The 144,179-nt window shown below is 41.6% G+C and overlaps 7 protein-coding genes across 14 annotated transcripts in view; 3 read left to right on the forward strand and 4 right to left on the reverse strand.

The window, feature by feature from the left end:
• Positions 1–5,472: 5,472 nt before the first annotated feature.
• On the reverse strand, positions 5,473–25,892 carry LOC139570649 (nucleolysin TIAR-like). Of its 4 annotated transcripts, none has more exons than XM_071392707.1 (13): positions 25,605–25,892; positions 21,068–21,164; positions 17,910–18,059; positions 13,328–13,382; positions 12,723–12,810; positions 9,175–9,250; positions 8,728–8,836; positions 8,532–8,627; positions 8,307–8,391; positions 7,646–7,769; positions 7,355–7,518; positions 6,916–6,954; positions 5,473–6,823 (listed from the first exon to the last, which is right to left on the reverse strand). In XM_071392707.1, exons 1-13 carry the CDS (start codon positions 25,631–25,633, stop codon positions 6,703–6,705), a joined length of 1,233 nt encoding a protein of 410 aa, XP_071248808.1. In that variant the 5' UTR covers positions 25,634–25,892; the 3' UTR covers positions 5,473–6,702. The 4 variants fall into 4 exon arrangements, with proteins under 4 accessions (XP_071248808.1, XP_071248809.1, XP_071248810.1 ...); XM_071392708.1 differs by lacking the exon at positions 25,605–25,892 and adding an exon at positions 24,391–24,409; XM_071392709.1 differs by lacking the exons at positions 12,723–12,810; positions 13,328–13,382; positions 17,910–18,059; positions 21,068–21,164; positions 25,605–25,892 and adding exons at positions 10,443–10,510; positions 10,702–10,742.
• Positions 25,893–30,312: 4,420 nt separating this feature from the next.
• Positions 30,313–38,187, forward strand: LOC139570651 (BAG family molecular chaperone regulator 3-like). The gene is made up of 4 exons (XM_071392711.1): positions 30,313–30,557; positions 34,819–35,157; positions 35,377–35,727; positions 36,127–38,187. Exons 1-4 carry the CDS (start codon positions 30,363–30,365, stop codon positions 36,958–36,960), a joined length of 1,719 nt encoding a protein of 572 aa, XP_071248812.1. The 5' UTR covers positions 30,313–30,362; the 3' UTR covers positions 36,961–38,187.
• A 5,606-nt stretch (positions 38,188–43,793) lies between these two features.
• On the forward strand, positions 43,794–83,581 carry LOC139570652 (phosphatidylinositide phosphatase SAC2-like). Its single transcript, XM_071392712.1, has 20 exons — positions 43,794–44,186; positions 46,773–46,853; positions 56,349–56,485; positions 57,985–58,113; positions 58,320–58,487; positions 58,706–58,762; positions 61,823–62,021; positions 62,162–62,341; positions 65,821–65,888; positions 66,029–66,153; positions 67,109–67,186; positions 67,352–67,472; positions 67,674–67,802; positions 71,155–71,272; positions 73,189–73,387; positions 73,911–73,982; positions 74,069–74,142; positions 74,361–74,489; positions 74,614–74,701; positions 74,888–83,581. Exons 1-20 carry the CDS (start codon positions 44,090–44,092, stop codon positions 75,996–75,998), a joined length of 3,360 nt encoding a protein of 1,119 aa, XP_071248813.1. The 5' UTR covers positions 43,794–44,089; the 3' UTR covers positions 75,999–83,581.
• LOC139570656 (mini-chromosome maintenance complex-binding protein-like) lies at positions 60,324–90,924 on the reverse strand. 2 transcript variants are annotated; one of them, XM_071392719.1, is made up of 5 exons: positions 89,614–89,861; positions 89,021–89,161; positions 85,899–86,064; positions 85,298–85,431; positions 60,324–61,000 (listed from the first exon to the last, which is right to left on the reverse strand). In XM_071392719.1, exons 2-5 carry the CDS (start codon positions 89,060–89,062, stop codon positions 60,923–60,925), a joined length of 420 nt encoding a protein of 139 aa, XP_071248820.1. In that variant the 5' UTR covers positions 89,063–89,161; positions 89,614–89,861; the 3' UTR covers positions 60,324–60,922. The 2 variants fall into 2 exon arrangements, with proteins under 2 accessions (XP_071248820.1, XP_071248819.1); XM_071392718.1 differs by lacking the exons at positions 60,324–61,000; positions 89,614–89,861 and adding an exon at positions 90,629–90,924 and having other exon boundaries at positions 85,022–85,431.
• Positions 90,198–104,005, forward strand: LOC139570653 (SEC23-interacting protein-like). Of its 3 annotated transcripts, none has more exons than XM_071392713.1 (17): positions 90,198–90,330; positions 94,684–95,204; positions 95,309–95,519; positions 96,045–96,238; positions 96,537–96,626; positions 96,897–97,107; positions 97,351–97,492; positions 97,869–98,077; positions 98,570–98,670; positions 98,777–98,938; positions 99,398–99,493; positions 99,728–99,895; positions 101,863–102,018; positions 102,318–102,420; positions 102,553–102,741; positions 102,842–103,010; positions 103,396–104,005. In XM_071392713.1, the coding sequence occupies exons 1-17, from the start codon at positions 90,198–90,200 to the stop codon at positions 103,475–103,477; spliced, it is 2,937 nt and encodes a 978-aa protein (XP_071248814.1). In that variant the 3' UTR covers positions 103,478–104,005. The 3 variants fall into 3 exon arrangements, with proteins under 3 accessions (XP_071248814.1, XP_071248815.1, XP_071248816.1); XM_071392714.1 differs by having other exon boundaries at positions 98,780–98,938; XM_071392715.1 differs by lacking the exons at positions 101,863–102,018; positions 102,318–102,420; positions 102,553–102,741; positions 102,842–103,010; positions 103,396–104,005 and adding an exon at positions 100,449–101,846.
• Positions 104,006–106,537: 2,532 nt separating this feature from the next.
• On the reverse strand, positions 106,538–121,332 carry LOC139570654 (chondroitin sulfate N-acetylgalactosaminyltransferase 2-like). Of its 2 annotated transcripts, XM_071392717.1 has the most exons (9): positions 121,131–121,332; positions 114,438–115,397; positions 113,490–113,706; positions 113,297–113,398; positions 112,887–113,065; positions 112,612–112,706; positions 109,274–109,491; positions 108,902–108,983; positions 108,676–108,812 (listed from the first exon to the last, which is right to left on the reverse strand). In XM_071392717.1, exons 2-8 carry the CDS (start codon positions 115,087–115,089, stop codon positions 108,935–108,937), a joined length of 1,512 nt encoding a protein of 503 aa, XP_071248818.1. In that variant the 5' UTR covers positions 115,090–115,397; positions 121,131–121,332; the 3' UTR covers positions 108,676–108,812; positions 108,902–108,934. The 2 variants fall into 2 exon arrangements, with proteins under 2 accessions (XP_071248817.1, XP_071248818.1); XM_071392716.1 differs by lacking the exon at positions 109,274–109,491 and having other exon boundaries at positions 106,538–108,812; positions 121,131–121,269.
• A 2,870-nt stretch (positions 121,333–124,202) lies between these two features.
• The window catches only part of LOC139570657 (proto-oncogene tyrosine-protein kinase receptor Ret-like), a 35,135-nt gene continuing 15,158 nt past the window's right edge, over positions 124,203–144,179 (reverse strand). Inside the window, exons 2-20 of the mRNA XM_071392720.1 lie at positions 133,915–134,157; positions 133,239–133,520; positions 132,739–132,977; positions 132,442–132,637; positions 132,046–132,245; positions 131,608–131,899; positions 131,097–131,228; positions 130,853–130,963; positions 130,567–130,680; positions 130,120–130,376; positions 129,871–130,018; positions 129,578–129,685; positions 128,908–129,125; positions 128,544–128,666; positions 127,751–127,821; positions 127,453–127,590; positions 127,033–127,132; positions 126,348–126,495; positions 124,203–125,173 (exon numbers count right to left, since the gene is read on the reverse strand). Coding sequence (XP_071248821.1) covers positions 125,016–125,173; positions 126,348–126,495; positions 127,033–127,132; positions 127,453–127,590; positions 127,751–127,821; positions 128,544–128,666; positions 128,908–129,125; positions 129,578–129,685; positions 129,871–130,018; positions 130,120–130,376; positions 130,567–130,680; positions 130,853–130,963; positions 131,097–131,228; positions 131,608–131,899; positions 132,046–132,245; positions 132,442–132,637; positions 132,739–132,977; positions 133,239–133,520; positions 133,915–134,157 — 3,278 coding nt within the window. The 3' untranslated portion in view covers positions 124,203–125,015. The remainder of the gene's footprint in view (positions 125,174–126,347; positions 126,496–127,032; positions 127,133–127,452; positions 127,591–127,750; positions 127,822–128,543; positions 128,667–128,907; positions 129,126–129,577; positions 129,686–129,870; positions 130,019–130,119; positions 130,377–130,566; positions 130,681–130,852; positions 130,964–131,096; positions 131,229–131,607; positions 131,900–132,045; positions 132,246–132,441; positions 132,638–132,738; positions 132,978–133,238; positions 133,521–133,914; positions 134,158–144,179) is intronic.

Genomic DNA, 144,179 nt, shown 5'->3' on the forward strand with positions numbered 1-144,179 from the left:
CTATCAGCGGAGCCTTGTGTGACGGTGAAACAGTTAATTCATCCTCATTTACTGCCATTTATAAAAACATAGCTGATATGGCTGACTTGCTTAATTAAACAAATGTGGTTTCTACTGACAATTGATATGTACAAACTATGGCATAAGTTGATGACAAGCGTATAAGAGGCAATCCATAATTTAGACTAAGACAATGAGCGTATTTTCTGCTGGCTTGTCCCACCACCACAGAAAGCACTGAGCTAGGCTGAAACACCTGCATTTTGGAGCTACCTTACTCAAGAAAACAAAAAAAGAGACCATGTTTGTATGCTGATTTATTAACTCAATTATATATATTTTTTTACATTGTTTGCAAACTGATATGTGACTGGTATTAATGCCAAAATAACATTCAAAACAGGAAAACCCTCCAAAAAAATATATAATAATAATTGTTTCTTTTTTTTGTTGTTAAAAATGTGGGGCTCAAAACAGGTGGGGCTCTGCCCTGAATGACGGGTCGCCACTATTTACTACAAACGAAAATGCGCAATAGACCACGTCTGGAATCAAACAATGAAAAAGCATATGCATAATAATGGACGAATCCACTGACACAGACAGCCAATATGTTCTTCATATTTTGCTTGTCTTGCAAAGGAGCGCAACTGAAAAAGTTGTTCTGGCTGGTAGTGTATTTACAGCGAGTTAACTGGGTCGTTCCACGAAGTGAGTCCCTTTTGGTAGTGTAACTTGGTGAGATGTTTTTATTTTTTCCCCACATTTTTACATTTTGTCATGAAGAGCACATGTTCATCTTAATAAAAAACATTTTTTCACGTCTCATGAGATTAAACAAAACAAATATTAATGGGTTGCATGTTTCTTCACAATATGGTTTTGAACATTCATTTTGGACTGATGCCATACTGAGCATTCTACTCAATGCATCGTCAATGAGCGCTGATGAAGATTTTCATCAAAAGTGCATTACAGTGGCTTGGAAATACAAGGCAAACAATAGGAAAACGTTTGTCATAATTTTGATGTCCCCAGATTGCTAGCCAACTATAACTTTGGCTAGCTAAGATTGAGGGGAGGCCACCAGATTTTAGCTCGCTAACGTTAGCATTGCTAGCTATTTTTCACTAAATTTGCTAGCTAATGTCAACATTGCCATCTATCTAAAGTACATTTGACAACATGATAATGCTGGCAAAGTGTAGTCCTACTAAATATCTGACTACTTTAGCAATGTCATCGAATTTCCATGCACTATAGTGTAATTAGACAAAACAGTAGTTAGCCTCCATCCAGAATGACTGGGTTTATCACCACTTACGCCGATAGAGGGCGGCTTAAGAACGTTCATAACAATGGCATGACGCAACCCTGTGATGGAGGTGCAACCTATGAATAGTAAGTGCCTATAAAGTGTCAACTAAAGTAACATGGTTGACTGTAACAGGGTTGATGATTTCATCTCAAATCAGCTATAAATTCCCTTGTGACAGGGGGAATGGAAGCTTGTTGTGTGCAACCAGTGGAGGCTCCTCAGAAGAGGAAGGGGAGGACCATCCTCAGTAAATTTCATAAAAATAGTGAAACATTAAATAAGTTATCCTTTTTAGATAAAACTAAACTAAATACATTCACGTCACCAAATAATTGATTAAAACACACTGTTTAAAACACACTGTTGTAGGGTAGCACCATGATGTAGCTGGAGGACAGCTAGTTTCTGTCTTCCTCTGGGTACATTGATTTCAATACAAAACCTAGGAGGCTCATGGTTCTCACCCCCTTCCATAGACTTACACAGTAATTATGACAATTTCCGGAGGACGTCCTCCAACCTATCAGAGCTCTTGCAGCATGAACTGACATGCTGTCCACCCAATCTAAGGATCGGAGAATGTATAAGTTACAGCTAGCTAGCATTGCAGTGCATAAAATGTGGTGAGCAGTTGACTCAAAGAGAGAGAAAGACAACAGTTTTGAACAAATTCATTTCTTCAAAAATGAAGGAGAAGCAAGGGAGAGAGCTAGCTATATTTTGTTGTATTCTTTTCCCACTTAATTTAAATAAGTACTGTCTGTAACCATCATCGTATTCACAGAGGGATGTGGTTTACATAGCTAGCTAGCCAGTCAACTGGTGCCAAAATTTGACTGTGGGGTGTCAGCAAATACAATTACAGGTTTCCCCTTTCATCTAAATGATTAATAATGGATTTATTTTATGGAGCGCTTTTCATTACAATAATAATCTCAGTCACTTTAAAAATTAAAAATAAACTAAAACACATTTTGTGATCTGGCAGTTCTTGGGCGATGGTCATCTTCAGATGATACGCAGTTCGGAAAGGTAGTATCTTGAGTGGAGGGAGCATTGATGCTACTGTCTTTGGTGTTAGCTAGTTACTGGCTAGCTAGGTCTTCAGCCAGCATGGAACTAAATTGGGGAGGGTAGTTTAAACTGCAACTGAAAAGACATGCCAAACAGGAGCTGTATAAAACATTTATAGTAATTGATCATTGGTAGTAATGGTTTATGAACATGGCCTGGGAGTTAATATACACTGAGTATTCAAAACATTAAGACAACCTGCTCTTTCCATGACATAGACTGACCAGGTGAAAGCTATGATTCGTTATTAAATCCACTTCAATCAGTGTAGATGAAAATGAGGAGACAGGTTAAAGAAGGATTTTTAAGCCTTGAGACATGGATTGTGTATGCACACATACACAATCTGGTGCGCCTGGCACCTACTACCATATCCTGTTCAATTGCCTTTGAACAGAGTATGGTAGTAGGTGCCAGGCGCACCAGTTTGTGTCAAGAACTGTAACGCTGCTGGGTTTTTCGCACTCAACAGTTTCCTGTGTGTATCAAGAATGGGCCACCCCCCAAAGGACATCCAGCCAACCTAACACAACTGTGGGAAGCATTGCAGTCAACATGGGCATCCCTGTGGAACACTTCCAACACTTTACAAAGGGGGGGGGCAACTTAATATTAGGAAGGTGTTCCTAATGTTTGGTATACATTTTTTTTTTTAGGTGGACCCAAACCCCACCCCTCCCCCGTCCAGTTTCAACTGGTATTGAAAGGCCTTTCAAAGAACTGTCAGTCAAGGTGAGCCTTACTGATAGTTAGACATGAGAGAAAAAGTACATTTTCTCAAATTCTGAGTATTTTTTTATCTGGAACAAATATTATGGGTGATGTTTTGGTAACTCAAAAGGCTATTTTACATGGGAATCAGGATGATTGCGTGGGACCTTTTAAGAACAAGTACAACACTATTCCAATAAAATATCTGGTGTGGTGACGGGATCAGTGTATGAGGGGTGCAAAATCCTCCAATGAAATAACTTTTATAGAAGTAAAATAAATGATAAAGAACTTAGTTTTGAAGCAAAAAAACAACATTCAAATCTATTGTATCTATGACTGATATGCCAGTGCTTTCTACAATATCTTGGAGTGCACATTAAGATTCCCTTTCCATAAGTGTACTACTTTGATGATTGTTTTCTTTCCATGTCCATTACTGTATTTAAAAAGGGGAGAGTATGTACAGCCTGTAATTTCCCAGATCATGCGTTGTTAGCTATGATATCAGTATATCTGTTTGGGTAGGTTACTCTCTCCACTCACATAAAGAGAACAATCTGTCACTCACACTTGAGGGATACACAGTAAGGTTTATTCAAATGTATTCAATTCAAATTATTGGCATTATTATTTCTAATGTTTAACAGAACAAATTTATGGTTATGATATTAGTGCAATTTCCAGATTTTAGTTACTCTGATTTTAGTTAACATTGATTGCATCAGTAGTGGACATGCAGACACAGACACGGATGCATGGGCATGCAAGCACTCGTTCTCTTTCACCTCCTCTAGTCCACAGACACCTATGGAGGACCTAGCTACTACCTGAATGTGGTTGTACTGATGGTCATCACCTTGTTAGCTAACAGCCTTATCATGTCTGGTAGACTGTTGTACCTATCTGGAGCACTACCTGTCCATGGTCCACGCTGTTGCTCAGAGTTCCCTGGTACAAGTGGGCCCAGGCTGGTGTCATCTGGTTAATCAGTCTGGTCTGGGTGGGGGTGATGGGATGGTACTTTTTATCCTTTCCAAACAAAACTTTGTTTTGGTCTGTTCCTACTGGCTATAATCATGTGCTTCTGCAGCGTGACTGTTCTGACAGCTCTGATTCGTCCAGGGTTGGGGGCGGAGGGACCAATCAAAGATGAGGGCATTCAGAATCATCATGGTCATCCTGGCAGTGCTGGTGGTCAGTATTGGTCGTGTCTATTGAATGAAGTGCTTTTGTACAATGAGATGTGCATAGCTCGCTCAGTCACCTGTCAGTGTCTGAATCCCAAATCACCCCTTTCCCCTCATCCCTCCCATTTGCACAAATGTCCCAAAGCTGAGGGAGTGAAAATTATCGAGAGTGAAGGGCTAATTAGACCCTCAGCCACTTTGACCAAGCCAGCAAGGCTGCAGGCTTCAGAGCAGAGCAAAGTGCTATTCCAAGACGCACTGCAATATGTTTGGAGTTTGCGCAATAACATACAAAAGAATTGGGAGACGTTCCTAATTATATGTAATATGCATCTGTTCATGTCTAATTTCGAGACTTGGCACATGTAACAGATCAAACACCTCCCAAATGAAATGTTTAACTGTTACTGAGGTTTGTGTCTTGTAAAACGACAAGGGGGATTTGTTAATTTGAAGCTAGTTTTATTATTTAAAAATGAACATGAATTGCATCATTCAAGTCAGGAGTGTGTCCCGATGTTGATGGGTTTATCAATCCCATCGTCACTCTCTGGAAGTCACCCTCTGAGTTTCTTCAGCAAAACGTGACAAAAGAGGGCCCTCCCAAGAGAGTTGGTAGGGGAGAGGGGGTGGTTTGGGATTCAATGTGTTTCCCAACTTCGGTACTCAAGTACCCCCAACATTACATTTTGTTGTGGCACCAGACAAGCGCAACTGATTCTACTTGTCAACTAATCATCAAGCTCTTGACAAGTTGAATCAGGTGATTTTTGTCTGGGGCTACAACAAATGTGTTGTTGGGGCCTTGGGGGTACTCGAGGACCAGAGTGGGGAACGCGAGTTTGGGAAATTGCCTTGTCTTCAAAACCCTAGGACTAGTGACAAAAAATTTGGTTTTATTTTAAAAGGTGTCCAACCCTTTCTTTTCACTAGAAATGGTATTGTTTTAAAAGGAGCATTTGGCTATTTTAAGGACCATAGGTCATTTTAATTATTCATGTATTAATTGTACAGTTTTTAGTGTCAAGTAATATGTAGTATTTTGAGTAGTGTAATTCATAAATTGTTATAAAACATTAGCTTTACAATATTGACTCCCCATTTAGGCAAACATAGCTCAAGACTTGTAGTAGACTACAGTAAATGCACTGAACACAAACAAGATGGGGGATCAGCTTATTTTCTTCCAATAATAATTTTTATTGAGAACCTTTTACATTGAAAAGGGACTTTTGTCAATCGCTGAGCTTTATTCATCATTAAAACAATTCTGCCATTTACATTCAATACTTTGAGCAACCAAGATAATACATTTTCAAAAACGTGCAATACACCCTCAATGTTTCCAGGAAATGTTAATTCCTCGTCGCCTGCTATTAGCTGAAAATGGCACACAACTTTAAATGGTAAAAACATCAGTTCTAACATCTAGAATTCAGGTTTCTAACAGGGCTTCAGTGAGTAAAATAATGAATGGTGCATTAACTGACATTTAAATTAAGGCTTCTTTGTAAATTATATTGAATATATTCAATATGTCAGCCCTGCATTGCACACCCATCTACAGTATATACAGAATTAGGTTTACTAAAGAGTACATGCTTGGAAATCCTTATTTTAAATCAGGTTGAGGGTTATATAAATGTTTGGCCTTCCTGACCCTTTTCCTTTATAAGTGACATTTACAGGTATAATCAAATAATAGCATACAGATTTACACGCATTTTCAAGAAATTCGGCTGGTACAATGTCAAGAGATGAAGAGAGTGAAGTAAATAAAATGTAAATATACATAATGGCACGCAAATCCATATTCATTTGAAGATTTACAACTAACATGTGAACCCTAAAAGTGCTTCTTAAAACAGGAGACTGAAAATGTGTTTACTCACATCTGTCAAAAGTTCAGAAAGTGATTTAAAAATCAGCAAACGCACAATCAGAGTTGATGGGGAGAAACTAACAATTTAAAGAGATTTATGTTCAGAAAATGTACATTATGTACCTATGCAATGTCCTGTGACAAACTAGGGTATTCAAATTACCTTTTAAGTCCGTTTAGGCTACATTAAGTAGTAAACAAAAACTTTATTTTTTAAAAGATATTCCCTATATAAAAGCATGAAAATTCAGTCCAAGTTTTGTTTCAACCACCTGTTGACATTTCATTTGTACATAACTTCAGCCAATAAAAACAACCCCCTCCCCTCACTACTTGTCTTTATAAATAACATTTGCTTCCCCATATATCTGAGAGTTAAGCTATTGTTCCTGATCTTCTCTGCTTTAAACACAATCTCTCCAGATGATTAGATTACAATGCTAATTTCTTTATGTTCTCCTAATTGAAAGTCCACTAATTCTGACTTGCCTGACATGCCTGTGTTATTGATATGAGTGAGAGCCTGCTCACTGTGTCTGGTAGCCAGCCATGTTGAAGTTTCCCTGGTTGGGCATCACAGGACCGGTCTGAGGCTGGGACGGTGCCGGGGATCCAAACCCTCCAACCCAGGCTGGGGACTGGGACTGTCTGCAAGAGAGAAAACCACAACAAGGGTCACGGAATGATAGAGGCTGGTAAGTGAAAGCTTTGGGCTATAAAACACTGATTGCATTTGTCACCTTGAAAGGTTCTGTGCTGCTGCAGCCAGAATGGAGTCCCTGTGAACAAGATCTCATAGTTTAGTGTAGCTCTGGAGTCAAACCATTTCACCAGGTTCGCTATGACACTGGATATAGGCCTATGCTTGCAAATGTCAACCAGAAACTGTGGTTAAGGAGAATATTGCTGACAGAAAAGTAGTAATGGTGTTAAAATGTTAAATAGATACTGTTGAGGAAAGAAAACAGTCTTGATAAAAATGTTCTGAATGTAACCAGCAATGTGAGCCTCTTTTGTGCAATCACACCAGGAAGCCTACAGTATAGTCTGAAAAAAGAACAGAACTCCCTAATGAACAAGTGCTGCAAACAACTGAACTGGTTTGGATACTAAGGAAATAATTATCCTTTCAAGAGCATTTCACAATGTGCATGATCTGAGTAATTAGTTTATACTTACTCTACACCAAATCCTTGCTGATTCCAAGACTGTCCATAAGACACTCCATAAGAGGGCACTTGCCAACCATTTGCCATGTACTGTTGTCCATACTGCTGGGCCTGGGGGCTCCCATACATTTGGCTCCATTGTCCCCACTGACCCTGACCCTGACCATACTCCATCTGTTTAAAGATACAATTGATCATAATACAATCATTTTCTGGGTGAGTAAAGAAAAATATATATATGCACTAGGAAATGTCAATATTTGAATTGAGCAGTGTCTCAATGAAAGATACTTGTGTCTACCTGTGGTACGCTTTTGGCAATGTCGGGGGATTCTTTGCCCCAGTAGCACTTCACTATGTGGCATTCGATGGACGTTCCATTTACAGAAACAATTGCATGGGCAGCACTTTCATGGGAGGAGAACCTGTCAGAAGAACACAAATGTCGACAAGAAACAGCGGTCAAGAAAAGTCATTCAGCACTGCAATCACAATGTAAAATAAAAATGTGCAACATGAGGAATTTAGTTTTTTATGGTTGACCGTGTTAAGTAAGTACCGTTTCAAGAATACCAATCATAGGAAAACACACTGTAATAACTTATGAATAAACAAACTATTTATAAAAAGAGTGTACATATTATTCAGACATTTGTATTTTATTCATGAGCATTTATACCGTTTAAAACATGCTTAAAATAATTTATAAGGATATATAATAATAATATCCAAGTTATTATAAAGCATAACCAAAAAAGGATGGAATAAAACCATTTAACTACTTTCACAAATAAATCTGATTGGATTCTACAGTAGACATTATTATTGGGAGCTTTTGGTGTATTATTAGAAGATTTATTTTTGAGTCATGTACCGGTACTATCATCTACAGGCAGAATGAGGCAATACATAGTGTTGTACATAAACAAAATAGGGAATCTTTGCTCAGAACAAAACGGTACCTGATGAAAGAGTAACCTTTCTCTGGGAAAACTCTTATTTCCATGATTTGTCCAAACGGCGAAAATGTCTGACGCATGAGATGCTCTGCAAGGAAAAAGATTTCAATTAAACAATCATCCACCTTTGTCTGCCAACCCAGTCTTTATTTCCCAAACTCTATTTGTTGCGAACATCAAACGATTGATTCTAAACAGTCTGAGTGTAACTTTTCATGTTTAACTTGCCTGATAGTCCGGACTGGATTCCTCCACAGTACACAGTGCAGTTCTGGGGACTGGATTGGTTCACTACATCTTCAAACCTCAGCTGCTTCGAGCCATCTGGTGTAAACATACAAAGGAGATAAATATGAACATTCAGCCTAATAACTCCCATTTCAACTCTATTAAATCAACACAGTCTTATCTCACTCATACTTACTGTCTTGCACATTCTTTGGGGCGGGTGGCTTGCGAGTTGCCCAGTTGGTCCTTATCTGGCGTCCCCCTAACCACTGTCCCCCCATGTGCACAATGGCATTCTCTGCATCCTGTTGTTTAAAACAAAAGAAAACGTTTCCTCTCCAGATTCTACATTGTTCTATACATATTCTATAAACTATGTGCTATTATTATGTCATTTTAAACATGTTTTGTATACTAAATGGATGGATAAGAATATATATTCAACAGGAATAATTAACTATCAAATAAACTACAACTTGTACTTAAGTTACAAAACGACCAACATAGAACACAAAATGTGCATTTACAGTGTACTTATTTATAAAACTTTAAAATTGTCTAAAGATCTAATCTACTGAAAATAGAAAATAGTAAACAGAAATAGAAATAACCTTCATCTTGTGTTCCTGCACCGGAGCCTTACCAGTTTGTTATAGAAGGACACAAATCCATACCCCTTAGATTTCCCTGTAGTCATGTCCTTCACAACACGAGCATCCCTGGAAGGACACAAGACAATAGCATCAGACCATTGCAACACTGTATAACATGCATAAATTAAAAGGAACCACACACACACACTGAACTTCGAATCGACTACATTGTCCCCTAAAATCCCAATAAATATCTTAAAGGTGCTACACAGGATTTGTTTTAATTTTTGCATTGTAATTTCAGAAAAGGTCCGTAATATATCTGCAATAACAGTGTAATGATAGTGTTTTACAGTATTACTTACTGTACCTGCCAGTGTTGTGATTGGCTGTGATATCGGTCTATTGATTTCTCCCGCCAGAGCAGCGTCTGTCGTCAAAATGGGAAAGCTGTTCTGACTTTGTGGCATTGTTATCTAGTGGAAATCGCTATGTCATCTCCTGGTTGCTAAAGTTCTACACTGTTCACTCAACTTCAGTTTATGTGAGAAAACAAGCATTGAATAGGGAATCATTTACAATCTAAATTGCTGTGAAATATATTTTCATTAACAATAAATACCGTTTTTACAGCTGTTTGAAGCTGAAACCGGTTCGGTTTTAGTCCACCAGCTTCAAACAGCAGAAGAAAAAAAATAACATTTTGTTATTGAAAAGATAAATACACAGTGCTTTAGATGGTACAATGATTCCCTACACTATTCAGTGCTAGTTTTCTCACTTAAACTCTAATTTTGCGAACAGTGTAGAATTTTTGCAACCAGGAAATGACAGAGCGATTACCACTAGATAACACAGCCACAAAGTCAGAACAGCTTTCCCATTTTGACAACAGATCGCTCTGGCGGGAGAAATCAATAGGCGAATATCACAGCATATCAGGTCACCGTTGGGTCGGTAATACTGTGAAACACTATCATTCCACTATTAGCGGCAGACATATTATGGACATTTTCTGAAATTACATTACAAAATTCAAGCACCTTTAACTACCTTAAAAACCCTAAACTGATTACTGATAAAAGGCAGCATTTGAAAACAAAAACAAGTACAAAGAAATGCAACATACACTGATAGTTTTAACTGCTTCTTTCTCCAGATTCATTTTCAGTTAAGGGTTCCCTGTCAAACAGTGCACCAATTATAATCCACAACACTTATGGACTACCATGCATTCCTAATATCTGCTGATGGTGTTCATCCTACCAATATAAATATATATAAATATCAAAGAGAAAAAAGGAATTAAATGGCATACATGGCCTGTTAACAGATTTCTTTATTTTTCCTGGTAAATTCTTTACCACCATTATGGAGTTTGGGGAGCTGCAAATTTGAAAACATTTTCAGATTTTTAGGAAAGGAGCAAAAACTATCAACATTAACAAACCAGAATCAGTTTTACACAAATCTTAAGTATATGTATTGAATATTGGAGTTTGTTATACTAAACTAGGTCATGTTAATACAAAAACACAAAAAGGTATAGAATAAATAGATATGAGAAAAACGTCTACATCTGAGTTTCCAGTGTGCACAGTTCCTTGCTGTTAGACTTCAAGCTCCTGTCCAATCCTATGAGCATTTCTGTAAAATAACCAGAATGCTATTACTTAACTGAGACTCACAACTACTGAAAGGCTGAATGCTTTTCAGGGTTACACATACAAAGCTTGACCTGCAATCTTATATTTGACATCCCAAACTACTTACCATTTCCTACATTTATCAAAAAAGCATGAGGGGAAAATAGAAAGCTGACATTCAATGTTGGCTGTGAAATTAGTGTGGTTTTAGATATAGACTGAAAGTAAATAATTATGAATTACAATTGAAAATACTTTGTCACTTGTTCTGTCATCCTGCTTTTCACAAATGATCAAAACAGGGATAGAGACGTATGTATCAAGACTGGGTGTGATGTGCTTTAAAAAGTAATTTAAACCAATAGTCAAAGGAATTACATCTACAGTATACAACACATTCGGAAAGTATTCAGACCCCTTGACTTTTTCTAAATGTTCTTACGTTACAGCCTTATTCTATAATGGATTAAAGAAAAATGACAAAGCGAAAACAAGATTCGAAACTTTTGCAAATGTATTACAAATAAAACACAGAAATATCTTATTTACATAAGTATTCAGACCCTTTGCTATTAGACTCGAAATTGAGCTCAGGTACATCCTGTTTCCATTGATCATCCTTGAGATGTTTCTTCAACTTGGAGTCCACCTGTGGTAAATTCTATTGATTGGACATGATTCGGAAAGGCACACACCTGTCTATAATAAGATCCAACAGCTGACAGTGCATGTCAGAGCAAAAATCACCCCAAGGGGTCGAAGGGATTGTCCGTATAGCTCCGAGACAGAATTGTGTCGTGGCACAGATCTGGGGAAGGGTACCAAATAATTTCTGCAACATTGAAAGTCCCCAAGAACCCTGTGGCCTACATCATTCTTAAATGGAAGAAGTTTGAAACCACCAAGACTCTTCCTAGAGCTGGCCGCCACTCCTCTGTAAAAGGCACATGATAGCTCACTTGGAGTATACCAAAAGGCACCTAAAGGACTCTCAGACCATGAGAAACAAGATTCTCTGGTCTCATGAGATTGAACTTTTTGCCCTGAATGCCAAGTGTCATGTCTGGAGGAAACCTGGCACGATCCCTACGGTAAAGCATGGTGGTGGCAGCATCATGATGTGGGGATTTTGTTCAGCAGCAGGGACTGGGAGACTAGTCAGGATCGAGGGAAAGATGAACGGAGCAAATTACAGAGAGATCCTTGATGAAAACCTGCTCCAGAGCGCTCGGGACATCAGACTGGGGAGAAGGTTGACCTTCCAACAGGTCAGCGACGCTAAGCACACAGCCAAGACAACGCAGGAGTAGCTTAGGGACAAAGTCTCTGAATTTCCTTGAGTAGCCCAGCCAGAGCCAGGACTTGAACTCGATCGAACATCTCTAGAGACCTGAAAATAGCTGTGCAGCAACTCTCCAAATCCAACCTGACAGAGGATCTGCACAGAAGAATGGAAGAAACTCCCCAAATACAGTTGTGCCAAGCTTGTAGCGTCATACCCAAGAAGACTCAAGGCTGTAATCGCTGCCAAACGTGCCTCAGAGTACTAGGTAAAGGAATGCTTAAGTAAATGTGATATATTTCTGTTATTTTATTTAATGAATTTGCTCAAATTTAAAAATAACTGTTTTTGCTTTGTCATTGTGAGGTATTGTGTGTGTATATTGATGAGGGGGAAAAAACAATTTAATAGATTTTAAAATAAGGCTGTAACGTAACAAAATGTAGAAAAAGTCAAGGGGTCTGAATACTTTCCGAATGCACTGTATATACTGTATATGGTTACACATCTATTCTGTTCATGGACCGCTTACAAACACATGTATTATGAGAAGAACTCTAAAGTTACTCGAATGATTCGACAAAATAACAGAGAAAAACTATTTCCAGGGGATGTCAAATCTGGAAACAACATACTAAATCCGACAAGCTTAAAACACAAAGCAACTTACGAGATTTTCCCAAAAGGGGCAAATGCAGCTTTGATATCCTCAGTGGTGATCTCAGGGCTCAGGTCTCCAACAAATACATGGAAGTGATCTGAAATGATCAAGACAGAATAACTATTATTCTCTAATGTAGCTACTGGGTGGCAGGTAGCCTAGCAGTTAGAGCGGTGGGCCAGTAACTGATAGGTCGCTGGTTCGAATACCCAAGCAGACAACGTCAAAAATCTGTTGATGTATCCTTGAACAAGGCATTTAAAGCGTTACGTGCGTGTCCATATATTTATATATTCTTAATTCCATTCATTTACTTAGATGTGTGTATTGGGTATATGTTATGTATTTGTTAGATATTACTTGTTAGATATTACTGCACTGTCGGAGCTAGAAGCACAAGCATTTCGCTACACCCACTAAACACGTATGTGACCGTACTACTAAATGTCACTGCACTTATCCGGTGTATGTGACAATAAATCATCTTAAAGATTTTTTTACTGAGAAAAAATAAACAAAGATAGCTCAGATGTGCGAGTGCCTTTAGAAATGTTTTTATTATTTTTTACTGCCTTTGTAGTAAAAGATGAAAAGGTTCAAATGTAAACACTTACTAGATGTGTCTTTCTTCTGGCTACTTGGAGTGGTTGCCCAATTTACTTTGACCTCCTGAAGAAAAAACAGTTCACAGAACAATGAAACGTAAGTGGAGCAAAGACATTCATTCCATGTCCCTTAAAGCAACTGTGAAAGGTTTACAACTAGGGTTGAAAATTATTCCGGTATTTTACAGATGTTTCATCCTGAGAATAAATCACTTTTCTCCCAGGTGACCCGGTGTTTCCCGCCAAAACCAGGAGTGTCATTCAAAAGCATTATAAGGCATATAAATATGTCTGGATTTGATTAGAGCTTTGATCAGCAAGAACATTCTAACCTGATGCTACCTGAGCCTGATGAGCCATATATTAAATACATGTTATGATCCCTACATTAACGATATTTAATGAGCCCAAGCCCAAAAATTGACAAATTATTGTGCAGTTTTCCAATATATACAGTTGAAGTCGGAAGTTTACATACACCTTAGCCAAATACATTTAAACTCAGTTTTTCACAATTCCTGACATTAAATCCTAGTAAAAATTCCCTGTCGTAGGTTAGTTAAAATAAAGTGGAAGACCCATTTGCGACCAAGCTTTAATTTCCTGACTGATGTCTTGAGATGTTGCTTCAATATATCCACATAATTTTCCTGCCTCATGATTCTATCCATTTTATGAAGCGCACCAGTCCCTCCTGCAGCAAAGCACCCCCACAACATGACGCTGCCACCCATGTGCTTCACGGTTGGGATGGTGTTCTTCGGCTTTCAAGCTTCCCCCTTTTTCCTCCAAACATAACAATGGTCATTATGGCCAAACAGTTCTATTTTTGTTTCATCAGACCAGAGGACATTTTTCCAAAAAGTACGATCTTCGTCCCCATGTGCAGTTGCAAACCGTAGTCTGGCTTTTTTATGGCGGTTTTGGAGCAGTGGCTTCTTCCTTGCTGAGCGGCCTTTCAGGTTATGTCGAAATAAGACTTGTTTTACTGTGGATATAGATACTTTTGTACCGGTTTCCTCCAGCATCTTCACAAGGTCCTTTGCTGTTGTTCTGGGATTGATTTGCACTTTTCGCACCAAAGTACGTTCATCTCTAGGCGACAGAACGCCTAGACTTGTGGAGGTTTACAATTTTTGGCTGATTTCTTTTGATTTTCCCATGATGTCAAGCAAAGAGGCACTGAGTTTGAAGGTAGGCCTTGAAATACATCCACAGGTACACCTCCAATTGACTCAGATGATGTCAATTAGCCTATCAGAAGCTTCTAAAGCCATGACATCAATTTCTGGAAATTTCCAAGCTGTTTAAAGGCACAGTAAACTTAGTGTATCTAAACTTCTGACCCACTGGAATTGTGATAAAGTGATTTATAAGTGAAATAATCTGTCTGTAAACAATTGTTGGAAAAATTACTTGTCCTAACCAACTTTCCCAAACTATAGTTTGTTAACAAGAAATTTGTGGAGTGGTTGAAAAACTAGCTTTAATGACTCCAACCTAAGTGTATGTAAACTTCCGACTTCAACTATACATGATATAGGCTACTACACATTACGCACGACAGAAAAACATAAAAGCCCATAGACGTCATTAGCTATATGCTCTCGTGTAAATAAATTAAACTAGCTCCAGTAGGCTAATCTTTTTGAGTGTGAACTGTATTACTGTACCTTATTGTATTATATGGACAGAAATTACGGACCTCGTTCAAACCATGATAAAGCAGAAGAAAACATATGATTCTGGTGCAGCATAGGTATATAGACTTCCGTATTTTTTATTTTATATAGTAGGGCCTATTTGTATAGTTAGTAGGCTGACGCATATACAGTGCATTCGGAAAGTATTCAGACACCTTGACTTTCCATATTTTGTTATGTTACAGCCGTATAACATTTATTCAATTGTTTTTTTTGCCTCAATCTACACACATAACCTGTTTTTGCTTTGTCATTATGGGGTATTTAGAAATGTTTGCAAATGTGTATATATATATATATATAAAAACTGATATCACATTAACATAAGAATTCAGACTTTACTCAGTACTTTGTTAAATCACCTTTGGCGGCAACTACGGTCTTGAGTCTTCATGAGTGTGACGCTACAAGCTTGGCACACCTGTATTTGGAGAGTTTCTCCCATTCTTCTTTGTAGATCCTCTCAGGTCAGGTTGGATGGGGAGCGTTGCTGCACAGCTATTTTCAAACCTCTCCAGAGATGTTCGAGGTTCAAGTCCTAGCTCTGGCTGGGCCACTCAAGGACATTCAGAGACTTGTCCCAAAGCTACTCCTGCGTTGTCTTCGCTGTATGCTTAGTGTCGTTGTCATTTTGGAAGGTGAACCTTCGCCCCAGTCTGGCACTCTGGAGCAGGTTTTCATCAAAGATCTCTCTACACTTTTCTCCATTCATCTTTGCCTCGATACTGACTAGTCTCCCAGTCCCTGCCGCTGAAAAACATGCCCACAGCATGATGCAGCCACCACCATGCTTCCCCGTAGGGATGGTGTCAGGTTTCCTCCAAACGTGACGCTTGGCATTCAGGCCAAAGAGTTCAATCTTGGTTTCATCAGACAAGAGAATCTTGTTTCTCATGGTCTGAGTCTTTAGGTGCCTTTTGGCAAACTCCAAGCAGGCTGTCATGTGCCTTTTACTGAGGAGTGGCTTCGTCTGGCTTCACTCTACTATAATGGCCTGATTGGTGGATTGCTGCAGAGATGGTTGTCCTTCTGGAAGGTTCTCCCATCTCCACAGAGGAACTCTGGATCTCTGTCAGAGTGACCATCGGGTTCTTGGTCACCTCCTTGACCAAGGCCCTTCTCCCCCGATTGCTCAGTTTGCCCGTGTTGCTAGCTCTAGGAAGAGTCTTGGTGGTTCCATACTTCTTCCATTTAAGAATGATGGAGGCCACTGTGTTCTTGGTGACCTTCAATGCTGCAGAAATGTTTTGGTACCCTTCCCCAGATCTGTGCCTCGACACAAACCTGTCTCGGAGCTCTACGGACAATTCCTTCAACCTCATGGCTTGGTTTTTGCTCTGACATGCACTGTCAACTGTGGGACCTTATATAGACAGGTGTTTGCATTTCCAAATCTTGTCCAATCAATTGAATTTACCACAGGTAGACTCCAATCAAGTAGTAGAAACATCTCAAGGATGATCAATGGAAACAGGATGCACCAGAGCTCAACTTTGAATCTCATAGCAAAGGGTCTGAATACTTATTTACATAAGGTATTCAGTTTTTATTTTATACTCTAGCAAAAATGTCTAAAAATCTGCTTTTGCTTCGTCATCATGGGGTATTGTGTGTAGATTGCTGAGGAAATTGTTTTATTTAATCCATTTTAGAATAAGGCTGGAACGTAACAAAATGTGGAAAAAGTCAAGGGGTCTGAATACTTTCCGAATGCACTCTATATACCTTTCATAATATTTCCCCTAATGTTATTAGCCTACTTCCTCAAACTCTCTATTGTTGCTTCATTCCTTCCTCGCTTTCAAAAGTTAAATTAAATAAGTTTTGTTGTCCTTGTCTTCATCCTGCTAATGACATCCTTGAATAATATAGGTCTAGAATTAGATGCAGAAGGCTTTCACTTCTCTTCAAGAATGCTCATGGGTATGAATAAATAACTGCTATAGCCTATCGCCATTGCGTGTTCAGTCTTCTTTCAAACTACCCGTGAGTTCTATTGGCTGCTGTATTTAACATTCAGGAAAAAAGAGCCTGTGTCCCTCTTCAAATAGTCTATTGGTATAACAAAATGCTCAAAAGAAGTATGTCCAGCAAGCTATTCTAGTCTAGCTTTTCCTGCATGGGACTACAAGAGCAAAGGAGCGTTTTTAAGGAGAGGCCAGCGGAGCACAGGTCTCTTGCACAATACGCACACACAGAGGTTATAAGTTAAAAGCTTATTATGCACAACCCATCATTAATTAGCTAAATATAAGGCTGATACTGCATTGAATTTATTACCTGAAAGAGGTAGGCTAGGACATCTATATATAGGGCTATATATCAATCTAGAACAGGATTATCTATTTGGATGCAATTTGAATGGAGTTGATAGAGGGAGGGAAAGACTGCGAGAAGATTGCTTGCACGTGCACTAATTTATAGCAACGACATTCGAGTGACAGGCTGTTTAAAAACTCTGCAGCTGAAATAAAATGTTTTTTATTTTCACAATTAAAAAAACAAGGTGACCCACAAAAGCCAGATAGAGATGGGTAAATTAGACGCGCACTCTGTCTTTATATTACTGTAGCATAGGCTATGCTGCAGCAAATGTAGGCCTACCTGTCACAAGAACAAAAGTTACCATGATGAACTGATACGTCTACATGCAATCTCGATTTAGACATGGCATGTAATTTAACAGTTCCATTTCACGCCATCCTGTTCATATAAATAATCTACCGGTTTCTTGCAGTTATTTATCTCGGGGAAAGGGGAGTAGTGTTGTGCGGTAAATCCCGGTAAATTCCAGTAACTGGGTTCCTGCCATTCAACCCTAGTTATAACCAGCACTTAGCAAGAAAACCGCCTCTACACAGAGTACTACATTTGAATGGAAAAATTACCTTTCCCAATATCTTCCTCCCGTTCATGGCTGCTAGGGCAGCAGCAGCATCTCTATGTTCAAAGAACTCCACAAAGCAATACGGGTCATTGCTTGATTGCTGCAAAACAGAAAATCCGACAGAAGAGTTCATCCTCCTGCTATCGGGTTGCTGAGGAAAAAGAAGTTGGGAGAGTATATTATTGCCAAACATATAACATTATTTGGAATACAACTGCAAGAACTGAGTAACCATGTTACTCTACTGGGGGGATTACCATGTATCATCAACATTGTGTTGCAATATGTAACATTGTTTAAAAGGCTGGGATTCAATAACCCTAACTTTCCTCTTTGGTACAAAGGCTAACCTAAAGGCTGTTTTATACATTTTTTTTTTTTAAATAAGCAATTTGATCTGATTGCATTCATTGCACAATATCTAGATATAACCCACTATAATAGTAGAGGACTCAGTTACCATTTTGGAGGCATTTGAAAAAGGCCTAATCATACATTTACTATAAGGGGAGAGAAAAGTAGCCGAAACAGAAAACACCCCATTTAGACTAGTAAATATCCCCTGATATATCTGACTAAACAAGACATTCAGGACAAAAAAAAGAGATCAAACCAAAGACATCTAGTCATCTAGTTCATATGGATGGTAGCCTATACCGTCTCACCCAGCTACGCTGGAGATGTCGAGAAACTCGAGGACAGGTCCACTAGAGGCCATTACATCAGCATCCCATGGTAGACCATGTTTACCCTTCTCCCCCTGTAACTATGGTAAGTGACAGGAGGAGGATATTATAAAGGTTTACTCCCAAGTTAGGGGAGGTGCTGAATCCGATCCCTTTTGGGTGACGATGAAATTATTTAAAGATACATTTTAGGTTCTGCAAAGATCTAGGCTAAATGCTTTATGAAAGAGTAGGCCTAACCTAATTATAAATGACATTTTCTCTACTTGATGTGTCAAGGCAATTATGTAAATGGTATGGTGTGTTTATCTTTAAAAAATAAAAGGAGAGCCGCACACACTAGGAGCTCAGATGCAAAAGTATTTATGTCCAACGTTTCGACAGACAAGCTAAGCTGTCTTCATCAGGGTATAATGACAAACACTGCGGGATGACTCATTTATATAGTGTCAAAAGACACACACAGGTGTCTGTAATCATGGCCGGGTGTGGCCTGATATCATTGGTTAATTCTCATATATTAAAATAGCATACAAAAAACTAATGGATAGCGTATGATCATAGATACAATTTGATCTGAAGCCATTCTTGTGATTATGCTATTGTAAATGTTTTGTAGGCTTATGTAGCCAAATTGTATCTATGATCATACATTATCCATTCATGTTTTTTGTATGCTATTTTAATATATGAGAATTAACCAATGATATCCAATGATATCAGGCCACACCTGGCCATGATTAGACACCTGTGTGACCACTTCTTTTGACGCTATATAAATGAGTCATCCTGCAGTGTTTGTCATTATACCCTGATGAAGACCGCTTGTCTGTCGAAACGTTGGACATAAATATTTTTGCATCTGAGCTCCTAGAGTGTGTGGCTCTCCTTTATTTTTTTAAGTGTTCCACTCCGCTAGCCAGCACCTCGCCTAAATAGGTGTGCGTTTCTTTCGCCTCTAGATTATGGTGTGTTTATCAACATGATGGAAATGGAAATCAGTTTTAAGTGAAAAATAAGACCAACAAAGGCAACATAAAAAATGTATGGAAAATGGGACATAATTATGTAAAAAACTGGTATGTTCCATAACCACGTTTCCATCCACTGTATTTATGAGAGTAAAATCATACCATTGAAACCATAATTGACGTAAATGTGGAGTCACGTGATGATATGGTCCTCCCACTACGACTCGGGAAACCATGCAATTTATTAGGCTAGTGATGAAATAAGTTACGATGAACTTCATAGGCTGGTGAAAGTGCACGCTGATGAGCTTGATGCTCCTTTCCAAGGTTCTTATTCTGGTGACATCATGATTGATGCTTGACTGCCATTTGACAAATAAAAAATATTCTCACTCTTACATGCTGACCACACAATGGGCTGCAAAATAAATGTACACATACATGTTATTCAATCATTGCACCCTCACTGCTCGCTAACAAGCGTCTGCGTAGCCAGGCGCTAAAATAGAACTTGGTTCTATTTGTGACGCATGATGCGCTGCAAGTCCCGCCTCTCCCATCTCCTCATTGGTTTTTAGGAGCATATACCCACGTAGGTGATTGAAAGATGAACTGAGGTCCACACCCCAGTCCAGTTGGCAGTGGTAATGCACCTTAAAGTTGGTTGCCAACCGCCATATAAAGTCCAAAGAAGAAGCCTGAAGGAGGAGAGATTACTAGAAACAAACTTTGACCCTTTTATCTGTGGATTAATTGTCGTGGTAGAGGACCTTGTGCATTTCAGGGAAAATAAAACAACCCAATGTTTATATCCCAGGACAAATTAGCTAGCAACAGCAAGCTAGCTAGCTAAATGTTTAATGCTTTTCGACCTGTCCCCAAATTAATATAGTTGGTTCAGAGTTTGTTTTGATATTTCAACCTCCGTGTCCTGAACGCTTCTGGTGTGGGTGGACAAAAACAACTTGCGGATGCACACAAGCGAGCGGTCTGGTCAGCATGTTATCCATAATAATCTCATGTAGACTAGCCTACCCGCACTGTATCTGCGAGCTGTGGGCTAGAGTGCATGTGCCAAGACCAGAGCAAACACATTTGCTATTTAACGCAACAGTTTTTGTCACAAAACTATCGGTAGTTGAAAATGCAATGGAAACACATTGAACTTTAGATTTTATTCAGTACATGAAAACTTAAGCGAAAAAGGACATTGTGTGCACTACGTCATCACGCACTGATTTTTCTCCTCAACAACTCCATTTGGTGGAAACACACCACTGGTGGGAAAATGCATATATTTTCTTTATGCAGATTTTTTGCGTATTTGCATGAATATCTGTCACCAATTGGATGGAAACCTAGCTAATGACAGTTGTTACAGTCAAAGGTTAACCATAGTAGGTACCCTGTATACTGACTTGAATTCCTAGACCTAGTACATAATCCATTAAACTAATTGTCTCCATAAATCATCAAAGTTAATAGAGCAGAATACATCTTACCTCAGTTATCATTTTACAACTTTTGCAAGGTCCAATTTGGGTGAACAGCTGAAGAATCAAAATTTCTGTTACATCTCTGGACAGGTTACCAACATACCTAGGGAAAAAGATGGGGTAAATTAGTGAACTTAGAAGGTTGGAAGCTGATGATTTAAGGATAGGCTACACTATGGAAGTTTAGTTGCTTAAAATGTTGGCTTGAATGTAATTTATGGAATAATATCTCATGAATCTTTAGTTTTAGGCACACAAATCTGCCTTTGTTAATGGTTGTGGGAAGGCATGGCCCTGCCTGTACAATGAGGACATATCTGGAAAAACATTCTGTCCATTTAGGGGACTTTCGGCTCTAGGCCTAGGAGACCCCTTTTAGCAATAGAGCACCCCCAAAGGCAAAAGGTCTGAATATGCATTTTAAAGTTTAGCCTATAGGTCTGTATAGCCTCTAGATCTGACAAAATGTAGATTGAAAGAGTTATTTCAAATGTTATCAGTCACATGCTATGTAAACAACAGGTGTAGACTAACAGTGTAATGCTTATGGACCCTTCCCAACAATGTAGACAAAAATTAGAAATAATAGATAAAAAATAACACGAGGAATAAATACACAATAAGTAACGATAACGTGGCTATATACACAGGGTACCATTACCGAGTCAATGTGCAGAGGTACGAAGTAGTTGAGGTAGATTTGTACATATAGGTAGTGATAAAGTGACTAGGCAACTGAATAGATAATAAACAGTAACAGCAGTGTATGTGATGGGTTAATGCAGGTAGTTAAATAGTTAACCAATAGCTCCCCGTACGAACTATTTAGCAGTCTTATGGCTTGGGGGTAGAAGCAGTTTAGGGTCCTGTTAGGCCCTGACTTGTTGCATCGGTACCGCTTGCCGTGCGGTAGCAGAGAAAACAGTCTATGACTTGGGTGGCTGGACTCTGAACATTTTTAGTGCCTTCCTCTGACACCGCCTGGTATAGAGGTCCTGGATGGCAGGGAGCTTGGCCTTAGTGATGTACTGGGCCGTACGCACTACCCTCTGTAGCAATTTGCGGTCAGATGGAAAGCAGTTGCCATATCAAGCGGTGATGCAGCCAGTCAACATGCTCTCAATGGTGCAGCTGTAGAACTTTTTGAGGATCTGAGGGCCCATGCCAAATCTTTTCAGCCTCCTGAGGAGGAGGACACGGCGTTGTCGTGCCCTCTTCACAACTGTGTTGGTGTGTGTGGACCATGATTATTCCTTAGTGATGTGGACACCGAGGAACTCTAACTGCTCCACTACAGCCCAGTCGATGTGGATGGGGGAGTGCTCTGCCCTCTGTAGCGCACGATCAGTTCCTTTGTCTTGCTGACGTTGAGGGAGAGGTTGTTGGAACCACACTGCCAGGTTTCTGACCTCATCCCTGTAAGCCATCTCATTGTTGTCGGTGATCAGGCCTAGCACCGTTGTGTCATCTGGTGTTGGAGTAGTGGCGGTCAGTGTTAGTGTTATGTAACACTGTAAATGATAGGAATTAGTGGTTTTGGGTGGATTTTTCCTTTAACATCCACTTCATCAGACCACGTCATTGGTACTTCCTGTTTTAGTTTTTGCTTGTAAGCAGGAATCAGGAGGATGAAGTTATGGTCAGATTTGCCAAATGTAGGGCGAGGGTGAGCTTTGTATGTGGAATAAAGATGATCTAGTTTTTTCACCTTAGTTGCACAGGTGACATGCTCGTAGAAATTAGGTAAAACGGATTTCAGTTGTCCTGCATTAAAGTCACCGACCACTAGGAGTGCCGCCTCTGGGTGAACATTTTCTTGTTTTCTTATGGTTATGGCCATATAGAGTGCCACAGTGGAGGTGTCATAATACCCTTAAAACCTAGTGGTCAAACAGGGAAATGGTTCCAATCGTTTGCCCACCATACATTTTTCCCATAGGGTATTTTAGAAACACTTAAAATAAGGGCTGCGTTTCAAGTAGGCTTACCCTGGCGTGGCGTGTTGATAACCATGTAAATCTCTCTCGGACAAGGTGAGTTTTATCAATATATTCGGCTCTATTTACTCTCAGATTCGAAAATTCTAATAAGCATCAAAGTAGACATCATGCAAAACCTGCACGTCATCTCTAGCTGACACAATTGAAAACTTGCATAAGACAGTTCACAGAATTTTCTATTTAAATTAATGTAGCCAATTTATTAATTACTACATTTAGCTAACATTAGATAGTTAATCCAGAGATTCTTACCATTGCCTCAATTTGGCAGTCTCGTTCAGATCATCATGGCATTTGTAGTTCTTTATGATAGTCACATTAGCATTTCCTTTTTATTTTTGAAGGGGGGGGGGGGGGGGGTCACCTTGTTCTGGATAGATTTACATGATTATCAAAACGTCACGCCAGGGTAAGCCTACATGAAACACAGCCCTTATTTTAAGTGTTTCTTTTAAGTGTTATTTTAAGTGTTTCCTGTTTGACCACTAGGTTTTATGGGTATTATGACTCATACTCTGGTACTCTATACAGCTCATTGAGTGCGGTCTTAGTGCCAACATTGGTTTGTGGTGGTAAATAGACAGCTAAGAAAAATATAGATGAAAACTCTCTCGGTAAATAGTATGGTCTACAGCTTATCATGAGGTATTCTAACTCATGCAAGCAGAACCTTGAGACTTACATAATATTAGAGATTGCGCACCAGCTGTTAACAAGTAAAACCTAAATTGGTTAAACAAGGAGGACCAAGGCACTCTGTTTGCAATTAATTATAGCCTAATTATTTATTATAGCTAGCTAGCCCAACCAAAGTAGCATAGTTACAGCTGTAGCTAGCTAACATATCTACTTGAGTTGATACTAGCTAACATTAGATAATTCATTTCAAATAACACACTTTCACCTCACCAATTCAGTATGGAGACAAGAGGAAGGCATAACTTAACACCAATGTACATGTGGTTAGCTGACGCACTTTTGTACATCGTGCTGTAACGTACAATTTACCTTATTTTTGTGCCTAAAAAAAGTAATACTTCCAGGTCAACTGTAATATGAATACCATTGTAAAGCACAATTTCTCCCCTTTCCAGCTAAATCAATGACGAGACCTTCATGCTGCACGTCTCTGCATGATTGAAGAAGGCAATGAGCTCCGTCTGGTCTTTTTTTAAATGACAGGTGGGGAAGCGAAACCTACTGTGTGAAAGGGAAAGGGGGAGATAGGGTGAAAAAAGCAGTTTCCCACATGGCTTATCTGTCCAACTTATCACCTCTAAGCTGTAAATAAAACACTATAAAGAGTTTATATAAAATGTCATTACATACCTATTTGAAGATTTGTGTTGAATATGAATCGGGTTTTTAGGGCGGCGCTAAAGTTATCTTCAGAAGTAAACAGCGGCTGTCACAGCTTTTGAGAGTCATGTTGGCTTACAGTGATGACGCAAAAAATGAATACATTCAGTTATACAATTGACTAGGTATCCCCTTACCCCGTCCCTTTCTTATTTTTAATTTAAGAGCGAAGAGCTACACCAGTTGGAGAGAGACTGTATGACACAGAATGAGTTGCATTATGCGTGCTGTATGTTATGTCATGAGACGTCCCAATTTAACGTACTGCGTCAGAGGATTCCGTTTTTCAACTTTTCTCCAATACAATCGTGCAATTACCATGTTAATCAACGCTTGGATAGAAACATAGTTGCACCCCAGATTTTGACGCCAACACAGTCCCATTTGTTTTCATTGCTGCCTCGTTTGAGCAAGTTTGTACGGAATGGGGTTAGTCAACAGTAAATACACCAGCGTTGATAAAAACAATTAGTTGGTCGCGGGGAGATTTACATACATTAGCTTTGCTTTCAATTGTATTAGGTTGGACAAAAACAGTCCATGGGAAGCCAGAAGTTAAATACAATTCCATTAATTTACTGCACTGGTGGTCAGGACGGTTGATCATTATAACGGGGGAATTTGAGAAATATTTAAATGATCGTATTATTAAAACAGATTGAAACGTGAGTCTGTTGGAGACCCACTTCGTCTGTTTACCTCATGTCAAAATAAAAGTCCACCACAAATGATTCACTTATTGTCCACATATTGCGTACGTGCAGGACTTTTACTTTGACATTTTTAAAAGCACCTCGCTGACAGCTAACGTTATCCAAAGCCAGCCAAGCTGAGGAACGTTCAACTCCGTTCTCGATATAAGAACGAAGTTGAGCGTGCCGACCTCAGCTTAGACCAGCCATGATTGGGACATTTCAACATGAAGATAGCTAGCTAAGAAGATACCAATAGCTTGCTAGCTAAGTAGTTCTAACCAGCTGATGTGTCATGCAATATATTATTGCATAAGTTCATGTATATAGTTTGGTCAGCCTACTTGATAGTTTTGTAGCCTTTGTTTCACTTGGAGAGAAACAGTATGCTGATGAGTGAGAGGTTGAAATGAGGAAGCTGTTGAGGTCGATAGCTAACTAACATTAGCAAGCTAACTTGGCAACGTCGTGACTGTTGTGTTGACTACTTACAGGGTTTTGGGGTGGCTTTCGTCTTCCATGTTCAGAAATCGATTGGCATAAATGTCGACTAACTAACTGGGTGTGCTGAATTAAATAAGAAGAGGCCCTAAATCAATTTATTTCCACGGTATCTAAGCTAGCTAGCTAAGAGAAAGAAAATGGCGCAAACCGGAGAGCCAGGAAGCTGACTGATGCACATGCGCATGTCGCCTACAGAGGGACGGAGTGAAAAATAAGTTGAGTCAGCACTAGAATAAAACAAGGCAACAGTAAACACTCACAAATGATGCAGCGCCCGAATGAGGCAGCGGGAACATAGTTAAAAATAGTAGCATACACTGCAAATTGACCGCAAGAATCCCAGACAGATATAGTACGTTGGGCTATTTGACAAAAACAGAACCGTTTCATACCTTACAGTGGGATACGATCACATAAACCTCTATTTATGTATGGGAATACCTGGGAACAGATTTTCCAAATTAAAACTACTTTGAGCTCATTTCCTGCTGATTTTTTACAGTATTTGATGTCCTATATATACACAGTGACAGTCAAACGTTTGGACTACTCATTCAACTCATTCTTTATTTGAACTATTTTCAAAATTGTAGAATAATAGTGAAGACATCAAAACTATGAAATACATGGAATATTAAACAAATAAAAATACATTTTATATTTGAGATTGTTCTTTGGCATTTTCTGTCAGCTTTTCAAAAAAGTTTTTTTAAATTAAATTTAACTTTTATTTAACTAGGCAAGTCAGTTATGAACAAATTCTTATTTACAATGAGTGTGCCTTAGACCACTGCGCCACTCGAGAACCCCACGAGGTACAGGAAAGGAAGACCCAGAGTTACCTCTGTTGCAGAGGATATGTTCATTAGAGTTACCAGCCTCAGAAATTGCAGCCCAAATAAATGCTTCACAGAGTTAAAGTAAGAGACACATCTCAATATCAACTGTTCAGAAGAGACTGTGTGAATCAGGCCTTTATGGTCGAATTGCTGCAAAGAAACCACTAATAAAGGACACCAATAATAAGAAGAGACTTGCTGCGGTGGAAATCTGTCCTTTGGTCTGATGAGTCCAAATGTGAGATTTTTGGTTCCAACCACTGTGTCTTTGTGAGACGCAGAGTAGGTGAACAGATGATCTCTGTATGTGTGGCTCCCACCATAAAGCATGGAGGAGGAGGTGTGATGGTGCTTGCTGGTGACACTGTCAGTGATTTATTTAGAATTCAAGGCACACTTAACCAGCATGGCTACCACAGCATTCTGCAACGATTCACCATCCCATCTGGTTTGCCCTTAGTGGGACTATCATTTGTTTTTCAACAGGACAATGATCCAACACACTTCCAGGCTATGTAAGGGCTATTTGATCAAGAATGAGAGTGATGGAGTGCTGCATCAGATGACCTGGCCTCCACAATCAAACGACCTCAAACCAATTGAGATGATTTGGGATGTCGCTCTTGCTGCTGGTGATTCTCTGATCCACCTCTACGCAAACGACACCATTCTGTATATTTCTGGCCCTTCTTTGGACACTGTGTTAACTAACCTCCAGACGAGCTTCAATGCCATTACAACTCTCCTTCCGTGGCCTCCAACTGCTCTTAAATGCAAGTAAAACTAAATGCATGCTCCTCAACCGATCGCTGCCCACACCTGCCCGCCCGTCCAGCATCACTACTCTGGACGGTTCTGACTTAGAATATGTGGACAACTACAAATACCTAGGTGTCTGGTTAGATTGTCAACTCTCATTCCAGACTCACATTAAGCATCTACAATCCAAAATTAAATCTAGAATCGGCTTCCTATTTCGCAACAAAGCATCCTTTACTCATGCTGCCAAACATACCCTCGTAAAACTGACAATCCTACCGATCCTTGACTTTGGCGGTGTCATTTACAAAATAACCTGCAACACTCTACTCAGCAAATTGGATGCAGTCTATCACAGTGCCATCCGTTTTGTCACCAAAGCCCCATATACTACCCACCACTGCGACCTGTATGCTCTCGTTGGCTGGCCCTCACTTCATATTCGTCGCCAAACCCACTGGCTCCAGGTCATCTATAAGTCTTTCCTAGGTAAAGCCCCGCCTTATCTCAGCTCACTCGTCACCATAGCAGCACCCACCCGTAGCACGCGCTCCAGCAGGTATATTTTACTAGTCACCCCCAAAGCCGATTCCTCCTTTGGCTGCCTTTCCTTCCAGTTCTCTGCTGCCAATGACTGGAACGAACTGCAAAAATCACTGAAGCTGTAGACTCATATCTCCCTCACTAACTTTAAGCACCAGCTGTCAGAGCAGCTCAAAGATCACTGCACCTGTACTTAGACCATCTGTAAATAGCCCATCCAACTACATCATCCCTATACTGTTATTTATCTTATTTATTTTGCTCCTTTGCACCCTAGTATCTCTACTTGCACATTTATCTTCTGCACATCTATCACTCCATTGTTTAATTGCTATATTGTAATTATTTAGCCACTATGGCCTATTTATTGCCTTACCTCCCTTGTCCTAACTCATTTGCACACATTGTATATAGACTTTTTTCTATTGTATTATTGACTGTATGTTTGTTTATTCCATGTGTAACTCTGTGTTGTTGTTTGTGACGCACTGCTTTGCTTTATCTTGGCCAGGTCGCAGTTGTAAATGAGAACATGTTCTCAACTAGCCTACCTGGTTAAATAAAATAAAAAATGTAAAATGAGTTGGACCACAGAGTGGAGGAAAAGCAGCCAACAAGTGCTCAGCATATGTGAGAACCCCTTAAAGACGGTTGGAAAAGCATTCCAGGTGAAGCTGGTTGAGACAATGCCAATAGTGTGCAAAGCTGTCATCAATTCAAAGGGTGGCTACTTTGAAAAATCTAAAATATATTTTGATTTGTTTAATACTTTTTTGCTTACTACATGATCCATATGTGTTATTTCATAGTTTTGATGTCTTCACTATTATTCTATAAAAATAGTCAAAATAAAGAAAAACCCTTGAATGAGTAGGTGTTCTAAAACTTTTGCCCGGTAGTGTGTGTGTGTGTGTGTATATATATATATACTACCGGTAAAAAGTTTGGGGTCACTTAGAAATGTCCTTGTTTTCCACCTCAAACTTATATTTGTCTGTTCATAACACTTTTTTCCAATCTTCCTCTGTCCAGTGCCTATGTTCTTTTGCCCATATTAATATTTTATTTTTATTGACCAGTCTGAGATATGTCTTTTTCTTTGCAACTCTGCCTAGAAGACCAGCATCCCGGAGTCACCTCTTCGTTGTTGACGTTGAGACTGGTGTTATGCGGGTACTATTTAATGAAGCTGCCAGTTGAGGACTTGTGAGGCGTCTGTTTCTCAAACTAGACACTCTAATGTACTTGTCTTCTTGCTCAGTTGTGCACCAGGGCGAGTTTCAGGAGAAATTTCTTTGTTTCTGGCCACTTTGAGCCTGTAATCAAACCCACAAATGCTGTTGCTCCAGATACTCAACTAGTCTAAAGAAGGCCAGTTTAATTGCTTCTCTAATCAGAACAACAGTTTTCAGCTGTGCTAACATAATTGCAAAAGGGTTTTCTAATGATCAATTAGCCTTTTAAAATGATAAACTTGGATTAGCTAACACAACGTCCCATTGGAACACAGGAGTGATGGTTGCTGATAATGGGCCTCTGTACTCTGATCAATTTTATGTTATTTTAATGGGCAAATTTTTGGGTCTTTTCTTTTAAAAAAAAGGACATTTGTAAGTGACCACAAATTGGCTCCAATTAAGCACCGTCCACAGGGTATGGCATGGCGTTGCAAAATGGAGTGATAGACTTCCTTCTTCAAGATCCCTTTTACCTTGTACAAATCTCCCACTTTACCACATCCAAAGCACCCCCAGACCATCACATTGCTTCCACCATGCTTGACAGATGGCGTCAAGCACTCCTCCAGCATCTTTTTATTTTTTCTGGGTCTCACTAATGTTCTTCTTTGTGATCCGAACACCTCAAACTTAGATTAATTGTCAATTACACTTTTTCCAATCTTCCTCTGTCCAGTGTCTGTGTTATTTTGCCCATCTTAATCTTTTCTTTTCATTGGCCAGTCTGAGATATGGCTTTTTCTTCTTTGCCTTAGACCACTGCGCCACACGGGAGGCCCGCAAATAAATTTTTAACAAGGCACACTTGTTAATTGAAATATATTCCAGGTGACTACCTCTGGAAACTGGTTGAGAGAATGCCAAGTGCGTGCAAAGCTGTCATCAAGGCAAAGGGTGGCTACTTTGAAGAATCTCTTCGTTGAACACTTTTTTTGGTTACTACATGATTCCATGTGTTATTTCATAGTTTTGATGTCTTTACGATTATTCTACAATGTAGAAAATAGTAAGAGTAAAGAAAAACCCTTGAATGAGTAGGTGTTCTAAAACGTTTGACCGGTAGTGTATATATAGTCAATTATAACGTTACTTTATCAACATTGACCGACGATACATTTGTAACTGTAGCCACCATCTGAGCTGAATACATTATAGCCACCACGTGTGAAGGATACATACAAACAGAACTTTGAGGTTCCTGACTGAAATGACAGTCGCCTCACTGTCAGGCTGGAACCCTTTGAATCTCGAGACACACTGGCAACTTTTACGCAACATTGACCGTGCTATTTATTTCGAGAAACTTCCAGCCCCATCTCCCACACGTCACCGTGCGGAATCTTTAAAGGGTCCGTTGACTGAATAAAATGGCAAGGTATAAAGGATCAAGGAGTTTGAGCAGCATGAACACACAGTCACCAATGGTAGATATGGTCAATAATAACGATCCTCTACCGCCAGGATGGGAAATAAAAATTGACCCACAGACAGGATGGCATTTTTTTGTGGATCACATTAATCGCACAACAAGCTGGAATGACCCAAGACACGATTTCAAAAAGGTAGGCTCATGGATGTGTAGTAACATGATGTGTACCGTGGGAGGGCTCGTGTGATATATATTCAAAGTTGGAGTGAAATGTCATGTCTGCTTGACAGCATGGCAGACACAACACATAATCTCTCTAATATATGGCACGGTCCTCGATCAAGCACTTCAGTGGTTAATAATGATGGTCACCGCTTCTGATACGCACTGGCTTCTATTATAGGGGAGATAGAGTGGGCATATTCTATTTATAGTAGGCTATGCTTCTATATATTTTTTATTTACTTTAAAAACATGGGCTACAAATTGCCTCTGCTAAAACTTAATATACGCCAACGCAATGGAATGTTGTCTATTGTAGGCTCCAGCGCTCTCCCACATGCATTATAACGGGTTAACTAACAATAGCAATAGCTGTTATAAACGACTATGTTCTTGTGTTATGGTCTAAGCTGAGCAACGGCTGTTATAAAAGGCTATGATCTTGTGTTATGATCTAAGCTGGCAGGTTTGTTGATGACGCACTGCAGTCATATGTAAAGCTATGCCTTTGAGTGTTTGACCATTTCCATAATGTTTATTTAACGCCTATTAGGCCAAGCAGACTCCAGACTGCATTTGTTCATATTTCTTACACTCTTAGAAAATAGGAGTTGCAAAAGTGTTATTTGGCTGTCTCCACATAGGATAACCCTTTTTGGTTCCAGGTAGAATTATTTTGGGTTCCATGTAGAAAAGGGTTGTGTGTAGGGTTCAACATTGAACTCAAACTGGAATCAAAATGGGTTCTTCAAAGGGTTCTTCCACCAGGACAGCCAAAGAACCCATTTAGGTTTTAAGATAGCACCTTTTTTTACTAAAACTTTTCCTTACAAGGGATTTGAAGATGTTCATCACCCACCCATATATAACAGCTCCAAGGAACCTACAATAGCCTACATTAAATTAACAAATCACTGAATTTGTTGATATGGTTTTATACCATTGAACTGTGCAGAAGTACTATGTGTCAACTTTAAATGTTGAAGGGTTGGAGGAGCAGACCCGAGGCTGCCAGTTGGCGTCTTGCCTTAGGAAGATCAACACTTTCTGCTGTCCGAAGTTAGTGTCACTTAGAATCTGCTGGAAAGACACAGCTGTCAGGGGATAAAATTGGTGCAATGCTGGCAGTGTACAGGGACCCTGCCAAAATGGCAGAGGGCAAAGGGTCGTTCAGAGCTATTGGCTGTGTCATAACTACTGTTGTTGTTTAAAAAAAGTAAAGGAATGATGTAAAGAAAAGGTGGAATATACCCCACAGTACTCTTAAGTCATATTTAATTGTAATTCAATATTACCATGCAATATACAGCAATTTTGTTAATACATAGTCATGGCAGCTTGAGACTGTTCCAATACAGTGAGTAGTCTTGTGGACAAACTTTTGTCTTTGTCGTATCAAACTGTGTGGACGCATACTGAACAAATATATAAACGCAAGATGTAGTGTTGGTCCCATCTTTCATGAGCTGAAATAAAAGATCCCAGAAATGTTTCATACGCACAAAAATCTTATTTCTCTCAGATTTTGTGCACAAGTTTGTTTACATGCCTGTTAGTGAGCATTTCTCCTTTGCCAAGATAATCCATCCACCTGACAGCAGTGGCGTATCAAGAAGCGAATTAAACAGCATGATCATTACAAAGGTGCACCTTGTGCTGGGGACAATAAAAGACCACTCTAAAATGTGCAGTTTTGTCACACAACATAATGCCACAGATATCTCCAAGTTTTGAGCGTGCAATTGGCATGCCTCCAGCGTCGTTTTTGAGAAATTGGCAGTACGTCCAACCGGCCTCACAACCGCAGACCACGTGTAACCAGCCCAGGACCTCCACCTCCGGCTTCTTCACCTGCGGGATCGTCTGAGACTAGCCACCCAGACAGCTGATGAAACTGTGGGTTTGCACAACTGAAGAATTTCTGAACAAACTGTCAGAAACCGTCTTAGGGAAGCTCATCTGCGGGCTCGTCGTACTCACCAGGGTGTTGACCTGACTGCAGTTCGGCATCGTAACCGACGTCAGCGGGCAAATGCTCACCTTCGATGACCACTGGCACGCCTGAGAAGTGTTCTCTTCTAGGATTAATCACAGTTTCAACTGTACCGGGTAGATGGCAGATAGCGTGGATGGCGTCATGTGGCCGAGTGGTTTGCTGATGTCAACGTTGTGAACAGAGTGCCCCATGGTGGCAGTGGGGTTATGGTATAGGCAGGCATAAGCTACGGATAACGAACACAATTGCATTTTATCAATGGCAATTTGAATGCACAGCGATATCGTGACGAGATCCAGAGGCCCATTGTCGTGCCATTCATCTGCTGCCATCACCTTATGTTTCAGCATGATAATGCACGGCCCCATATCGCAAGGATCTGTACACAATTCCTGGAAATTGAAAATGTCCCAGTTCTTCCATGGCCTGCATACTCACCAGACATGTCACCACCCATTGAGTATGTTTGGGATGCTCTGGATTGACGTGTACGTCAGTGTGTTCCAGTTCCCGCCAATATCAAGCAACTTCGCACAGCCATTGAAGAGGAGTGGGACAACATTCCACAGGACACAATCAACAGCCTGATCAACCCTATGCGAAGGAGATGTGTCGCGCTGCATGAGGAAAATGATGGTCACACCAGATACTAACTGGTTTTCTGATCCACTCCCCTACTTTTTTTTAAAGGTATCTGTGACCAAATCCATAGATTAGGGCCTAATGAATTTATTTCAATTTGACTAATTTCCTTATATGAACTGTAAACTCTTTGAAATTGTTGCATGTTGCGTTCATATTTGTGTTCAGTGTACAGTATATAGACCTTTGCTCAGTGTGTTGCTCCCACTTGTCTAAGCCTAGGCTATTTGGCCCCATCTACCAGTTGACTCTGGTGCTTTGTCATGCACTCCCCACACATACAGTTTACTGTTTCAGCTCTGTCTGTAGAACATGTTTCAGTTTGGACAGTTTGTTTTTAGTTTGAGCCACACCTTGTAGAAGTATGCAAGCGAGCATAAGATAACAGCATAAGCATAAAAGACAACAGCATTAAGGTTGTAATTGTCTCAGCTTAATCAGTTAGATTTTGACAACTGTTCACAAAAATTTGATTGATGAGCATTGTTTGTGGGCCTTACTGAATCTGGTATTGTTGGAATGTGGTATGCTCTCCTGAGGTATTTGGCTTGTGCTCTTGTGCTCTCCAGTTCTCAAGGCAACTTAAGTTACATTGTGACAATACACGTGTATAGCCTGAAGGCAATCAAATATTGGAGTATTCTTATATCACTCACAATATACTGTATTGTTAATTATATTATATTATATTCGCATGGTAAAACAAAACTGGTCATGTAGTGATACCACAGAGATACTGTTCCCTGTTGTCACAGTCAGGTGTCTCACTCTGACAGTTGACTGCTTAATTGGTTGTCCTGGTGATCACCAAGACAGCATCATGGAGTTTTTTGTCTCCACTGTGAATTATTATCAACATGCATGTGAGGACAATTTGTAATGTTTTATGATAGTAAACACTGCCTAGCAAACCAACCAATGCAGAGCCTACATACCCACATGTAGTGATGGCTTGCTTCTTCTGACAGGCACATACTTGGATAAGAACTACACTCTAAGAAAAAAAGGTTCCAAAAGGGTTCTTTGGCTGTCCCCATAACATAACCCTTTTTGGTTCCAGGTAGAACCCATTTGGGTTTCATTTAGAAGAGAACCCTCTGTGGAAAGTGTTCTACATGGAATCCAAAATGGTTCTTCCTGGAACCAAACATAGTTATTCAAAGGGTTTTCCTATGGGCACAGCCGAAGAACCCTTTTTGGTTCTAAATAGCACCTTTTTTTCCCCTAAGAGTGTAGTTTCCTCTTCCAAGTGGTCAGAGAAGTGATACTTTTGACATCTCCCAGGGATATTTCACAATGTACCGAATGCTTTTTGCTTATAGATACCAGAGCAGATTCCAGAGCAGACATATTTGTTTCAGCCTCTAGCAAATGGCTCTTTTCAATCAATCTCAATTTAATCTTAATAGCCTAATGGTCTTAGTTTGGAAAAAATAGCAAATCTTTCCGGGATGTTGGACATCATTCCCTCTCATAGCAAACACATTTTATGATGGATTGGCAGTAATTGCTTGCCTCTGGGGCTAGGGTTTCACTCACATACTTATTTGCATGTCTTAGATGTGTATTAATTCAGACTTTTTTTCTTCTTCAGGTCAGCCAGCTGTCTCAAAATGGCCCCAGTGTGCCCCCAGAGCCGAGTCCTCAGGAGATGCAGAAGGCCTTCGTGAGAGACATGAAGCACCCCACCCTCCGTCAGGGTTACATCCCAATCCCAGTCTGCCATGAAGGCGGAGACATCCGTCAGCAACAGCAACACCAATGTTTCCCGTACATCCAGCCGACTGCTCTGCAAAATGTACGAGCAGACGGACGGACACCCTCCCCCACCCCGACGCTCCACTGCAGGCCTAGATCTCCTTTGCAGGGTCCCTCCGAGAGCACTACCCCTGAGCCCTACATGTCCTGTTCGCCTAGTTCACAAGAACCTGAGGTGAGATTGATTTAGCCAATGAGATTACTACGCATTAACTCTTACCATTTGCTTTAATCATAGATTGATGTCATTGGAGGATTTTCAGAGAAAGTTGTAGTTACATGCAGGTGTTTGATGTCGGAATCAAACTAAACCTCTAGCTACTTCTAGAGCTACTTGTAATATTAAATATGCAATTGTACTTCCTCTGATTCATGCTAGACTTTCATTCCTTAGGGCCACCCCTTCCACCAGCCCCCACGACCCAGCAGCACAGGCCTCCAGGCAGGTTACATCCCCATCCCAGTGATCCACGAGAGGGCCGGAGGTCACCCACAACAGGCCCCTGTCAACTCCGCTCTCTACACCCAGCGCTTTCCGGCTTACTCAGAGCACCAGCCCTCCTTCCACCACCTACAACCAGAGGACTGGAGCGGTCATCATGGGCCCACGCCTTCTTCCCGGGACCGTGCCTCCCCCTCCCCGAGCGTGCTTCCCCAGCACCGTGAGACTGCCGCCATCCATATCCCTCCGCATATGAGGAGCCAGTCTCCCCTCAGTGCCCAGGTCATTACAGAGAGACCACAGGTACCTTTTTTCCATCATCGCTTCACCTATTGCCAGTCCAATAACAGTAGGATTCCTCTATATAAAAAGTATAATATACGTATATAGCCATAAATGCCAGAATAGCAAATTTGACATTATTCCTGATGAATAATTAGCAGGTTGACATTTATTGTCATGAATCTTGCCCAAGAGGTAGAACTGAGTGATTTCCGCAAGATAGGCCAGCTGCAACGTCAAAATTGTCTGTGTCGTAAACATTTAAGGTTAGGGTTAGCAGTGTGGTTAAGGTTAGGTATAAAATCAGTTGATATAACTTTGTAGCTGTGCTAGTTAGTGACCACTCTGCAGAGCTGCCTCCAGGTCAAGATTCATGACAATAAATGGCAACATGCAAATAATTCATTCTTCCTTCCCCAGGTCCAGGTCCGCCATCACCATGTCCCACAGAGAGAATCACCCCACAGAATGGAGCAGGAGCAGGAGATCTCTCAGTATCCCCAAACAGTGCAGAGAGAGGCTGACACACATCAGCTTCAACAGCCACAGATGTCCCAACAACCACAACAACAGCCACAGCAGCCACAACAATACCAACAACCACAACAATACCAACAACCACAACATCAACAACAGCAGCCACAACAGTACCAAAAGCCACAACAACCACAACAATACCAACAATCTGAACAGTACCAACAACCACAACAGCCACAACAGTATCAAAAGCCAGAAAAATACCAACAACAACCACAGCCACAACCGCAGCCGAAACAGACAGCAAACATCACAGTCCAGATGCCCCCGAAACCAGAAGCCCAGGAGCCAGTGGATGCTCCTGCTCCACAGGAGGTCCCGCCCACAAAAGCAGAAAACGAGTCCACCGCTCAGTGTCACCCAGGCTTGGCTAAAGTACAAAAGATAGTGGAGAGAGTGGCGAAACTGGAGCAAGAGGTGAAATGCTTTGATGGGAAGAAGAACGATAAGAGGTACTTGCTGCTGGAGGAGCTGTTGACCAAAGAGCTTTTGGCATTGGACTCAGTGGACCCAGAGGGGCGTGTGGATGTGCGACAGGCACGACGTGACGGAGTCCGGAGGGTCCAGACCATACTGGATGCACTGGAGATGCTGGATGAGCGGACATCGGAGCCAGTCAGTGAGTCCTCGATGGAGGGCGAGAGCCCGCCACAGAAAGGAGAGCAGCCAGGTACGATCAGCCAAGCGAATGTGCAGATGGCCAGGGAGATCTCATAATGACTGCTTTATTAGAGTGAAGAGATGAGAAACGTCATCAAATATGACGTGGAAATAGGCTGCTCCCAATGCTCCCTATACCCCCCTTTCTACGGCAGATATCACATATGAACTATAAGATGCATGTTTGCTTAATTTCCAGTGTTGGTATTGTCTGGTATTCACCACATATGTGATGGTGGTATCTGAGTGCAACATGTATTCAATTATGTTTAGCCACTGTTGTTGCCTTTTGCTGTGCCAATGTCTTTTTGCAAGACCATTGTCATGTTCAGTGTGTTAAAGACACATGCAGACTGGAGATGATCTAAGAGGCCTTTATCCATTTATATTGGAAAATACTATGAAAATAGCTTCTTTAAAAAATATTTTTTACATCTATGTTGTTGCCTTCGGACCATGTGACGTGGTTGTTGTAAAGTTGTTCAATACATATTCAATAAGAGAACACTGGTTGGTATGTATAGAGTAGGCTACATCTCTCTATCTAAGAAAGGGCTTCAGTGGCTATTGTTAGAGATGTCTAATATTTCCCTCTTAGTTCTAATCCACTACTTTGAGAAACAATATTTACCTCAGATTCCATATGAAGAAATGGGATAAATGTTAGTGATTGTTAATGACTCAGTCAGAGAAAAGTATTTATTTTTGGGCCTCAGGTGACAAAGAGCCACTTGAGGGCAGAATCTTCCTTTTCTTCCTCTCAATTATTTTCCCAAAAATATGAGTTATTTTACACACACCCAACAAATTATATGGTTGATAGAGTTACTTTGGGTTTCATTAGTTTCAGCCTGTAGGTGCATTGCCTATTTTGGGGTCTTGGCACTTATTTCACCATTATAATATGTTTATATTTCATTTAGAATTATTAGGGAACTTGATATGTTACATTCAACAATTACATCCAGTCACCTTTGATTCAAGTAAGATTTTAAATTGGTAGAATGTTTTACAACATTTTTACATTTGTAATTTCACTTGTAATGTTATTTAAAGAAAGGAATTATTGATGAATTTAAGAATGCATTTAGAAATGTTGGATGTGAGCTGCATAACCTCATGAGATGTGAGACTATCAGCATCAGCTGCTAATCAAGAATAACAATTCAAAGGGTCAATGTAAAAGTAGGCTTTGTTTATCACAGCTTGTGCATTGCAGGTTGTTGCAGTGTTGACAGCTTGGAGTCACGTTGGCATGGTTGCAAATAAAATGATTTATTTTGACGTTGTCTATAATTGAGTGATTTTACAGTAGGTTACATTATTGTGATATGTTGCCATCCTTGCTATCAAGTGGTTCTATATGGTTTACACAAATCTAAACCTCACCTTGTATCCTCACCATCACTTCACACCTTGACTCCATCATGTCTTATTTGAGACAAGCGAATGGTTTTCCTGGTAGATCCAGGAAAAAATGACACATTTTAGGAGAATGCAAAGTCTTAAATAACCTCTCTATTAACTTGGCATGGGGTGTTTATTTTTAGGCTTAATGTATTCCATTCAATAATACATTCCATTCACCACCAAACTTGTGTTTTTCACTAAGGGAGCATATAACTCTGCTGTAAGTGCCACCTGAAATAAATATCATAATGAACAGTGCTTAACTAGTACAATTTCAACATACAAACATAAGGGTGAAGTGAAAGTTTGATATGATCGACCTTCAACATTCATAACGAGCCTATCAACGTTGATAATAACTGGTAGCCTAAATGTGTAATTACCCAAATACCAGTATATCAATAAAACATTATTTGAATTGAATGTCGAATTGTGATGAGAGATGTGTCACACATTCAGACTCAATCAGCTCAAACAGCTGAGCATTTGAATACCTTCAATTTACTGTACGTTGGATTTTTCTCTAGCCTAGGCGGAGCTCATATTGAACAGTCCCAGAAAAGAGACGTCCACCAATCGGTGCACTGGGCAAGGTAATTTGAGTGCACCTGGTGGAGCTCGATATAGAATGAAGAGTAAGGTCACGTGTGATTGTTTTGTTTTGGAGCGTGAAATCCTGTGGAGGTGGTTGAGCAACACCGACTGGGCTGTGACTGGGGCAGAGATGGATGGAAAGGCAGGGGGTGAGGTGTTGAGGAGGACGAGATGGAGTGTAGTGGTGGAGTGGAAAAAGGTGGAGGTAGAGTAGTGAGATTAAAGGTTAAGAAAAAGAGGAAGCCTGAGGCACATTTGCAGGTCTTGTTGGGAAGGGAGTAGTGATGAGGGAGGTTCGGTTTTCTGTGTTGTACTGTATGCATAATATGGAGAGTAAAGTAAGAGAGGTTGTGTCTGCTAAAGTTCTTTGTGATGGAAGTATCAATGCTAAACAGTATGAGAATGCGCTCAAACTCAAGCAGATATGTAAACGTGTGGTTGATAGTATGTCGTCCCTAGTAGCGGTGCGTTCCATGTTTTTTTTCTCACAATACTCAATTTGAGTGAGTTGAGTCACTGACGTGATCTTCCTGTCCGATTTTGCGCCCCCTTGGGCTCGTGTGGTGGTGGAGGAGATCTTCGTGGGCTATACTCAGCCTTGTCTCAGGGAAGTGTGGTCTGTTGATATCCCTCTAGTGCTGTTGATACTTTGAACGTCTTGAAGAACGTTCTGGCCTTAATGGCCATGTACTCTGATAATCTCCATCTGGGACAGCCAGAAGAGTACAGGCCACCCCTCAGAGCCTGGTTACTCTCTAGGTTTCTCTGCCTTTCTAGGGAGTTTTTCCTAGCCACCGTGCTTCTACATCTGCATTGCTTGCTGTTTGGGGTTTTAGGCTGGGTTTCTGTGTAAGCACTTTGTGACATATACTGATGTAAAAAGGGCTTTATAAATACATTTGGTTTGATTAGTAGCATGCTGGCTCAAACTGGATGTAGTGGGTGAAGGGAGTTATTACAGGGGTTCCAGAAATTGTTAACATGAAAGAAATAAAGGTCAACATGAAGGGAGGCTCTCTTATTGAGGCACAGCGCCTCCAGATGGGAAGAAGATGAATAGCCTGTCAGTGCTACTAAACTTTGAGGATCTGGTACTGACAGAAAAAGTTAGGATTGGGTATATGAGTTACTATGTGTGAGCTTATGTTCCAAAACCATTGCGTTGCTCTAACTGTAAAAGGTTTAGGCATGTGGCGGCGGTGCGTAAAGGCAAAAGGAGATGTGCGAAGTGTGGGGGAGAACATGCATATGGGGAATGTGGAGACGGGGTCCAGTTAGTGCTGTAACTCTGGGGGCGCCTATAGTGTGCCATATGGGGGTTGTGCATTGATGAAAAGACAGGTGGAAGTGCAGCAGGTGTGGAGTGGGCGTAAAATCTCGTATGCAGAAGCAGTGAAGGTAGTTCACGCAGAAACAAACGGGGCACCCAGTAGAGCAAGTATTCCAGGGCAGGTCGGGATGCAGGTTGGGCGTGATGTAGGAAGCAGAATGGGGGCGAATACAAGACTGGTAGTAGATATGAGGAAGGTTGTTACATTTGTGACCGCAGCAATCAATTGCACAGAAAAATTACAATCTAAGACTAAGAAGATACAGATCATAGTGGATCAGGCAGTGAAGTGTCTTGGGATCACAGGACTGACATGGGAAAATGTACAGAATGACCTCAATAAGATTGAGAATCAGTCCAGCCAGGAATCATGTATTGGTTAATTTTCATAATGGTGTTAATCATTCAATGGAATGTCTCAGCCTCCAGTATTTATCCTGCAGTAGTTTGTGTCGGGGGGCTAGGGTCAGTCTGTTATATCTGGAGTATTTCTCCTGTCTTATCCAGTGTCCTGTGTGAATTTAAGTATGCTCTCTCTAATTCTCTTTCTTTCTTTCTTTCTTTCTTTCTTTCTTTCTTTCTTTCTTTCTTTCTTTCTTTCTCTCTTTCTCTCTTTCTCTCTTTCTCTCTCTCAGAGGACCTGAGCCCTAGGACCATGCCTCAGGACTACCTGGCATGATGACTCCTTGCTGTCCCCAGTCCACCTGGCCGTGCTGCTGCTCCAGCTTCAACTGTTCTGCCTGTGGCTATGGAACTCTGACCTGTTCGCCGGACGTGCTACCTGTCCCAGACCTGCTGTTTTCAACTCTCTGGAGACAGCAGGAGCGGTAGAGATACTCTCAATGATCGGCTATGAAAAGCCAACTGACATTTACTCCTGAGGTGCTGACTTGTTGGTTGGGAAGGGGAATATGGTAGTAGTGAACATTTACAACCTGTGTAAGAGACTAGAGTTGATGGCCCTTGGGAATGTAGAAGGTCAAGATAAGAGACAGCTAATGTGGTGTGGGGTTTTTAATGCTCATAATACACTCTGTGGAGGGTTACGGATTGATGTAAATGGACAAGTGTTGGAGGAACTACTTGATGAGAAAAGGCTTGTGAGACTTAATGATAGCCGGGGAACCAGGATTGACCCAGTAACTGGAAATGAATCTGCTCTGGAACTTACTCTGATATCATGTTCAATGGCAGGCAGATGTAGTTGGGAGGATTTGGAGGAATCCACAGTGGTTAGTAATCACTATTCTATCATGTGTACTGTAGGAATGAGGGTGGAATATTCAGTAGGAAATGGATTGAGGAGATATTTGAGAAAGCAGAGAGGGGTCAGTTTCAGGAGTTAGTGAACAAGAGCTGTCTCAGGTTGATCTCAATTCAGATATAGAAACAGTCAATGATGAAGTAAGAGGAGCAGGGCAGGATATTCCTATGGGTACAGGGGGGACAAAGAGCAAGGCAGGTGATTCCTATGGGTACAGGGGGGACAAAGAGCAAGGCAGGTGATTCCTATGGGTACAGGGGGGACAAAGAGTAACGCAGTCCCCTGGTGGAGTGTTGAGTGTGGAGAAGCTGTGAAGAGTAGGAACAGGGCATTCAGAATGATGAAAAGGTCCCATAATTACCAGCACCTGATTCAGTATAAACAAGCACAATCAGTAGTAAGGAGGATCATTAGGACAGCTAAGAGGGAGTGTTGGCGCCGGTTCTGTGGAAACATAAAAAGGACCACTCCTGTGGGAGAGGTATGGTAGATGATAAAGATGATGAGTGGGGTCAGACGAGATTAGGTTCTCCCTGTGCTGGAAAGTGGGGAGATTGTTGCAGTGAGAGATATGGAGAAGGCAGAGGATCAGATAAATCCTACGCAATATTCTCGTCTCCCTAAGGAAACGATATACATAATTAAATACTACATCCCCAGAATATTTTCCAGCAGTTCACTTAATCTTGTCTCTTCAACCCAATTACTCCCATATTTCTGGCATTGAAATAGAACGTGTTCCATCGTCTCTATCTCCTCCCGACAATGATCACACCTCCCAGTCGGATGCTTCCTCACCAATTTCAATGTACTATTGAGTCTTGTGTATCCCAGTCTCAGCCTTGCGATTACACTTTCTTCCCTTCTCTCTCGGCCTGATGACCCAGCCCCCACCTTTTCCTGAATCTTATACGGGTGTCTTCCCATTTGTTTTTATCCACTGTTTTTTATCAACCCCTTGGCTTCTGCTTTACTGATTGACAACACCATCTCAACATTAGGATGTTTAAGAGCCTGCTTGGCTAGAACTTCCATCTTCTCATTACCCTCTACTCCCACAAATACCCCAGTCTGTCTCACCATATACATTCACTGCAAAACCTCATACAATACATCCTGTCTGCTCCGAGACACAAATTCATTTAAGCTCATCACTGCTGCACAGGAGTCAGAGCAGATGACTACCCTGTCTGGTTTCACCTCCTCCACCCACTCTGCAGCCAATAGTATGGCCACCAACTCCATTGTGTAAACATATAAAATGATCCGTTGCTCTTTTTGTCAAAGCCACCTTAAACTCAGGAACACTAAAAGCTGCACCTGTCCTCCCCTGATCTATTTGTGAATACATTCAAAACAGCATAGAATTGTGTCCTTAAATGTTCACTTACAACTGAATCTACTCCTTCCTCAACAGCTCTTACCCGCTCAGGCAACCCTAGATATATCACTGGCTGAGGGAGAAACCAAGGTGGGATAGCAGGAAGAACAACAGAGGGGCTAAACTCGCTCCCAAACAACCCCATCTATCTCGCCATGCCATTGCCTATCTACCCAAAACTTGTATTCAGATTTCGTTCGTGTTTCCAGCACACTTTAGATTTACCCAATATGTCATGGTTAGCTGTTGTTGTCTTGTTTTGCACACTTTGTACAAAATAATAAAATGCAGTACTACAGGATATTTCTTAACGTAGCTCTTTATTAGCTAGCTATAACTGGCATGTTCACGTATCGCCAACCAGGATCAAACTGACCATGACCTAACCATTTGGGTGGTCTTAACCAATCATAGCACAGTATGATATGGCGGTAAAATGCATCCAATTATAATTCAGTATGTTTACACATATGAATATGACAGTTGTCTTCTTAATTTTAACGGCATCTCTCCCAACTCTACCTGCATTGCTGCCACCGGGGAGCTCCTGAGTGCTCCACAACATATTCTTAGGGCTTGGGCATAGATTACATCTTGCTTTTTAAAATATGTCTGAGCTGCTGATCCATATGCTACACTTCCATTATCCAGTGATGACCTTAACATTTAACACCATTCTATCTGCCCCCCCCACTCCATTCCTGACAGGAGACGCATCACATTCAATATTTTCTTTCCTTTGACAACTACTCTGTTAATATGCTCTGCCCATGTCATTCAAGTCTCATTCAAGCACTCAATGTATCCCCCACTATCTCTCTGATCCAGGACTCCATGTCTTTGGTCCACACTCCAATCCAATTGGTGGCGGTAATGCACATTAAAGTTGGTTGCCAACCACGATTAAACATCCACCAAAGAAGTCACGTGTGATTGTTTCTGCAGGAAATCGACAGTCAGTCGGTCGGTCTTTCAACTGGAAATGAATAACCAGCTACATTTTCACACATTGAATAGGTGTCTTATTATGTCTATTTTTTGAACTAAGAAAGAAGATTTAAAATAAGCAAAGCAAACGTTAGCTAACTTGCCAGGGCAACGCCCTGTCAGTAACGTTAACGTTTAGATAGGCGTGCTAGCTATAGCTAGCTAACCGGTTTGGACCACAGACATATTTACATGGTTTGACATACTGTACACCGATAAAATGGAGCTGTTTCAAGCCAAAGACCATTATATTCTCCAGAGTGGCGATCATGCTCTTTGGTGTAGCCGAATAGATGGGACCATGAACGCCAGACCTGGTATGCGAAATACATTTGTCATTTTTTAATTCAGTTTCTCATAGCCATCAATTAGCTAGCTAACGTTACATCAGTAAGCTCGGACAACAAACCCATTACTAAATGGCTAGCTACAATGACGTCAAGCCCATGGCATGAGCATTTCCTCTTGTCTTAGCTATGTGTTCATTATCCAAGCAAGTATTGTTTTACACGTTGACAATGACAACTATATAGGACGCTGTGGATCCAACAGCGCACCGTACTAAAATTCGAGTGGCATTCCATTTTTGGTTGCAATAATATAATTTCTTCCCAACTATTTAGCTATCTAAACAAACATCCTAATGTTAACTGCCAAGCCATTAAATGTGTATTATTACCATACTTTCATGTCCAGTGTGGCACTGCCCAGTTGACCTGATAGTGATATTTGAAATAAACAGACTGCGATGCTCGAGGGGCACAGTACAACTTATGTAGCAGGGTTCCATTCTAGCAATGAGCCAGAAAACAGACGATGACATTGCTCCATATGTTTACGTGTTTAATTGTCTTTAAATTGTTTTGTATTGAACAAAAGTTATTAGGGTTCATAATTCCTGCATCCTCCATCCATTTTTCTTCTTACATGAGCTTGCTTTATTGGATTCCTTTGGCTACATGGTTAACTGTTCATTTCCTGAAATGCCACTCAAGCATCTGTTGTGGTTCCTTATTTCCTTAAACTGAATTCCACATATTTACAGACTAGTTACCGGCTCTCTGCTACAACACACTACCTTGCTTGACTTGTTCTGCTTTTTGGGAAACAAGCATACTTAGGCCAGATTGAGACAGATGGGTCCACCCCAAAGTACCAAATGTCATAATGACACCTGTCTCGATGAATGAGAGAAGATTTTAAATAGACAAGATTGCGGCATACACATTGTTGGATTACTTAATGGAGAACAAATAATTATAATAACAGATCATTTTCTAAATTCAAACGCACCGCACCTTGTAAGTCCCAGTAATGGATACCAAAAATCTTTGGTTAAATCAAATTATCTGGTGTAACAATCTGTAGCTACCTTAGGCTAGATTGTTAGCTCCTGTCTGACCTGCACCCCAGTGTCTTGCCAAAACACCTCCCCCTTCTCTGTGACAGGGTGGCGAGCTAAGCCGGGACAATTCACGGCAAAGCCAGCAGCTGAGCCGATGAACCTTGCCTTTCTGTAGTAACCAAAAAGCTGTTGAGAGGGAGCAGCCACTGTATGGATGCAAATGACTACACTGTGGGCTAGCTGAGGTCACATGGGTGTGCAACCAGCCTGAACAGGTTTGGGTTGCAGTGCTCTTCCATTATTTAATTGGAAAAGGGTTTCCATTCCTCATTGGGCTTGTTGACACTAGCACTGACAGGAATTTCCACATTATTTCACATTTCTGAACAAATCTATGGTTGAGTTTGTATCATGGACAAACAGAGAGATGTGTGTGTATATAGAGGCAGCCTCTATTTTCCACCTCCCTGCCCGGGCTCCAGCGCTGAGGTCGGTACAGAGTTTTCCGGCTCCGTGGTACAGAGTTTTCCGGCTCCGTGGAACAGGAAGGGTTATTGTCTCAGCTACCTAGATGTACTCCAATCTCCACCCTCTTTGTCACTCATTCATGACTCAACTCTTCAACTGCTTGACATACCCTTGATGTCTAGTTTTCTGTTATACAAAAGTTGTTTTAGTTATCAGCATCCGTTAGCTAGTTGTGATGTAGTAATTTGGCAGTGATGTAGTCATGCCTCAGTCATGTTACTACACCATTTTTTAAGAATGAAAACTGACATTAGCTAGGTTTCCATTCACTTGTTGAATAAAAAAGTGTAATGATGTCACATCCTGAAAAAGTTCCATGTGTTTTTTTCTCATTCTAAACTCTATCGATGATGGTTTTGCCATAAAAAGTGTTGCCAGAAACATGGGTTTTTGTACCTCTGCTTCAGTCAAAGAAATTGTCATCATGTATTCTTTACATCCCTCAAACTCAACTCTGGACCTCAAACCAGTTACACTGTGTTTTTTCATTGTTCCCCTCTAATCGGGGACTGATTTAGACATGGGACACCAGGCGGGTGCAATTAATTATCAAGTAGAAAAGACCCAGCAGGCTCCGGACCTCGTAGGGTAAGAGTTGAATACTTCAGCTCTACATGTATTCTACCCAAGTGATAACACTTGTCTATTTGAACTGTGAGAAGAATCTCTTGATGCGTTAGGCACTGGATGTATTAAATACTTCTGAACTTGGCTGCAGACAGTAGTATCTAGCTACTGAGTGCATCATGTAATGCTCCATGATGATCCCTAACAGTATAATCAGAAACCCTCAGTCCAAACCTTGCATGGAAAGTGCAGCAAATGGTCCACAATGTAAATATTATTGGGATTGCATACAATCCATCAATTTGGTGCTCTGTTTGGAAAATAGGCTTATATGCATGTGCTGTTTATCATGAAATAACTTAATTTCTCTTAGTTTGTGGGGCTATTTTCTTAAATGTTTTTACTTTGTGTCCACTCCACAAGTCTTATTTTCTCTGATTTGTCTCCTCTCTTTTTATTACAGCAACAGACCTTCTGTTAGCTTGGAACCCAGTGTGTTTGGGCCTGGTTGAGGGTCTCATCGGGAAAATACAACTTCATACAGGTAAGTGAAATGGTGTAGGCCTTGTGCTACAAGTACTGACTTATTGGCTGACTGGAGAGGTACCATCGATCTTCAAAACAGCTGCAGTCTTCCTTACTGAGAAACACAACCGTGACATTCTATCCAACTACAGACTCATCTCCAACCTCTCCTATCAAAAGTACAGGGGAAAGTGTTTGCAACCAGCTTCAATCGCATCTATCATCTAATCAGTTGTAAAATGTTTTCCAGTCTGGGTTCTGGCCTTTGCACAGCACCAAATAGGGATGGGCATGAGTACTCAAACAGACGTCAAAGCTTGATCTTTAACCAGAGATTAAAAAAATTAAAATCTGTATTCGCCGGAATGTGCTTTGTGACAACATTAATTTGCTTTGACTCTAGTATTCCATTTGTACATATAATTTGCGGGTCACCACAAAAAATAAGCCAAGCATCACATCGTTTTTCTCCCTAAATTCCCTTTCCCCTCCTTGTCTCATTCACTCAGTTGCGTTGCGACCGCTCCCTCCACACACGCAGTGCGCACACAAGGCAAACAAAGTCATATTAAAAGGTATCTAAATGATTGGATACACAAGCTAAATGACGACAGTTTATCACAAATCCAAAATGGACTGGTTGATTGAAGTAGGAAAATAAGTGTTCTAACAACGATCTGCAGTTTCAGAATAATTGCGTCCCATCTATTTTCTGCCTAAGCTACTTTGCAAACTGCTAGTGCCATTTAGAATTGGTTACCCTAGGCCACGGGTCATGTTAACGCTGGATTCTGCATTTTTCACACTGAAAAGAAAATAACTATCTTGGTGCGTTTTGTGAACGCAGATCTAAAATGCTTCTTATTGTAAATTCTGCTCAGCTTCAGTCAGTGTTTGCTCCAACTCATGAATGTAAAAGATTTGTTTGTTGCACTTTTCCACTCAGATGAAATATATTTGCTCAGGTCATTGAATCACCAGACAGCGCTCTGACTGATGCGTAGGCTACTTTTCCCCCGGTACTTTCCTCCGGTAGCAAGTTAAAAGACAAGATTAACTTAAAACAAAACATTAAGGAATGTAGCTAGCTACATTCTTTCTATGATCTACGTATGAAACAATATGATGGCAATTCTTAATTTTTGCAAAAAAATACCTTGCTTTTTCATTGTAAGCTAATGTAGTTGTGTGGCTGCTAGCCAAATAGCTTTGCAAGTCTGTTCAACTATTTTCTGCCGGATGTATTGCACTTATGTACACTACAAGGTCAAAAGTATGTGGACACCTGCTCGTTGAACATCCCATTACAAAATCATGGGCATTAATATGGAGTTGGTCCCACCTTTGCTGCTATAACAGCCTCCACTATTCTGGGAAGGCTTTTCACTAGATGTTGGAACATTGCTGCGGGGACTTTCTTCCATTCAGCCACAAGAGCATTAGTGAGGTCAGGCACGGGCTCGCAGTCATTGTTCCAATTCATCCCAAAGGTGTTAAATGGGGTTGAGGTCAGGCCTCTGAAGGCCAGTCAAGTTCTTCCACACCGATCTCGACAAACCATTTCTGTATGGGCCTCGTTCTGTGCACGGGGGTATTGTCATGCTGAAACAGGAAACGGCCTTCCCCAAACTGTTGCTACAAAGTTGGAAGCACAGAATCGTCTAGAACATCATTGTATGCTGTAGTGTTAAGATTGTCCTTCACTGTGTTAGGTTCTGAACAAACAGTGTAAAAACTCTAATGGATGACTAGAAAAATCTCAAACCAAGTTTATTCCCCCCATGGGTCATACAGCTGCAAAGACAAGGTATGATTACACAAGGATATATATTTATAACCTCCTACTAGGCGGGGTCAACTCCGTACACTTAAAGACAGCCAATACATCTGTCGTTACGCAGGAACTTCATTGGTTTCTCTCACTGATGTAGTCATGGCCCTGCCTGATGCTAGACCCTTCATAGGCATGGAAGTGTATGCATTTGAGATAAGACTAGTAGGAGTGTCGTTGGGGTGGGTCCCTCTGGCTCACCTCCCAGAGGTTTCGAGCCAAAATCCTCCCTCCTCCCTAGTTCCGCAGCTGGCCTGCCTAATCAGGAACTGAAACTAGACTGTTGCCCTCCTCCCTCCTTTGGAACATTGATATTCAACAAAAACATGTTTGAACAGAATATGAACTTTCTGCACTTCACCTCGTCTCACTCAGTAACTTTTCATACTTCAAGTTCATATCCACCCTTCATTGACCCCAACATACTTTCCTTATACATGTAAAGTAATCACTAACTTCTAGTATGATAACATGAATAAGTATATTTCAAGCTAGAATCCAACTGAAACTAAGGGGCCCAGCCCGAACCTATGAAAAACCGCTCCAGACCATTATTCCTCCACCACCAAACTTTACAGTTGGCACAATGCATTCAGGCCAGTAGCGTTTCCACTGCTCCACAGTCCAATGTCGGTGCGCTTTAAACCACTCCAGCCGATGCTTAGCATTGTGCATGGTTATCTTAGGCTTGTGTGCAGCTGCTCGGCCATGGAAACCCATTTCATTAAACTCCTGACAAACAATTCTTGTGCTGATGTTGCTTCCAGAGGCAGTTTTGAACTTGGTAGTAAGTGTTGCAACCAACGACAGAAGACTTTTACGCACTTCAGCACTCAGCGCTCCTGTTCTATGAGCTTGTGTGGTCTACCACTTCGCGGCTGAGCTGTTGTTGCCAGTGTTTGGAGGATACATTGGCACGGGTGTTAGGCCTGAGACGAACCGTGCCAATATATCCTCCAAACACCGGCTTCAAGGGCGTTATCACTTTTATATAGCGGGTTACCAACATTTTCAAATAATGATTTACCTATTTTCCACAATATTTACATCCTTCCACAATATATAGTCCCTACAAATCTAGGGTTGCTACCCAGGCTGGCTGGTCGTTCATTCTATCGGTTCGGTTGCCAGTCGTTCAGTCTTTTTGTTCTGTATCTATGGACGTGACCCAGTTGTTCATTCTAAATGTTCCATTGCCATACTGGCTGGCAACGTTCTTATCCTTTGCTTGCTAGCTAGCCAACTACGGCTAGCTTACAGTCACGTCAAAAACTGCAGCCAGAATAACCGCAAAATAGCTGCATTTGCGTTTAAGCTATTTTCTAGTTACATTTAATTTGGATACATCCATAACAATAAGCTAATGATGCACGATTTCGCCTGGTATAGAATATGTGCTCTTGTCAGGACACTGTTGTTCAGAGCAGCTAGCCAACAACACAACTAACACAATCACTTCAAGCTGAAGCTGGAAAGACGGTAGACTAGCTGCACTTAGTTTAATTTGACCTGTTTTCTATTGATAGTTTTGTATATATCCATAAAAATTATGCTGATTCATGATTTGGACTGACTGAGAAAAGCTGCCGCCTGCCTGTCTGTCTCGTACCAACTCCTGACATGTTCATTACTATGGGACAGCTGGAGATCGAATTTGAATGTTGAAACAATGTTGCAAATGTTAGAGACAGACGGCAAGGTTTATACAACTCTCCACTGTTAAACTAAATGTTAGTCTGATGATGGGCTGATGACAGTGGATTGATTGCGCAGTCAGATGGAACAGAGTAAATAGGCATTTTTAACGTCATAGATTTAGCCGGTGGTAACTTGTGGAATTAACACCGGCTGGAATGCGCTTTTAACCAATCAGCATTCAGGATTAGACCCAGCCGTTGTATAATTCACAATAACAGCACTTGCAGCTCTAGCAGAGCAGACATTTTACGAAGTGACGTGGTGCAAAGGTGGCATCCTTTGACGGTGCCACGTCGAAAGTCACTGAGCTCTTCAGTAAGGCCATTCTACTGCCAATGTTTGTCTATGGAGATTGCATGGCTGTGTGCTCGATTTATACACCTGTCAGCAATGGATGTGCCTGAAATAGCCGAATCCACAAATTTGATGGGGTTTTGGTGTCCACATTGTGTGTGTGTGTGTATATATAGTATATATTGGCCAAATACCACAAACCTCCTAGATGCCTTATTGCTATTATAGACTGGTTACCAACGTAAAAATACATGTTTATTCATGCCTGTGGTATACGGTCTGACATACCACGGCTTTCAGCCAATCCGCATTAAGGGCTCGAACCACACAGTTTTATAAATATATTTATACTCTGGACTCCTACATTTCTCAACCTAATATTTCTTAATTCCATTCTTTTACTTTTTAGATGTGTCTATTGTTAGATATTCCTGCACTGTTGGAGCTAGGAACATTTCCCTACACCCACAACAACATCGCTAAATATGTGTATGCGACCAATAAAATGTTATTTCATTTTGATTTGACCTACATGACATCAGAGGGCAAACCAACTTTTTGGTAGAGAATGCCGTGATGAGTATTAAAACTGTCGCCCGTAATAAAGCACAGTGCATTGATGATGAACTGCATCGAACGTCTTTAATGAAGTGGCAGCTGCATTCATATCGCCATAGTCTAGGACCGATAGGAACCTCGACTGAATAATCTGCTTTCTGCTATTTAGTGAGAGGCAGGACCTATTTCTATAGAAGAAGCCCGTTTTTTTTATTCTCAGCTTCTTAACTAACCCATCAATATGCTTTTTAAAAGATGCCCAGATATTTGTAAGCAGGGACACTATCAATATTGACACCATCCAAAGTACGTATGTTTAAATCATCAGAGTTATGTTTTTGCGAGACCAACATACAAGGTTTTACCTGCATTCAATACCAATTTGAGGTCAATAAAGTTTTTCTGTAATACAATGAAGGCAGATGTAGTTAAGATAGAGCCTGGTCAACCGTGGGTGCAATAGCATACACTACAGTATCATCGGCATACAAGTGCAGGACATTTTTTTTTCACAGTCAGTATTGTTAATGTAAAAAGTACAGGACCTAGAATTGACCCCTGCAGAACCTGATTTGACATCATCTGTAGATACACATTGAATTATGTCAAGTCATGTTTAAACCAGTTACATGCAGCCTTTAAGGACAGCCTCTGAATTAGCAGTGAGTGATCAACAGTATTAAAGGTCTTTGAAATATGGTGTTATGTATTTCCAAAACTTTGGTTTACTTTAATGTAGCTGTAAGCTAGTTGTTGATAGCAACTGGCTAACTCATGTAGCACTAATGTAACGTTAACAGGCTAGTTGGCTAGCAACCTTGCAAGTTGATTTATAACAATCAATTCATAAAGTATTTACTTGTAAGTTGGCTGAAAATGCTATTGAGACCAGTAGTCATGAGTGCAAATGATTTGGTTTAATTTGAAGTTATACATTTGAAGTTATTTCTGTTGTAACTTACATGATAGGGAATAGGCTGGCCTCCCTATTTCATCACCCCATGGAAAAACATTTTCCAATTGACTTCAGTTTTATGTAATAACTCAAAAGATAGATAAGTGAGGTGTAACTTTGCATTGGGACTTTTGATGCGTATACTAAAGCAATTCCATATGTTACATGTGGTTCAGTTTATGCCACCTACCCTTTTTAAATACAATACAGGTGAACACAATTAACCAATGAAATGTCTTGGGGGAGGTAATGAGCAATTAGTCACACTTGTGAGGTGTGGCCAGAGGTATGGTTGTTTCCAGGAGCATGGGGTAATGGAGTCTGATACGTTGGGCTGCACCACCTCCTGTGCCTTTTGTTTCTGTTGTGTTATTTGGTATGTTTTATATTCACATGGTTTATTTATGTTCTTGGGTCAAAACCATGACAGTACTGAAAATATGAACTGATGAAAACATGCCTTAATTGATTAAATGTTTTGAAACTGGTCCTTTGTGTTGGTCTCTAAAGCTATGTTCATACTGCAGGCCTTAACGCTCAAATCAGTTTTGGAATACTGACTGTCCAAACAGTAAGTTACAAGTGACCAAATTGGATTTGTGTGTGTGTTCAGAAAGCAGTAATATGGCTACGCTAGTTGTCATCGTAACGGTGGGTGTGTGCGCAGTGGTGTAGACTGATTTGTGGTGCTCATGCTTCCTATCACTCAAAGTTATGTAGCAAGCTAAGGTGACAATCCCTGCTATGGAAATTTCCCTGTTGCTTTGAATGTTCAAAATCATAGTATAGACCCTCAAAGGATAACATGATCCAACTTTCAAAACAAGTCCTTTTTGGCTAACTACAGCAGTCAACTAGTTAGCTAGGTTGCTGTTTAGCTTTCTAGCACGTTCACTAATTTGTTTGTAAACAATTAACAAGCTAGTTACCTACCACGTCTTGTCCAACTGTCTTTACACATCTATATAGCCATTTGATTAGATGTTTAGGAGTCTTATGGCTTGGGGTAGAAGCTGTTTAGAAGCCTCTTGGACCTAGACTTGGTGCTCCGGTACAGCTTGCCGTGTGTGTAGCAGAGAGAACAGTCTATGACTAGGGTGGCTGGAGTCTTTGACAATTTTTAGGGTCTTCCTCTGACACCGCATGGTATAGAGGTCCTGGATGGCAGGAAGCTTGGCCCCAGTGATGTACTGGGCTGTACGCACTACCCTTGGTAGTGCCTTGCGGTCGGAGGCTGAGCAGTTGCCATACCCTCTTCACGACTGTCTTGGTGTGCTTGGACCATGTTAGTTTGTTGGTGATGTGGATGCCAAGGAACTTGAAGCTCTCAACCTGCTCCACTGCAGCCACGTTGATGAGAATGGGGGCGTGCTTGGTCCTCCTTTTCCTGTAGTCCACAATCATCTCCTTTGTCTTGATTTTACATTTTACATTTAAGTCATTTAGCAGACGCTCTTATCCAGAGCGACTTACAAATTGGTGCATTCACCTTATGATATCCAGTGGAACAACCACTTTACAATAGTGCATCTAACTCTTTTAAGGGGGGGGGGGTTAGAAGGATTACTTTATCCTATCCTAGGTATTCCTTAAAGAGGTGGGGTTTCAGGTGTCTCCGGATCATGTTGATCATGTTGACTGAGAGGTTGTTGTCCTGGCACCACACGGTCAGGTCTCTGACCTCCTCCATATAGTCTGTCTTATCGTTGTCGGTGATTAGGCCTACCACTGTTGTCGTATGCAAACTTAATGATGGTGTTGAAGTCGTGCCTGGCTGTGCAGTCATGAGTGAACAGGGAGTACAGGATGGGACTGAGCACGCACCTCTGAGGGGCCCCCGTGTTGAGGATCAGCGTGCCGGATGTGTTGTTAGCTACCCTTACCACCTGGGGGCGGCCTGTCAGGAAGTCCTGGATCCAGTTGCAGAGGGAGGTGTTTAGTCCCAGGGTTCTTAGCTTAGTGATGAGCTTTGAGGTCACTATGGTGTTGAAAGCAGAGCTGTAGTCAATGAATAAAACATTGGTTTTACAAGAGAATTTGAATGCGTGAAATTTCAGTTCGCTTAGCCAGATGCTGTGTTTCACCACAGACAGACAGTGAGAGAGAGAAAAGGTGATTAAGTCACTAGGCTTGGGAAGTTTATATACCATATATGGCCGTTTGGAAATGGCCATGGGATGGTTTTTCCAATACCATGTTAATATTTGTAGCTACATTAAGAAAATACCTTAAGTCAACTTGTGCAATATGTTAGGAGATGAAGCAGATCGCGTTCTTCATTTCACCTGTTCCATTATTTTACATTGTGAAGCTCACCGTAGTTCCCCAGAACAGTTGAGCCAGTCACATGTTTGTTTGTTTGTTTGTAAATCGCACAACGGGAGAAAGCGAGAGCAGGTTGAGTTCAGCTGTGTATTGACTGGGGTCACGTTTTATATTGAAGGTCAAGTGTTTTTCTTCAATAGAGTGATCAGGGACGGGCACGTGCAACTATAGTTTTCCTTCACAGAAAATACATTTAGTGCAACACATTAGGCAGAAAATAGCATTAGATGACAACAGAAGTGCAAGCTATTTGATTGGCAGCCACACAAGTAAATGTGTGGTTTTTTGCTAAATAGATCAGCCTGGTCTCAGAGCATTTTGTATTATTCTGTACGTAAATCCGGGACACTCCATTCAGTATGATATGTTACAAGTAATAAGAAATTTGTGGAGTGGTTGAAAAACTAGCGTTAATGACTCCAACCTATGTGTATGTAAACTTTCGACTTCAACTGTATGTATTAATTTGTAGATGGCCATCACCCATTTCGTATGTTATGAATTACAATTCGTATTGTATGTTATGAATTTGCAAAAATTACAATATGTTACGAATTTGCAAAACGTATAATATGTTAAATTCTAGCTAGGTGACTAACATTAGCTAGCTCGTTAAATGTTAGCTAGGCAAGGAGTTATGTTAAGGGAATGGTTAGCTAACATACTAAGTAGTTGCAAAGTAGCTAAAAAGTAGTAAGTAGTTCAAAAGTTGCTAAAGTTGTCCATGTTGAGATTCAAACTCGCAACCTTTGGGCTGCTAGACGTTCCCGTTACACGCCCATCCATCCATCTCAACTTTCGTTTTTGCCTTAACTAACCGTCTGTCTTATGTAACCATACGAGTGTCTCGGATTTACATACAGAATAATATGAAATGCTCTGAGACCAGGTTGAAACGATGCATGGCTGTCATATTTCTAATGTTTATCATAGAAAGAATGTAGCTCCATTTCCTAATTTTGTTTAAGGTTAATCTTTCATTTTACCGGAGAGAAGTAGGCTGGCTACACTGAGAAAAGCACAGGAGAAAAGTAGCTACACATTAGTCAGAGCACTGTCTGCTGATAGAATATTTCTGTTTTTATCTTTTTTTTGCTTGAAAAACACTGAATTCTGTGTTAATGCGACCCCTAAGTTTAACTTGCTAGTTATCTAAGTGGCTCAGTTAATGACGGGGCATCATATTGTGTTAGCTGCCATGTTTGAAAAGTCAAAGCCCTTTGGATGAGTTATCTGTACAGTTGCCACTGCTATCTTCATTTTCTTGTTTTTTTCTCCTCTCCATACTCTGCCTGTTTGCTACTCCCCCATGTTCTCTGAGCAGGCCCGTTGCCCTAGCGACTTCACACAGACACAGCCTGTACGTACATATGTTGCTACAGAGCCAGTACTGTTTTTTCTTCAGATAAGCATGCCTCAAAACTTAATTATTTTGCACAATGTCTCTCGTTCAGATTCGCTTGTAAATGTCCAAACTCACCAAAATTGACATTAGGTAGCTCCTACCTATATATGTATAACTTTATGATTTGGATTTCCTGTCATTACAATTTGTTTATTTTAGTTTACGCTCGTTAGCATATTTAGCTAGCAGCCTCCATGGAAATTCGCTATTACTTGTGCTAATTTTGTTAGCATTCTGGTAATAAACGCCCAGTGGGCTTTTTTTTGGGGGGGGGGGGGTTTGGCGCACCCTTGTGTACTAAACCGGTAATACCGTAAATCCCTATGAGAGAAGGATGATATGACAATATGAAAGTCTGGATACCGCCCAACCCTAGAAGTCGCACCTTATGGAATGTGTGGAATTCTGTGCCTGTGATGATGCACCCCTTACCCCTTCTTGTTGGCAGATCTTCCTCTGGGTCTCATACTGATCCGCCAAAAAGCGCTGGTTGGCCAGATGCCAGGTGACCACAAAGTCTACAAGATCACCAAGATAGCTGTCATTCCTCTGTCTGAGGAAGAGCCACTGGATCTGGAGCTGGAGGTGAGAGATTATCTGTCTGTGAGGCACTTTTTATCTTTGAGGTTAATGGAGCTCTGAGCACTCAAGTAGTACTGGGACTTTAAGTGTGAAAATGCAGCTGTAATCACATTAAAGTAGCCACTGATGTGCTATTGTCTCCTTTTTTAAAGCTGAAATATGTCGCTTTTTTGGCGACCCCGACCAAATTCATATCGAAATGTCTTATAGATCTGTCATTCTCATTGAAAGAAACGGTAGATATGTTCTATGTGCACTATTTCTATGCTTCCTGTTCTTAAGTTTAGTTTTTACATCTTTTATCTTTGGTTATGTACACCAGCTTCAAACAGCTGAAAATACAATAGATGGTACAATGCTTCTCTACACTATACTTGGTTGTTTTGTCACAAACTCAAATTAGGCAAACTATTAGAATTTTAGCAACCAGGAAATGGTGTAGAGATTTCTGCATAATGCATCTTTCTTTAATCTAGGATGCAGTCATGCTGAGATGAACACCATAGCTTGCCGCGATCATCTAGGCTAGCCTTAGTGTTTTTCAATTTTATGATTTCATTTAAATGTTTCTAGTAAGTATCTCAATTGCCCTGTTTTGATTGACACCTTGATGAGTCCCCACCAATGAATCACATTGTAAGATGAACATCCAAGGTACACTACATTAGTGTTATTTTTCTGCATTGCCAATGTTAATCAGAATTGTTTAATTAGAAACCGAAATAATGTGATTTTGCCAAATGATCTGAGGAATCGGGATTTTGCTTAGATGCCAGTCTTACAGGTGAGCCATGATGATGATACAGATGATACTGATCATGAGAAAGTAAGTGAAACATTTCCAGTAAACGGGATGTGTTGGATAATCATGTCTCTGGTATGTTTCTAGAACCTAGCCCTACATACTTTCCATACCACAGAATTATTATTCCATCCCGTCTAGGTTAGGAATTCAGTATCCCTGTGAAGTTGTTTTAGAGTTTTCTGAACCACTTGTTTTGGATGTTTTTGACTGTTGGTAGCGAGTAGCTTTGAATTGATGTAATTAGCTAGCAATCACATTGAGACTGAACCAATTAACCCAAAGACACCATAGTGATTAGCTGTCAATCATAGACATGTCCACCAGTATGATCCCAATTGTCTATCATTCCCTGTAAATATATTTGGAAAACATTAATCATTAACTAAATTAGGAGGAAGTCTTATAGAGTTGGGGTCAATTCAGAATGCTTTGGTATACTCAATTAGCCTAAGTTGATCTGAATGAAGGGTCATTTTTTATTTTTTTATTTAACCTTTATTTAACTAGGCAAGTCAGTTAATTAAGAACAATTTTATTCAAATTCTGCCTTTAGATGGGTTATAAAAGTGAGTGTATTTCTCAGAGTTCATTTTTCAATTCCTGTTACACATCACTACAGGGGATGATGACGCTGGTATGTTAACAATGTACAATTTTGATAGAATGTGGAATAGAAAGTCTGTCCTTTTTCTTTTAGCTTTGTAAGAAGCATCACTTTGGGATCGACAAACCAGAGAAGCTTGCACCGTCTCCAGATGAGTCGAAGTACCTGATGAAAACTCTGAGTCAGATCAAGTCCAATGTTGGGGCTCCCACTAAGAAAAAGGTTATAGAATTTGTAGTTCTGTGCTTAGATATCCCATGTATTATCATCTTACATGACTCTTGTACATTTTTTAAATTGGTACATTTGCTTTTATTAATAGTTTTTTTTCATTTAGAGTTTATTTGTTAGTTATTTTTCTATATTATTTAGACAATTTAATACCATCCCTGTCCATGTCCACCACCTAGTATTCCCCTGCCTTTCAGGTCAAGGAAAACAAAGAGAAGGAACGTCTCGAGAGGCGGCTGCTCGACGAGCTGTACAAGATATTCATGGACTCCGATTCCTTCTACTACAGCATGACTTATGACCTCACCAACACTGTGCAGCGGCAGGGAGACACAGACAAGTCCAACTTACCTCAATGGAAACAGGTAAGTGGTTATTACTACACTCAAAGCACAAAGGTCGCATTTACTAAATCATATCACTGGTCACGTTTGGCCTGGGGGTCGCCGGTTTGAGATGCCTGGTTTAAGTACAGTAGTATTTTACCACACATTTCCTGTCTTTTAAGATAAGTTTAACCAAGCTTAAATAATTAAAATAAAGTAATTGTGTTTGACTGATAATAGTTATTTTCCTCTTCAAGGTGGATGACAGATTCTTCTGGAACAAACACATGGTCCAGGAGCTAATTGATCTGCAGGTAACTGATCTCAAGACTGGTTTGACAGGAATGGATAGACTAGATATTAATTTGTGAATTGTCAGATACAGTGCATTCGGAAAGTATTCATACCCCTTCCCTTTTTCCACATTTTGTTACATTACAGCCTTATTAAAAAAATAAAATCCTCAACGCAGGACTAGCTTCGGGATAATAACCCATAATGACAAAGCAAAAACAGGTTTTTAGAAATGTTGGCAAATGTATATATTTTTTAAACAGAAATACCTTATTTACATAAGTATTCAGACCCTTTGCTATGAGACTTGAAATTGAGCTCAGGTGCATCCTGTTCCCATTAATCATCCTTGAGATGTTTCTACAACTTGATTGGAGTCCACCTGTGGTAAATTTCATTGATTGGACATGATTTGGAATGGCACACACCTGTCCACATAAGGTCCCACAGTTGACAGTGCACGTCAGAGCAAAAACCAAACCATGAGGTCGAAGGAATTGTCCATAGAGCTCCGAGACAGGATAGTTTCGAGGCACAGATCTGGGGAAGGGTACCAAAAAATGTCTGCAGCATTGAAGGCTGAACACAGTGGCCTCCACCAGTTTGACTCTTCTTAGAGCTGTCCGCCCGGCCAAACCGCAATCGGGGGAGAAGGGCCTTGGTAAGGGAGATGACCAAGAACCCGATGGTCACCGTGACAGAGCTCCAGAGATACCCTGTGGAGATGGGAGACCCTTCCAGAAGGACAACCATCTCTGCAGCACTCCACAAATCAGGCCTTTATTGTAGAGTGGCCCAACGGAAACAACTCCTCAGTAAAAGGCACATGACAACCCGATTGGAGTTTGCCAAAAGGCAACTTAAGGACACTCAGACCATAAGAAACAAGATGTTCTGGTCTGATGAAACCAAGATTGAACTCTTTGGCCTGAATGCCAAGAGGCACGTCTGGAGAAAACTAGGCACCGCTCATTACCTGGCCAATACCATGGTGTGGTGGCAGCATCATGCTGTGGGCATGTTTTTCAGCGGCAGGGACTTTGATACTAGTCAGGATCAAGGGAAAGATGAACGGAGCAAAGTACAGAGAGATCCTTGATGAAAAACTGTTCCAGAGTGCTCAGGACCTCAGACGAAGGTTCACCTTCCAACAGGACAATGACCCTAAGCACACAGCCAAGGCAATGCAGGAGTGGCTTCGGGACAAGTCTCTGAATGTCCTTGACTGGCCTGGCCAGAGCCTGGACTTGAACCCGATCGAACATCTCTAGCGAGACCTGAAAATAGCTATGCAGCGACGCTCCCCATCCAATCTGACAGAGCTTGAGAGGATCTGCAGAGAAGAATGGGAGAAACTCCCGAAATACAGGTGTGCCAAGCTTGTAGCGTCATACCCAAGAAGACTTGAGTCTGTAATCGCTGCTCAAGGTGCTTTAACAAAGTACTGAGTAAACGGTCTGAATACTTATGTAAATGTAATATTTCCGTTTATTTTTACTTTTTATAAATTACCAAAACATTTTAAACCAATTTTTTTGCTTTGTTGTTTATGAGTTATTGTGTGTAGATTGATGAGGGGAATTAAAAAAAAAAAAAAAAAATTAGAGTAAGGCTGTAACGTAACAAAATTCAGAAAAATAATATTTTCCGAATGCACTGTATGAGTACAGACGGTCATGGTGCACTGGTGTGAAACTGAACGCTTCTGCAGAACCCTATCTGAACAATAGGGAAATGTTCTAGCAAGGAAACACTTAGTGGCAGGTATTATTGGAGTGATTTGAACAGATAGCAATCATACTCCTTTTAATCTATGTTAAATATACAGTACCAGCCAAAGCACCTACTTAAGGTTTTTCTTTATTTTTACTATTTTCTACATTGTAGAATAATAATGAAGACATCAAAACTATGAAATAACACATGGAATCATGTAGTAACCCAAAAAGTGTTAAACAAATCAAAATATATTTTAGATTCTTCAAAGTAGCCACCCTTTGCCTTGATTACAGCTTTGCACTCTTGGCATTCTCTCAACCAGCTTCATGAGGAATGATTTTCCAATAGTCTTGAATGAGTTTCCACATATGCTGAGCATTTGGCTGCTTTTCCTTCACTCTGCGGTCCAACTCAACCCAAACCATCAGTTGGGTTGACGTCGGGTGATTGTGGAGGCCAGGTCATCTGATGCAGCACTCATCACTATCCTTGGTCAAATAGCACTTACACAGCCTGGAGGTGTGTTTTGGGTCATTGTCCTGTTGAAAAACAAATGATAGTTTAGTCCCACTAAGCGCAAACGAGATGGGATGGTGTATAGCTGCAGAATGCTGTGGTATCCGTGCTGGTTAAGTGTGCCTTGAATTTAAAAAAAATCCCAGACCGTGTTACCAGCAAAGCACGCCCACACCATCACTCATGCGTCACGGTGTGAACCACACATGCGGAGATCCTCTGTTCACCTACTCTGCATCTCACAAAGACACAATGGTTAAAACCAAAAGTCTCAAATTTGGAATCATCAGACCAAAGGACAGAATTCTTGGCCCAAGCAAGTTTCTCTTTGCTTATTGGAGCTGATCTTGCCATTATATGGACTTCGTCTTTTACCAAATAGGGCTATCTTCTGTAAACCACCCCTACCTTGTCACAACACAACTGATTGGCTCAAACACATTAAGGAAAGAAATTCCACAAATTAACTTTTAACAAGGCATACCTGTTCATTGAAATGCATTCCATACCTCATGAAGCTGGTTGAGATAATGCCAAGAGTGTTAAAAGCTGTCATCAAGGCAAAGGGTGGCTACATTGAAGAATCTCAAATATAAAATATATTTAGATTTGTATATCACTTTTTTTTTTGGCTACTACATGATTCCATATGTGTTATTTCATAGTTTTGATATCTTCACTATTATTCTACAATGTAGAAAATAGTAAAAATAAAGAAAAACCCTTGAATGAGTAGGTGTGTCAACTTTTGACTGGTACTGTATACTGACCTACTGCATTCCATCTTTATACATCTCAAGTTAGCATCACTGTATAGAGTTGTAACTTTTCTTGTTGTGTTGCAGGTTCCAGAGGTGGACTTCTGGGTGACACCCATCATTCAGGGCTTTGTTCAGGTGCAGGAGCTGGTAGTGAATTACAACGAGAGCCCAGATGAGGAGAAGAGCAGCCCCGATACGCCGCTCCAGGAGCTCACCTGCGTGGACGACATCCACCCGCGCTTCACCGTGGCCCTCATCTCCCGCCGCAGTCGCCACCGCGCAGGTACAGTGCAGAGGTCAAAGGTCATGGACACCCAGGCCAAATTGCTAGGGTCTATTTGCAACACTTTGATTAAGTCATAGTTAAATTCTGATGATTATTGGAGGGTGAATTTAATGATCATAGTTTTCTTCTCCCCAAAGGGATGCGGTACAAACGCAGAGGGGTAGACACAGATGGACACGTGGCTAACTTTGTGGAGACAGAGCAGCTGATACACGTGCACAACCACTCACTGTCTTTTGTGCAGAGCCGCGGTTCGGTGCCTGTCTTCTGGAGCCAAGCAGGCTACCGCTACAACCCCAGGCCTCGGCTGGAGAAAGGTCAGTGGGATATTTACAATCCAAAATACTGCCTTGTGAATAATGGGTGCATTCGTTTAAGCATGTCCAGTGGGCCGAATGTATTTTTATGACTAATGCAATGGGCTTAAATATGCATACACTACCCACCCAGGGCACTGGGCAAGCTAAAATGAATATGACCCCATCATATACTTTTTCCCATTATGTTATAATCATAACGGGCACATCGCGCTCCACTCCCTAGCATACTACTCGCCAATGTCCAGTCTCTTAACAATAAGGTTGATGAAATCCGAGCAAGGGTAACATTCCAGAGAGACATCAGAGATTGTAACGTTCTTTGCTTCACGGAAACATGGCTCACTCGAGAGACGCTAACAGAGTCGGTGCAGCCAGCTGGTTTCTTCACGCATCGCGCCGACAGAAACAAACATCTTTCTGGTAAGAAGAGGGGCGGGGGTGTATGCCTTATGATTAACGAGACGTGGTGTGATCATAACAACATTCAGGAACTCAAGTCATTCTGTTCACCTGATCTAGAATTCCTCACAATCAAATGTCGACCGCATTATCTACCAAGGGAATTCTCTTCGATTATAATCACAGCCGTATATATTCCCCCCCAAGCAGACACATCGATGGCCCTGAACGAACTTTATCTGACTCTTTGTAAACTGGAAACCACACACCCTGAGGCTGCATTCATCGTAGCTGGGGATTTTAACAAGGCTAATCTGAAAACAAAAATCCCTAAATTCTATCAGCATATTGATTGTGCTACCAGGGCTGGTAAAACCTTGGATCATTGTTATACTAACTTCCGCGACGCATATAAGGCCCTCCCCCGCCCTCCTTTCGGAAAAGCTGACCACGACTCCATTTTGTTGCTTCCAGCCTACAAACAGAAACTAAAACAGCAAGCTCCCTCGTTCAGGTCTGTTCAACGCTGGTCCGACCAATCTGATTCAACGCTTCAAGACTGCTTCGATCACGTGGATTGGGATATGTTCCGCATTGCGTCCAACAACAACATTGACGAATAAGCTGATTCGGTGAGCGAGTTCATTAGAAAGTGCATTGACGATGTTGTACCCACAGCAACGATTAAAACATTCCCAAACCAGAAACCGTGGATTGATGGCAGCATTCGCGTGAAACTGAAAGCGCGAACCACTGCTTTTAACCAGGGCAAGGTGACCGGAAACATGACCAAATACAAACAGTGTAGCTATTCTCTCCGCAAGGCAATCAAACAAGCTAAGTCCCAGTATAGAGACAAAGTAGAGTCGCAATTCAACAGCTCAGACACAAGAGGTATGTGGCAGGGTCTACAGTCAATCACGGATTACAAAAAGAAAACCAGCCCCGTCGCGGACCAGGATGTCTTGCTCCCAGACAGACTAAATAACTTTTTTGTTCGCTTTGAGGACAATACAGTGCCACTGACACGGCCCGCTACCAAAACCTGCGGGCTCTCCTTCACTGCAGCCGAGGTGAGTAAAACATTTAAACGTGTTAACCCTCGCAAGGCTGCAGGCCCAGACGGCATTCCCAGCCGCGTCCTCAGAGCATGCGCAGACCAGCTGGCTGGTGTGTTTAAGGACATATTCAATCAATCCTTATCCCAGTCTGCTGTTCCCACATGCTTCAAGAGGGCCACCATTGTTCCTGTTCCCAAGAAAGCTAAGGTAACTGAGCTAAACGACTACCGCCCCGTAGCACTCACTTCCGTCATCATGAAGTGCTTTGAGAGACTAGTCAAGGACCATATCACCTCCACCCTACCTGACACCCTAGACCCACTCCAATTTGCTTACCGACCCAATAGGTCCACAGACGACGCAATTGCAACCACACTGCACACTGCCCTAACCCATCTGGACAAGAGGAATACCTATGTGAGAATGCTGTTCATCGACTACAGCTCAGCATTTAACACCATAGTACCCTCCAAACTCGTTATCAAGCTCGAGACCCTGGGTCTCGACCCCGCCCTGTGCAACTGGGTCCTGGACTTCCTGACGGGCCGCCCCCAGGTGGTGAGGGTAGGTAACAACATCTCCACCCCGCTGATCCTCAACACTGGTGCCCCACAAGGGTGCGTTCTGAGCCCTCTCCTGTACTCCCTGTTCACCCACAACTGCGTGGCCATGCACGCCTCCAACTCAATCATCAAGTTTGCGGACGACACTACAGTGGTAGGCTTGATTACCAACAACGACGAGACGGCCTACAGGGAGGAGGTGAGGGCCCTCGGAGTGTGGTGTCAGGAAAATAACCTCACACTCAACGTCAACAAAACAAAGGAGATGATTGTGGACTTCAGGAAACAGCAGAGGGAGCACCCCCCTATCCACATCGACGGGACAGTAGTGGAGAAGGTGGAAAGTTTTAAGTTCCTCGGTGTACACATCACGGACAAACTGAATTGGTCCACCCACACAGACAGCGTTGTGAAGAAGGCGCAGCAGCGCCTCTTCAACCTCAGGAGGCTGAAGAAATTCGGCTTGTCACCAAAAGCACTCACAAACTTCTACAGATGCACAATCGAGAGCATCCTGTCGGGCTGTATCACCGCCTGGTACGGCAACTGCTCCGCCCACAACCGTAAGGCTCTCCAGAGGGTAGTGAGGTCTGCACAACGCATCACCGGGGACAAACTACCTGCCCTCCAGGACACCTACACCACCCGATGTCACAGGAAGGCCATAAAGATCATCAAGGACAACAACCACCCGAGCCACTGCCTGTTCACCCCGCTATCATCCAGAAGGCGAGGTCAGTACAGGTGCATCAAAGCAGGGACCGAGAGACTGAAAAACAGCTTCTATCTCAAGGCCATCAGACTGTTAAACAGCCACCACTAACATTTACATTTAACATTTTACATTTAAGTCATTTAGCAGACGCTCTTATCCAGAGCGACTTACAAATTGGTGCATTCACCTTATGATATCATTTAGTGGCCGCTGCCAACATACTGACTCAACTCCAGCCACTTTAATAATGGGAATTGATGGAAATTATGTAAAAATGTACCACTAGCCACTTTAAACAATGCCACTTAATATAATGTTTACATACCCTACATTACTCATCTCATATGTATATGTATATACTGTACTCTATATCATCTACTGCATCTTGCCATCTTTATGTAATACATGTATCACTAGCCACTTTAAACTATGCCACTTTATGTTTACATACCCTACATTACTCATCTCATATGTATATACTGTACTCTATACCATCTACTGCATCTTGCCTATGCCGTTCTGTACCATCACTCATTCATATATCTTTATGTACATATTCTTTATCCCTTTACACTTGTGTGTATAAGGTAGTAGTTGTGGAATTGTTAGGTTAGATTACTTGTTGGTTATTACTGCATTGTCGGAACTAGAAGCACAAGCATTTCGCTACACTCGCATTAACATCTGCTAACCATGTGTATGTGACAAATAAAATTTGATTTGATTTGATCTTTTCAGGAGAAAAGGAGACCATTCCTTACTTTGCTGCTCACTTTGACGAACAGCTCAACCTTTACAAGAAGCAGGTGAGAATCGTATGCCAGACAGCATTGGCAATACTTTGATATCACTACCAAAGATTGAGTTTTCGTTTAACTTAGACTTATCTAAGTAAAGACTTATCATTATAGTTAAGTTGATGCAATTTGCAACTATGTTTTAACAGGTCATCATAAACTTAGTGGACCAAAGTGGGCGTGAGAAGATTATTGGCGACGCATATCTCAAACAAGTCCTTCTGTACAACAATCCAAACCTTACATATGTCTCTTTTGACTTCCATGAGCACTGGTAAGAAAATTGATACACAGAAACAATCAGCTCTTGACTGCACAGATCATTTAATACTGAACAAAAATATAAACACAACATGTAAAGTGTTGATCCCATGTTTCATGAGCTGAAATAAAAGATCCCAGACATTTTCCCATATGCACAAAAAGCTTATTTCTCTCAAATTTTGTGCACGAATTTGTTTACATCCGTGTTAGTGAGCTTTTCTTCTTTGCCAAGATAATCCATCCACCTGACAGGTGTGGCATATCAAGAAGATGATTAAACAGCCTGATCATTACACAGGTGCACCACAGGTGCTGGGGACAATAAAAGGCCACACTAAAATGTGCAGTTTTGTCACACAACACAATGGCACAGATGTCTCAAGTTTTGAGGGAGCGTGCAATATGCATGCGGACGGCAGGAATGTCCACCAGAGCTCTTGCCAGAATGGAATGTTCATTTCTCTACGATAAGCCACCTCCAATGCCATTTTAGAGGATTTGGCAGTACGTCCAACCAGTCTCACAACCACGTGTAACCTCGCCAGCCCAGGACCTCCACTTCTGGCTTCTTCACCCGCGGGATCATCTGAGACCAGCCACCCGGACAGCTGATGAAACTGAGGAGTATTTCTGTCTGTAATAAAGACCTTTTATGGGGAAAAACTCATTCTGGCTGGCTGGGCCTGGCCCCCAATGGGTGGGCCTATGTCCTCCCAGGTCCACCCATTGCTGTGCCCCTGTCCATTCATGTAAAATTCATAGGGCCTTATTAATTTATTTCAATTGTCTGATTTCCTTGTTTGAACTGTAACTCACAAAAATCTTTGAAATTGTTGCATTTTATGTTTTTGTTCAGTATAATAAGTAACTCTAATAAGAAAAGAATAACCTAAAGTACAATTATTGTATTTATTTATTCTAGTATGAACTTCCCCTGTATTTGAATTGGTCTTTTGTCTTCTCAGTCGAGGTATGAAGTTTGAGAATGTGCAAACGCTGACAGATGCCATCTCTGATATTATCGCAGACATGAGATGGGGCTGGTAAGTGTGTGTGTGGTGCGTGTGGGAGTGTGTCATCGCCAACCTCAACAGACTTTTTTTTAGAGCCAGTAAAAATCTTGAATGAATCAGTAATTGATCGCACATGTTGATCAGAAGCTCCATATCTACATGCAATGCATCACATAGTGAATGTTCCTCTGTCAGGGTGGACCAGGCAGGAGTCATCTGCCATCAGGAGGGCATTTTCCGGGTCAACTGCATGGACTGTCTGGACAGGACCAATGTAGTCCAGGCTGCCATAGCTCGTGCAGTAATGGAGGCACAGGTGAGATTCCCCCACTTCGAACATGTCTGATGATGTAATGGTAGACATAGTAATGTGGTAATGGTTGGCATATTACATATGAAAAGGTAAAGAACAAAACATCAAATTTAAACTTTTTCAGTGGAATTCCACTGTAAGTGTAGTTTTCTGGCAAACGTTCGATGGTGACTGATGCCTAACTTTTGTCTCTGCCTCCCTCAGCTGAAGAAACTGGGTGTGATGCCCCCTGAGCAGCCTCTGCCGCTCAAGTGCTACAGGATCTACCAGGTCATGTGGGCCAACAACGGCGACACCATCAGCAGACAGTACGCCGGCACAGCCGCCCTCAAGGTAAAATCATTAGCATGTGTAAAGTTTTAAGCTAATATTAGGTTTGCTATATTTGATTTGCATCTGCCAACAGTATACTGTCCTGTTACCCCACAGTTAGTAGGCCTCCACTGCAAATTGATCAAGTAATGAAACTAGAAATGAGGGAGGCAGGTAGCCTAGTGGTTAAGAGCATTGGGCCAGTAGCCAACAGTTGAAGTCAGAAGTTTACATATACCTTAGCCAAATACATTTAAACTCAATTTTTCACAATTCCTGACATCTAATCCCAGTAAAAATTCCCTGTCTTAGGTCAGTTAGGATCACAACTTTATTTTAAGAATGTGAAATGTTAGAATAATAGTAGAATGATTTATTTCAGCTTTTATTTATTTCATCATATTCCCAGTGGGTCAGAAGTTTACATACACTCAATTAGTATTTGGTAGCATTGGCTTTAAATTGTTAAACTTGGGTCAAACATTTTGGGTAGCCTTCCACAAGCTTCCCACAATAAGTTGGGTGAATTTTGGCCCATTCCTCCTGACAGAGCTGGTGTAACTGAGTCAGGTTTGTAGGCCTCCTTGCTCGCACACGCTTTTTCAGTTCTGCCCACAAATGTTCTATAGGCTTGAGGTCAGGGCTTAGTGATGGCCACTCCAATATCTTGACATTGTTGCCCTCAAGCCATTTTGTCACAACTTTGGAAGTATGCTTGGGGTCATTGTCCATTTGGAAGACCCATTTGCGACCAAGCTTTAACTTCCTGACGGATGTCTTGAGACTTTGCTTCAATATATCCACATAATTTTCCTGCCTCATGATGCCATCTATTTCTCAGAACAAGAATAGACTGACAAGTTTCAGAAGAAAGTTCTTTGTTTCTGGCCATTTTGAGCCTGTAATCAAACCCATAAATGCTGATGCTCCAGATACTCAACTATTCTAAAGAAGGCCAGTTTTATTGCTTCTCTAATCAGGTCAACCGTTTTCAGCTGTGCTAACATAATTGCAAAAGGGGTTTCTAATGATCAATTAGCCTTTTAAAATGATACACTTGGATTAGCTAACACAATGTGCCATTGGAACACAGGAGTGATGGTTGCTGATAATGGGCCTCTGTACGCCTAGGTAGATAGTCCATAAAAAATCAGCCGTTTCCAGCTATAATAGTCATTTACAACATTAACAATGTCTACACTGTGTTTCTGATCAATTTGATGTTATTTTAATGGACAAAAAATTTGCTTTTCTTTCAAAAACAAGGACATGTCTAAGTGACCCCAAAGTTTTGAACGGTAGTGTATATATTAGGAAGTTGTTCCTAATGTTTTGTACACTCGGTGTATGTCAACTTGGAAATATCCAGGAAGAAAAGTACACCAGGAGGATGGAGAAAATAAAGAAGAGTTCTACAACTTTTCCCCCCACTTTCTTTTAGATTAGTGCAGGCTGTATCACAACCTGCCGTGATTGAAAGTCCCATAGGGCGACGCACAATTGGTCCAGGTTTGGCTGGTGTAGGCCGTTATTGTAAATAAGAATTTGTTCTTAAAACTGACTTGCCTAGTTAAATAAAGGTTCGATCAAAATTTTAAAAACCATGGCAACCATGGCATTACATTTGACATTTTTTGTAATCTAGCAGACTCTTATCCTGAGCGACTTAATTAGTGCAGTCATCTAGGAGCTAGGTAAGACAACCACATATCACAGTCAATTGGTTACAGATTTTCATGTGAATAGTCAAAAATCTGCATAAAAATTATATGTGCATCTTCCCACCAGCGATGTTTCCATCAAATTGTCTTGTTGCGGATAAAATGCTGTGCGCGATGACGTAGTGCACATAAAAATAGCTTTTGCGGTTAAATTCCCATGTACAGAATAAAACATAAGTAAAATGTTTTTCCAACAGATTTTCAACTCTGCTGATGTTTTGTTACAAAAAATTGCATTGTATAGCGATTGTACCCACTCTGGTATTGGCAAGTGCGCTCTAGCGAGCAGCTCACATATACAGTGCGGGTATAGCCTACATGATGAGATTGTTATGGACAAAAGAGGAAGATTATTTTTATTTGTCAAACGGCAACCAAGCATCGATCATCATGTCACCAGAATAAGACCCTCGATATTTATTGGAAAGGAGCATCAAGCTCATCACCTTGCATTTTCACCAGCCTGTAAAATTCATCATAACTTATTTCATCTGTAGCCTATACATGTTATGCTTTCCTGAGTCATACTGGGAGGACCACACAATATAATAGCCATCATTACTTCGATATCATGGCATAATTAATTTTACAGACACATAAATATCCCTCCTTTTTCTAGCGTATATTGCAGGGTTCCCCAACTGGCGGCCCACGGGCCGAGTTTGGCCCCCGGGGTAGGTTTTAATTGGCCCCCAGGTTTTCTGAGCAACATTTTGTTATATATTAATTGTATCTGGAATTTAGTGTTGTACATATGACTAAAAATACCAGGAAATCAGCTCCAAGTGATTGTAATTTAGGAAATCTGTCCCAATTATTCCCACGCATAAGAGAGATGTGACCGAATATAAATAATAATTTTATAATAATTGACTGTATTTATATAACGCTTTTCTAGCAACTGAGGTACTCAGAGTGCTGCACATAGGTGGGGGAAATTCACCTCATCCACCATCAATGTGTAGCACCCACCTCTGTGATGCATGGCAACAAATTTTGTGCCAGAATGCTCACCACACATCAGCTATCATGTGGAGAAGTGAGGAGTGATATGCCAATTAGGAATGAGGGGGATGATTAGGTGACAATGATGGAATGTGGTCAGGTTGGGAATTTAGCCATGATACAGGGGTGAATAGCCCTAATCTTACAATTAAGTTCCATGGGATTTTGAATGACCACAGAGAGTCAGGACTGTTTTAACGTCCCATCTGAAAGACGGCACCCTACGCAGGGCAATGTCCCCAAATGTAATCAAGGTTTGAAATTATTGTTTTAGTCAAATATTACATCTGTTTAGGCTTCTTGCGGCCCCCGACTATCCGCTCAAGAAAAAAATTGGCCCATGGCTGAATCTAGTTGACATTTGGAAAGTTTACCAATCAAATTAGCTGTTTCCATCAGGCCTGATGTTACATTTTATTCGGCATGTACTTTATTCACATCAAAATGTTGGATGGAAACCTGGTTAGAGTAAATAAAACTTTTCCTCAATAAAGCCAATAACAGCAAAGTGTTTACACTACAGAGCCCTAAGCCAAGAAGAGTATAAAACCCTTTTCCTGCCTACTACTTTTGTGGAACGGATCAGACATTGACTGTGCAATATCTTGCTTGTTTTTGACATCCTCTGTCTGTAATCCCATATACAGGGAGACTTCACCAGAACGGGGGAGAGAAAACTGGCCGGGGTGATGAAAGATGGCGTGAACTCAGCCAACCGCTACTATCTGAACCGCTTCAGGGACGCATACAGACAAGCAGTCATTGGTAAGAAGTGACCTGTAATACTTTACTTAAAGCCTGCAGGTATGATGCAGTTATAATTAATTCTAAGATGTGTAATGAGCATGCATGATCCCCTTATGTGTTATTAATCATATCATAATGATCCTGACTAAATATCAATAGCCATTGTGAGTCAGGAAAAAAATATATATACACTATCGTTCAAAAGTTTGGGGTCACTTAGACATTTTTTGTTCATTAAAATAATGTCAAATTGATCAGAAATACAGTGTAGACATTGTTCATGTTGTAAATGACTATTGTAGCTGGAAACAGGTGATTTTTTTTAATGGAATATCTACATAGGCGTACAGAGGCCCATTACCAGCAACCATTGCTCCTGTGTTCCAATGGCACGTTGTGTTAGCTAAGAGGGGGTACAAAAATGATCAGATTAATATTGCCATTGAGAAAATTCAAAATAAAATGAGACATGACCTTTTTCAAGGGCAGTCTCGCAAAAAGACGCATTCTAACTACCCGCTATTCAAAGCGCTCTGAACAAATTAAGGGAATCGTTCACAAACATTGGCACATTCTAAAATCCAATGATAGTCTCGGTAATGTGTTTTCGGACCTTCCCTTGGTCGTATTCTCGCGGGGCAGAAATCTCAGAGACCAATTGGTACACTCTGATTTACCACCCCAAGATATTCCTGAACAACGTCTATTTGCGCCCCTACTAGATGGAAATTACAAGTGTAATGGCTGTGCTCAATGCAATGGCACTTATAAATGCAGATCCTTCAAACACCCACAAACAGGGAAATCGATCCCAATCAAAGATGTTATCACGCGCTCCACTAAGGCAGTTATTTATCTTATAACTTGTCCTTGTGGTAAAAATTATGTGGGTAAAACAAAGCGCGAATTAAAAGTACTTATCTCAGAGCATCGTAGCACCATTACGTGCAAAAACTTGAATTACCCAGTTGCGGCCCACTTTTTGGAGGCAGGCCACTCGATTTCGTCTCTTCGTTATATTGGCATCGAACATGTCGTCCTCCCTTGATAATTTATTGTTAAAACGAGAGGCTGCCTGGATCTTTAACTTAAAGACCCTTGCTCCCTTTGGTCTCAACGTAGACTTTGATCTGAAGCCATTCTTGTGATTGTGACTTTGCCATTGTAATTGTTTGTAAGCTTGTGTAGTCTAAAATGAATCTATGATCGTCTGCTATCCATTTGTTTTTTGTATGCTGTTCTTTGTATGTCATTTTAATATTTGAGAATTAACCAATGATATTAGGCCACTCTTGGCCATGATTACAGACACCTGTGCGTCTTTTGACACTATATAAACGAGTCATCCCGCAGTGTTTGTGATTATACCCTGATGAAGACAGCTTGGCTGTCGAAACGTTGGTAATTACATTTTTGCATCTGAGCTCCTTGAGTGTGCGGCTCTCCTTTTATTTTCAAGTTTTCTACTCCGCTAGCCAGTTTTATTGCTTCTTTAATCAGGACAACAGTTGTCAGCTGTGCTAACATAACTGCAAAAGGGTTTTCTAATGATCAACTTGGATTAGCTAACACAATGTGCCATTGGAACACAGGAGTGATGGTTGCTGATAATGGGCCTCTGTAGATTTCCGTTTAAAAAAATCAGCCGTTTCCATCTAGAATAGTCATTTACAACATTAACAATGTCTACACTGTATTTCTGATCAATTTGATGTTATTTTAAATGGAAAATAAAATAAAAATCTTTCAAAAACAAGGACATTTCTAAGTGACCCCAAACTTTTGAATGGTAGTGTGTGTGTTTATGCTTATAACAAGTTAAATAGCATTACACCTGCAGGCTCTAAGTAAAGTGTTATAAAAATGAATTCCACCCTCATTTGTTTAGTCTTAAAACTGTGACTCAATCGTTCTTCCCTCCCACCTCTCTCTAGACCTGATGATGGGCCATCCTGTGACAGAGGACCTGTACTCCATTTTCAGTAAGGAGAAGGAGCATGAGGAGAAAGAGCAGGAGAGCCAGAGAGTAACCCAGGAGCAGGTCAGCCTCCTGCTACAGACTTACATGCAGCTACTGCTGCCCGACGACGAGAAGTTCCATGGTGGCTGGGCCCTCATCGACTGTGACATGAGGTTGGTGCTGGAACCATTCACAAATCACAACTCTAAACTTAAAGGGGTAGTGCAGTCAAAAACATGATTTTGCTGTGTTTGGTATATATTTCCACACAATGATAATGCACTTATAATGTAAGAGCTATTTGAAAAGACCGCCTGTAATTTCAGCTTGTTTGGTTGGGTGGGGTTTTTAAGTTAATAGACATATAACAAAGAGAGTTTGCACTCCTCTCTGTCAATAACAGCTCATTTTCAGGTTACACATACTTCCAATTAGCTCCCACTCCAGTCCTAGCAAAATTCTTGCTTGACAAATTGCATTTTGCTATTTTTGTTTCATTGACTGAATCCTTTCATGAGTTGGCTCTCATAGTGTTTGTTCTCTCAACACTGTTAGCGTGCATCAATTAAATGCAGCTTTATTTATTTCCTCAGGGGAAATTAAGACGCACTTCATAATCAACACCTTGAAAGTGTTTGTTCCTCAACAAATTGTTCATGTAGAAAGCTCATTGTCACGTATTTTTCTACTCATCAGCCTTATTGATGCAACCAGCAAAGACGTGGATGTTCTCCTGCTGTTATCCAACAGTGCATATTACATTGCATAGTAAGTGCCTACATTTATTACAGAAGAGTCAATTACATGTTTTAGCTGTTCATTATATCATCGTTTTTTTGCTTTTGTTTTTACAGCTATGATGAGGAAGCTGACAAAGTCAATCAGTACCAGCGCCTCAACTTGGAGGGTTTGGAAAAGATTGAAATAGGTAAGTGTATAGCTCCACAAAGTGTAGACAGGGTCTAAATCAGTCCTTCACAGCTTCAAGATTTATTTTACACTGTAAAGCTACTAAGCACAAACTTTGGCCACGGTTTTCATTCATTGTACACAAATTCTGAATGATGCAAATAATGCCTTTGATTTACCACAAACATTTAAGTAATGCATCAATAAAGCTCACATGTCCTGTGTGTTCTTTTTTAGGCCCAGAACCTACTCTGTTCGGGAAGCCCAAATTCTGCTGTATGCGTCTACACTACAAGAATGAGGAGACAAGTGGGTATTTTCACACACTGAGGGCTGTCACAAGGAATCCTGAGGATGACGGTAAAGGTATGGGAAGATTATTTATTTCATCAAATCTGGTAGACTGGAAGCACACTGCCCGTATAGCCACAAAATTACTTGAATTCCTTGTCCTGACCTCCCATTGTGGGAATGATTAATTATATTTCAGACACGTTACAGTGCATAGCTGAGATGCTTTGCATAACAAAGCAATCCATGGGACTTGACATGCAGGTGATTGAAAAGAAACTGGAGAGGTGAGTTGGAATTCATTATCACTCTTTCTATATTCTTTTCTCATAGTTACTGTATTTTACACTTATACTAGCCTATACTAGCCCTTTTACAGTTCTAGAACAAAATCTCATTGACATGGATATGTACTATGAATAGAAGCCCTGGATAAAATACTAGACTGTATATTGTCAATCCATTTGTTTCAGAAGGCACAGTAAACCTCACGAGGACATCACGGGCAGACACCCTGACCAGGTCCTTGGCAGCTCTGGTCTGGCTCAGGGAAAGAGCTTCCTCTTCAACAAGTTCTCCTCTCTCAACCAGAGGGTGAAGAAGTCCAATGTCAACATGGGCTCCTTCAAGGGGAGGCTGGGCAACACCTTCTCCACTAAGCCCGACGTGAACTTCCTGAAGCCCACCATTGGGATCACCCTCTGGAAGTCTGACAGCAGCTTGGAGACCTCCGAGGGGGCAAACACCGGCCCGGCTCTGAAGGACCTCTGTGACAACCACTCGGAGATGTCATCCGACTCAGATTCGTACAACTCGGATGAACACCTGCGCTCCGGCTCCTTGGAGAATGTGGACTACGTGCTGCCCAGCTGCGGCATCGTGGCATCAGCTCCGCGGCTAGGCAGCGTGGAGCTTAACATCAGAGTCACTGGCTGTGACAGTAAGCAGGGGGCTCCGGCTCTAGCCGGTCCTGAAGACCAGTCTCCCGATGCTACCTCAGAGGGTGAGGAGGCCATCCTGATAGACTTTGGAACGCCTATTGATGCCTATTGCCACCAATTCATCCAAGATGCGCAGACCAAACCTGTGGAGGTATTCGGGGAGCAGATGACTGGTGGCATCCCCACACAGAACCCACATGTCCCTTCACATGCTAAAGGTCCCCTGGCCCCAGACGAGCAGCCAGGTTCAGATCAGAAGGTGCAGGCGAAGGAGCTCCAGCTCCCTCCCAGGCCATCCCAGCTAGATGTTACCTCCAGACCCAATCTCCTGACTGCCCAGAAGCTCAGCTCGGCAGCTTCTGGCAGCTCCCAGAGGAGCCTTGGCTCTCACATGGATGGCAGCCTGGGCCCCTTGCCCGCCGACGGTAACGGCAGTCGAGTAGTCTCCCCCTTTGCCAAGATCAAGAGCTCCATGGTGCAGGTGGCCAGCCTGACCCAGGCCGGACTTACCCAAGGCATCAACTTTGCCGTGGCAAAGGTGCAGAAAAGCCCAGAGCCAGAAATGGCCGGTCTCAATGAGACACAAGAGAACGAGCTGAAGGCAATGTTTACACAGTGCCAGACGAGGATCATACAGATCTAGCACTTCTAAAGTTGTAGCCTCTAAGCAGGTTTTTGTACAGTTAGTAGTATAGTATGTGACTTCCAGTACAGTAGCTAGCAGTAGCATAAGCTTGCACAAGAAGGGACCCACACTGACTTGACTAAGAACCCTGCTCTTCAATTCCCCTTGTAGTTGACCTGACCATGTTTACAGCCAGTGTTGTGCAGTATATAATACCCCAGCTCAATACACGGCGTACTTAATCCTAATGCAATTCCTTTCCGAAGCACGACCGCAAAGCATTATATTCTGCCCATATGAACTAATTTATTTTAGTCCATAGCCTAAAGAAAATGATTTAATGAAAAGCAGCAAACAGACATTGTTTCACATTCTTTAATAAGACTCAAACAGAAAAAGGCAATAGCTACACCTCGCTTCAGTTTCCCACCCAAATACAGGGAAACTCTACATATTTCAATGTGTTGAGTGCGCAAGTGGGTCTGTGCTCTGTACGCAGCGTAGTACCTTCGTTGACGTGTTTTGCTCGACAAAGACGGAAGCATTCCTTTCAATTGATTTTCCAGCTACATTTGCATGTCAGGCTATTGTTAATAACTTAATTAGATAAGGTAGGCAATATCCAGTGCATGTTGAGAGATGAGCTCTGAATTGATTACTTTTGTAATTCCATAGGTGCAGTGCACCTATTGGCATTTGTGATATAGGCCTAGTTCATAGCTCTGTTTCAAAAACATTGGTAGAAGTGTCCGACCAAATGTCCCTATTGATTTTCAAAGGGCAGCTCAATGTTAGATATTAGACCTACCCTAGGCTAGTAAGAAAACAAACATACAACTCCTAGATAAATGGGGATCAGTAGCTCGGTTTCCATCCAATTGGTGACAGATTTTCATGCGAATACTCAAAAATCTGCATAAAAACAATATTCTAATTTTCCCACCAAATTTACTTGTTGTGGATAAAAAGCTGTGCATGATAACGTAGTGCACATAATAATTACTTTTGCGGTTAAATTCCTATGTTCCGAGAAGAAAAAAAATACAAGTAAATAGGTTTCCATCGCATTAAACTCTGTTTTGTCACAAAACAAATTGTTATACAGTGGGGTCAGAAATGATTGACAACTTTAATGAAGATGAGCAATTACTGTATGACATAATTCAAATACTGAGCTATACTGTATGCTCAAATTCTTTTGGGAAATTATATTAATACAATTGCTCAGAAAATAGATTGTTTAACAAGTAATATAAAAAAATCTAAAGAAGGTGGGTTTCAAAATTGGCTTCACTAAAGATTCTTATAAATAAAGTAGTCAAGTTTAGTATTTGTTCCCATATTATTAATGGTAAATAATGTATAGTGTTATTTTGGAGTCACTTTTGTAATTAAGAACTGAATATGTTTCTAAACACCACTTCTTGATACCATGATTACAGATAATCCTGAAATGAATCTGGAGTGAGTGAGAAAGTTTGACCTTCTAAGATCATACCCCCAACAAGTTTTAGTCACAAGCTTGATGTTGTCATTGCGTGCTAGGAATATGGGACCAAATACAACACTTTTGACTACTCTATCTTTACAGATGACAATTTTGACCCCTAATTTTGAGCTTTTCTTTTAATGACTTGTTAAACAAAATCTCGTTCTCTGAGAAATTGTATTCATATAAAATAATGATTCCCCCCCATAAAAATATAAAATAAAAATTGCTTTCAATAATAGCTCAGTATTTGAATTATACAGTCATTATTGCTCATCTTTATTAAGGGTGTCAATTTCGGACCCCACTGTAACCTATGTGCCCACACTGGTCTTTGCACGTGCTCTCTAGGCAAAAGCTTGCAGATAGAGTGCGGGTAGGCTGCCTACATAATGCATTTCCTATTATGGACAAAAGAGCAAGATTATTTTTACTTGTCAAACGGCAGCCAAGCATCGATCATCATGTCACCAGAATAAGACTCTCGATATTTATTGGAAAACAGCATCAAACTCATCACCGTGCACTTTCTCCACCCTCATAACTTATTCCATCTGTAGCATGCTTTTCCGAGTCGTTGTGGGTGGACCACACATGTCATTGTGTGACTCCAAGTTCGATATGATGGTTATTCTATCAATATTTGCGTATAATTAGTTTTACTGACGCAAAAAGATCCCACCTTGTCTAGCGGATTCTGTCGTGAATAATTTTATTTTTCTATCCCACATGTACTTTACTCGCAAAAAAAAAGTTAAACCTGGTTACTGTTGTCGAGTTTATTCCCCATCAATATAGGACATTTACCAACGTACAAGAACTCCGGTAAGAGTATACTGTTTGATATGTAAGTATTGTACTGTGTGTATATCTGTTCCCTAAGTTATAACCATTTCATTGACCAACATATATTTATGGACATATAACTATATCTCCGTACACTTTGGCTTTTGATCATGTTGATGCTAGAGTTAGATGCACTGCTGCTGAACATTTCCGAAGGGGTTTGAGCATACCCAATAGTCACTATTAACTGACAGCTTACCAAAATCATTTGTGAGATTCCGTAAGCATTGGTGGATTGATAGGATTTCATTGAATTTTCATACAAATGGTTGTACCTAATGTCTGCATTAGGTCTATGTAGCCCTAAGTCCGTCACGTTTGACAAATACTGTACAGTAGCATATAGAATATATGCAATGTGGTCCGTCCATAGCTTATTAAAAACACACTTCAATGCTTTATGCACTCCTGAATCTAAAGTGTAAGCCTTAAAAGGACATGAAAGTGGGAGATTGTATCAGGTATTTATGGCAAATCTACCTTTAGAGTTAAGTTTATTCCATCATGATGTTGCATAATTTGTTTGATCTTGGTACTGTATATTAGATCATGTTCAGGGTAATGTCAGCTTTATCTTGGGATATTCCATCCTCTGGCCTATGTTTTTAAATGGTGTTCAATGCTCTGGACATGAGCTCCATTGGTGTGCTTTCAACTTTGTGGCAACAGTTTGGGGAAGGTCCATACAGAAATGGTTTGTCGAGATTGGTGTGGAAGAACTTGACTGGCCTGCAGAGCCCTGACCTCAACTCCATCAAACACCTTTGGGATGATTTGGAACGCCGACTGTGAGCCAGGCTTAATCGCCCAACATCAATCCCGACCTCACTAATGCTCTTGTGGCTGAATGGAAGCAAGTCCCCGCAGCAATGTTCCAACATCTAATGGAAAGCCTTCCCAGAAGAGTGGAGGCTGTTATAGCAACTCCATATTAATGCCCATGATTTTGGAATGAGATGTTCAATGAGCAGGTATCCACATTGGCCACGTCGTGTATAAACGCAACATGCAATAATTTCAATGAGTTAGTTGTTATAAGGAAATCAGTCCAATTGAAATAAATTCATTAGGCCCTAATCTATGGATTTCACATGACTGGGAATACAGATATGGATCAGAAAACCAAGAAACTGTTCTCTGTCCTCGGAATTGTGGGTGCCGAATGATTTCCTAGTAGCCTGCTGATATTGTCTGGCACTGCCAAAGCTTTAATATGACAGCTGTAATGCAATAGGAATATAAGGCTTTAAGCAGGGCTAAGGGTTGTATTTGATATTGTATTTAGGAATGCATGCGCTGCACTGGAGCAGTTAAATCGGAGCAGAAACCGTTCTTACCTGAATTAGGTACCGATTTGTAAAAACATGATTCTTTTAGTGTTAACACTCCTTCCATATGGAGTTTTAATGTTAGGAGCGGGTATAGTCCTTACATTTGCCAGATGGGAGTTTTTTATTTATTTATTTTTTACACCAAGTGCTTTTGAAACCACCTTTCATTTGTCATCAATGGTTGACGTCACTTGCCAGATATGTACCAGTAAGGATCCTGCCCATAGACGAAGTACAGTTCTGTTTCGATATCTCACAATGGGCGTTGTCTTAGGCAGATTCTCTAATGGAAAAACCAATCACAGCAGAGCTATTGAGCCTGCTGCCGCTGCTACGCAAAAAAAACCAGCTACGCAGCAGGCTGTGAACCCACATTTCGGCTTTCCCAGAGGCCGACAGTGGGGGAAGCGGTCCGATGCACTTCTATGCATCTGCTCACAGGGACCACCACTGTTGAGCAAGAGTCATCTGACTTGTGAGCAACTCGCTGCAGGAAACTGGCGAGCATGTGCAGTCAATGCCCGCCCCATTCTCAGAAATCTGTTGAGGATCCGTGGATCCAGAAAGTACATGTTCTGTATGCTTACGGTCTCGCTCTGTTGAGGCGACGGGTTCATTTCAGTCAACCTGCAAGGCACTTTTGATTTTTTTTTAAGGAGGGCACTTCTTCATATGTTTATTGGGGATAGAGACCGTAAGACAAAGATTGGAGAGCTGTTTGTACCGGATTAAAACCCACGGCAGCGGCCCCAACTGCTAGGCTGTCACAGGATGCTTATTTTCACATAAGTATTCTGCCGACACACAGGAGGTTTCTCAGTTTCGCCTTTCAAGGCAAAGCTTCTGAATACCTCACTGTTCTCTTCGGGCTAGCGTTGGCTCCCCGAACGTTCAAGTGTGTAGAGGCGGCTCTAGCACCCCCAGAGGGGTTGAAAGTATCCTCTTACATAGACAATTACCTGCTTTGCTCCCCTACACAGAAGCAAGCGGTACTAGACACGGCTTCTCTTGTATACCACTTCACCGAGCTAGGGTTCAAGATCAACCAGAAAAAGAGCTGTTTGGTGCCCGCTCAGAGAATAGAATACCTAGGCGTCAAGCTGGATTCCCTCTTATCGGGCTACACTATTGGACGGCCACGCTCAAAACATGTCTCCGAGTGCTTGGGTTGATGGCGTCCACCTCAGTAGTACCACTAGGACTACTGAGAATGACACTTCCAGCGTTGGGTAAAAACTGTCCACGTCGACATCTCAATCGAAAGATGAAGGTTTCCACGGACTCTCAGCTCTCAGTCACTGAAAGATCCCCTCGATCTTCGTTTCAGGCACTCCGTTTAGGGGTAGTGTCAACGAGGAAGGAGGTGACGACAGATGCATTAGTCAAAGGATGGGGCGCAGTTCACGAGGGAAGAGCAATAAACAGACTGCGGTATCCACAGCTCCGCCAAGCTCGTATAAATTACCTGAAACTGAGTGTTTCATTTGAAATGGTCACATCCTGGTCAGAACAGACAATATTACTGGTGGCATACATCAACCACCAGGATGGCACTTGCTCTCTGCGCTTACACAGACTGCCAAGAGAATTCTGTGGAGCAGTGCACATCTCTCATTACGCGTGACTGATGTACTGAATGTGGGAGCGGACTTGTTGTCCAGGGGGAATCCCAGATCTGGGAGATTTACCGTAGATCGCTTCGCAGAAAGACACACACCCTCCGTTGTCCCTTGGCCAAGAGTGTTGCTCTATGCTTGATCCTCCCCTCTTTGAACAGAGTGAGGGAACAACGCTTATCCCTCATCATGATAGCCCCTCGACGGCCATGAAAGCTCTGGGTAGCAGAGCTCGCTTTACGACGAGCCCTGGCAGCTACCATTACGCAAGGGATCTACTGACCCAAGCGAACAGTGAGATTTTCCACCCTTACCCGGAAACCATGACCCTCACTGTATGGGAACAAGTGGTGCGTATTTGAGAAGTGGTGTGACCAGACAGAAACAGAATTCCTTACCAATGCTCTGTATCCAAGGTTTTATGCTTCTAGCAGGATTTTAGACAGAGGGAAGGCATTCTCCACTGTTGAGGTTTATTTAGCCGTTATCTCTGCCTGTCATATAGGCTTCGACAGTCACACAGTAGGGAAACGCCCTCTTATGTTTCATGAAGAGAGTGCGTCGTTTACGCCTTCTCCAAGCCTTTAACTCAGTCTTGGTACTTTTCTATTGTGCTTGAGGCAATTTCCCAGCAGCTGCTGGAAAGTGTGCAGATGAAATATCTCTGCCCTAGCATAGGGCAAAACGAGTGAGTGAGCTGCAAGCACTGTCAGTTCAACATTCATGCCTACAGTTTGCCCCGGGGTTATCCAAGGTAAACACTGTAACCCAACCCTGCTTTCATGCCTAAGGTCAGCGGCAATTACAATTGTCTAGTCTTGGAGTTTATGGTTTTCCACCCGCCGCCCTTCACTTCTATGGAAGAAGAGCGTCTCCACCGTTTGTGTCCTGTACGAGCTTTGTACATCTATTCTGAACAAAAATATAAAAACGCAACATGCAAACATTTTTGAGTTAAAGTTCATAAGGAAATCAGTCAATTTAAATAAGTTAACTAGGCCCTAATCTATGGATTTTACATGACGGGCAGGGGCGCAGCCATTGGTGGGCCTGGGAGGGCATAGACCTCATGCTGTTTAATCAGCTTCTTGATATGCCACACCTGTCAGGTGGATGGATTATCTTGGCTAAGGAGAAATGCTCACTAACCGGGATGTAAACAAATTTGTGTACAACTTTAAATGAATAAGCTTTTAGTGCGTATTGAATATTTCTGGGATCTTTTATTTCAGCTCATGAAACCAACACTTTATATTTTTGTTCAGAACGAGAGCATGGTAAGAGTGACCAACTCTCCATCTCCTAGGTGCCCCCCCTGCAAGAGGGCCCCGCTCTTGTCAACGGCTATCCCATTGGATAGTGGAGGATATTATAGTAGTAATGGTTTGCAGCCCCATGAGGGCTTGAAGGCTCATTCCACTAGCTCTTGGGCACTGTTTAAGGGCATTTATTTGCAAGAGATTTGCAATACTGCACGTTGGGCCACCCCTCATACGTTTGAGGTTTTAATAGCTGGATGTTTCTGCTCCTTCGTTGGTGCATACTTTCCTCCGTGTTGGTGCCTCAGGGGGGTGATATTGTTGGGACTAGTCTGGCTTCGGAGAGCAAGTGGGCGCTATGAGGGTATTCTATATCCCCATTGTGAGAAAGTGAAGTGATATATTTGAAATAGAACTTGGGGTTACTTGCATAACCCGGGTTCTATGATAATGAGTGAGATATCTCACTGCATTTCCCTGCTCACAAGGAAGAGCGGCATGCGTGAGAATGACCAGAGGCGGAGCGAGTGGCATCTTATGAAGAGAGAGGCTCTCCTCATTCGCCACTCGACTCGTCTGTCAGAGGCTGTGATTGGTTCTTCCGTTAGAGCAGGATTTTACAAACTTGATCCTGGGGCATTCTCAGGGTGCACGTTTTGGTTTTGTCCTAGCACTACACAACTGATTCAAATAGTCAAAGCTTGATGATGGGTTGGTCATTTGAATCAGCTGTGTAGTGCTAAGGCAAAAACCAAAACGTGCACCCAGGTGGGGCCCCAGGAACAAGCTTGGGTAAACGCTGCATTAGAGAATCTGCCTGTGCGAATACCAATTGTGAGACATCTCACTCATTATCATAGAACCGGGATTACGAAGTTACATTTACGTCATTGTGAGTGACTAGACTAAACTCGATTGCACTGCATTTAAACACATTTTCCAGCGATAATCCCATGTCTGAATGTCTGTGGTTGTACTTCACCTCTCTTAAACAACTGACTTGTCATTTTTTTATGTTGTACTCAAATTTGATTGAATATTAAAATATATTTCTTATTTCTACCGTATAAATTATTTTTCCTGGGTCTATGAAAAATACTATCTACACACAAAGAATTTCAGTAAATTAAAGATGACAATTATTTTACATGTCCAACTGTTCATCTGTTTAATGAGTTGAAGCATGAACATTTTCACCCAGCTCTTTTAAATTATATTGGTTATATATTTGGGACCAAATCCATAGTGGCCCTTATCTCACCCCGCCTCTAGTCATTCTCATGCATGCCTCTCTTCTTTGGAAATATACCCTGAACAAAAATATAAACGCTACATGCAATAAATTAAGTAATTTAGTTCAGTTACCTTTGCTATCACCCCGTAGCACTCACTTGTCATCATGAATGCTTTGAGAGGCAAGTTAAGGATCATATCACCTCTAGCTTACCTGACACCCTAGACCCACTTCACATTTGCTTACCCCCCTAATAGAACCACAGACGATGCAATTGCCATCACTCTGTCCTACCCCATCTGGACAAGAGGAATACCTATGTAAGAATGCTGTTCATTAACTATAGCTCAGCATTCAACACCATAGTACCCTCCAAGCTCATCATTAAGCTCGGGGCCCTTGGTCTGAACCCCTTCCTGTGCAACTGGGTTCTGGACTCCTGACGGGCCGTCCCCAGGTAGTGAAGGTAGGAAACAACAGCTCCACTTCACTGATCCTCAACACAGGGGCCCCACAAACGTGCGTGCTCAGCCCCTTCCTGTTCACCCATGCAACTCACAAATCAAGTTTGCAGACGACAACAGTAGTAGGCCTGATTACCATCAATGACGAGACAGCCTACAGGGAGGGGTGAGGGCCCTGGGAGAGTGGTGCCAGGTAAATAACCTCTCAATCAACGTCAACAAAACAAAGGAGCTTATCGTGGACTTCAGGAAACAGCAGAGGGAGCACACCCCTATCCACATCAACGGGAACGCAGAAAGCTTCAAGTTCCTCTGCATACACATCACTGACGATCTGAATTGGTCTACACAGACAGTGTGGTGAAGAGGTCAGGAGGCTGAAGAAATTTGGCCCCTAAAACTGTTAGATGCTCAATTGAGAGCATCCTGTCGGGCTGTATCATCGCCTGGTACGGCAACAGCACCGCCCGCAGGGCTCTCCAGAGGGTGGTGCGGTCTGCCCAACGCATCACCGGGGGCAAACTACTTGTCCTCCAGGACACCTACAGCACCCGATATCACAGGAAGGCCAAAAAGATCAAGGACAACAACCCTCTCCACAGCCTGTTCACCCCGCTATCATCCAGAAGGCGAGGTCAGTACAGGTGCATCAAAGCTGGGACCGAGAGACTGAAAAACAGCTTCTATCTCATGGCCATCAGACTTAAATAGACATCACTAGCCATCTTCCACCCGGTTACTCAACCCTGCACCTTAGAGGCTGCTACCCTATATACATAGACTTGGAATCACTGGCCACTAATGGAACACTAGTCACTTTAATAATGTTTAAATACTGCTTTAGTCATCTCATAAGTATACACTACATTTGTCAATGCCACTCCGACATTGCTCAATCTAATATTTATATATTTCTTAATTCCATTCTTTTACTTTTAGATTTGTGTGTATTGGGAATTGTTAGATATTACTGCACTGTTGGAGCTAGGAACACAAGCATTTCACTACACACACATACTTATCAGATGGTATTGCGGATGTGGCCAATAAAATTTGATTTGACGCCTTCTGTCCTCACCGGCAGCAGGGATCTGCCCTCTGACGTGATGAGCACGTTAATATTGCAGGGGAATTCCATCTTGTGGTAGTTGAAGTCATAATCAACCTTCTGCCAGGAGATCAGGTTCCCCAGAGCCGGGATGTTCCGCACACCTACAACAGGACACATTTCTATGAACATATTACGACAACCCAAGGCTATTCAATGGATTAAATGACATTGCACTACTGCAATTGGTATACTAAATTAATGAATATACCATGGCTGTTGCACAAAAAGCTAGAGACACTTCTGTGGGTATCTTAAACTAGTTCCCAGTCCATGCAGTACAGTACATCTTTCAGCATGCCCAGAAACAACCCTTCTCCCTACCCCCCACTTGGAGATATGAGTGAATAAGACAGGTATAAGCAATGTCTAGAATTCTACCCAGCCTATCAGAGAGCAAGGTGGAGCAATTACCCCAGCAATTACCCCAATGTGTGATCTACACAAGTGTCTTAGGCTAGAGGTTGTTTCTGGGCAGGGCCTCGTCCCTGGGCCTAGTGGCTCAGGGTCAAACTCTGGCCCTAGTTGCTCCTCAATGTGCCCTGTGGTTCCCAGAACCCCCTCCTGTTACCTGAGGTGTCCAGTTGACCCTGCTCCAGCTGCATCTCATCCAGGAAGAGGGCGGTGTTCCTGGCCAGCTGCAAGGCTCCACTCACCAGCTGGTTAGCCACGGAGTCCTTCTTGGGCACCAGATGCAGGCTGTTCATGGTGTGGAGGCTCATACTGAGATGGTAAGACTAGCGAAGAGAAGAAAAAAACAGTAACCACAGTTACTTTAACATACTTGATAAACTGTCTGTACAATTAAGTCTTGTGATGTATGTTGCGCAACACAATTAAACCGTCAAACTTCAAAGCCACTCCACTCAGATTTGGAACACCCAATGTTACTCTCAAGCACATGATTCCCTAATCCATACGCACATAAAGCTTATTTCTCAAAGTTTTTGCACAAATTTGTTTACATCCCTGTTAGTGAGCATTTCAAGAAGCTGATTAAACACTTATCATTACACAGGTGCTCCTTGTGCTGGAGACAATAAAAGGCCACTTTAAAATGTGTTGTGTGACAAGTTTTGAGGGAGTGCGTAATTTGCATGCTAACTGCAGGAATGTCTACCATAAACTGCCTCCTTTTAGAGAATTTGGCAGTACATCCAACCGGCCTCACAATCACAGACCACGTGTAACCGCACCAGCCCAGGACATCCATATCCAGCTTCTTCAACAGCGAGATCGTTTGAGGGGTGTGCTGAGGAGTATTTCTGTCTGTAATGAAAGTCCTTTTTTGGGGAAAAACTCATTGACTGCACCCCTGCCCAATCACGTGAAATCCATAGATTAGGGCCTAATGAACTCATTTCAATTGACTGATTTCCTTACAGCCCTTTTTCAGAACCCTGTCTTTCAAAGATATTTGGATTTTTACAAATTAACTTCACAGATCTTCATTGTAAAGGGTTTAAACACTGTTTCCCATGCTTGTTCAATGAACCATAAACAATTAATGAACATGCACCTGTGGAACTGTCGTTAAGACACTAACAGCTTACAGAGAAAATCAATTAAGGTCACAGTTCTGAAAACTTAGGACACTAAAGAGGCCTTTCTACTGACTCTGAAAAACACGAGAAGAAAGATGCCCAGGGTCCCTGCTCATCTGCGTGAACGTGCCTTAGGCATGCTGCAAGGAGGCATGATGACTGCAGATGTGGCCAGGGCAATAAATTGCAATGTCCGTACTGTGAGACTCCTAACACGGAACCCAAACCGGCTGTGCGTGTGCGCCATCATGCATACATTTATTTTGTCTCCCCACACCAAATGCGATCACGACACGCAGATTAAAATATCAAAACAAACTTAACCAATTATATTAATTTGGGGACAGGTCGAAAAGCATTAAACATTTATGGCAATTTAGCTAGTTAGCTTGCACTTGCTAGCCAATTTGTCCTATTTAGCTAGCTTGCTGTTGCTAGCTAATTTGTCCTGGGATATAAACATTGAGTTGTTATTTTACCTGAAATGCACAAGGTCCTCTACTCCGCCAATTAATCCACACATAAATACGGCCAACCGAATCATTTCTAGTCATCTCTCTTCCTTCCAGGCTTTTTCTTCTCAACTTTATATTGCGATTGCCAACTTTCATAAATTAGGTGCATTACCGACACTGACCTCGTTCGTCTTTCAGTCACCCACGTGGGTATAACCAATGAGGAGATGGCGCGTGGGTACCTGCTCCTATAAACCAATGAGAAGGTGGGAGAGGAAGGATTTGCAGCGCGGTCTGCGTCAGAAATAGAACTGATTTCAATTTTAGCCCTTGGCAACACAGATGCTCGCGAGCAGTGTGGGTGCGCGAGCGGTGTAGTCAGCCTGTAAGACAGCTTTACAGGGAGACAGGACGGACAGCTGATCGTCCTTGCAGTGGCAGACCACGTGTAACAACACTAGCACAAGATCGGTACATCCGAACATCACACCTGCGGGACAGGTACAGGATGGCAACAACAACTGCCCGAGTTACACCAGGAACGCACAATCACTGATGAGTGCTCAGACTGTCCGCAATAGGCTGAGAAAGGCTGGACTGAGGGCTTGTAGGCCTGTTGTAAGGCAGGTCCTTACCAGACATCACGGCAACAACGTCGCCTATGGGCACTAACCCACCGTCGACAGGACTGGCAAAAAGTGCTCTTCACTGACGAGTCGCGGTTTTGTCTCACCAGGGGTGATGGTCGGATTCGCGTTTATCGTCGAAGGAATGACCGTTACACCGAGGCCTGTACTCTGGAGCGGGATCGATTTGGAGGTGGAGGGTCCGTCATGGTCTGGGGCGGTGTGTCACAGCATCATCGGACTGAGCTTGTTGTCATTGCAGGCAATCTCAACGCTGTGCGTTACAGGGAAGACATCCTCCTCCCTCATGTGGTACCCTTCCTGCAGGCTCATCCTGACATGACCCCCAACATGACAATGCCACCAGCCATACTGCTCGTTCTGTGCGTGATTTCCTGCAAGACAGTAATGTCAGTGTTCTGCCATGGCCAGCGAAGAGCCCGGATCTCAATCCCATTGAGCACGTCTGGGACCTGTTGAATCGGAGGGTGATGGTTAGGGCCATTCTCCCCAGAAATGTCCGGGAACTCACAGCAAGAACGGGCAAATCTGGTGCAGTCCATGAGGAGGGGATGCGCTGCAGTACTTAATGCAGCTGGTGGCCACACCAGATACTGACTGTTACTTTTGATTTTGACTCCCCCTTTGTTCAGGGACACATTATTCCATTTCTGTTAGTCACACGTCTGTGGAACTTGTTCAGTTTATGTCTCAGTTGTTGAATATTATGTTCATACAAATATTTACACATGTTAAGTTTGCTGAAAATAAACGCAGTTGACAGTGAGGACGTTTCTTTTTTTGCCGAGTTTACTTTCAACAATTACAGTAAATTGACTATGCACTTTCAACAAGTACATTGACTATGTACCATCTACAAAACAAGAACTAAAACTGATTATTTACACAGGTCTAGGTGAAATAGATTTATTTTAAATGTAATTTCTGTTTCCTCAGATGCCCACGCAGGCAAATGTCTACACAGATAACACAGATGGCAGGCTTCAGTGTAATATAGTGCATTCCGCAGCTACTGTACCATTGGAATGGAAGAGTGAGAGGTCTTACATTGGCCTTGGGTGAGGGGTCAACAGTCTCATACACTCCCATGTAGAACTCTGGATCAAAAATGTCTTGGACCAAACAACGGAATTTCACAAGGCTGTGGTGCTTCAAGTAGTGTAGGGGAACATCATTTAACAAAGGAACCTGAAATTAAAACACACAGAAAACATGTACAAAGGAAGGGTGTGCTGGACTCTTTTTATTTAGATGTAGACTCATATCTTAAAGTATGGCCTTTCTCTTGCATTTCAAAGATGGAACAACATTTTTTATAGAAAACGCATGTTCTTTTTTAGTTTGTATTATCTTTTACCAGATCTAATGTGTTATATTCTCCTACATTAATTTTACATTTCCACAAACATCCAAGTGTTTCCTTTCAAATGGTATCAAGAATATGCATATCCTTGCTTCAGGTCCAGATCTACAGGTAGTTAGATTTGGGTATGTCATTTTAGGCGAAAATTGGGGAAAAAGGGTCCAATCCTTAGAAGCTAGCTAACATTAGTTAGCTATTTAGGTGGCTAGCTAACTAGCTAAATTCCCGAACCAACATATTCTCGTTAGCACCACCTCCACAGCATTTGTTTGCTTACCAAACATCCCTTTGACAACGCTCAAGGGATTGTTTATCCAATCATGAGATGAAGGCATTGTTTACCAGTAAATATTTTGGAGGGCTGATGAAACAAAGTACAGAAAATATAAATAATTATTCTTCAATAACTTTATCACTCGACTCGCTCTCTCCTGGCACGGTTGGGATATTTTCGAGAATATATTTAATATTATTGCATTTTAAATAAGTATTCTGTTAATAATGTTGGCTGTCGACTAGAGAGTAAAGTCAATAAGAAACATTGTGTTAATCTTTAAAAAAATTATAATATTACAGTACCTTAGCCACAGCAGCAGATGGCAGCACTGAATCTTGCTCATATATTTATTCCCGTACCCGGTCCATCAAGACGGCAAAGAACTTGCGGAGATTCAGCACCTACTTAACGAGGAACGCTTGACCACGTAGTTGTACTGTTTATGGCTTGAGTTTATCACTTGTATAACAGATCAGTGAATTTGTGCAAACGCCAGCACTGAGAACTACGTCTGACATCCGGGTTGTGAAATTATGCTGCTCCGGCAGTAAAATAAGCTTTGCTACGTGTAATTTGGGGTGAAAATGGCTGATAGGAAAACTAATAATGTGCCGAATTCCAGCGCAAATTTACTCTTTTCTGCGGCACCGGAGTTCAACTTCAATTTACCTGTCATACCTGTCAGCCAGGCCAGTGGTACAGCGGTGTTATCAGGAGGTAAGATAACGCCAAGCCAGGCACAGCAGGGCCCCTAGGAATTCAATGACTAACATGACAGCTAGCTAGCCAACTAACTACTAGTTAGTTAGCTGTCAACTAGCACTTGATCATGCGTGACTCTCAGTTACATTACTCATAAGAGTCATTGGACAAAGGCGTCTTTTGCAGGAATGGTTTGTTAAGATCCCCGACGCTCGGTCTGAACATGCATCGCTGGCGGTACAGTTTTGGAACCTTATCTTTCAAATAAGCGACAAATAATAAAAACAAAACAAAATGGTAAATTGATACACACCTTGATAGGGTTAGTGTTCCCACACGGCCATATCTCCATGTTTACAACGCTTGTTTACGGAAAAAGAGGAGACCACCTGTGCTAATTAGCTATTTAGCATGTTCTGAACACCTGTGTGTAACCTTAACCCTGGTGTAGCGTAAGTGTCGTTTCGTTGGATGGAGGCGCCCATAGCAGTATTGATCTGTGCAAAACTGGTACAGTAAGTGTATATTTTTTATTTTAAGGATTCTTTCTCGCTGATTATTGACGTTTCGAAACGTTCAAACACAGCGTGGCGATTGTAGTTCACATGACGTGAGACGAAGGAATCTGTAACATTGGGGAAAGTAGTGGTTAATTGTAGGGGTGCCCATGGGGCTGGGGATCAGACATGTCCTGTGCGAGAGAGGCAGGTTGAGGTTTCCAGGGTTAGAGTAGTGCAGAAGTTGTCATATGCTGAAGCAGTGAAGAAAGTAGATGGGTCAAGGGGGAGGGATCCTGAGAGATGTGGTGTGAGTAGTAGATATGTACCAGTACAGAGGGATAGGCCAACAAGTGATGTGTTTCAGTAAGATTGGATTTTTTTGCATTTATAGCAATGATTATCAACTGTACTTGCAGAGATGGTACCTAAGTTGTAGAAAATCGAGGTTGTGGTGGCAGCTTCAGAAAGGTATATTTGGGTGTGTGAGACTTGACATCAGAAGACTTACAGGGTGTGTTAAGTGGTGGTGTTCCATCCTTTCAGGTTGTAGACCTGAGGTAGGACTAAATAGATGTAAATAGTGGTTATTTTATTATAATAAATATAAATGAGTGTAGTGTTAGATGGTAGGGTATTTGCTTGGGGGGAAAAAGTACAAGGGAATTGTACTCCAGTCTAGTAGGTGGCGGTAATGCAACATTTATTGGATGCCAACTGCCGTTAAACCTCATCGAATAAGTAGTAGTTCACATGAGGCAGTAGTCGGCTGCGACGCTGGCTGAGAACTGTTGGTAGAATGCCGCCTAGAGTTTGAGAGTTAGCTGTCCACAAGCCCATTACATATTTTAAACTTGTGAATAAATCTCTGCAATCTATTAGATATCAGGACATTTCTTTTGGAATTGTTTTAATAACTTGGTAAATAAGTAGAATAACAGTTGCTACAGCTTAGCTGAGGATCGCTTAGCTCTCAAAGGAGAGATTGTTTTCATCTCTACATGTATTTGTGAAATGTATTGACATGTTGAATAATAATAATTTATTACATTTCTATGGCACTTTTTGTAGAATCTCAAAGTGCTTCAAGAGCAAAAAAAACTAAAAAGCAATATGTCATGATGGGTCAACCAGTAGTGGCCAAATCTTTGAAAGCGGCATCCTCCGAAGATGGAGAGGGTCTGTTCATGGCTTGAACTGAAGCATAGAGAGGCAGCCTTTAGGTACTATGCCCCCAGCATCTGGAATAGCCTACCAGAAGGACCTGAGGGGAGCTGAAACTGTGGACTTATTTAAAAGAGATCTTAAAACACACCTTTTTAGCTTTCTTTCCATAGGTTGCTTTTTAGTCATTCAGTTTTTATTGTTATTCTTTAGTTTTGTATCCTCTAATGCTTATTGTGTAGTAAATGTTCATAGTTTTTTTTCTTCTGTGAAGCACATTGCATTGCATTCCATGTCTGAAATGTGCTGTAGAAATAAAGCTTGATTTGAGCGGAGAGAGCTGGACAGAGGATGGTAGATGATGATGGAGTCTGCTGATGATCTTGTAGAGGGAAAGTCTGGCAACCAGCCTAAGTCTTACAGTTACTGGACTTCTCTTCCACTCTGTGTAGCACCACTTGGGTGACGCCTCAGCAGCTCTGGGCGCCAGAAAGGTCACCACACAAAGTTCAGAATAATAGTCAGTCGTCCTCTCTACAAGTCCTCTCACTCAGCAACGCTGTATTCCTCTAGCTCCCATTCTCACGCTTTATGCCACTACTCAAATTATGTTTTCAAAAGTTCAGGTGAAACAAAAAAGATGGTACTCTGTCCAGATATATTTTTCAAACAAAAGCTAGCTAGCCAAGCCAAAAAGTATTAACCTGTCAGTCAATCTGCAGATCCGTGGCTCAAAAACGCCAGATATATGCAATAAAAACAAAACGTTATCAAAAACAACAAAAAATATACACATTTACAGGAGCTCTGTGCACCGAGCTGTTTGTTTAAACTACTAGCACACAGCTCAGACACTCATGCATACCCCACAAGACATGCAACCATTGGTCTCTTCACAGTTCCCAAGTCCAGAAAAGACAATGGGAGGCGCGCAGTACTACATGAAATTCTATTCCACATCAAGTAACTAACTCATGCAAGTCGCAAAATCAGATTTAAAAAACATATAAATGTACACCTTATGGAATAGTAGTGACTGTGAAGACCCCTACAAAAATGTACCATGGTAGTACAAAGATTATTTTTTGGTGTCACTACCATGGCAGTACCATGGTATTTACCTGCTAAAAAATCATGCAATTTTTTAAATTGTAATAGCTACCATGGTACCCAAATTAACCATGGTAGTACAAAGAAAAAAATACCATGGTTTTGTATTAGCAGCATGTAGTAAAACATGTAAGCATGGTAGTTGTTTACATTGTATGATGAGGGCCTGTGTCCCACTGTTTTTCGGGTAAAGTGACCAAAAGCATACCCTCTTAAACCCCTTTAGTTCAAACTGAAAAACCACAACACACATGATGTAGTGCACCCTCTTAAACCTTGGGACCTGGATAGGGTAGAGCGAGAAGAATGGAGTCTGAAACATTGAAGATTTAAAATGAGTTAGTTTATCTGGTGCATCTTTCTTCAATACAGTTTTCAGTTGTCTCTCTCTCTCATTCAACTGACTTGGCTAATCTTATACAATTTCTAAATAGCCAACACACAAAAAAAACATTTTTAAACGATCCTCCACCAAATTTCACAGTGGGTGTGAGACACTGTGGCTTGTAGGCCTCTCCAGGTCTCGCACCCACTGTGAAATCTGGTAGAGGATCGGTGATGATCTGGGGGTGCTTCAGCAAGGCGGGAATCGGGCAGATTTGTCTTTGTGAAGGACGCATGAATCAAGCCACGTACAAGGTTGTCCTGGAAGAAGTCTTGCTTCCTTCTGCTCTGACAATGTTCCCCAACTCTGAGGATTGTTTTTTCCAGCAGGACAATGCTCCATGCCACACAGCCAGGTCAATCAAGGTGTGGATGGAGGACCACCAGATCAAGACCCTGTCATGGCCAGCCCAATCTCCAGATCTGAACCCCATTGAAAACCTCTGGAATGTGATCAAGAGGAAGATGGATGGTTACAAGCCATCAAACAAAGCTAAGCTGATTGAATTTCTGCGCCAGGAGTGGCATAGTCACCCAACATCAATGGAAAAGACTGGCATGCCAAGACACATGAAAGCTGTGATTGAAAATCAGGGTTATTCCACCAAATATTGATTTCTGAACTCTTCCTAAGTTAAAACATCAGTATTGTGTTGTTTAAAAATGAATATGAACTTATTTTCTTTGCATTTTTCGAGTTCTGACAACACTATCTTTTTTGTTATTTTGACCAGTTGTCATTTTCTGCAAATAAATGCTCTAAATGACAATATTTTTATTTGGGAGAAATGTTGTCAGTAGTTTTATAGAATAAAACAGAAATATTAATTTTACCCTAACACATACCTATAAATAGTAAAACCAGAGAAACTGATAATTTTGCAGTGGTCTCTTAATTTTTCCAGAGCTGTGTGTATATATAAGTATTGAGTTATGGTGACTCAATGTTGGTGCTAGCAAATCGTGAGACCAGTTATCAAAACGCCTCGATATAAGATAATTTAGTTCAGCGTTCCTCAGCTATCTACAGCAGTGTCAGGTCAACAGAACTGTCGTATCAACAGAACCCTTGTTTGTCTGTAGTTAATTAGTCAGTTGAGTTTCTCAAAGGGTGGATTCACATTGGATTGTTGACATTGCGCACATTTAGAATGAATGTACTGTTCAAATCTACTGCAGTAACTCAGTTGCTCAAATTTTCTGTTTTTCCAAGATGATACTGCAGATGTCGGAGAAGAAGACAGCTTTCTTGGCCAGGCCTCTGGAAATGCCCCAGCACCATCCACGTTTAGCTACTTCTCCAGTCCCGTGAACAGTGGTGACCCATTTGCCTCCATCGGTCATCAGCCGGCATGTCCACCACCAGCGTCACTCTCAGTATCCCTCGCGACATCGGGACCAACTTCTGTTCCCAGTGTTGCTAGCATGGCCCCAACACCCCCTGTCCCACTAATCAACTCCAACCCTGCTGTGCCACAGCCATTTGGCACTGGTGTTCATCAGAAACCCATGGGAAGCTACACTCCTCCCCCTAGCACAGTGACCCCACCCCCTCCACAAGCCCCCGATCAGAGTTATAATCCGTACCGTCACACACCCCTCAGCAGCAGAACCAAACCCTATATGCCAGCTCCAGAGGTCCAGTCGCTATTCCATCCACCGCCGCAGCAGAATCCGTACACTGTGGGCTCTCCAGCTCCAACATTCCAATCGGCACCTTCCACATTCACAAAGGTAAACAACTCCACTCTGATAGGGTGTTAGCATTCACTGGTTTATCTTGCTATTTATTGCCTGACAATCAGGCTAATATATATATGTCTTTACTCTCCCTTCAGCCCTCCCCCACACAGATTCAGGGGCCTCCCCCTATGGCCCAACACTCCGCCACGGCTGGAGCACTGGTCCCAGCCAATCAAGTGATGCAATACAACGTGTACGAGGCTGTTCAGCCTCACTGGTTCTTCTGCAAACAAGTGGAGTCCAAGAGCGCCTGGCTTCCCTTCAGTATCCTGGACTCCATTCAGCTGGAGGAGATCTATAATTCAGGTGAGATGAAGGATCTGATTTCTACTACATTAGAGCCATTCATAGTATAGTTATCCAAGTTGACTTTGCATTGCTCTCTTGTTTATTTAGGCCTAGCAATTTGTTAAAGCTCTCTGGTTAAACAGTGCAGCGAGCATTTCAAAATGTTTTGAAACATTATCCGTTGCATGCACTAATAAACACGACCCTAATTTATGCACACTCACAGAAACCTGATCATCTCATGAGTCTGTTATTTTTTGTTTTTCATAAAATTGTATGTTGTCAAGCATATGTCTTTTCACTGTTGTTTTATTTCTTTACTTATTGTTCACCTAACACCTTTTTTGCACTATTGGTTAGAGCCTGTAAGTAAACATTTCACTGTAAGGTCTACACCTGTTGTATTCGGCGCACGTGACAAATACACTTTGATTTGAACTCCTTTTGTCGTGAATCTTTTCCTGTCGCACTGCATTTTCTGGTACGTAAAGCAAATATCTGTGAGAAAAAGACAAAGACTACATTTTTTTTATTCTCCTCTAGTGCAACCGGACCCTGAGAACGTGATTGTGTGCACAGACGGAGGGCGCTACGATGTGCAGCTCTATGACCGCATACGAACAGCTGTATTCTGGGAGGAGGAACCTACAGAGGTGCGGCGCTGCACCTGGTTCTACAAGGGAGACTCAGACAGCCGCTTCATCCCCTACTCAGAGGAGTTCAGCGAGAAGCTAGAGGTTTGTCGCATCGCTAAAAAAAACAGGACCTTGTGTTGACCAGGGTCATGTTCCTTATGAAGGAAAATGGTCATAAAAAGGGATGTACTTCTGAAAACGCTTGTTTGTTTTCCATTGCAAAAGTTTTGCTATGTTTTACTACAGTGTGCCCTAATGAACAATACCCAGGTTTTGTCTCACTGTTACCCAAATTATAATACAGCTGACCATGTGGTGTGTTAGGTTTTATCCCTGAGAGTGGACTGATAGGTGACTGTTATGTCTGAGCTTTGTTTGATTGGCTGTCTTCTCTATGTAGGGAGAATATAAGAAAGCTGTGTCAACCAATCAATGGCACCGTCGGCTGGAGTTCCCATCAGGGGAAACCATTGTCATGCACAATCCAAAGGTATGTTGGTAGGCCTTAATTTTACGGTGCAGAATTACCAGGTGTTTACTAAAATTACATGGTAACATGGTAATCACAAAGTAGTAACTTATTCATAACTTGTTTTGTTCTTTGGAATTCATTAAAACAAGCACCATTAGTTACCAATTGTGAACACTGATCAAGACCGTAAGGAAAAATAACATAATGGTTTTGAGTTGACTTTGTTTGCAGACCCAGACATGACTGTATTTCTAGTTTGTGAAAAGGCCTTTTTATGTCTTTCAACAGGTGATAGTACAATTCCAGCCCTCCGACATGCCAGATGAGTGGGGTACGACCCAGGATGGACAGACCAGACCCAGGGTGGTCAAGAGGGGCATCGATGATGACCATGACGAAGTTCCTGATGGGGAGCTCCCTCAGGTGGATCACTTGGTGTTCATGGTGCATGGCATCGGTCCAGTCTGTGACCTGAGGTTCAGGAGCATGGTGGAGTGTGGTATGTGTGATTTCTCCATATAGCCTCTATATTTCCCAGAGCTATAATAATATTGTATTATGGATGTGCTTGTTTATGTCCTGAATGGTATATGTCATGGTATGTTCTTCCTGTTATGTTGTTGTTTACTATGCCCAGCAATAATTAATAGCGTTTATTGAATGTCATTGTGTTGAATATCCATTTAGTACTCCATACTACCCCAGATAGAGTATTACAAATGTGTGTTCCTTGTGTTCACAGTGGATGACTTCCGGAGTGTATCGCTGAAGCTGCTGCAGAGTCACTTTAAGAAGGCGCAGGACGAGCATGTCATCAGCCGAGTGGAGTTCCTTCCTGTTCAGTGGCACACGGCCCTGCATGGGGATGCCACAGGGGTGGACAAGTGAGGAGACACTAATGGAATTTGAGGACGTTCATACACTTGGGAATAGGGCCTGTTCTTTGTGGGATAGGGAAATTATATTGTAAAACAAAACATCTGTGCTGACCTGAGTGGCAAGCTTGTACAAATGGCTGTATCACAAAATGTTACTAGCTGTCAAAACCTTGCTAATGCTTCCTTTGTCCTCATTTCCTCAATTTCTCTCAAAGTTCATTGAAGGAAGAGGTCCAAGGGAGGGACCTTAGATCCTCTCCTCCAATGTGCCTTGAGAGGAATTGAGGAAACAAGGATGGAGGAAGCAAGGATTTGATGTCTAGTAAAGTTTTCAGACACAGCTAATCTCTCTGACTCAATCAATTTCCTACTGTTGTTTTAGGAGGATAAAGAAGATCACCCTGCCCAGCACAGGTCGTCTGCGTCACTTCACTAACGAGACCCTCCTAGATGTGCTGTTCTACAACAGCCCCACCTACTGTCAGACCATCATGGACACAGTCGCCCTGGAGATTAACAGGATCTATGCCCTGTTCTTGCAGCGGAACCCAGACTTCACAGGAGACATTTCAGTATCCGGACATAGTTTAGGTACAAACACCAAGGGACACTTTTCCAGACCCAGATAAAGCCTAGTCCTGGATTAAAAACCTTTGTGTTTTTTAGGCCAGGACTAGGCTTATGCTGTGTTTAGGGGGACGCAAAAACCGTCATATCAGTCGACATAGCGGGACAAGAAAGAGGGTGACGGCAAAAGCAAGCTAGCACAATGGTATGCATTGCTATGGGGATTTCAGTAAGCGATCAGTGCAAATCAACATCCGGTAGAGAACAACGGTACAGCAGATGACAAAAGTTGAAAGATTTGAACTCTGACGGCAAGTCCCATCTACCGTGGCGGCTGATGGAATATACCATTGTGTCCTTATTGAAAACAATGACATCCGGTTTGCCGTCTGCCTCATACCATCTAAACGCAGCATTAATCTGGGTCCGGGAAAGCATCCCCAAGTGTTCATACTTTTAGCTTAGTCATGTGAGAAAGATTTGGACAAACCTGTCTCTCTGAATGTTTGTTTGTAGGTTCTCTCATACTTTTCGACTTGCTGTCAAACCAGAAGAATGGCTTACCTTTGCAAACCATGCCAACTGCTAATGGGGGCCACCCTGCAGACACCAAACAGGTAGTGGGTCCATAACTATCCAAACATCGTTTATTTCATTATTTAGGTGACACCAGAGAGTGTAACAATAGTAGTATAACCTAGAGTTTCCCACTTCTCCTTAAAGCAGGTGGCTTCCCCTGCTGTTGCTACTTCACATGCTGCTGTGGAGGAGGAGCCTAAAGAGGAAGGGGAGGAGTTTGTCGATCTTTCTTCTGCTTTGGAACATCTGGGCCTGTCTGAGTACCAGAGCACTTTAGAACAGGAGAAGATTGACCTTGAATCTTTTGTAAGAACCATCCTTGCTTGTCATGAACCCATACAGTTATTGATATTTACTTTCAATACTTATCACACTGTTAAAGAGACATTACACTCCAAAATAAAAAGTTTGACAGATGTTTTCAGATCTCAAAAGTCTAGGTGAGTCACGCCATTGGTTGTGTAGATCCAGCTTTATGCCTAAATCAATCATGATTCCTACCCCAAATGAATGGAAAATATTATTTACTATGCTTATCTTTTCATTTTTGATTGTGGCTATATGGATATAGCTGGATCTACAAAACAAATTGGTATGGGCTTATCTGAACAGAACAACATATGAGGTCTGAAAATAACTGACTTTTGAGTGAAATGTCCCAGGAACCGAAATTAAATTATTAAATTATATATTGCAATGACTCCCTAGACCATATCATAGAGTCAGTGGTTGCAATCTAATTTCCTCTCTCCTATATTCTGTTAGCTTATGTGCACAGTTGAGGACCTGAAAGAGATGAGCATTCCATTGGGGCCAAGGAAGAAAATAGCCAAGTTTGTCAAAGAAAGAGCAATTAAGCAGGTGATCATTTAATCGTCTTTTTCGCTCAGACACCAGGGCTGTGTTCAATAGGAAGAAAATGTTTTGAAACGGGGCGGTGCTACCTGAACTTAGAATACAAAGTTCTGTTTTCTATTGCTAAATGTTTCGCTACAGTGTGCCCTACTGAACAACGATCCAGTGATGGTTAAAACAGTGACAACTAAACATAATCGTGTGTTCATGTGCCTTCAATCTTCGGACTCCTTTTGTCAGGTAGCACAAGAGAAGAAGGCAGCAGAAGTTAAAGTGGCCAGTCAAGAGGTTGTCCCTGCCCAATCAAGCGAGCCCCTCCCAGGGCCAGGCACCACGAAGCTTCCTGTTGGCGGGACTTACTCCTCTGTCCATGTGGATTACAACTACTTTGATGTTGGCACTGGACAGGTAAACCTAAACCTCTGTCAGGATTCAATCAGAACAGCGGTGTCGAAGGTGTAACTGCGTTAGAGCTGTCAAATCCTCAAGCGGCTCCTGGTTTTACGTATTGCAGACATTGCCATTGGATGCACTAAGATGCATTTGTAGAAATCCAATGCAGCCGCGTTACACGTTCGAACACTGGAATGTGTAATGTAATCTACACCTCGATTAGGCTAATATAAATCGCTTTAATTTAATTTAATGATCAGTGTTATTATTTCTATATAGCCTACACTTTCTCGTTCTGAACTTCTAACGCGGGTGGGATATAAGGACAGGTGTGGTTTCGTAACAGTGACCACAAGAGAAGCTGCTCACCGATTTTACAGCTCTAACGCAGTTACACCTCCGACACGCCTAAACAAAAGCTAATGCAGGTTACCGTTGATCAGAATCCTGACCTAATGATGTTAGTCTACAGCCTTTCTGTTATGTCATGCATAAGCATTAATTTTCATTAGGACACATCTTTTTCCCTCAAAGCATTACATTTTTTATCTAACCCTTATTTATCCAGGAAGTCCCATTGAGGTCAGAAGACCTCTTTCCCAAGGGATACCTGGCCATGAAAAGATTATGTGGTGTGTGTGTGGATCTAAAGTACACTGAACAAAAATATGAACGCAACATGATAAGTGTTTCATGAGCTAAAATAAAAGATCCCAGAAATGTTCCATACCCACAAAAATAGAATTTTCTCAAATTTTGTGCATACATTTGTTTACATCCCTCTTAGTGAGTGTTTCTCCTTTGCCAAGATAATCCATCCACCTGACCCATGTGGCATATCAATAAGCTGATTAAACAGCATGATCATTACATTGAGGGAGCGTGCAATTGGCATGCTAACTGCAGGAATGTCCACCAGAGCTGTTGCCAGATATTTTAATGTTCATTTCTCTACCATAAGCTGCCTCCAACGTTGTTTTAGAGAATTTGGCAGTATGGCCAATCGGCCTCACAACCGCAGACCACGTGTAACCACAACAGCCCAGGACCTCCGCATCCGGCTTCTTCACCGGCAGGATCGTCTGAGACCAGCCACCCGGACAGCTGATGAAACTGAGGACGTCATGTGGGCGAGCGGTTTGCTGATGTCAACATTGTGGCAGTGGGGTTATGATATGGGCAGGCATAAGCTACGGACAACGAACACAATTGCATTTTATCGATGGCAATTTAAATGCACAGCAATACCATGACGAGATCCTAAGTCCATTGTCGTGTCATTCATCCGCTGCCATCACCTCATGTTTCAGCATGGTAATGGAAAGGGGGGATACGTAGTCAGTTGTACAACTGAATGCCTTCAACTGAAATGTCTTCTGCATTTAGCTCTGAATCAGAGAGGTGCGGGGGGCTGCCTTAATCGACATCCACGTCTTCGGCGCCCAGGGAACAGTAGGTTAACTGCCTTGATCAGGGGCAGAACGACAGATTTTTACCTTGTCAGCTCGGGGAATCGATCCAACAACCTGAAAGCTGAAAATGTCCCAGTTCTTCCATGGTCAGCATACTCACCAGACAGACTCCCTCTCACCAGACACCCACCAATATCCTGCAACTTCGCACAGCCATTGAAGAAGAGTGGGACAACATTGCACAGGCCACAATCAACAGCCTGATCAACTCTATGCGAAGGAGATGTTGCGCTGCATGAGGCAAATGGTGGTCACACCAGATACTGACTGGTTTTCTGATCGCCCCTACTTTTTTTTAAGGTATCTGTGACCAAGAAATGCATATCTGTATTCATAGTCATGTAAAATCCATAGATTAGGGCCTAATTCATTTATTTACATTTATTGATTTCCTTATATGAACTAACTCAGTAGAATCTTTGAAATTGTTGGATGTCTGTTTTTATATTGTTGTTCAGTGTAGTTATCTAAAAGCACTGTCTTGTCTGGTGTTGGTGTTCTGCTCCATAGGTGTCTGTTGTGTACCACACTCTGGACTTTGAACCGGTGAATTTCTTTGCCCTGGGATCTCCCATAGGGATGTTCCTCACAGTGCGAGGGCTGAAGAAGATAGAGGAAAACTACCAGCTACCCACATGCAAGGGATTCTTCAACATTTACCATCCGGTTAGCCAATCTTTCCCAGATATATCTTTCCTGGAGTATGGGTGTGCATGCAGATGACATACTGTATGTGATGACATACACTGTCAGCTATAAAGCACTTTGACAACTGTTTACATACAAATGACTTCATAAATGCATTTGATTGAGCTGTGACATGGTTAATGCCAATGTGTTTCATTAAAGTAGACCAGGGTAGCAAATACTGTACATTCATTCATATGCAAGGGTGTAATCAAATTGTTTTTGTTTTTTTGTTCTAAATGTTAAAATTTTTGCTTGCTCTTTCTGGTTTGTTTTAGCTGGACCCAGTTGCTTACAGGATTGAGCCCATGATCTTGCCAGACTTGGACTTGAAACCTGTTCTGATTCCACATCACAAAGGGAGGAAGAGGCTGCATCTTGGTATGGAACTACTGGCTATTTTATCCTCAGATTTATTTTCTATTTCTTACCCTACCATTGTCAACCATTGGTAATTTGTTTTAGGATAATGACTGTGAGGGGTTTACATGATGGATTGTTTGTGTATGGCAGAGCTGAAGGAGAGTCTGTCCCGCATGGGTTCGGACCTCAAGCACGGCTTCATCAGCTCCGTGAGGAGTGCCTGGCAGACCCTCAACGACTTTGCCCGCGCTCACACCTCCAACGCCCAGCTGGCGGCCGAGCTCGCCATGGTGGCCAATCAGATCAAGGAGGAGGAGGAGAAGCATGCACACAGCGATGGTGAGCATAAGGGCACAGTGATTAAATAAGTAATGAAATATTGGTATTTTGGTTTATTTGTATGGTGGGGAGGGTGTTAACTTGTAAAAACTTTGGTTAGTTGCAGAACACAGGATAGTGGAGAGTCCTGAGCTGCTGAGAGAAGAGGAGGCCCAGATGAAAATAGGAATGCTGAACGGGGGGAACCGCATCGACTATGTCCTACAAGAGAAGCCCATCGAGAGCTTCAACGAATACCTTTTCGCCCTGCAGAGTCACCTGTGCTACTGGTATGAATATCGGTTCTGGCACTTTTACATTAAGGTGGAAATGGTGACTGTGCACTGTTGAATACTTTTAATGTGGGCCTTGGCTGGATCAGCCACTCGTATCATTCTGCCTCTTGGGCGCTCCACACGAGGTTATACTTGTGTGTGGTTGTTTGTAGCTTCAGCATGATTAAAATTTAGCCATATGATGTTTTATTCTCAATAACCACTAATGCCGATTTTGAGTCTACTGCTTAAGAGTTTTGAATCTGAGGCTGAAACCCACTCTATGGCTTGGATTGTTTGTCTTCTCTACACAGCTGATCTATTTTAAGTTGATGTATTCTGTTTGACAAATAATTCAGTTTGTAGTCATTCATATTTATTTGTGCCTTTCTTTTTGCAGGGAGTCTGAAGACACAGCCCTACTACTCCTAAAAGAGATTTACATGACCATGGGGATATACCCAGAACAGATTCTACACTGATGCAATAGATTGGTAGCCTGGTGGAACCAGCCTGGTTGCTACATTTTCCATTCTCTTTCACTGCACGTAAGTTAAATGGAATGGTGAACACAGCTATCAGGCTGGTTCCACCAGGTTGATTAGAGTGAATAATAAACCTTTCTAAAACCCTCATAATGTTTATCTCCCCATCAGGTTTGGCCATGTAAATGTTTTTAATTTTATATATGCTTCTTTGTTAATATTCATTTTCCTTTATTGTATAGTCTCATAGTCTATTGTATGAAGATGAATACGCTTGTAATATGCCATTTGTCTTAAATTAACTAGATCATGTTAGTGGATTCCAAAACCACTTGTTTGAAATTACATTTGTATAGCCTAACTTCTAGAACTCGTGAGGTTTGCATGGAGTTTGCTTGCTGAACACTATGGAATCACCAAATGTAACATTTACAAGAGAAATCACATAACTGCAAATTAAATATTTACCTCAGGTTTATTTAGTTTAAAAATAGTTGTAAAATAAACCATTTTACTTTCACATTATTTGACTTATTTTCAGTCTTCAGTGCTTTTTATGTTGTATTTTTATTGCTGATTTGTTAGAAACCTTTTTATTAAATTGCACAAGTAGACTTCCACATATCCTCCTTAAATCTGGGTAGAAATAGAAGACAGCTTTTACTTTCTGCTTCAAAAACCAGGGTTCCTCCATTACCTTAGTATGCTTAAATATACAAAGGTTGGTGTAACTACTTTGGTGATGAGCGATTTAACCGGTTATTAAACAACTAATTGACAGACGTCATTTCAATTACTTGAATCTATATATTTTTTTTTGGGTGAGCCCAACTAGTTGTTCCTCTAGAGAGAAATCAAATCATTCACGAGAGAAGTTAAGTGGAGAACTATATCGGACACTGGGCTGAAGGGAGTTGTAGTTTTCATTAAGACATATTCAACATAGTTCAGCGCACAAACGTGATAATTAACAGCAATGACCATAATCCACTGTGCCTGTTCTTTTTTGGCTCGGACAGAGATGGATACACTTATGCCTGCTATGTTCGGTTAGATACACACCGACCGCATAAGCCACCGGGTGAGAGAAATGTACACAACACGATGGGAACGAGGGATAGAGACGGTTCGTGAAAGTATACGTTATCTACTTTGAAAAACTAGCAAAATTATTGCCCGACAGCAACGTTACAGTATGGGGAGAATAGAGAACTCTTATTTTTGGCTTTGTAATATGCATTAAAATGAAAATAATTTGTCATTATTTCAAAAATATTGAAATCGGAAAACGTTCATATTTTTTAATCGAACTAAAACCGAACCGACCTCAAAAAGCACAAATCAGGCAGCACTAAACTACTTGAATGGATTGGAGTGAAAAGAGGGCCAGTTGTGTTATTCAGTCAGTTAAGGTTTTCAGGAAAATTTTGAGCTCCGAGGCTTTCAAGAACCAAAAGACTGGAAACCATTTTTTTATATAGAGAGGAGAGGGCAATGTTTTAATGAGAAAATATGCTTTAAAAAAAATTCTAAGGCTGTCATGAGGACTCTTGTGATACAAAAAAAATTACTGTGTAACCTGGGATGCATTCAGTTCGCTTCAACGTTTTTTACATTGCGTGACGGTTTGTACTGAATTACACGATTCCCCAGTCTTTGACAGACGTTTGCTCCCGTTTGGTGGATGTGACCTGGTCAATGTGTGTGACAATCTAAAATCGCAAACTCGTGCAGCACACCATATACCATATATACAACTCACCTTCCGTGGCCTCCAACTGCTCTTAAATACAAGTAAAACTAAATGCATGCTCTTCAACCGATCGCTGCCTGCACCTGCCTGCCCGTCCAGCATCACTACTCTGGACGGTTCTGACTTAGAATATGTGGACAACTACAAATACCTAGGTGTCTGGTTAGACTGTAAACTCTCCTTCCAGACTCACATCAAACATCTCCAATCCAAAGTTAAATCTAGAATTGGCTTCCTATTTCCCAACAAAGCAACCTTCACTCATGCTGCCAAACATACCCTCGTAAAACTGACCATCTTACCGATCCTCGACTTCGGCGATGCCATTTACAAAATAGCCTCCAACACCCTCCTCAACAAATTAGATGCAGTCTATCACAGTGCCATCCATTTTGTCACCAAGGCCCCATATACTACCCACCACGGCGACCTGTACGCTCTCGTTGGCTGGCCCTCGCCTCATACTCGTCACCAAACACACTGTCTCCAGGTCATCTACAAGACCCTGCTAGGTAAAGACCCGCCTTCTCTGCTCGCTGGTCACCATAGCTGCACCCACCCGTAGCATGCGTTCCAGCAGGTATATCTCACTTGTCACCCCCAAAGCCAATTCCTCCTTTGGCCGCCTCTCCTTCCAGTTCTCTGCTGCCAATGACTGGAACAAACTACAAAAATCTCTGAAACTGGAAACACTTATCTCCCTCACTAGCTTTAAGCAACAGCTGTCAGAGCAGCTCATAGATCACTGCACCTGTACATAGCCCAAACAACTACCTCTTCCCCTACTGTATTTGTTTATTTTGCTCCTTTGCACCCTAGTATTTGTACTTTGCACACTCATCTACTGTCAAATCTACCATTCCAGTGTTTTAATTGCTATATTGTATTTACTTTGCCACCATGGCCTATTTATTGCCTTTACCTCCCTTATCTCACCTCATTTGCTCACATTGTATAGACTTATTTTTCTACTGTATTATTGACTGTATGTTTGTTTTACTCCATGTGTAACTGTGTTATGTGTCGAACTGCTTTGCTTTATCTTGGCCAGGTCGCAGTTGTAAATGAGAACTTGTTCTCAACTTGTCTACCTGGTTAAATAAAGGTGATATTAAATAAAAACATGTAACTGCCCTTTGGGCTAGCATAATCACAACGGTTTCCAATCGTCGTTCAATAAAGTACGTTTGCAACCCTGTTACCTGCTATCCATTTGAAATCACAAAAATAAGTCAAACATTTTGCTTGCTCTACATATATATATAAAAGCCTAAGCTACCATTTTATTTTTTTACACTGGAATGGGTAGTTCATGTTATTTTCTTTTTATTAATAAAGATTAGACCATTTCAAAACATACAAGTATGGCAATATGAATGGCTGCAAACATTCAGTCTCATCTTCATAACTATCAATAGCCTCAGGAGGAATATTTAGTATGCTACATTACCAAAAGTATGTGGACACCTGCTCGTCAAACATCTCATTCCAAAGTCATGGACATTAATATCGAGTTGGTCCCCCCCCCCCTTCGCTGCTATAACAGCCACCACTCTTCTGGCAAGGCTTTCCACTAGATGTTGGTACATTGCTGCAGGGACTTTCTTCCATTCAGCCACGAGCATTAGTGAGGCCTTGTGCCTGGGGGCATTGTCATGCTAAAACAGGAAAGGGCCTTCCCCAAACTGTTGCCACAAAGTTGGAAGCACAGAATCGTCTAAAATGTAATTGTATGTTGTAGCGTTAAGATTTCCCTTCACTGGAACTAAGGGGCCTAGCCCAAACCAATGAAATACAGCACCAGTCCTCTATTCCTCCACCAAACTTTACAGTTGGCACTATGCAACGGGGCAGGTAGCGTTCTCCTGGCATCCAACAAACCCAGTTTTGTCTACTCCAGAGTCCAATGTTGACAAGCTTTACATCACTCCAGCCGACGCTTGGCATTGCGAATGGTGATCTTAGGCTTGTGTGTGGCTGCTCGGCCATGGAAACCCATTTCATAAAGCTCCCGACGAACAGTTCTTGTGCTGACGTTGCTTCCAAAGGCAGTTTGGAACTCGGTAGAGTGGATTTCTTTTTTACATGCTTCAGCACTCGGCGGTCCCGTTCTGTGAGTTTGTGTGGCCTACCACTTTGCGGCTGAGCCGTTGTTGATCCTAGACGTTGCCACTTCACAATAACATCACTTACAGTTGACCGGGGCAGCTCTAGCAGGGTAGAAATTTGACGAACTGACTCGCTGGAAAGGTGCCATCCTATGACGGTGCTATTTTGAAAGTCACTGAGCTCTTCATTAAGGCCATTCTACTGTCTGTGGAGATTGCATGGCTGTGTGCTCGATTTTATACACCTGTCAGCAATGGGTGTGCCTGAAATAGCCAAATCCACTAATTTGAAGGGGTGTCCACATACACTATATATATAAAAGTATCTTTAATATCCTCATCTCCAGTTAATAGGCACATATTCAGACAAGTATGACATCCCTGGCTGCAAAAAATAATTATTTATACATTATTCCATTCAAGATTTAACTGGCATTGAGTGGCTGCAAGGCTCAATTTAATGAAATAATACTGTGAATCATCCTCAGAGAATAAATCAAGAAATGTCAGAAGAATGACACTTGTGCAAATTTGGAATGTGCTGCATGCTTTTTGCAAAGCTTTGTTTCAATTGCTTCTTCAATCCAGTCCGATCTGTAGAATTTGGTACATTTCCAAATAAACGCTGATAGGATAAACCTTCTTCAATGCTGATACACTGCCTCTGACTGATGGTTCCTTTGAACAAATCATATTCTAACATAAAAAGGTCCCTTTTTTTAATCACTGTACAAATTTAAACCAAGCTTAACATTACACAAATTAAACAATATGGCTATAGCGAGAACAGGTTATAGTAGCGATAAAATAAAATAAAAACACTTGTCCATTGATTGCTTGACCTCACAGGCAAGAACATTGCCTTGACTTGCTAATGATAGGTTATGCAAGTTTCCCCAGCTTCAAAGATGTACCATTAGCCTTTTTGTGTTGTTGACACAGGTAGTGCCATTCTCAGTCTCTTGAAATGTTTAAGTTGACACTTCACATTTACTAACATCCATAGGTGTCTAGCTGAGCTGTGAAATGTAACAGGATTTTGTGTAAACTGGTCTTCTATATAGTGCATTTTAATCATGTTAGTAACGACATGAGTGTACCTCAGCTCTTGTATTATTATTTTTTTGCGAGGAGTTCTGATTTAGAGTACCCAAGATGGCCACCTAACGAAAAGGCATTCAGTTTTCAGTATTGCTCTGGGTCTTGTAGGCCTGCTTGCGGAGGTGATTCTCGATCTCCTCGCGGAACACCAGCATGCCCAGGTGGGAATGGGACGCCTCGTTCATGGCTTTGGACTGGATGCACATGCGATACTGTTCTGGAGTCAGCTCGTCTGCACACTGCTTCTCGTGCCACAGGTGGAAGAGGCCGGATACCGGCGTACGCGTCACAATCAGGTCGCTCCGCAGGTACTTCCTGTACAAGTGGACATCTTCCACACCCCAACCTTTCACTTCCAGGTCAAAACCTCCTAGAAAATACAATTGAGGGGTAGAATATAACACAGTAAAAATATGTAACAAGCACGCATAACAATACTTATCAGTCAACACTGCTTACCTATATTGAGGAAGTCCGAGCGGTACTGACATGTCATTCCAAAGCCAAAATCTCTCCAGAATCCAGCATCTTTCTTGTGAATCTATACGGAAAGCACACTTGTCATTGGCGAGTTGACTAATGTCAACATTAAGTAACAATTAAATTTAAAAAATATATAGACAAAAGTTAATATATCAGTCAAAAGTTTGCACACACCTACTCATTACAGGGTTTTTCTTTATTTGTACTATTTTATACATTGTAGAATACTAGTGAAGACATCAAAACTATGAAATAACACATGGAATCATGTAGTAAATAAAAGTGTTAAACAAATGACAGCTTTGCATACTCTTGGCATTCTCTCAACCAGCTTCATGAGGTAGTCACCTGGAATGCTTTTCCAACCGTTTTAAAGGAGTTTCCACATATGCTGAACACTTGTTGGCTGGTTTTCCTTCACTGTGGTCCAACTCATCCCAATCCATCTCAATTGGGTTGAGGTCGGGTGATTGTGGAGGCCAGGTCATCTGATGCAGCACTCCATCATTCTCCTTCTTGATCAAATAGCCCTTAGACAGCTTGGAGGTGTGTTTTGGGTCATTGTCCTGTTGAAACACAAATGCTAGTTCCACTAAGCGCAAATCAGATGGGATGTCGTATCGCTGCAAAATGCTGTGGTAGCCATGCTGGTTAAGTGTGCTTTGAATTCTAAATAAATCACAGACAGTGTCACCAGCAAAGCACCCCCACACCATCACACCACCTCCTCCATGCATCACGTTGGGAACTACACATGCAGAGATCATCCGTTCACCTACTCTGTGTCTCACAAAGACACGGCGGTTGGAACCAAAAATCTAAAATTTGGACTCATCACACCAAAGTACAGATATCCACCGGTCTAATGTCCATTGGTTGTGTTTCTTGGCCCAAGCAAGTATCTTCTTATTGGTGTCCTTTAGTAGTGGTTTCTTTGCAGCAAAATCGACCATGAAGGTCTGATACACAAAGTGTCCTGTGAACAGTTGATGTTGAGATGTGTCTGTTACTTGAACTCGGTGAAGCATTTATTTGGGCTGCAATCTGAGGTGCAGTTAATTTCAGATTTCGGAGGCTGGTAACTCTAATGAATTTAACCTCTACTGCAGAGGTAACTCTGGGTCTTCCTTTCCTGTGGCGGTCCTCATGAGAGCCAGTTTCATCATAGCGCTTGGTGGTTTTTGCGACTGCACTTGAAGAAACTTTCAAAGTCCTTGAAATTTTCCGGATTGAATGAACTTCATGTCTTAAAGTAATTATGGACTGTTTCTCTTCGCTTATTTGAGCTGTTCTTGCCATAATATGGACAGCCTTTTACCAAATAGGGCTACTTCTGTATACCACCTGTATATCACAACACAACTGATTGTGGAATTTCTTTCCTTAATGCGTTTGAGACAAACAAACTTTTAACAAGGTACACCCGTTAATTGAAAAACATTCCAGGTGACTACCTCATGAATCTGGTTGAGAGAATTCAAACCGTGTGCAAAGCTGTCATCAAGGCAAAGGGTGGCTACTTTGAAGATACTCATAAAATATGTTTTGATTTGTTTACACTTTTTTGGTTACTACATGATTCCATATGTGTTATTTAATAGTTTTGATGTCTTCACTATTATTCCACAATGTAGAAAATAGTAAAAATAAGTAGGTGTGTCCAAACTTTTGACTGGTTTTGTGTGTGTGTAAGTTTGGGGCCACTTAGAAATGTCTTTGTTTTGAAAGAAAAGCAAATTTTCTGTTCATTTAAATAACATAAAATTGATCAGAAATACAGTGTAGACATTGCTAATGTTGTAAATTACTTTTGTAGCTGGAAACAGCAGATTTTTTTATGGAATATCTACATAGGCGTACAGAGGCCCATTATCAGCAACCATCACTCCTGTGTTCCAATGGCACGTTGTGTTAGCTAATCCAAGTTTATCATTTTAAAAGGCTAATTGATCATTAGAAAACCCTTTTGCAATTATGTTAGCACAGCTGAAAACTGTTGTCCTGATTAAAGAAGCAATAAAACTGTCCTTTAGACTAGTTGAGTATCTGGAGCATAAGCATTTGTGCATTCGATTACAGGCTCAAAATGGTTAGAAACAAAGACTTTCTTCTGAAAGTCTATTCTTGTTCTGAGAAATGAATGCTATTCCATGTGAGAACTTCTAACTTCAACTGTATATATAGTGGCTTGCGAAAGTATTCACCCCCTCTTGGCATTCTTCCTATTTTGTTGCCTTACAACTTGGAATTCAAATGGATTCTTTGGGGGTTTGTATCATTTGATTTACACAACATGTCTACCACTTTGAAGATGCAAAATATTTTTTTACTGTGAAACAAACAAGAAATAAGACCCCCAAAAAAGCCAATAGCCCCCCCAAAAGCCAATACTTTGCAGAGCCACCTTTTGCAGCAATTACAGCTGCAAGTCTCTTGGGGTATGTCTCTCTATAAGCTTGGCACATCTAGCCACTGGGATTTTTGCCCACTCTGCTGGAAGCAATTTCCAAACGCCTGAGGGTACCACGTTCGTCTGTACAAACAATAGTGCACAAGTATAAACACCATGGGACCACGCAGCCGTCACACCGCTCAGAAAGGAGACGCGTTCTGTCTCCTAGAGATGAATGTACTTTGGTGCGAAAAGTGCAAATCAATCCCAGAACAACAGCAAAGGACCTTGTTAAAATGCTGGACGAAACAGGTACAAAAGTATCTATATCCACAGTAAAACTAGTCCTATATCGACATAACCTGAAAGGCCGCTCAGCAAGGAAGAAGCCACTGCTCCAAAACGGCCATAAAAAAGCCAGACTACGGTTTGCAACTGCACATGGGGACAAAGATCGTACTTTTTGGAGAAATGTCCTCTGGTCTGATGAAACAAAAATAGAACTGTTTGGCCATAATGACCATCGTTATGTTTGGAGCAAAAAGGGGGAGGCTTGCAAGCCGAAGAACACCATCCCAACTGTGAAGCACGGGGTGGTAGCATCATGTTGTGGGGGTGCTTTGCTGCAGGAGGGACTGGTGCACTTCACAAAATAGATGGCATCATGTGGTAGGGAAATTATGTGGATATATTAAAGCAACAGCTCAAGACATCAGTCAGGAAGTTAAAGCTTGGTCGCAAATGGGTCTTCCAAATGGACAATGACCCCAAGCATACTTCCAAAGTTGTGGCAAAATGGCTTAAGGACAACAAAATCAAGGTATTGGAGAGGCCATCACTAAGCCCTGACCTCAATCCTATAGACAATTTGAGGGAACAACTGAAAAAGCGTGTGCGAGCAAGGAGGCCAACTAACCTGACTCAATTACATCAGCTCTGTCAGGAGGAATGGGCCAAAATTCACCCAATTTATTGTGGGAGGCTTGTGGAAGGCTACCCGACACGTTTGACCCAAGTTAAACAATTTAAAGGCAATGCTACCAAATACTAATTGAGTGTATGTAAACTTCTGACCCACTGGGAATGTGATGAAAGAAATAAAGGCGGAAATAAATCATTCTCTCTATTATTATTCTGACATTTCACATTCTTAAAATAAAGTGGTGATCCTAACTGACCACTCAGATTAAATGTCAGGAATTGAGAAAAACTGAGTTTAAATGTATTTGGCTAAGGTGTATGTAAACATCAGACTTCAACTGTACATACATACACTATTTTTTCATGTACTTACAAGTTGACTTTCAATGGGGGGAGCCAGCTCCAGATTTCCATAGACTATGGCAGGATTATACAAACTGAAAACCACCGGATAAAAGACTCTCTTGTCTACAAGAAGAAAACACAAAAACGGATGAATTTTACATATAGTATATTTTGGTACAAATTACATCCAAAATGCCCATAGTACACGTTTAGAAAAAAGTCACACCACCTGCATTAAGTACTCATAATTAGAAATTAGGAAACATGAATGTGTAGGCTAATGTTTTGGTAGAAGGCACCTACTTGGAGCGGTGTGAAGACGGCAGGTGTTGAGATAGTCCAGTGTGAAGTAGATATCCACATCACAGAAGAACATCAATACGTCACCCTTCTTCCAGGTATGGGCACCGATGTCCAGACCCCTGCCTCTGGAAAACTCCTCGTCCACTGGGATAAGTGTGTAGTTGGAAAAGCTTGCCTCCCTAAAAACCAACAATGCCATTTAAATAGAGGTGTTGTTTGCGCCCGAAACCCCCTTTTCTATAGAGCAAGGGGTAACATCAGTCAGTCACACTCAACCAAGCAACTCAAAACATTGGGTAGATTCCTTCCTTTAGATGTCTTGACTAGAAAATAACATAACATATGGACAAGTGAGAAATGTACAGCAGTAAAATCACAATTCCTTTCTTTCATATTAAAAGACAACAAACCTGGACATTTTTTCCAAATAAGACTTCACCTCTTGTAAGCCCTCTTGTCCAAAGTAGACCACCGTAAGATGCACTCGCCTATCGTGTTCTATGCAAACTTCCCTGCAAACAAAAAAAAACTGTTACCACAATCTTCACAAATACTAGGCGTAGGCTGCATATTGCCCTTTTCACGTGACTCACCACCACTAACCTGAAGTTGTGTAGGAACTGTGAGAATGCCTCTGTTCTGCCTGCCAACGGCACAATGATATTGATGATGATTCCAGTTGTTTCTACGGACGTGCTTCTGACTTTCATTAAAGGCCCAAAAGGACGGAAAAGAGTGACATGGCGGAAGTTGTCAGAGTCCTCTTTTGCAAAGAAGAGCTCGTAGAGTGTGCCCTTGTCCCGTTCTGTTCTGTACAGCCCTGTCCACATAAAGGGGAAACATCAGTTTTGTCAAACATAGGGAACAAATATTGTTCCAACTTTACAGGCTAGATTACATTTTACATTTTTGCTGGCATGAAACAAGCAGATAGTAATCTGCATCAGGGGTTCCCCATGCTGGCCCTCAGCCACTCCACATACACTGAGTGTACAAAACACTAGGAACGCCTTCCTAATTTTGAGTTGCATCCCCCTTTGCCCTCAGAACAGCCTCAATCCATTGGGGGCATGGACACTACAAGGTGTCAAAAGCGTTCCATAGGGAAGCTGGCCCATGTTGACTCCAATGCTTCCCACAGTTGCTTCCCACAGCGTGAAGTTGGCTGGATGTCCTTTGGTTGGTGGATCATTCTTGATACACACGGGAAACTGTTGAGCTTGAAAATCCCAGCAGCGTAGCAGTTCTTGACACTCAAACTGGTGCGCCTGGCTCCTACTACCATACCCTGTTCAAAGGCACTTACATTTTTTGTCCCCTGGATTCACCTGGTCAGTCTATCATAGAAAGAGCAGGTGTTCCTAATGTTTTGTACACTCAGTGTATGTGGAAGCACTAGCATTTAATTTAATTGGTCAATTTATCATCAGGCCCATAATTAAATCAGCCATGCTGGTAGTGGAATAAATAATATGTGGAGTGGCTGGGGGGGTCCCCCGAGGATCAGGTTGAGAACCACTGTTATACATTTCCCCAGTATAGCGCTCTTACCCTCAGTAAAGTGGCTCTCGGTGTAGGTCTGCCTCTGCATGGGCACATCATCCTCCTGGCCATCCTCCTCGTCTGGGTTGTTTATGACGTCCAGGGCTGCCTCAATGACCTCCACCAGCTCATCCCTGCGGTCCTTCCGCACAGGCTTCTCCTCTGGGTGCCTGGTCAGCCCCATCTCCAGCTGATACACCTTACTAGAGGTGAAGCTCTCGAAGGGGACCAGGGCGTACTCGCTGGGCAGCCGTGCTCCCGTGTTCACCTCGGCTTTGTCGATCTGGGAGTGGAGGAATTCGAGAAGATCCCCAGGCTCCTGGTCCTTGGTTTCAACCAGCCCCTGGACCCCAGGACCTTCCTTTCTGTCCTGCAGGACCTTGAGTTTCTCACTCATCTCCTGGAGCTCCTGCTTGAGTTGGGCGATCTGCCGCTTGAGGCTGGCGGCGCGGCTGAGGTGCCGCTCCTCCTGCTCTTGCAGCAGTGCCTGGTAGTACTCCTTTCCATGGGACTCCCCTCCCAGGCCAGGCAGGACCAGGCTAACATCAGCTGGGGGAGTGCACTCCAGCAGGTAAGCAAAGAGGAGGAGGACCAGCAACAGGAAGAGCCCCAGGAGCATCCAGCGCATCCGGCCCTGCAGCGGCAAGCTTCGCCTGGGCATCACACTCGCATGCAGTCTATGGGCGACAAGTCTGCATTCCCCTTCAACGTCAGGGAAATCTACTTTAAGATGTACAGAATTAGGTCCAATTCATATTCTAGGATTGTTAAAAAGTTCCCTTTAATTAACAAGTTATATTAGCAACTCAAGTTGGATGTTTGTTCGAGTGCAGCTATAAAAAGCTATTTTGTTCATTCATGTCACATCATTCAGATCAAGTCAGGAACACCTCGTGTGTCTTGTTTGATGGGGAGTGACATTGTGAGTGGAATCCATTTTCATTCCTCCCATCAGTGTGTATTTAGAACCTTTAGAAGAAAATGCAAATCAGTAATCAATATGCTGACAACAAATTATGTAAGAAAATAAATGCTGGTGCAATAAATGCAATGTTGACCTAGCTATGATTTCAAGAGGAACTTGAATTTCATGATATTTTACTAGGTTATACGAGGTAACTAGAATAGACTTTCCTCTGAACCACTTTCCCTCAATGTGATTTTTATTTAAGGCTCGATCTCAGGGCTGTGTCATACAAAGCAGCAATGTCTACTACTATTCTGCTAGCAGGACTAACGATGACCTCACTTTCCTATGGTAACCTTCAAAATAAAAGCCTGCATTTCAAAACATTGCAAGGTGGAAAACTAATTCAAAAGATATTACATTTTAATCAATGACGATTTCTCTTGTGCTCATTAGCAAATGCATAAAACATTTTTTTTTACATGTCTATTTAAGACAACTATCTAAAAATACAGATTGCTATTTATTTTTTTACTTGTGCTCTTGTGCTCATTAGCAAATGCATAAAACATTTTTTTTTACATGTCTATTTAAGACAACTATCTAAAAATACAGATTGCTATTTATTTTTTTACTTAACTAGGCAAGTCAGTTAAGAACTCATTCTTATTTACAATGACGGCCTACACCGGCCAAACCCGGACGACGCTGGGCCAATTGTGCACCGCCCTATGGGACTTCCAATCACGGCCAGTTGTGATACAGCCTGGATTCGAACCAGGGTGTCTGTAGTGACGCCTCTAGCACTGAGATGCAGTGCCTTAGACCGCTGCGCCACTCGGGAGCTCAATTGTAATCGTTAAGGACTGGGGAGTTTTTCCAGGATAAAAAAAGAAACGGAATGGAGTTAAGCACCGGTAAAATCGTTGAGGAAAACCTGGTTCAGTCTGCTTTCCACCAGACACTGGGAGATTAATTAACCTTTCAGCAGGACAATAACCTAAAACACAAGGCCAAATCTACACTGGAGTTGTTGTGTGGCCGAGTTACAGTTTTGTCTTAAATCTGCTTGAAAATATATGGCAAGGCCTGAAAATGGTTGTCTAGCAATGATCAACAACCATCTTGAAGAATTTTGAAAAGAATAATGGAAAAATTTTGCACAATTCAGGTGTGGAAAGCTCTTAAGAGACTTACCCAGAAAGACTCAAAGCTGTAATCGCTGCCAAAGGTGATTCTAACATGTATTGACTCTGGGTTGAATACCTATCTAATCAAGATACAGTGGGGAGAACAAGTATTTGATACACTGCCGATTTTGCAGGTTTTCCTACTTACAAAGCATGTAGAGGTCTGTAATTTTTATCATAGGTACACTTCAACTGTGAGAGACGGAATCTAAAACAAAAATCCAGAAAATCACATTGTATGATTTTTAAATAATTAATTTGCATTTTATTGCATGACATAAGTATTTGATCACCTACCAACCAGTAAGAATTCCGGCTCTCACAGACCTGTTAGTTTTTCTTTAAGAAGCCCTCCTGTTCTCCACTCATTACCTGTATTAACTGCACCTGTTTGAACTCGTTACCTGTATAAAAGACACCTGTCCACACACAATCAAACAGATTCCAACCTCTCCACAATGGCCAACACCAGAGAGCTGTGTAAGGACATCAGGGATAAAATTGTAGACCTGCACAAGGCTGGGATGGGCTACAGGACAATAGGCAAGCAGCTTGGTGAGAAGGAAACAACTGTTGGCGCAATTATTAGAAAATGGAAGAAGTTCAAGATGACGGTCAATCACCCTCGGTCTGGGGCTCCATGCAAGATTTCACCTCGTGGGGCATCAATGATCATGAGGAAGGTGAGGGATCAGCCCAGAACTACACGGCAGGACCTGGTCAATGACCTGAAGAGAGCTGGGACCACAGTCTCAAAGAAAACCATTAGTAACACACTACGCCGTCATGGATTAAAATCCTGCAGCGCACGCAAGGTCCCCCTGCTTAAGCCAGTGCATGTCCAGGCCTGTCTGAAGTTTGCCAATGACCATCTGGATGATCCAGAGGAGGAATGGGAGAAGGTCATGTGGTCTGATGAGACAAAAATAGAGCTTTTTGGTCTAACTCCACTCGCCGTGTTTGGAGGAAGAAGAAGTATGAGTACAACCCCAAGAACACCATCCCAACCGTGAAGCATGGAGGTGGAAACATCATTCTTTGGGGATGCTTTTCTGCAAAGGGGACAGGACGACTGCACCGTATTGAGGGGAGGATGGATGGGGCCATGTATCGCGAGATCTTGGCCAACAACCTCCTTCCCTCAGTAAGAGCATTGAAGATGGGTCGTGGCTGGGTCTTCCAGCATGACAACGACACGAAGCACACAGCCATGGCAACTAAGGAGTGGCTCCGTAAGAAGCATCTCAAGGTCCTGGAGTGGCCTAGCCAGTCTCCAGACCTGAACCCAATAGAAAATCTTTGGAGGGAGCTGAAAGTCCGTATTGCCCAGCGACAGCCCCGAAACCTGAAGGATCTGGAGAAGATCTGTAGGGAGGAGTGGGCCAAAATCCCTGCTGCAGTGTGTGCAAACCTAGTCAAGAACTACAGGAAACGTATGATCTCTGTAATTGCAAACAAAGGTTTCTGTACCAAATATTAAGTTCTGCTTTTCTGATGTATCAAATACTTATGTCATGCAATAAAATGCAAATTAATTACTTAAAAATCATACAATGTGATTTTCTGGATTTTCGTTTTAGATTCCGTCTCTCATAGTTGAAGTGTACCTATGATAAAAATTACAGACCTCTACATGCTTTGTAAGTAGGAAAACCTGCAAAATCGGCAGTGTATCAAATACTTGTTCTCCCCACTGTATATCAGTGTTTTATTTTTCATTATTTTGTTTTACAAGTGTTAGAATTTTTCCACTTTGACAGAGTATTTTGTGTAGATTGTTGACAGAAAATTACAATTAAATCAATTTGTAACAACAAAATGTGGAAAAAGTCAAGGGGTGTGAATACTTTAGTGTCATTTCATGAGGGCACTAAATAATACAGAGTATTGCTGACCTTTTACTACACTCATTCCATAGGCCACAACACAAATCACTGTATATTAAATACATATTGGCTTATAGTGAAAAATCTATTATTTGTGCCGATGTAAAAGTGGGGTTGGGTACTCAGTAGGGTCTGTACAATCTATATAAGGTGTAATTTCACGAGGCACTGAATAATACGGATTGTTGCTGGCCTTTTACTACAACCATTTGATAGACAAAGCAAATCACTGTATTTGAACTATATATTGTCTTATATAAAAATTCAAATAAAGATATATTATTTGCGCTGATGTAAAAGTGGTGTTGGGAGTACTTTTTTAAAACCTGTTCCCTTCCAGTGTGTAATAAAATGCCTTTCCATGCTACCGACTTACATGCACACTTGCCTTGGCCTAACTGAGGTGCCAAGTACTGATTATAAGTAGGTGATTAGTTGAGAAGCAAACTGCTTCAAAGACACAATGAAAACAATGATGGACTGGCATACCTCTTAACAACCTAGATTAACCTAATGCTGATGAGCCAGCTGCATCTTGGCTTTATACATTTAAATCAGCCCAAGGCCAGCCTTAACATGTGCCAAAAATTGCATCAGGACAATTGCTTGGCCTGACAAATAAATAGTTTGCCTCTAGGGCTTAGGTTCTGGACTGAAAGTCACAGAAATCTGTGTTCTGTTTTTTGGCAATTGTGTGAACATTTTATTTGTCTCCTCATAAAATATGTGCTCACTGACAAATGCCTAAACTCATGGATCATACAGCCCATGTGTTTTCTCACAAATGACAATTGGGAGACAAGTTATTATTACTTTGCCTTTGTCTTATTAGAAGTCCTGTCTTATTTTAAGCAACAATCATAAGTAGAAACACTTGTTTCAGTAAAAAGCTGAGGGATGGTGCTGGAGAAATGTACCACTCTCAAATTCATAGACAGAGCTATGGATGCAATGACTGACCATCCATGATATCAAAGTTATAGTTTTAACTATGTTTTGCGGCTACAGTTGAAGTCAGAAGTTTACCTTAGCCAAATACATTTAAACTCAAATATTTTAAGTATCTCACATTGTTCCGGTAATTCTCACATAGAAACTTCATCGGGAGGAAGGATGTTTGACATGCTTTTTACATTTCTATCTCAATTTTTGAGAAGATGAAAGTGGACATTTTAGGCTCTTTTTAGACCTAAACGCACCTCCTGTAAGACCCTATCTGTGAACTGTGTAAGATTTAGATTCATGGAATAAGTCCAAACAGTTTGTGATATCAGGTAATTCACTTGGAGAAGGTCTCACCACATCCAATGATGGTGAGGAATAAAGTTTGGTGTGACAGGAACTACCAAAGCAATTAACATACAAATAGAACATGCTAATGATCAGAATTGTTCTTCAGGTTAGGGCATAGATCAAACAGGTAGACCTAATGCCGGACCCTGAGTTAGGAACATGGCTACACTGCAGCCAAAGATTTCGATAACTAACCCAAGTGAGTCATAGTGGACAGAACAAGGAATGAGGTGGGCAGAGCCAAGCACGAGCTAGCGAGATCCTACTGGCCCGTTCTAACCGATATTTGCATATTTCCGTTAGGGAACGCCTACTCTGAAGTGCGCTTGTGCAATAACTCAATTCGCCTTTGCGCTCCTTCTGAACAATGAAAAAAAAATAACTTTGGCAAAGAGTAAAGTCTACAAACGTTGTCCACTCCGTACGTAACATATTCTAGTTTTGGGCAAAGAGAAATTTATTGAGATCAAATGTTTCATTGATGAAAATGTGTATAATGTTGGCCACTGGGCTTCCTCTCACTACCGTATTTGGTAGTGAGTGGAAACCCGACGCTTCACCTTTATACATCCGGGGAAATATCTGTCTCATTGTTCTATCTGTTCTGCTGTAGCAGCACTCCGTATTATTCAGTGCACCATGAAATGACATCATATATAGACTCTACAGACCCTACTGAGTACTCCCAACCCACATTTACATCGGCACGAATAATAGTTTTTTCACTATAAGCCAATATGTATTTCTTATACAGTGAATTGCAGTGAATGGAGTAATGAGTCACCAGCACTCTGTATTAAACCCGTTGTCCAGCACAATAGACCAATTTAAGTTTCGTAGACTATTGAGTAATTCCAATGACATATATTTGTATTTTATTAAAAGTGTATTTACATATAGCCTACTACACAATAGCTTTCAACATATCAGTATTGGTGTAAACTTTCTAAAGAAATGTTGATATGAATATTACAATATTAAAAGTACGTCAAATTATCCATTTCTTTTTTGAAAGGTGGCTGCAATGCTATGAAAAACAGTTGTACCGCACCGGAGTGCCAAAAAATATCTACATTCCCAAAGTGTAGGATGTCTTTGTAGTGGGCCTATTATTTTGAAAGATAATTCCGCGATCCTGCTGCCAGGAAAACGGTAATGCAATGTCTGCTTATGTAACTGCTACCTCTAGGAAAATAGCTAGCTAACAAGCTACAACGTTAGCCGAGCCTATATGAGCTTGTGGCTAGATAGATAACCAAACTACAAAGGGAACCAGAGTTGGCTAGCTGGGAAGCTAGCTAACACCTAGATACGTGTAAACAACGGCTTGATTTGAGCTGGTACAGTGTTGTTTAGCTAGTTAGCTAGCTATATATCAACAAATATTTGCGTCGAACAGTAAATAATATTTTTAGCAAATACTTACTCATATAGTCAGACCTCCTTTCAAGGAATAAAACGCAGTAACATCAAAAGGGATGCTAAACAACGCCACAGAGGAAAGTGGACTGATCGAAAAACTATACTTCCGGGCGGCCAAGGCGTTTCTATAGCTACTTCTAAATAAAAGTTCATACATTTGCAGATAGCAATAGGCGAAATCTTTATAAAATTCAATGAAGTTTTAAACACAAGTGAAAGACGTATGACACAGCCAGCAATGAACAAAAGACAACTCAAGTTAATCAATCAATTATTAAAGTTAATTAAAAGTATAATAAATGCAAGTGCATTTAAAGGGGCGGCAGGTAGCCTAGTGGTTAGAGAGTTGGGCTAGTAACCGAAAGGTTGCTAGATTGAATCACCGTGCTGACAAGGTAAAGATCTGTTGTTCTGCCCCTGAACAAGGCAGTTAACCCACTGTTCCTAGGCCGTCATTGTAAATAAGAATTTGTTCTTAACTAAAGGGCCGGCAGGTAGCCTTGTGGTTAGAGCGTTGGGCCAGTACCCTGAACAAACCCACCAGGCCATCATTGTAAATAATAATCTGTTCTTAACTGGCTTGCCTAGTTAAATAAAGGATAAATACAAATACAATTGTGCCTTATTTCCCATCCAGGCTGCTTTTAACATCTGAAAATACATCTGACAAACTTTGATTTGAGTGATAACTTAAGAATAAATAGGAACGCGAAGCGAAGCGGCCATCTCGGTCGGTTCCTGAATTTATCCCGGAAAAGTATTTTTCACTCAGTTGGCAGTGGCACATGATGCCTTTATGTACAGTTGAAGTTGGAAGTTTACATACACTCGTTTTTCAACCACTACACACATTTCTTGTTAACAAACTATCGTTTTTGAAAGTTGGTTAGGACATCTACTTTGTGCATGACACAAGTAATTTTTCCAACAATTGTTTACAGACAGATTATTTTATTTATAATTCACTGTTTCACAATTCCAGTGGGTCAGAAGTTTCAATACACTAAGTTGACTGTGCCTTTAAACAGGTTAGAAAATTCCAGAAAATTATGTCATGGCTTTAGAAGCTTCTGATAAATTATGTCAATTAGCCTGAGTTAATTGGAGGTATACCTGTGGATGTATTTCAAGGCCTACCTTCAAACTCAGTGCCTCTTTGCTTGATATTATGGGAAAATCAAAAGAAATCAGCCAAGACCTCAAAAAAATTGTAAACCTCCACAAGTCTGGTTCATCCTTGGGAGCAATTTCCAAATGCCTGAAGGTACCACGTTCATCTGTACAAACAATAGTACGCAAGTATAAACACCATGGGACCACGCAGCCGTCACACCGCTCAGGAAGGAGACGCGTTCTGTCTCCTAGAGATGAATGTACTTTGGTGCGAAAAGTGCAAATCAATCCCAGAACAACAGCAAAGGACCTTGTGAAGATGCTGGAGGAACCGGGTACAAAAGTATCTATATCCACAGTAAAACAAGTCCTGTATCGACATAACCTCAAATGCCGCTCAGCAAGGAAGAAGCCACTGCTCCAAAGCCGCCATAAAAAAGCCAGACTACGGTTTGCAACTGCACATGGGGACAAAGATTGTTCTTTTTGGAAAAATGTCCTCTGGTCTGATGAAACAAACATAGAACTGTTTGGCCATAATGACCATTGTTATGTTTGGAGCAAAAATGGAGAGGCTTGCAAGCCGAAGAACACCATCCCAACCGTGAAGCACGGGGGTGGCAGCATCATGTTGGGGGGGTGCTTTGCTGCAGAAGGGACTGGTGCCCTTCACAAAATAGATGGCACCACGAGGATGAAAATGATGTGGATATATTGAAGCGGTGTCTCAAGACATCAGTCAGGAAGTTAAAGCTTGGTCACAAATGGGTCTTCCAAATGGACAATGACCCCAAGCATACTTCCAAAGTTGTTGCAAAATGGCTTAAGGACAACAAAGTGAAGGTATTGGAGTAGCCATCACAAAGCCCTGACCTCAATCCTATAGAAAACTTGTGGGCAGAACTGAAAAAGCATTTGCGAGTAAGGAGGCCTACAAACATGACTCAGTTACATCAGCTCTGTCAGGAGGAATGGGCCAAAATTCACCCAACTTATTGTGGGAGGCTTGTGGCTGATTTATTTTGATTTTCCCATGATGTCAAGCAAAGAAGCACTGAGTTTGAAAGTAGGCCTTGAAATACATCCACAGGTACACCTCCAATTGACCCAAATGATGTCAATTAGCCTATCAAAAGCTTCTAAAGCCATGACATCATTTTCTGGAATTTCCCAAGCTGTTTTAAAGGCACAGTCAACTTAGTGTGTGTAAACTTCTGACCCACTGGAATTGTGATACAGGGAATTATAATTGAAATAATCTGTCTGTAAACAATTGTTGGAAAAATGACTTGTGTCAACGCACAAAGTAGATGTCCTAACCAACTTGCCAAAACTATAGTTTGTTAACAAGAAATTTGTGGAGTGGTTGAAAAACAAGTTTTAATGACTCCATCCTAAGTGTATGTGAACTTCCGACTTCAACTGTATCTACCTCAAATACCCCAAACCCCTGCACAGTGATCTTGTACTGGCATTGGTACTCCCTTTATATAGCTGAATTCTTGTGTATTTTCTTCCTCTTGGGTTACTATTTAGATTTTTCAAATGTGTAAATCTGCGTAGTTGAAGTAATTATTTGACAGTAACATCTACACCTGTTGTATTCAGTGCATGTGACAAATACAATCATCTCTTGGAAGGCATGAAAGGTGCTATTGTTGGCCTCACAACAATAGCCTGTCTAGGAAGTAGACATGGAAAGTTGAGGTTCAGGTTAGACTTCCCTCCCTGCCCTCCTCCAATGACAACTACATTAAACCGATCTTAAAGAGTAACATACACACACAAAATATTTTTTATTAAATAACAGGGTAATCTAATTCTGCCAAGCATATGTTACTGAAAAAGGTCATGATCTACCTGTTAGAAATAAAGAAGGTTAATTTACAATGTGCTTCCATTATTTATAACATTATTACAGCTGATGAGAGAAGGGGAGGCTGTCAAATATAAATAGACTGCACATATTTGAACTTTTTATTGATTGCAACATAATCATGTAATAACAACATAACAATTAATAACGTTCATTTGTTTTCAAAATCATAGATAATTGTTGCACAAAGATTGCCATTACGAGGAATCAAATGGCAAACTGCAGTTTTGACATTCCCACATTTTATATTTTATAGTCTCACGTCCTAACGACACAGTAGCACTCACTTTTGATACTTTTGGTGTAAAAGAAAGAACGTCTTCAACTAAACGTGGTTCTCTTATTTTTCTTTGGCAAGTATACTTGGAAACGTTAAAGGGGAAAGACAAAAGCAGCTTTTACATTTCAAAGAACATGATCCTATCAAGTAGAAACGTTGCAGCTTTTCTGGATGAACTCAGTGTCCACTCTTTGTCCACCTTAACCTCACAGGTCTACGATATAGGACAGGTGATGGTACAGAACTCCCCTTTAATTCATTGGCTGGAAACAAGATCTTCACAGTCGCATACTACTAATTAGAGGCTATCGTAGAAGCAGCACAGGCACTTGAAAGACATTAACATTGACATACAACCTGGTATACGGTCATGCAATGATACTTGACCAACATGACCTTGAGGTAATGATTAACATACCGAAGAGCTGCTTGAAGCATGGTTTATGAAATTCCAGCCATTTTGCAGCAAATATACTTTTTAAATCCCCCAGTTTTAACTTGGAATACTCGTGCAGCAGAAATAAAAGGGAACCAACTTTAGATTGTATATGTACAGTTTTTATATAAATATACACATCTACCCAATTAGGAATCTTTATTTTCTACAATAGTTTTTGCTTTTAACTATCAAGCTTGTCCACAATTTTTGCAGGTGAAGGCAAAGCCATCCAGTTTGCATAAACACTATCATTGGCATATCTTGTAAAGACTGGGTTAGTGGCATCAAGTCTGTTGAGCAGTACCGGGCTCTTCTCAGGCCAGTTCGGGTATGACATGCCTAAAAATGAGAACATATCATTTTTCTGCACTGAGTAAAGAAAAAGTAGAGTGTAGACAGTAAGGCTCTCAAAAAGAAACTCATTTTTTTTCCTTTACATTTTTGACAGAAGTGAATTATAGACTGATGTTTGACTATGACATAAGAACATGATACTGATAACATGATGATCAATTTAGAATTCTATGAAGAAATCACTTCACAGACAATAATGATGTCCATAGTTCCTGTACAGTTTAACTGAGAAAATGTACTGGATTGATTAAATATGATTCAAAGAAAAAGAACACAACAATTATTGGTACATTATTGATAATTTATGTATGTCATGATCTCTAAATGTTTTCCTTGGCTCATGCACCATTGATAATTGTTTTCTCAATATAAAGCAGATACAATAATTGCATCACTGTAACAGGATACATGGACACCAAGTTAGTCATGGTAACTATGTCACTGGCAGCCATCTTATTGCTAAATACTTTTATGAACTATCAACTGGAAGTGCTTAGGATCAGTGGGATTTGTTTGGGAATTTGTTATGAAATACTTTTAGAAAGTATTGTTAATCTATGTTAGCCAAGAGTTTAATTCAAAAGCCTTACTGTTTCTCTATTCAGCATTGTAGAAACAATCTATATGCTTAATAGGTAGCCTATATACACACAAACAATTCAGATAACTTAAAACAGTTTGGAATCCAAACGAAATAGATAATGATTGATTCAGCAAGGACCTGTTTCAAATGTCAAACTGTTTTTGAATAGTATTTTCCAAATTAATACAAACAATGTGGAATGTTGGAATGTGTTTTGAATGTTTATGTCATCCAAAATGTATGAGTGTCCTAATAATCATATACATATGTGGGAATGGATGTGGATTACAATATGTCATATAAGGGAGTGTTATTATAGAAATGTTTACTATTTACAGATGTGTCATTACTTTGGTCAGGTTTCATGTACATCAGAAGCAGGTCCAAATAGTAATCATCAGACACAAGATGATCTTTTTCCACTGACTCTCATTTTCTAAGAAATGGGAGACTTTTTCAGGAAGCATGCCTAGATCACAGTCACACACGGTCTACAGGAAGCCAATCACAACATGTCAAAAAAAAGAGTTTGTGTATCCTGTCTCTAAAATCGAGTAAATGCATGGGAAATTCTACCATAAAGCTTGTTTTCAATCCATGTGGAGGGAATGGTTCGTGGGAGAGGGGCGTTATTACAATCCACTAGGGGTGTGTCCTCTTCGGAGAGGGCGTCGTCGTACAGCAGGGCGTCGGCTGGCGTGGATGCCGCCAGGTCCAGGTAATCCTGACAACAGGAGAGGAACACCTAATATGGCTAATCACTAACATCAGGAATGTGGATCATAATGCTAATACATTCATATCCTACCATGCAGCTAAGACCTAACATAACCTCATAGTTAGGATCGTAGGTCCAATGACAGACACTTGATAGGAAACAGAAAATATTTGAGAAATATATTTCCTACTTGTGTGTGAGATAAAAAAGTACTAAAAGTACTCTGTTTCAAATCCTAAACATATCCTTCACATTTTTGCACTGTATTTGGCATCCTCAACATTACAGTATATTTGGCCTCTTTACCTCAACACAAGACTAACTGCTATCTATTGTAATTATAACTTTTGCACATGTTGCCCAGGGCCATATTTTGGGGGTGTTCACCAGATATTGGTTAAACTTATTGTTGGACGTAAGACTAATCTTGTGCTGTTTACTCCATTTATAACAGTGTGCTGTGTATGTACTGTAACTACCAGTGAACAGTGTAATGACCACTTTAGACAGAGAAAGAGTGTTGGTTGTTTTGCTTGATCCTACCCGGTTTTTCACCATCATCTTCTCCAGTTCTTTACTGATGTCTGCGAATATGGGCCTTTTGTCTGACTCCTGTTTCCAGCATCGAAGCATCAGATTATACCTGCAGAAACACATTCATACACCACCTTATGGTCAGAAGTAAAACAACTAAAGGGGTGGTTTACCTACAACTTAGAATATATAATTATAATAAACTAATGGGATGGTTTACCGACAATTTACAATTGATCATTATAATAAACGAATGGGATGGCTCGCCTACAATTTACAATAGATCTCTACAACATCAGAATGAATAGGGGTGGATTTTCTGCTGGTAGGTCAAGTCATGGATGTCATTACCATCAGCGTGTAATAAAGTAACAGTGAGTTTTACTGTGGGTACAATGAAGCTGGGTTAAAGTAAAGTGGCAATCGTACATTTCTTCAGTGCAGTTCTCTGGTTTCTCCATCCTGTAGCCAGTCTTGAGGAGGTTAAAGAGGCGTTCAGGGGCGATGCCTGGGTACGGGTTTCCGCCCAGTGTCACAATCTCCCACAACAGCACACCAAAGGACCAGCTGGCAGGAGACAGAAGAACACCACATTAACAGCACCACCTAATGCATGGATGTGAAAGTGAAAGTGAGTAGGTAGGTTTTTGATCATGCAAACATTGTTGGTTATGGATATGGACATATGTATGACAGATGTTTTAAGTTGATTGTGAAAGGTACTCACACGTCACTTTGTGTTGTGTAAATGTGATCAAACAAGGACTCTATTGCCATCCATTTCACTGGGATTCGACCCTGAAAAGAGGAGACAAAAAGAAGAGAATAGAAATTGTGATGTCAGTTCTGTTAAATGTATGGCCAAACTTTATCTGGATAGTCTGTATTATCCATCTGTAGATGTTCATACTATCAACAAACTATCTGTTGATAAGCAACTGCTTTCTAAGGTTACGGTTCGGGTTCGGGTTAGGTTTAGAATAAGGGTTAGTGTAAAGGTTAAGTTTAGGGTTAGGATAAGGGTTAAGGTAAGGGTTGGAGATAGGGTTAGGGTTAGTAGATAGTTAGTTGAAATGTCACTGATAGTCTGTAGAGCAGGGGTTCCCAAATTATTTTGGTCCTTGCCCCCATTTTGATCTCCAAAAATGGTTGCGACCCCATCATGTAAAACAAAGTGATCAACAGACAATGTTTAACAGAAACCACTCAGTTTATTACAACCACATCTAGTGGCTACCGGAGGTTACTGACGTAACCCCGGTTCTATGAACCAATCGCGATTTTAAAAAATGCATTAAAAAAAAAATATTTTCACATTTTAAAATGTGTTTCTCTCGCGACCCCATTTTCAAATTTTGCGACCCCTAGTTTGGGAAACACTGCTGTTGAGCATCTACAGATCGACTATCCAAATAAAGTGTTACCAAAATTATAATAATTGAGACAATTTCGAAAACAATATAATTGAGAGAATTTTTTACATTTTTAATAATTGCGTATTTGACGTTTGGGATCCCTACCTTGCTCCTCTTCACATAAGAGTCTTCCTCATACACGTCCCGGGACAAACCAAAGTCTGAAATCTTCATCTTACGCCCCTCTGCAACTAGGACATTTCTTGCAGCGAGGTCCCTGTGAACAAGCTATTGGAAGACATTAGTCAATACAAGCTTCTTACAGCCACTCAAGCTCAGCTCCTTTCTTTACAAAACACTCACATTGAACTTGAGCTAAGATTAGCATGGAATTCTAACTTGCAGTTCGGTCACATTTTCAATGAGTCATGCATTGATGTCAACTGGAGACTAATTGAACATTTTACTTAAGTGGAAGTGAGGATACGCCCAATAGTGAATATTTTGTTGGTAATTGCTATACAGGCACCTTCATTTCAGCCAGGTACTGCATACCCCTGGAGATCTGCCAGGCGAAGGAGATCAGGTCGCCCATGGTGAGTGCCCTCTCATCTGGGTTCTCCAGGTAGCTCGAGTTGCGGTTGGCATCGTTGCCCGACATGTAGCTGGGTCCTACCTTTCGGCTCTCACGCAGGAAGTTGCGCAGTGACCCAAATTTGGCATATTCTACAATCAGGTACATTGGACCTAGATGGAGAGACACACCACTTTAGAACACACACTTGGGCCTACAGTGTCTGGCTGTTTTGAATGAAAGATGCATCAGAAATATACCAGGTATAACACCGGAAGGTTAAGCATTGCAAGGACATCATGTTTTCATTAATAACTGGGTCCACAATTTATTGTACAACAACTTCATGATGACTTTGAGTATAATTTCATCAGACTTGGCCTCCGAGGCATTACTACCATAAAGGACGTGATCTGAAGGCAATATTCTCATGTCACACACATCTCCATTGGTGAAGGTACAGTTACTCAGCAACATTGATACCCTCCTATGGTGGGTTAGGGTTAGTAGATAGTTAGTTGAAATGTTACTGATATTCTGTAGATAGTCTGTAGAGCAGGGGTTCCCACACTTTTTTAGTCTGTGACCCCAGAGTGGCTCAGAGTGGATGGGTAAAAAGCCTTACCATCCTGGCTGCAAGCTCCGAACATCTTGATGACGTGTGGATGGTTGACTTGCTTCAGTAAGGTGAATTCGGACAGGAGGTCACGCAGTTCACTATGTGATGCATGGTCTGTTGCAAAATAAAAGAGTGAATTATGAAATACTTTCATAAACTACTTCACCTTATATCGATCATGGTCTGGGCAAAAGTCACATCATAAAAATGGCTCTTCTACTGTATATTCAGTATACACACACCTAGGGACTGACTCACTGCATGACAATAATTGTTCCTATTGTTTGCTCTAGTCTTACCTTTAAGCATTTTCACAGCCACTGTGGTGTAGCCAGCCTTTCCTTTCAGCCGGAATGCAGTCGCCTTGACAACCTTCCCAAATTCCCCTTCCCCTAAGGTTTTACCAAGCACCAGGTTTTTGCGTGGAAATTCCCATTTGGGATCCTCCTGTTAAAGCAATTAAGCAACACTTTAAAAAACATAAAGTTGCTGGGAATTTGGGGAAAGTTTCAGGAATTTGGCAAACGTCGTATTAGCTAAGGCCTTACAGGTATTTTGAAGGTGTCAATGGCCACTTGGTTCTCCATAGAGTCCAACGAGCCACGGCGCACATTGTTAGCAGAGTAGCTGATGGGGTAGGACTGTGCGGGCCGCCGGAAGGTCATTTCAGCCGAGGCGATGGGGGGCTTGGGGGAGTTCTTGTGGTAGCGATGGATGAAGTAGGAGGACAGGAGGATGGAGACGATGAAGGAGAGCAGCACGGCGGTGGCAATGATGGTTTTGCAGACGTCGTCACACATGGCCTCTGGATCAGACAGGGTAGAAGGGGTCAGGGGTCAAAAAGAGACAACATGTAAACCATCCTTAGACAACAAAGGGCAAACTGTAATTTCACCTTTGATTGACATATCATATCTTTAAATATCTCTTGGAATGCTGTTTCATTACCTACCTATATGGGGGGTATTATGGGTCAATACATGGAAACAACTCACCCTCTATATCATCCTTCTCACAGAAGCATTTTTCAGAGTAGCAGTAGCAGGTTCCATAGCCAGCTCTAATGCCAGACATGATGCCCTTCTCATGACCTCCGATAATGGGTTCAACTGAGAGACAAACACATGCACATTTTTTGAATTCAACAATACAAAAGTTTGACAATGAAAAAATGAAAAAACACTTGAAATACTGTCAGAAAAATTAGGAAAGTATTGAAACACACGTTTTCAAGAAAGTAGACAAATATAAATGGCTGCAAATGATTGAGACATTTCATACTTGTGCAATCCTGAGGACATATTGACGCGTCTTTGCTTTCGACTGCATCACAAAAGCCATCAGGGCATGTGCGGAGGTCAGGGGAGCAGGTGGAATAGCTTTCTGATATTCCTGAAAGATAGAGGACAAATATTATAGTCAGTTAAAATAAAAAATAGTTAATTGATAGAAGAAACCAACGTTATATGGATAGCATAATTTCCTGTGCCCATCAAATACCCCTAATTATGTACAGTGTGGATACCTTTTTCAGAGCCCTGTCTCCATTGGCACCTCCCTGTGGTAGCCCCTAGGCCTCTGATGTTCTCACAGTCCCCACGCTGTCTCCCCTCTGCACAGGAGAGGAACCAATGGTTCTCTATATCCTGTTTGTCAACTACACAACATAAACACAAAGTTCATGAAGACAACACATATGTTCACTGTATCCTTCACTATGACGCAATTGTCAAGCAAGGTCATACCAGTCTCAGACTTGAAAAAAGCTATGGATAAGGCTAACATAATTTGACATGTCTTTACTACACTGCTACTTTTTCATAATTCTAGAGAAGTACACAACAAAAGGTCTCATATTATGAGGAATGAGCCTTGAAAAAGGGGCAACACTACGACATCCATATCAGGTCAGACAGAACTGACGACTTCCAAATATGGATGCCATATTACTCATTCATTGGTAATCTCTGTGGGAAAATCAGCACCCGTCTTGAGTATTGCTGGGAAAGTACTTACTATCTCAGGAGTGTACTTACTATTGCTATCGAGCACAATGAGGATCTGAGTGCTAGCCTGCAGCTGATTCTGCTGCTCTTGAGCAATGACCACGTACTGCAGGTCCTGGCACTCTGGCCTGCGGAGAGCCTCTGTGTCGTTCACATACAGCACCCCCGCCATGTCCTTGAGGCTCTGTGCGATGCTAATCGCCGTGAAGCATGGCTGTATGTCGCCGGACACATTTTTGTCTGTCTTGTCTGTTACCGCTAGCCGGTATATGACATTGATGCCCCGGAACTTCAGGCAGTTGTCCACACAGATTCTACCAACCTAAAATGAGAAGGAACATTGATCATACGGGGGGGGGGGGGGGGGGGGGTTCATGCTGAGCTAAAAACAGTTGTCTTCATCATAAGCATTTTATTAGCAGTATCCCTGTTCTCATGCAAAGAGGGCTGCATGTGAACAATAGGTACCTGGGCGTAGACGTTAGCTCTACGTGTTGTGGTGAAGAGATATGTCACATTGGTGAAGCGGATGGGGACAGGTAAGATGGTGATATTGTAGTGCAGCATCACAGTTCCCTCTGGACCGGGGTATGTGGTGTCATTGACCAGGTAATCCAGCTGGAGGGTCCTATTCTCGGTTACAGACAAATGCTTCTTTAGTGCAAGCCCTAGATACCGCACAAAGGGGGGGGGGGGGGGGTTGTTTATTTAATGAATCGATCAAAACATTTTGTGAAAGTTTGTCACATTAAGGGCTAGTTTCCTGGACACTTATTAAACATTGTCGTAGACTGATAACCAACCAGGCTTAATCTGTGTCCGGAAAACCAGCCCTAAGAGTGATTGTGTAACTGGACAACTCACAGAACTCATGAACAGTGCCTCGGACGTTGCCAAAAATGGCCTTCTCTTCTTTGAAAGAGTGTTCTATGGTGAACATTTCATTTATCCATGAGTCATTGGTCATCATATATCCGACAAATCTGTTCTGACTCTGGTTTACGGGATAACTGGGTGTTGTGTCTCTATCATAGACAAACAAATTGCCAAAATAACTTCCCTGAAAAACAACAACAGTGGTATCAATTATACATTTTATAGTAATGTATTGATATACAGTATGGTAGTAAAGTAAAGCAAAGTAAAGTTAAATAAAGTCACCTCCATGCGATCAAACTCAAGCACCACATCCTCTGTGTCTGTTTCATTGACATAAGGCGCATTGTCGTCTTCGTCGTAGACGTTGATATGTAGTGTAACAAAAAACTTGTCTATCATTGTGTCAGTCTGCACTGTGCAGACCAGCACGGGACTGTACGTCTCTCTCTCCTCGCGGTCCAAAGGAGCGGTCACTATCAACTCAGTGGTGCTGTCATTTATAGCAAATGGGGCTGGAACATCTAGAGCCAAAAGGAACACAAAGAGAGGATGTAAACAACATACCATGTTAATCTCATGTTGCCAGACTTTGTAGTCTCATATTCACTGAGCTACTGGAGCAGCAATGAAAAAGATAATTGAAGATAGAAACATTTCTGCAAGAGTAAGAACATGGGGTAACCTCACCATACAAGGTTAGTAGGGACCTGCCAAGAGTCTGATGTTTCTCATAATATCAAGCACAGACACAGTGTGGGTGGATGGAGTGTAGCATGACTAACCTGATTCCACACTGTAGGAGATGGTGTAGTTGGGGCAGACATTTAACCTGGTGAGCTGTCTGAGCTGGCGGATGGCCCCGGGGAACCTGTTCTCCTTAATGTGGGAGTTCAGGTCCTTGTCAGGGAAGCACAGATTCTCCAGCTCTGGTCTAGTCTGGCCACACGGTGGCACTGTGTCATTGATGAAGGTCAGTCTGACCCGTACGGTAGGGAGGCCATGGAGGAAACTCTTCACGGGTCTGGTCGCCGCCTTGACAGTCAGCGGCAGTATCCAAAACTTATCTGATCAGCAAGAGAACCAAAGCAGAAACAAAGGCCCCCATTTTAATCTCCCACAGTGCATTTTGTTCTTGATGACTGTGCATTTTCTGGGCTATTATGCAATTACATTACTGTCCTGATTCTGAAAGCAGATCCCTGAACATGACGTATTACTGTGAACATTATTGGTATGCACAAAGCGTGCAAGCTGAGCAACTTAAATAATTTCCCCACACACATTTTATAATATTAAATATACCTGTATATTGGAAACATATTGGAGTGTTGTGTTCAATGGACAATTGAAAATTGGTATATGCAAAGTAAATGGACTGCACAGTCAACTTCATAAAATATCCCATAAACAATGGGGAAAGAATACATATGCGCAACCTTCTGTCTCTATTTAACTCACATCGAGAGTCAAAGTCACTCCACTCCAGGGTCTTATTCATGGAGAGTATCCCTGTGGTCTCATCCAGGTGGAACCACGGGGCATAGGTTGGAGGCTTCAGGGTGCTCCACCACAGGTAGAAGTGGGGTTGTTGAGAGTCGCTCTCCACCATGGCGTGAACCTGGAGCACGGGTGTGCCTGCATACTGCCCAACGTACACAGTCTCCTTGTATAGATTCTGGGGGAAGTAGAGCCCAACTGACCCTGCGAAAAGAAAGAAATACCATGTGTTAGGAATAGAGGTAGCTCGAGCTTAGGCGCACAGGCAGACAGTACACTTCCACATCTCATCTCTAGAGGGCAGCAGCAACTGGGGCAGATGCTGAGAGTGCATGTAATGCTCGATGAGGTCTTCCTGCGTTTGTTTGAATATCTTTTTGTTTTGGCATGACCCTTTTGTTCATTTTGGTAAATATCATTGTTTTTGTCACCAACATTTATACATTTATAAACTGGTGTATCGATTGCAGAGAAAACAAATAAGCAGTGTTGGCAAAAACAGACAGGGATATTTTTCCAAATTGTTTTTATCTTGTTTAGGCGGTAGATCAGCTTTAATATTGCAGATAGATTGTGGTTTCTATTAATGTAATTGTCGGGATCATTTCCAATCCCCCATATATTTTGGGGGTAAATATACAGTACGAGTCAAAAGTTTGGACACACCTACTCATTCAAGGGTTTTTCCTAATGTTTTACTATTTTCTACATTGAAGAATAATAGTGAAGACATCAAAACTATGAAATAACACATATGGAATCATGTACTAACCAAAAAAGTGTTAAACAAATATATTTGAGATTCTTGAAAGTAACCACCTTGTTGATAGCTTTGCACACTCTTGGCATTCTCTCAACCAGCTTCACGAGGAATTATTTTCCAACAGTCTTGAAGGAGTTCCCACATATGCTGAGCACTTGTTGGCTGCTTTTCCTTCACTCTGAGGTCCAACTCATCCAAAACCATCTCAATTGGGTTGAGGTCGGGTGATTGTGGAGGCCAGGTCATTTGATGCAGCACCCCATCACTCTCCTTCTTGGTCAAATAGCCCTTACACAGCCTGGGGATGTGTTTTGGGTCATTGTCCTGTTGAAAAATGTATTATAGTCCCACTAAGCACAAACCAGATAGGATGGGGTATCGCTGCAGAATGCTGTGGTATCCATGCTGGTTAAGTGTGCTTTAAATTCTAAATATATCACAGACAGTGTCACCAGCTGTCACCACCCCCACACCATCACACCTCCTCCTCCATGCTTCACGGTGGGAACCACACATGCGGAGATCATCCATTCACCTACTCTGCGTCTCACAAAGACACAGAGGTTGGAACCAAAATTCTCAAATGTAATGTCCATTGGTCGTGTTTCTTGGCCCAAGCAAGTCTCTTATTTATATTGGTATCCTTTAGTAGTGGTTTCTTTGCAGCAATTCGACCATAAAGGCCTGATTTACACAGTCTCCTCTGAACAGTTGATGTTGAGATGTGTCTATTACTTGATCTCTGTGAAGCATTTATTTGGACTGCAATCTGAGGCTGGTAACTCTCTAATGAACTTATCCTCTGCAGCAGAAGTAATTCTGGGTCTTCCTTTCCTGTGGCGGTCCTCATGAGAGCCAGTTTCATCATTCATCATAGCACTTGATGATTTTTGCGATTGCACTTTTCCGGATTGACTGACCTTCATGTCTTAAAGTAATGATGTTCTGTCATTTCTCTTTGCTTATTTGAGCTGTTCTTGGCTCAAACGCATTAAGCAGGAAAGAAATTCCAGAAATTAACTTTTAACAAGGCACACATGTTCATTGAAATGCATTCCAGGTGACTACCTCATGAAGCTAGTAGATTGTAAAGTGATTTATCGCCCTCCAGGTTCCCTTGGAGAGTTCATCAATGAGCTTGACGCCCTGATAAGTTCCTTTCCTGAGGATGGCTCACCTCTCACAGTTCTGGGTGACTTTAACCTCCCCACGTCTACCTTTGACTCATTCCTCTCTGCCTCCTTCTTTCCACTCCTCTCCTCTTTTGACCTCACCCTCTCACCTTCCCCCCCTACTCACAAGGCAGGCAATACGCTTGACCTCATCTTTACTAGATGCTGTTCTTCCACTAATCTCATTGCAACTCCCCTCCAAGTCTCCGACCACTACCTTGTATCCTTTTCCCTCTCGCTCTCATCCAACACTTCCCACACTGCCCCTACTCGGATGGTATCGCGCCGTCCCAACCTTCGCTCTCTCTCCCCCGCTACTCTCTCCTCTTCCATCCTATCATCTCTTCCCTCTGCTCAAACCTTCTCCAACCTATCTCCTGATTCTGCCTCCTCAACCCTCCTCTCCTCCCTTTCTGCATCCTTTGACTCTCTATGTCCCCTATCCTCCAGGCCGGCTCGGTCCTCCCCTCCTGCTCCGTGGCTCGACGACTCATTGCGAGCTCACAGAACAGGGCTCCGGGCAGCCGAGCGGAAATGGAGGAAAACTCGCCTCCCTGCGGACCTGGCATCCTTTCACTCCCTCCTCTCTACATTCTCCTCTTCTGTCTCTGCTGCTAAAGCCAATTTCTACCACTCTAAATTCCAAGCATCTGCCTCTAACCCTAGGAAGCTCTTTGCCACCTTCTCCTCCCTCCTGAATCCTCCTCCCCCTCCTCCCCCCTCCTCCCTCTCTGCTGATGACTTCGTCAACCATTTTGAAAAGAAGGTCGACGACATCCGATCCTCGTTTGCTAAGTCAAACGACACCGCTGGTTCTGCTCACACTGCCCTACCCTGTGCTTTGACCTCTTTCTCCCCTCTCTCTCCAGATGAAATCTCGCGTCTTGTGACGGCCGGCCGCCCAACAACCTGCCCGCTTGACCCTATCCCCTCCTCTCTTCTCCAGACCATTTCCGGAGACCTTCTCCCTTACCTCACCTCGCTCATCAACTCATCCTTGACCGCTGGCTACGTCCCTTCCGTCTTCAAGAGAGCGAGAGTTGCACCCCTTCTGAAAAAACCTACACTCGATCCCTCCGATGTCAACAACTACAGACCAGTATCCCTTCTTTCTTTTCTCTCCAAAACTCTTGAACGTGCCGTCCTTGGCCAGCTCTCCTGCTATCTCTCTCAGAATGACCTTCTTGATCCAAATCAGTCAGGTTTCAAGACTAGTCATTCAACTGAGACTGCTCTTCTCTGTGTCACGGAGGCGCTCCGCACTGCTAAAGCTAACTCTCTCTCCTCTGCTCTCATCCTTCTAGACCTATCGGCTGCCTTTGATACTGTGAACCATCAGATCCTCCTCTCCACCCTCTCCGAGCTGGGCATCTCCGGCGCGGCCCACGCTTGGATTGCGTCCTACCTGACAGGTCGCTCCTACCAGGTGGCGTGGCGAGAATCTGTCTCCGCACCACGTGCTCTCACCACTGGTGTCCCCCAGGGCTCTGTTCTAGGCCCTCTCCTATTCTCGCTATACACCAAGTCACTTGGCTCTGTCATATCCTCACATGGTCTCTCCTATCATTGCTATGCAGACGACACACAATTAATCTTCTCCTTTCCCCCCTCTGATAACCAGGTGGTGAATCGCATCTCTGCATGTCTGGCAGACATATCAGTGTGGATGACGGATCACCACCTCAAGCTGAACCTCGGCAAGACGGAGCTGCTCTTCCTCCCGGGGAAGGACTGCCCGTTCCATGATCTCGCCATCACGGTTGACAACTCCATTGTGTCCTCCTCCCAGAGTGCTAAGAACCTTGGCGTGATCCTGGACAACACCCTGTCGTTCTCAACTAACATCAAGGCGGTGACCCGTTCCTGTAGGTTCATGCTCTACAACATTCGCAGAGTACGACCCTGCCTCACGCAGGAAGCGGCGCAGGTCCTAATCCAGGCACTTGTCATCTCCCGTCTGGATTACTGCAACTCGCTGTTGGCTGGGCTCCCTGCCTGTGCCATTAAACCCCTACAACTCATCCAGAACGCCGCAGCCCGTCTGGTGTTCAACTTTCCCAAGTTCTCTCACGTCACCCCGCTCCTCCGCTCTCTCCACTGGCTTCCAGTTGAAGCTCGCATCCGCTACAAGACCATGGTGCTTGCCTACGGAGCTGTGAGGGGAACGGCACCTCCGTACCTTCAGGCTCTGATCAGGCCCTACACCCAAACAAGGGCACTGCGTTCATCCACCTCTGGCCTGCTCGCCTCCCTACCTCTGAGGAAGTACAGTTCCCGCTCAGCCCAGTCAAAACTGTTCGCTGCTCTGGCACCCCAATGGTGGAACAAACTCCCTCACGACGCCAGGTCAGCGGAGTCAATCACCACCTTCCGGAGACACCTGAAACCCCACCTCTTTAAGGAATACCTAGGATAGGATAAAGTAATCCTTCTAACCCCCCCCCCCTTAAAAGAGTTAGATGCACTATTGTAAAGTGGTTGTTCCACTGGATATCATAAGGTGAATGCACCAATTTGTAAGTCGCTCTGGATAAGAGCGTCTGCTAAATGACTTAAATGTAAATGTAAATGTAAGCTGGTTGATAGAATGCCAACTGTGTGCCAAACTGTCATCAAGGCACTGGATGGCTAATTTGCAGAATCGAAAATATAATGTTTAATACTTAATACTTTTTTGGTTCCTACATGAGGGTCTCTACTGTGATTTTTGCTTATTCAGCCTGAAACGTTCACTTATGATTGGCGATTGGCACACCTGTTAATTGAAATGTATTCCAGGTGACTACCTCATGAAGCTGGTTGAAAGAATGCCAAGAGAATCTCAAATATAAAATATATTTTGATTTGTTTAACATTTGTTTTTAGTTACTACATGATTCCTTTTCTGTTATTTCATAGTTTTGATATCTTCGCTGTTTTTTCTTCAAGGTAGAAAATAGTAAAAATAAAGAAAAACCCTTGAATTAGTAGGCGTGTCCAAACATTTGACTGGTACTGTACCTACAGTGGGGAGAACAAGTATTTGATACACTGCCGAGTTTGCAGGTTGTCCTACTTACAAAGCATGTAGAGGTCTGTAATTTTTATCATAGGTATACTTCAACTGTGAGAGACGGAATCTAATTAATTTGCATTTTATTGCATGACATAAGTATTTGAAAACCTACCAACCAGTAAGAATTCCGGCTCTCACAGACCTGTTAGTTTTTCTTTAAGAAGCCCTCCTGTTCTCCACTCATTACCTGTATTAACTGCACCTGTTTGAACTCGTTACCTGTATAAAAGACACCTGTCCACACACTCAATCAAACAGACTCCAACCTCTCCACAATGGCCAAGACCAGAGAGCTGTGTAAGGACATCAGGGATAAAATTGTAGACCTGCACAAGGCTGGGATGGGCTACAGGAGAATAGGCAAGCAGCTTGGTGAGAAGGCAACAACTGTTGGCGCAATTATTAGAAAATGGAAGAAGTTCAAGATGACGGTCAATCACTGTCGGTCTGGGGCTCCATGCAAGATCTCACCTCGTGGGGCATCAATGATCATGAGGAAGGTGAGGGATCAGCCCAGAACTACACGGCAGGACCTGGTCAATGACCTGAAGAGAGCTGGGACCACAGTCTCAAAGAAAACCATTAGTAACACACTACGCCATCATGGATTAAAATCCTGCAGCGCACGCAAGGTCCCCCTGCTCAAGCCAGCGCATGTCCAGGCCCGTCTGAAGTTTGCCAATGACCATCTGGATGATCCAGAGGAGGAATGGGAGAAGGTCATGTGGTCTGATGAGACAAAAATAGAGCTTTTTGATCTAAACTCCACTCGCCGTGTTTGGAGGAATTAGAAGGATGAGTACAACCTCAACAACACCACCCCAACCGTGAAGCATGGAGGTGGAAACATCATTCTTTGGGGATGCTTTTCTGCAAAGGGGACAGGACGACTGCACCGTATTGAGGGGAGGATGGATGGGGCCATGTATCGTGAGATCTTGGCCAACAACCTCCTTCCCTCAGTAAGAGCATTGACGATGGGTCGTGGCTTGGTCTTCCAGCATGACAACGACCCGAAACACACAGCCAGGGCACACAGCCAGGGCATCTCAAGGTCCTGGAGTGGCCTAGCCAGTCTCCAGACCTGAACCCAATAGAAAATCTTTGGAGGGAGCTGAAAGTCCGTATTGCCCAGCAACAGCCCTGAAACCTGAAGGATCTGGAGAAGGTCTGTATGGAGGAGTGGGCCAAAATCCCTGCTGCAGTGTGTGCAAACCTGGTCAAGAACTACAGGAAACGTATGATCTCTGTAATTGCAAACAAAGGTTTCTGTACCAAATATTAAGTTCTGCTTTTCTGATGTATCAAATACTTATGTCATGCAATAAAATGCAAATTAATTACTTAAAAATCATACAATGTGATTCTCTGGATTTTTAGATTCCGTCTCTCACAGTTGAAGTGTACCTATGATAAAAATTACAGACCTCTACATGCTTTGTAAGTAGGAAAACCTGCAAAATCGGCAGTGTATCAAATACTTGTTCTCCCCACTGTATATATATTATTTTAAACAACTGGACAACAACACTTAGGCTTCTACTTCCAGTTTATACATACTACATACATTTTACGGACACAGTATATTTTACATTAGTTATGTTTTGTTTGTTTTTAGTCCCATCCTTAAGCTACCCTTAACCCATCTCATCTATCTCAGACGACCATCCAGTTTTGATGGTCTTTTTTATTCTCATAGTTTCTACAGATTGTAAATGAAAGATACATTTTCTTTCTAAGAGTATTATTGACTAAGACTTTTCAAATCACCCAGCAGTGCTATTTGCAGAGTTAGCTCCAGGTAAATGTTGCAATTCTTCAGCAATTCCTGAACCTGCAATCAAAAACATGCTACATATGGACCGTACCAAAACAAATTATCTAATGATTCTGTCTCTTCGCAGCAAAATCTGCAGAGCTGGGATGGTTGTATCCCCCATATATGTAACATTCTACTGGTTGCAAGAATTTTGTATAATAATTTACATAGAAAAATTATATGTTTTGAATCCGGTGTCGTTTCGTGTAAACCATGTGCCATGGAATCGGTACATTGAAAATCTCTTCCCAACTATTTTGCAATCTGTATTGCACGACAGACAATTTTTTTGTCCTTAAATTAAACTGGTATACTTTTTTATTTATCATGATTTTCTTTTACCTATTCCGGTCTTTAATGCAGGGCCAACAGACAAGTTCCTTACTTTCTCTCACTTCCACTTGCCTCTTCCATTTTTGCGGTTATGCTGCAATTAGTTGGTTGTAATTTTGGATAGAGCATACATTTGCATGTATTTTTGTAAACTGCATGTGTGACATAATTCCACCAGTCCTATTTATGATATGATTTACAAAGATTATACCGTTTTTATATATTTTTTCTCCAACAATAATGTTTTTTTTATTACCAATTAGTATATTTATATTTTAAAATGATCTAGATCCTCTACGAGGCTGTGGAGGGATCCAAGTTGTGGATTTAAAAGAAAGCATGTATCATCAGCATACAATAACACCTTTGTTTTTAAGCCCTGGATTTCTATCCCCTTGATTTTATTGTTGGATCTGATTTTAATAGCTAGCATTTTGATGGCCATAATAAATAGGTATGCCGATAGTGGACAACCTTGTTTTACTCCTCTTGACAGTTTTATACTATGTGAGAAATGATTTACTATTTTACACCTAGGGTTATTTTACATAACTTTAACCGATTGTATAAGAGATTCTCCATTAATATATAAATTGCAGTCGTACTTTATCAAAAGGCTTTTCAAAGTCAACTGTGAATACCAGGCCTGGTTTCCCAGATTTTTCAGTGTTCTAGGGATATTCTTTGTCAGTGGCAGCCAAGACCTGTAACTTAACAGTTTTTGTACAATCCAAGAGCCAATAGATATATTTATCAGGACAGTGTTTCGCTTTGGTTGGGTTGAAGTATAAATACCGTGACCCCTGATGTCATATGCTCAATGTAATAGGCTATTTCTCACTTTCCTGATACTAACATACCATGATAAACATATTCTGAATGTAGCCTTTAAACCTACCATGTCAGTGAATTTTGCAATGCTGTGACATTTTCTTTAACTGCCTAATTTGAGGGTGTGCCTGCACATAAAGCATTATCAACTATCAGACATCTCCTCCCTGATAGGCCTATTAAATTATGCCACTATACATGTCAAATGAAAATAACATCCATGTATTTAAGCTACCTATACAATACATATATTTTATTGGCATATCTTTTATTCCTACGTCAATGGAAATTGAAAAGAGGGTCTCAAATGTCACCCACGCAGCTTGTCTAATGAATTTCTCACATGGTCAATAAGGATGTGGTTTCCGTTTCTCCTTGGTTTCACCTTGGGAAGGTTAATTACAGGGACTAACATGATACTGTGAAGACATTAGTCATAAATCATTACCTGCCAGCCGAGAGAGGGGGTTGGGGCCAATGTTGACTAATCTATAAAGCGCAATAGCAGGCTATGCATATTTTACAGAAAAATGGAGATGTGAGTGTTCGGCCTGTAATTATATCCCCCTGTTGTGTTCCTGTCCCACGTTGGTGGGGGTGGCCATTTAGGGAACGCACTAATGTCATTAGCAGACAGCGAAACTAGATTTTTCTATTTCTGTTGGTGCAGTTGAGGCCTTGGTTCTGGTTTCAGACATTCATTTAATTTCACTGTGTTTGGATGACAGGAGGTCAGATTGATAGATAAAATGTTGCCAGTCTTCCTGAAGGATGGAGATACAGTCAGCCAAGCTACAACCATCTTTATTAAAAGTCTTGCTGAAACAAAAACAAACAGCAGTGCTAGTGGTCCACTTGTCTGAAAAATCTTGGCCAAATTCTGCCCAAAAGCATTTTCATATTGCATTTTAATATTGGCCTGGATATCCCTTCATACAATTCTGCTATAGGGCTAGATTTCACTCCACATCTCAAAGTTTAGTGGGGAACATTATCCAACACAAAGATCATTTCAAATAAAAGCCATCCATAACATTTGATGTGCTTGAAAAAGGTAGAACCCACAATATTTGGACATGAATTTGGACATGAATTCGGTCATGGATTAAGAAAGTGAAGAGGTTCCAGTTTTTGCAAAGCAACATAATCATAAAGTATATTCTTCAAATATCAAGTAGTGAGAAAACAAGTACCACTGATCATATCATTCAGGTGGACAGCATAGTAAGACATGTGACATGTCATCCTGCAGCATCCAGCATCCAAATCCAAGCAGCATCCAATAACCATCAGAGGGAGACATTTCCCTTTTTCAGATCCAACAACTAAATTAGTCACCCTGCCCTGAAATCCAAGGCAATAAGGAACATGATAACTGTGTAGATAACACTGCAAAACAAAGTGCTCGAACATCCTCTTAAAAAGTTCTGATCCTAAATGCTTGAGCGATGTTTACACAAAGGAACAACATCATCGTGAAACCAGAATTCAGTAGTGAGGGCTGACTGTGGCTCGAGGCTGGCCATGGTGGGTGAACCATATGCTGGCTACTCAATTGGTTTATATCAGTCAAAATTCGATTTATTTCCAGGATGGAAGCCAACAGAAAAGTAAGCAGTTTATATCAAAGCTAATTAATTGAATGCATCAAGCACACTTCGGAGCAAATAGGTTTCTTTGTTCAGTGATACCATGACAGTTTTCTACTGGAGTGACTCGGGACCCCTAAATGCTACACTGTGATGATCAAAAACCCAGAGAAATTCAATGTTAGCCACAGTCACTCCAGCAGATGTGCTCACTGCTTTGACCTCTCATAACCACGACAAGGATTAGGACTGCAAACGCAGAAATGCAATAGGGACATATTGATTCCAGCTCAAAGGCATAGCTAGGACTTATGACCAGAAGGTTTGACTTTTAGAAAACAACACTTTGCTCTCATAACCCTCAGAAACTGGTGGGTGCTATACATTTGTGTTGGATGGGGTGAGTTACCCCATGTAATGCACGGAACTAAACACCTTATAAAATACACCATAAATGTAAAGCATTATGCATTATCAATTAGAAATTCCTCAGAATTGTTTTTTTTTCTTCATTTCCATCCATTCCTTAAAGGTTTTTAAGAACACTACAATTGCACTATCATTATGGTAATCTTTTTCTTTATATTGACTTCATAACCATGACATGCTATGGGTATGAATGAATTGGTTCTCTTGTCTCCTCCTTTAATCGAAGCCTAGACAA

This window comes from Salvelinus alpinus, chromosome 3 (genome assembly GCF_045679555.1).
Source record: "Salvelinus alpinus chromosome 3, SLU_Salpinus.1, whole genome shotgun sequence".
In the NCBI taxonomy this organism is placed as follows: Eukaryota; Metazoa; Chordata; class Actinopteri; order Salmoniformes; family Salmonidae; genus Salvelinus; species Salvelinus alpinus.

Coding starts and splice junctions, on each gene's coding strand:
- LOC139570656 (XM_071392718.1), bottom strand. CDS start 90,667: ATGGAGATATGGCCGTGTGGGAACACTAACCCTATCAAG. Junction 89,162..90,628: donor GGAACACTAACCCTATCAAG/GTGTGTATCAAT, acceptor TTTTAATTTCAG/GTTCCTTTGTTAAATGATGT. Junction 85,432..85,898: donor GGGTCAACTGGACACCTCAG/GTAACAGGAGGG, acceptor GTCCTGTTGTAG/GTGTGCGGAACATCCCGGCT.
- LOC139570649 (XM_071392707.1), bottom strand. CDS start 25,633: ATGGAAGACGAAAGCCACCCCAAAACCCT. Junction 12,811..13,327: donor CCAGAAGAAAGACACATCTA/GTAAGTGTTTAC, acceptor TGATCATTTCAG/ATCACTTCCATGTATTTGTT. Junction 8,837..9,174: donor TGTCCTTCTATAACAAACTG/GTAAGGCTCCGG, acceptor TTTAAACAACAG/GATGCAGAGAATGCCATTGT.
- LOC139570651 (XM_071392711.1), top strand. CDS start 30,363: ATGGCAAGGTATAAAGGATCAAGGAGTTTGAGCAGCATGAACACACAG. Junction 30,558..34,818: donor CAAGACACGATTTCAAAAAG/GTAGGCTCATGG, acceptor TTTCTTCTTCAG/GTCAGCCAGCTGTCTCAAAA. Junction 35,728..36,126: donor TCATTACAGAGAGACCACAG/GTACCTTTTTTC, acceptor TTCCTTCCCCAG/GTCCAGGTCCGCCATCACCA.
- LOC139570654 (XM_071392716.1), bottom strand. CDS start 115,089: ATGCCCAGGCGAAGCTTGCCGCTGCAGGGCCGGATGCGCTGGATGCTC. Junction 113,707..114,437: donor CGAGAGCCACTTTACTGAGG/GTAAGAGCGCTA, acceptor TTATGTGGACAG/GGCTGTACAGAACAGAACGG. Junction 113,399..113,489: donor CAGTTCCTACACAACTTCAG/GTTAGTGGTGGT, acceptor TTTTGTTTGCAG/GGAAGTTTGCATAGAACACG.
- LOC139570653 (XM_071392713.1), top strand. CDS start 90,198: ATGGCTGATAGGAAAACTAATAATGTGCCGAATTCCAGCGCAAATTTA. Junction 98,671..98,776: donor ACCCTGCAGACACCAAACAG/GTAGTGGGTCCA, acceptor TTCTCCTTAAAG/CAGGTGGCTTCCCCTGCTGT. Junction 99,896..101,862: donor TTGATGTTGGCACTGGACAG/GTAAACCTAAAC, acceptor TCTGCTCCATAG/GTGTCTGTTGTGTACCACAC.
- LOC139570652 (XM_071392712.1), top strand. CDS start 44,090: ATGGAGCTGTTTCAAGCCAAAGACCATTATATTCTCCAGAGTGGCGAT. Junction 46,854..56,348: donor GAAAATACAACTTCATACAG/GTAAGTGAAATG, acceptor TCTTGTTGGCAG/ATCTTCCTCTGGGTCTCATA. Junction 58,488..58,705: donor ACTTACCTCAATGGAAACAG/GTAAGTGGTTAT, acceptor TTCCTCTTCAAG/GTGGATGACAGATTCTTCTG.